The 144,179-nt window shown below is 44.3% G+C and overlaps 8 protein-coding genes across 8 annotated transcripts; 1 reads left to right on the forward strand and 7 right to left on the reverse strand.

Moving 5' to 3' along the window:
* Window positions 1–31,125: 31,125 nt before the first annotated feature.
* Window positions 31,126–32,070, reverse strand: LOC308273246 (putative olfactory receptor 2W6; the record flags this gene model as incomplete). The annotated part of the gene is made up of 1 exon (XM_080710329.1): window positions 31,126–32,070. The coding sequence occupies one exon, from the start codon at window positions 32,068–32,070 to the stop codon at window positions 31,126–31,128; it is 945 nt and encodes a 314-aa protein (XP_080566455.1).
* Window positions 32,071–37,416: 5,346 nt separating this feature from the next.
* Window positions 37,417–38,408, reverse strand: LOC308273247 (olfactory receptor 2W1-like; the record flags this gene model as incomplete). Its single annotated transcript, XM_080710330.1, is given in 2 exon segments — window positions 37,417–37,466; window positions 37,469–38,408. Coding segments are annotated over 2 exon segments (990 nt in total).
* Window positions 38,409–46,696: 8,288 nt separating this feature from the next.
* On the reverse strand, window positions 46,697–47,688 carry LOC308273249 (olfactory receptor 2W1-like; the record flags this gene model as incomplete). The annotated part of the gene is given in 2 exon segments (XM_080710332.1): window positions 46,697–46,746; window positions 46,749–47,688. Coding segments are annotated over 2 exon segments (990 nt in total).
* Window positions 47,689–55,981: 8,293 nt separating this feature from the next.
* Window positions 55,982–93,408, reverse strand: LOC308273250 (uncharacterized protein; the record flags this gene model as incomplete). Its single annotated transcript, XM_080710333.1, is given in 6 exon segments — window positions 55,982–56,031; window positions 56,034–56,977; window positions 72,791–72,987; window positions 73,059–73,150; window positions 73,246–73,442; window positions 92,474–93,408. Coding segments are annotated over 6 exon segments (2,415 nt in total).
* Window positions 72,099–72,386, forward strand: LOC308272941 (ribosomal biogenesis factor-like; the record flags this gene model as incomplete). Its single annotated transcript, XM_080709982.1, has 1 exon — window positions 72,099–72,386. The coding sequence occupies one exon, from the start codon at window positions 72,099–72,101 to the stop codon at window positions 72,384–72,386; it is 288 nt and encodes a 95-aa protein (XP_080566108.1).
* LOC308272925 (olfactory receptor 2B11-like) lies at window positions 85,656–86,594 on the reverse strand (the record flags this gene model as incomplete). The annotated part of the gene is made up of 1 exon (XM_080709966.1): window positions 85,656–86,594. One exon carries the CDS (start codon window positions 86,592–86,594, stop codon window positions 85,656–85,658), a length of 939 nt encoding a protein of 312 aa, XP_080566092.1.
* A 20,107-nt stretch (window positions 93,409–113,515) lies between the features above and the next one.
* On the reverse strand, window positions 113,516–114,454 carry LOC308272923 (olfactory receptor 2B11-like; the record flags this gene model as incomplete). Its single annotated transcript, XM_080709964.1, has 1 exon — window positions 113,516–114,454. One exon carries the CDS (start codon window positions 114,452–114,454, stop codon window positions 113,516–113,518), a length of 939 nt encoding a protein of 312 aa, XP_080566090.1.
* An 18,272-nt stretch (window positions 114,455–132,726) lies between these two features.
* On the reverse strand, window positions 132,727–134,654 carry LOC308272934 (saoe class I histocompatibility antigen, A alpha chain-like; the record flags this gene model as incomplete). Its single annotated transcript, XM_080709975.1, has 5 exons — window positions 132,727–132,728; window positions 132,829–133,116; window positions 133,667–133,942; window positions 134,116–134,385; window positions 134,582–134,654. Coding segments are annotated over 5 exons (909 nt in total).
* Window positions 134,655–144,179: the final 9,525 nt, after the last annotated feature.

The following is a 144,179-nucleotide window of genomic DNA, read 5'->3' on the forward strand; positions in this document are numbered from 1 at the left end:
CAACAACAACAAACAACAACAACAGGATTTGCTGGGGAAATCCATTCATTTTTTTCTTTCTTCTTTCAATAAAGTTGCACAGTAGGACTCTGTCCATGAAGGAATTGGAATCACATGAACTTGGGACAAATAGCTTGTCCACTGTGAAGCAAGGCTGACCCACATCCTACATCGAGGAACTAGGCACATCCATTCACCAACCCAGGGTACCGTGGCGGGGATTTTCATTTTCATTGTTTTTATCTTTGATTACAGCTTATTCAGACCAACCATTAGGAATTTTCGAAGAACGTTAGTATTCTACTACCAAACTCCCATCTGAAGTGTCTGGGAACAAAACAGGACTGCCCCCTCTGAGGTTCGAACTCAGGACCTTCAGATTATGAGACTGACGCGCTGCCTACTGCGCTAAGGAGGCAGGTGAGAAGAATCGTGAGTCATATGTTTTTAACATGGGATTCTATTTTGCTCAAACTTCAGTTCCGCTCTTACAGGTGTGAGCTTCATTTTGAAATTTTAAAAGAACGTGCCTTCAAAACCTGAATCAGAAAAGAAAGTATTGATTCTGCTGCTTTCTACCTCCCTTTTTTTAAACTGATGACGTCCACTTCTCACAAAAGGTGGAGAATTTCCTAAATTTTCAGTCGAGAAACCTACACCCTCGCCTAAACCGCTTCATAGAAGAGGAACTCGACCCGCTTCCTCCCTCCTCAGTATCCCTTCTTCCAAACTGGATCTTTCCTATTGGTAGTGTGTGTGTGTGTGTGTGTGTGTGTGTGTGTGTGTGTGTGTGTGTTGCTGGGGGTTGAACCCAGAGGCATCCTGTCTCTGAGCTGTATCCCCAGCCCTATTTTTCTATGGTTTCTCTAAAGAGGAAGCGAGAGAAGGATTCCAAAGCCTGTTCCAAATCAGAGCACTCAGAGCTAGCGGAAACATTTTGTTCTCGTGGCCCCGGTTTAATACATCTCTTGTTACGTTGTAGAGAACAAGGTCATCTGACAGAATCAGCTCAGCGCCGCAAGGTGGATGTTGAGATTCTCCCCCCTCCCCGTTTTTCCCACCCAGGACTGACAATTCTGACACAGGAAACAGTGTTTGGGAGCCATAAAATAATGCTTTTTTTTTTTTTTCCCTAGCGGATGTTGAGATTCTCCCCCCTCCCCCTTTTTCCCCACCCAGGACTGACAATTCTGACACAGGAAACAGTGTTTGGGAGCCATAAAATAATGCTTTTTTTTTTTTTTCCTAGCGGATTGCCTGGTGCCAGGGTTCTTTTCAAAGATAAAGAAACCTTTGACTGAGTCCAAAAGCCCGGGCTGTCGTCAGTCGTCCTGGGCTGGAGAGCTTTAGTCTCCCGGTGTGCTTTCTCACAAGCATTCTTTCTTGCCGGTGGGGCCGCCCTCTCTGGCTAATCCGCTTCACAAATCCAGTTGTGTGTGAACTTTCCTCGCTCATTAAATGAGGCACTCATTTAGAAGTTTTCAGAATTCACATGATAGGAGTTCTCATCTTCATGGTTTGAAATCTTAGAAAACATGGCCACTGTCTATTAAAAAAAACAAGCTAACACTATCTTGATACAAACTAGCACTGTGTGGACAGTTAATCTACAGCCCCAGGATAGACCAGCTGGCCTGTTCCTGTTCACCAGGAGTAAAACACTAACATCCCACCTCGGAGTTAAGTGACATAATAGTGAGGAGACGCGTGGACCACTATTGTGGACAGAAGACCACAGGTGCCATCATCGGCGGTCAGGGGGAGCCTTCCACAGCCACTGACCGAAGTCAGATAATCCACACTGTATCCATCCCACCAGCAAAACCCCTGATGCTTTCCTTTGGACAGGGGAAGGGAGAGACAGACTATCACAGGGTTTTTTCTTTTCTTTTTCTTTTTTCTTTATTCTATTTTCTCAGCCCCCTGCCTTCACTGATGAATACCAAAACTCTGGGCTTTTCAAACCCCAGGGAGCGATTTCCTCAGAGCAGGGTCTTTCAGTGCGAATCCAGAGAAATCCCCTGGCAAATGGGGGAGAAAGAGCAGATAGCTACTCTCTCCACGCTCCTTCCGCTCTGCCATCCTAGCAGGTGTATCAAGAACACGTGTCCTTTAAGCTATGAACTCCCATGAGCTCGAGAGTCCCCTTTGGACTTCCTGGTGATGGAAGAGTAGTTAGAGAAGGTTGTAGTGAGTGGAAAAGTCAGTGGGAAAGCCCGGCATAGTGGGCAGCCGGAAAGGACCAGAGAGGATCAAATAAATTTGATATCCCTCGTATTATACTAAACTTTGGTCTTTCATATTCTGTCGAACTAAACTTTGAATTTCCTCATATTAAACTTCTGTCCTATTAAACATTCCTCATACTATCTGGACTACTGGTCTCCTTTGTGGTAGAATGATAGAGAATAAGATTAAAAGGGGTTTGTCCAGTAGAAACGAAGCCCTTTGGGGCATCTTGGCTTTGTCTTAGAGCTGTTGGGTCAACTCCATAGGAATAAAGAAGGGAGAGGTTTGGTGGAAGAGGAAGCAGAGCTCAAGCCGAGAAAGAAGTCAGTAAACGCTACAGAGACAGACGAGCGCTTCTCCTTCAACGCGTTTGCCATTTTCTTTTATTAAGTTGAAGCCCCATGTCTAGGCTACAGCTGGAAATTTTGTTTTAAAGCATAGTCTTCATGCGCTTTCTCTTATGAGTTTGAGAAAATGTGCCTCTCTTTCTTTGGTTCTAGGGAGTCATTTCCTATTTGTAGAAAACAAGATCAAACTTTTTACAGGTCAAAAAAAGCACGGCTTTCTGCCGAAACCCGGGATCGAACCAGGGACCTTTAGATCTTCAGTCTAACGCTCTCCCAACTGAGCTATTTCGGCTCCGCCCACGCTCTCCCAACTGAGCTATTTCGGCTCCGCCCACGAACTGTTCTGATAAAAAGTAATGACTGGAATCACATGGGCCGTCACTTAAAACTAGGTATTTATTTAGTAAAATACCATAACAAGTACTCTAAAAAAAAACTTAAGATAAATTAAACAACGGTATCTGCGAACGGCCATTTAACTAGGAAAGGACGGGGACAATTTTAAGTTACTGTGGTAAGGACTGCGGGAGGGTCTCCAATGCCACATTGTATTCTTGGCCCAATTCACCTCCAAAAGCCGAACCGGTTATCTGCCACAGTGTATCCCCGGTCCAGTCCACATCTGCACGACGGAGAGGTTAAATGCTACAAATTATTTCGGGTCCAATCCACGCCCGAAGGCAGAAGAAGTTAAATGCTACAATGTATTTCCAGTGCAATTCACACCAGGAAACAGAAGAGGTTAAATGCAACATTGTGTTCCGTTCCACACGCAACCGGACGCAGGAGAGAGTAAATGCTCCAGGGTACCCCCGGTCCAATCACGCCTCCCCGCCGAGGAGGCCTGAGCACCCTGGCTCCACGAGCCCCCGCAGGACTGGGTTCGGCGCAGCCGCACTTCCGCCTGGTCCAGAGTGTGTTGGTTGCTGCGAAATTTAAAGTCGATGCGTTCGAGTAAAACTTCGCTAGCTCATTGGAAAATAGACACATGTCCGTATAATGAAATAGTTAATCAACAGGTATATAGCACCGGATTTAATCCATAAACATATTGGTGAGCCCAACACTCGACCTCCCTGGTGGTCTAGTGGTTAGGATTCGGCGCTCTCACCGCCGCGGCCCGGGTTCGATTCCCGGTCAGGGAAGCAGCTTTTTTTCTACTTATTTTTCTAACATTCATTCACAGGAACGTGTAAACCTTATCTTGTGCTTAGGTTAACTCTCCATTTTCATATAAAACGTTTTCTACCTGGAAACCTACCGTGGTTTTGGTACTCCAAGTGTAAAATGACAAGTGACATAATGTGCAGCCATATTTTTAAAAATGGTAATGAGTGTTAGGTTTTTTTTTTTTTTTTTTCATCAGTAGCTCATTCTGGAATATCTTTCCTCGCTCCAGGAGGGGTCCGTGGGAGGGAAAACATGCTATAGGGGTGCTCTGCTTTTGGATCCATTCTGCCAGGTCCCCCCTACATCTCATTAAAACAATAAGTCTTCTAGCCAATTTTGTTTCACTTAACCCTCTCACCCCCAACCCCATTTCTCTGGACATTCCGAAATCCCTGCAAGCCAGTTTTTCCAAATCTATACACAAAGTCGGGCTCCCAGAGCTGTGTGACCCCAGCACTCCTTCAACTTATCATTACGAAACGAATATTTGTTTTTCCTTCTAGTCCCGAGGCACCGTGAACCCTGCTGACTGATATAGAATTTGCGAGAAAGACGATCCTGCTGCTCCCCCCCCGCCCCCGCGCCTCTTTAATACCCAGGGCCTGGGGTATTAATTGAAATGAACCAATGAATTCCCTACTTGGTCATATAGTCGCTTTCCCTCAAATTAAGTCATGTTTCTGTCTGTTTCTCTCTTCTTAATCATGCAAAAATGCAAAGTGCAGGCAGAAAATTAGTGTTTGGAAGTTTGCCTTTGGTGGCCGAGGCGAAGCGGAGGAAACGCGGACGCGTGCGCACCGGGCAGCAGGGCAGGCCTCTTCTCGCGGCTCGGAGGCTCCCGGGCCGGAGTGGCCAGCCCACCTCGAGTCCCCGCGTGCTGAGTGTCCGTGTTAGGGCTTCCTCGACTGGGTCGAACCTTTGGGGTCAAGAGCAGCCCACTGCCACCTAAGGAGAGAAACCCCGGGGGCAGCTTTATGAGCCTCGCAGGACACTGTGACAGCAGCTATCTTTTCAAAGTGAACCGTCTCGGAGGCCTTTCTTAAGTGACCTCCGCGTGGACTGCACGCTGCCGGTTGCAGTATTTCTCATCTTTTTCTTTTCTTTTTTTTTTTTTTTCCCTTTCCTAGTGTGCCCTGTCCAAAGCTACTAAGGGCCTCCCTCTCGGCCTCAGGCTCCCCCGGGCTCTCCGTCCGCGCCCTCCTCTGGTGTTGGGGACAGAAGGCGCCTTGTGGGGCCCCGGGTTTCCTCCAGCTGCTCCCAGCTGCGGAGGGCCCCCCGCCAAACACCGGGCAGTGGTTCCCTGTTGGTATGGGAGGGGGCGCCAGGAAGAATTGCAAAGAAAAGACCCCAGGAAAAGTCAGAAAGGGAGAAATCTTTGTTGATAAGGAAAATATAGAAAGCATTGGCTCCCAGATTTGGTAGTGTGGCCGAGCGGTCTAAGGCGCTGGATTAAGGCTCCAGTCTCTTCGGGGGCGTGGGTTCGAATCCCACCGCTGCCATCTTTTTGACAGCCAACAATGGCCTGTCCTTGGAAGCCTTCCCTCGTCACCTCCCATCTGCAACGCCAGTTCTTTCTCTCCTTAGATCCGCGTTTATCGAGGAGGCCACTAATAAAGCCCCTAGACCCGGGTTGCCGTTTGTTCTGGGCAGTGTGGATACAGACATGAGTAGCAGTTAAAATTCCTATGTTTGTTGTACTGGGGACTGGACCCAGGAGCAATCTACCTGAGCTACCCCCCCAACCTTTTTTTTTTTTTTTTTCATTTATTTTCCAGCCCTTTATTTTGTTTTGAACCTGGGTCTCGCTAGGTTGCCGAGAGGCCCCTACGTGTTGAGACTGTCTTTGAACCTGTGATCCTCCTCTCTCTGTCTCCCGAATACTAGGGTTACAGGCGAGCGCCACCACATCTGGCTTAAAAATACTACTTTTACGCACCCACTTCCTAGTAACAAAGACGTGGATGTCAGGCCCCGAAGTCTTCTTGTGGCTGAAGACGGATCCCGCCAAGGTTTCCGAGGAGGAATCAGGTGCGTAATGAGCAGCGGTTCTCCCTCCAGCGTCTGCGTGGCTCGGTTCAGGTTTGTAACCCTGGCGACGAGGTGGGGAAGAGCCGGGTTGGGGGCCAGCGCCTTCGCTCTCAGATGCACCCGGCCCTGCTCCAGGCCGTGCGCCCTCCCTCGGCACGGATCCAGGGCTCGGCTCGCGGGTCGCTTCCTCTTGGAAGCCTTCCGCGATTCCACCCTCGCCCTTCTATCAGTTCCAGAGTCGGAGTCAGGGAGGCCATGTGGCTAACAAGGGGGGCCAGGCACACGCCCCCGCCTCCAAAAGAGAGTTTTCATGGGGTTCACACGTATTTGATCACTTACTCTCAAACTATGGTATGCAACTTACTAAAACAGAGAGAGTTGCAGCCGGGCATGCGGTGCGTGTGTCTGTTATCATCCCAGTGCTTGGGAGGCCGCGGGGGTCGCAGGTCCGCCGTACAGAGGCTCTCAGCAACCTAGCCAGACCGGATTTCAACACGAAAAATGAAAGGGCTGGGGTGTAGCTCACAGGTAAAATCTTGGGTTCAATCTTCGGGATCCCCCACTCCCTAGCCACACACAAAGAGATGCTCCCGGTGTGTAGGTTTTGAGTGAAATTTCACATTTAAGAGAATAAAGAAATTAGGGGCCGGGAGTGGTGGCGCACGCGTGTGCGTCAGGTGGCGGTCTCAGCCTCCCGAATGCTGGGATTACAAGCGTGAGCTACCACCCCTGGCTAAGTACAGTAAAATCGTAACCTGTCTACAGTTCTTGACAGTTGCATGTTGTCAACAGGCAAGGAAAAGGAGACACAGACTGTTTTCACTCTGACTCTTCAATGTTGAAATTGCTATCGCTTATATGTATGTTCAGATTAAAGAATTACAGTGCTATAAAAGGATAAATGTGGGGCATTATGCATGCACACAGTGGACTCAAAATAACATTCCTACTGCTATTTTCTTCTTTCTTTCTTTCTTTCTTTCTTTCTTTCTTTCTTTCTTTCTTTCTGCAGTACTGAGGATGGAACCCAAGGGCATTTTACCTCCGAGCTACATCCCCAGCCCTATTTTTTAACTCTTTATTTTGAAACAGGGTCTCACTGAGTTGTAAAGGGCCTCACTAAGTAGCTGAGGCTGTCCATGAACCATGATCCTCCTGTCTCAGCCTCCCAAATGCTGGGATTACAAGCATGTGGCACCATGCTCTGCTGTTTCTTCTCTCTCTCTCTCTCTCTCTCTCTCTCTCTCTCTCTCTCTCTCTCTCTCTCTCAGTGGTACTGACTGGGGATGGAACCCAGGGGCATTCTACCATACTCCCAGACCCACTTTATATTTTTTATTTGGAAACAGGGTCTCTTAAACCAGCTGAGGCTGGCTTCGAACCTGTGAGATCCTCCTGTCTCAGCCTCCCAAGTACAGGGATTACAAGCGTCCCAGCATTCAGACGGCAGAGACCAAAGGATGGCGGTTTGTGGACAGCCTCGGCTACTTAGCGAGGCCCTTTCGCAACTCTGAGACCCTGTTTCAAAAATAAAGAATAAAGCCAGGCGTGGTGGCGCACACTTATAATCCCCACGCTTGGGAGGCAGAGACAGGAGGATCACGCTGGTTCGGAGCCAGCCACGCTGGTTTAAGAGACCCTGTTTCCAAGTAAAAATATAAAAATCGGTCTGGGCGTGTAGCCCAGAGGTAGAAGGGCTTCCAGGAATCCCAGTACCACCAAAAAAAAAAAAAAAAAAAAAAAAGAATAAAAAATTAGGGCTGAGGGTGTTGCTCAGAGGTAGAATGCCCCTGGGTTCCATCCCCCAGTACCGGGAAAAAAAAAAAAAAAAAAAATATATATATATATATATATATATATATATATATATATATATATATATAAATATATATATTGTGCTATTGTGGACGCTGGACTAAAAAACAGCTAAATGGCTGGGCGTCGTGGCCCACGCCTGTAATTCCAGTACTTGGGAGGCTGAGACAGGACGATCACAGGTTCGAATCCAGCCTCAGCAGTTTAGCGAGGCCCTCAGAAAACCTAGGGAAGACCCTGTTTCAAAAAGAAAAAAATCTCTGGCGGTATAGCATGGAGGTAAAATGCCGAGAGTTTGATCCCCTATGCCCCCCAAAATGAATGAATGAATGTTAGAATGAAAAGGTCAGCGCCGGGGAGCTACAGTGAGAGGAATTGCGGAAATGGGCGAGAAAATCCCAATCTGGGGTCGGAAACCGTGATGGATTTTCTTCCCAGATCTGGCAGCTGAGCACCGCCCCTCCCTGCTCGCGACCTCGGGCGGCCGGGGGTGTATTTAGGTGAGGCTGGCGGCCCTGGACCTCCCCACTCGCCCCTCGGCCCGCTGATCACCCAGGGGACGCAGGTGGCCGCTCAGGAATCCTGGGGCTCAGATCGCGTCCAGCAAGGGATTAAGTCATGGATACGCCCCCCAAACATTAGAAAAGGTACAGACCAGCCCACTTCCGGGTCGGCCGGCAGCAACTTCCGGTGACCCTCTAGGACGCGCCTCCACTCTATGGTTCGTGAGGGTGGGCGTGGCCAAGGCTCTTCCCTTGACTCCTTCTGGTCGTGGAGGGAAATTTGGGTAAGATTGGACAAAACTTTTGTGACAAGTGTACCAAAAAATAAAAATAAAAATAAAAACAACGAAGAACACACATAATTGAATTTCTCCAAAATAAGAGATTCACTAAGGCGAGTTTAAATCTCTACAAATGTTGAGAGAAGAGTATAAGGAACCCACGTAGATTCATCATTCGGATGAGTTAAAAATGAATGGGATTTTTTCCACGATTCTTCCTCCTTCTCTCCCTTCCTTCTTTCCTTCCTTCCTTCCTTCCTTCCACATTTCTTACTTCCTCCCTTCCTTCCGGTACTGGGAATTGGATCCAGGGCCATTCTACCCTCAAGCAACATTTTTTTAATTCTTTATTTTATTTTTTTGTGGTAGTAAGGATTGAACCCAGAGGCATTCTTCGTTTGAGCTATACGCCAGCCCAATTTTATTTCTTATTTGGAAACAGTGTCTCGCTAGGTTGATGAGTCTCACTACTTGCTGATATTCTGGAACCTGCGATCCTCCTATCTCAGCCTCCCAAGTGCGGGGATTACAAGCGTGTGCCACCACGCCCGGCTCCTATTATTACTATTATTATTATCATTATTATTATTTTAAACAGTGTCTTACTAAGTAGTGGAGGGACTCAGTAAGTTGCCGAGTCTGGCTGTGAACCTGTGATGGTTGGTCTCAGCTTCCCAAATACCGGTATAACAAACGCGCTCCACCACGCCAGGCTTGTGGGTCTTCACAATCCTAAAAATCCTAACAGATTTGAATATATGTGACACAATCTACTAAGAAACAAATGCTATGAGTCAAAGCTGTTTTGCATCAACGTTTTTCCAGTCCACCCGTTCAAACGAGCGCTACAGTGACCGTTCTAAGAGCTTGGAATAAACGAGTGGACAAGATAAATATCTTGCCCCCATGCAGTTTACATTCATTAATTTCTTTTTTCTTTTCTTTTCTTTCTTCTTTTTTTTTTTTCTTATGTGGTACTGGGGGTGGAACCCAGAGCCTTTCTGCCTCTGGCTATACTCCCAGACCTATTTAATACTTTTTATTTGGAAACAGGGTCTCACTAAGTTGCTGAGAACCTCACTAAGTAGCTGAGGCTGGCTTCGAACCTGTGCGATCCTCCTGTCTCAGCCTCCCAAGGGCGGGAATTACAAGCGTGCACCACCACGCCCGGCCTTTCTTTCTTTCTTTCTTTCGTTTTCTTTTTCTTTCTTTCTTTCTTTCTTTCTTTCTTTCTTTCTTTCTTTCTTTCTTTCTTTCTTTCTTTTTTTTTTTCGGTACTGGGGATGGAACCCAGGGGCATTCTACCTCTGAGCTACACCCCCCTCCCCCAGCCCTATTTTTTTTATTCTTTATTTTGAAACAGGGTCTCATTAAGTTGCAGAGGGCCTCACTAAATTGCCCAGGCTGGCCCCAACCAAGATCCTCCGGTCTCGGCCTCCCAAGTGCTGGAATTACAAGCGTGCACCACCACGCCCGGCTTACATCCATTAATTCTGATTGACTAGAGCTTTCATTGTATCTCTTCGTTTTCGCTCTTCATACCATGAAGATGACAAGCATCCTGTTGAAGCTCATCTGTTTCCCCAACGTGGCGACAGTTCCAAACTAGCCGAGCTAGGACTCAGGCTCTGGTCTGCAGGGCTGGACCAAAGAGACCAGTCCTCCGCGGGTCCTAGAGGGGCTGACAGCGCGTTACCATGGAGACCGCGGATGCCCGGGCGATGCGCGCTCTGTGCGGAGATTCAACTGCAGGTCTGGAAGCTCCGGGCGGGGCGCTCGCTCCTTCGATCTCACTTGGAAGTATGGGGGAGGGGGGCTTCGGGCTTCCTGGGGCCCTACGAGGCCGCAGAGCAGCGGAGGCCGCAGGGCAGGTGCGTGGGGGTGCTGGCCCCGCGAGGAGCTGCTTGCAGGTGACCCGGGGCCTGGGGTGGGCTGGGGTACAAGGATCCTACCTGCTGAGACATTTTTTTCTTTTTTTTCTCTCCCTTCTATTCGTTTTTTTTAAAGCCATCTTTTCATATTAAACGTTATTTTAAAATTTTATTTGGCAAACACTCGAAAATAGCATGTTTATCCTGGGTCAGGTCTTCTTGTAGTTGCTTTATAGCATAGGAACATTCACTACGCAGACAACTCAGTGGGGGTGGTTGAGGCGCCTTGCGTAGGCGTGGAAAACCGTGTGCCACATTGGCGTGGAAAACCGTGTGCCACATAGCAAACCGTGTGCCATATAGGCGTGGAAAATCGTGTGCCACATAGCAAACCGTGTGCCACATAGGCGTGGGAAATCGTGTGCCACATAGCAAACCGTATGCCACATAGGCGTGGAAAACCGTGTGTCACATAGCAAACCGTGTGCCACATAGGCGTGGAAAACCGTGTGCCACATAGCAAACCGTGTGCCACATAGGCGTGGAAAACCGTGTGCCACATAGCAAACCGTGTGCCACATAGGCGTGGAAAACCGTGTGCCACATAGGCGTGGAAAACCGTGTGCCACATAGGCGTGGAAAACCGTGTGCCACATAGCAAACCATGTGCCACATAGGCATGGAAAACCGTGTGCCACATAGCAAACCGTGTACCACATAGGCATGGAAAACCGTGTGCCACATAGCAAACCGTGTGCCACATAGGCGTGGAAAACTGTGTGCCACATAGCAAACCGTGTGCCACATAGGTGGGTGGGAGGTGAGGTGGATAAAAGAAATAGGTAGGAGCCTGGTGTGCTGGAACACACCTGTAATCCTAGTACTGGGGAGGCTGAGGCAGGAGGATCGCAGTGTGGAAGAAGACAGCCTCAGCAATGTAGCCGGATTCTCAACAACCTATCTAGACCCCGTTTCAACACACACACACACAAATAAAAAGGGCTCGAGGCATAGCTTGAGAGTGGTTATCAAACAAAACACACCAGTAGCAAACAAAAGGGATAGGAGGGAGACAAATGGGGAAGAAAAGAGGGACTGTAGCTTTAAGTCTAAAATCTCAATCAGCCCCCTAGCATCATTCGGTGGGTCTCTTTTCCTCCAAGCCTGAAATTATTAAAAGGGCCAGTGAGTGGCAGGGCACTTCAAGTCCAGTTACTTGGTGCATACATAGTCTGTTAGCTTTGAAGAATGCACTTTTAGGCTGATAAAAGACGTCTAGGAAGCCGGGCATAGTGGCGCACGCTCGTAATCCCAGCATTCGGGAGGCTGAGACCAGAGGATCAGGGATGGTGGCCAGCCTCAGCTGCTTAGCGAGGCCCTTTGCAACTCAGTGAGACCCTGTTTCAAAATAATAAAGAATCAAAAATAGGGCCGGAGGTGTAGCTCGGAGGTAGAATGCCCTGGGTTCCATCCCCAGTACTGCAAAATAAATAAATAAATAAATAATAAAATAAAATAAAAAAGAAGTCTAGTGAAAGGTATTGTTCACAGCCAGAGGTCTGTGCACAGCCCAAGTGCTGGCCATCAACCAGATGACGTCAGCGGGAAGATACTGAGAAGAACCAGCCCGCCATTGCCGGCTCTGAGCTGCAGGGTGAGAGGGAATCAGGCTCCTCCCACCCCCCACGTGCTCACCATCTGCCCACCCCATTTAATCACCGTTTACAAAGTTCCCTTATGAGGAGCCCGGCGCCCCCAGAAGTGCCTCGTTGCTTCTCTGTCTTTCCACTAAAAGAGGTCTCTCCTCTGGTCTCCGGTCTCTCCTCTGGTCTCCGGTCTCTCCTCTGGTCTCCTGTCTCTCCTCTGGTCTCCGGTCTCTCCTCTGGTCTCCGGTCTCTCCTCTGGTCTCCGGTCTCTCCTCTGGTCTCCTGTCTCTCCTCTGGTCTCTCGCCTCTCTCATTTTGAAGGTGCCTGCATCCTTCCTTGTATGCGTATTTCTTGCTTTCCTATGTAAACCTGTCCGTAATTCTACTCCTTGTCTTAGAGATTGTTTCCCAATCCATGCCCGCACCTCAACAACCAGTGTCTACATTTTCCTGGTTTGTAGATATGCAGCGTAAGTCTGGAGACATAATAAGCTTGCCCACAGACTCGGCTGTTAGTGCAGGCTAAGGAAACCCGGGCCTGGTGCTCCCAGTCTGTGCTCTTTTTTGTGGTACCGGGGATGGAACCCAGGGCCATTCTACCTCCGAGGTGCTGCTCCCACTAGCGGCCTTCCTTCTGACGTACCTCTAGCAGGCCAATCCTGTGAAAGCAGGATGAAGTCTCTGAACTCCCCGGGGAGAGCCATCCCGACCATGGACACCACATGCGGTGTAGCTCCCACAACGTTGCTCCAACATGTCAGCTACTCCCCTCCTGAGAAGCCGCCTGCCTCTTCAAGGGGGTTTGACTCCCGCGAGGAAGCCTTTCTTCCTAAGGAGAGGGGCCAGCGTGTCCTACCTGGAGAGGCACATGATTCTCCTGCCAGAGGAATGCAAGGAGACGGGCAGCAACATCTGGACGGACGAGGACAGGTAAGAGAAGGCAGCGTCTCTGCTGGCCAGGGGAGATGATGAAAGTGTGGCTTCCTAGCCGGGCATGGTGCCCACGCTTGTAATCCCAGCATTCGGGAGGCTGAGACCGGAGGTTTGCGGTTCGAGGACAGCCTCAGCTACTTTGTGAGGCCCTTTGCAACTCCATGAGACCCTGTTTCAAAACAAAGAAGAAAAAGTAGGGCTGGGGTTGTAGCTCGGAGGTAGAATGCCCCTGGGTTCCATCCCCAATACTGCAAAAAGAAAATAAAAAGTTGCCATGGAGCTTGGACTCCTTGTTCGCAGCTGTCCAGGGTCATGGGTCTGTATGTGCCCCCCCCCTTACTGCTGAGGCGGCTGCGTGGGGCGATGCTATCGTATTTCCTCAGAATCTGACCTGTGTCCTGTGTCCAAAGCCTAGAGTTTCTCATAGACCATAGGACGAGGTGTCTCTCCACAGCAGACAGGGCAGGAGCTCTCTTACCCAGGCGCCTTTGCCCTTATAATCCTCCTGATTGGAGGTGAAGGGAAGGCTGTCCGTTATTGGGCCTGTCTGATGAGGCAGGGTCTTTGACTTAGGACTCTGGCTCAGGGCTTTGATGAAGAAAAACCTAGGTCTCTGGTTTTAGCTAGCTAGCTGGCTAGCTAGAATTGTGAATCTTCTACTAGGAGCTGCCATTGGTGGGGATGTAGGGAGAGAACAGAGATAAATATGACAGGTGATAGCTACACATGAGGAACTACGGATATGAGCCTGGCTCATCCCCATAACACCTTTTGTCAGATTAAGAAAGCAAGACTTAGAGAGGGCAGGTCAGTTTGATAGTTGTAGAGGAGGAGCTCAGACCTGAATTCGTTACTTCCAAAAGTCTCTTCTTTCTACTAACTGTATGCGTTGGACTTGGGATTTGCAGAGGGAGCTGTGCACGCTGTCTTAGGCCTTGCTCTTCCTGATTCATAGGCAAATTAGAGAATCAGCCCTCAGTTGGCGAATCACCTGGGAATATGTATTGTTTGGGAAAAGTGCAGAAATACTAGGAAGCTAAATGTTTTCTTGAGTAAGAGGAGAAGCATAATTGGAGTGAAAATGTCGCCGTGTGGCAGGTCACAGTGATTTGAAGGAGCCCCCCACCAGCTGAGGGGGGAAGATCCGAGAAAATGCTCATGTGTGTGTGTTTGTGTACATATGTGTGTGGGGGGGTAAGAAGAAGGTTAAGAATGTGCTACTGAGCCCGGCGTGGTGGCGCACGCTTGTAATCCCAGAGTTTGGGAGGCTGGGACAGGAGGACCACACAGGTTCGAAGCCAGCCTCAGATACTTAGTGAGGCTCTCAGCAGCTTAGTGAGACCCTGTTTCCAAATAAAATATAAAATAGGTCTGGGTAGCCTGGAGGTAGAAAGCCTCTGGGTTCCACCCCCAGTACCACCACCACCACCACCACCACACACACACACACACACACACACACACACACACATATGTATATATATACTGTAGAAAAATCAGCTTTGAAGTTTGTACACAGCCCTCAGGACAGTGAACATAGTTTGATGTCTGGCCAAGAGGGAGCTCCTGCTTTAACCAGAGAATTAGCTACCTAGAGGTCTTTGAGGTATCTGGATTGGAAACTGCTTGTATTTTCACCATCGTCTCTATTCCAGTTATTTGGGGAACATGGATCCTGAGATAGAGCAGGCAACTCAGAATTGGAGAGCTCCGTTAGACTTGGGTAAGAAATAAATCTGAAACTTTGGTTATGAGGAGCTTTCCAGAGATCTGGGTATCTTGTAGGAAACGTATTTATAAAACCAACTTAGATTTTATTCACTATAAAAAATTACTAAGTACCCAGTATGGGCCAGGCCCTGTTCTAGTGTTGGGATTATAACAGTGTACAAAATAAAGTTCCTGCTTCCAGGGAGCTTACACTGTAGTGGAAAAGCTAGGAAATACTGTGGTCACAATATTTGCACTGGCTTCTGCAAATTCTCTTAAAAAAGGGAATCTGGGGCCTATCATTGAATCCTAGCTAGAATAAATAGTAAAATTGCACTACAGTGTTGGGTTTCTCAGGCAGGCATTTTAATGGGGAGCGAGGGTCGTCCTGGAGACGCACCCTTATGTTGCTAGAAGCCATGCTAACGTTTGGTGAGGAAGTTTTGGGTTTTTTTTTTTGCACTGGGGATTGAACCCAGAGGCATTCTACCTCCAAGTGACATCCCTAGTCTGATTTCATTTCTTACTTGGAAACAGGGTCTCACTAGGGGTGTGTGTGTGTGTGTGTGTGTGTGTGTGTGTGTGTGTGTGGTACTGGGGATGGAACTCGGGCATTCTACCCCCAAGCTACACCCCCAGCCCTATTTTTTATTCTTTTATTTTGAAACAAGGTCTCACTGAGTTGCAAAGGGCCTCACTAAGTAGTAGCTGAGACTGCAGCTCAGCTTGAGATTGAATCACAATCCTCCTGTCTCAGCCTCCCAAATGCTGGGATTACAAGTGTGTGCCACCACGCCCGGCTGTCTTACTAGGTTTCTGAAAGCTTTACAAATTTGCCAAGGCTGACTCTGGACCTGGGAGCCTCCTGTCTCAGCCCCCCAAGTACTGGGGCTACAAGCGTGTGCCGCACGCCTAGCCTGGTCAAGAAGTTTAGAGGAGGGGTCTGGACAAAACCCTTGGTGGGGAGTCCTGCAGTTCTCAAGAGCAGCAAGTTACAAAGGAAGAAGAATGGCCGTCTGGTCAGTGCGCTGTTTGCTCGGGGGCTGCTCCAGAACAGTCTCGTTCCAGGGTCTCCTCAGAGGACGTGTGCTGTGAACCCTGGTGGGTGGGCACAGGGACCGCAGGGTTAGGGAGGGTTTATTCCGATGGCTGGCGCTGGCGGGAGGGCGGAGAACAAAGCCCTGAGGGAAAGGCCTAAGCATCTGTGAGGGGCGGCCGGTCACTTGAGCGGTCAGCAGAGGTTGAATTCAGCAGAACTGAAGGAGAGCCGCCAGAGAAGCTGGCTGGGCTGAGGGCAGGCGCAGCGGCAGCCGGCTTCTAACTTCAGCCTCAGGACCCATCTGGGTAGGGTGCCTGGACCAGGGAGACCTGTTGGCACAAGAGGGCTGTCTACTAAATAGCTGACCTCTCTTGACCACATTGGTTATTTTCTTCTTGCTCCGTGTCATCTTCTCCTGAACCGGCTTTGAATCACAAGAGTCACCAAGAAGACAGAGCGCAGGAAGAGGCCCCCCAGGTCTGCCAGCCCCAGGTGAGCTCTACGGTCCTCTCTTCTGCTGGAGAGTGACTGTTTCTGAATAAAGCCAGTTGTAATTCACACCCCAGTGAAGATGGTCTTTGACAACCTAACTCCCAAATTGGATAAATTCCTAAAGTGGATAAATGGAGTTTTGTGGGAAGCCATTAAGGTTTTTCCCTAAAAGAATATTTCTGACTCAGCTGACTGTCCTTCACCCAGAGTCAACAAGGTTTGGGATCATGGAATGTTCAAAGTAAAAGGTCTGAGAGAAGATCAGGTGGTGATGGCACGAGGGTACTGATTAACCTACCTGTAATGTATGTGCTTTGGATTGGTCTCTATTGTATCCCGGTGGTGATAGCACAAGGATGTTGATTGACCTGTAACTGTATAAATACGTCAGGAGTGGAGAGGAAAAAGAGAGAGATGATATTGACCCAGAAGTTGGCGTCGGCCAGTAGGTCGGCTCAGTAGGGAATACTGACCCAGGAGCAGGGGTCGGCCAGCAGAGATAGTAGGCTGGCGGCCCCCCATGTTTGAATTAAAAATTCTTTCATCTTCACGCCTCTCTTCAGAACCCGTACTTTTTCAGCTGGCTCCGGCAGAGTTTTTCCAGTCACTAAGTGGAGTTTATTTGATGACTTAACTCTGCCTTTATTTATTTATTTAATTCTGTCTAGGGGTTGGACCCAGGGCTTTGTGGAGGCAAGCATTCACGACTGAGCTACATCCCTAGATCCCTAGTGCTTTTTTCCCCCCTTTTCTGTACTGAGGATTTAACCCAGAAGCATTTGACCTCAGAGCTACAACCCCTGCCCTATTTTTTATTTATTTTTATTTATCTTTTTTGGTGGTACTGGGGTTCCTGGAAGCCCTTCTTCCTCCGGGCTACACTCCCAGACCTATTTTATATTTTTGAAACAGGGTCTCTTATGCCAGCGCAGCTGGCTTCGAACCTGCGTGATCCTCCTGTCTCCGCCTCCCAAGCGCGGGGATTACAAGCGTGCGCCACCACGCCCGGCCTGTTATTTTTTATTCTTTATTTTGAAATAGGGTCTCACTGAGTTGCAGAGGGCCTCACTAAGTACTAGCTGAGGCTGTCTGTGAACCGCGATCCTCCAGTCTCAGCCTCCCGAATGCTGGGATTACAAGTGTGCGCCACCACGCCTGGCTCCTTGTTTATTTTATGAAGTCACTGCGGGCTCATTCCCAGGACAGCAACTGTGTTTTGTTTCAGAAGCTGGTGGTTTGATGACATAGCCGTGTACTTTACTCAGAAGGAATGGATGTGTTTGATTCCTGCTCAGAGGGACCTCTATAAAAACGTGATGCTGGAGAATATTGAGAATTTGCTTTCTCTAGGTAAGGACTCAGTTTGCCTGCTTTGATTCTCCTTAACTCTTTCAGTCCACCAGAAAGGACTTTATAAGATCTGGGTGGTATAGCTCAGTGGTAGCACACTTGCCTGGCATGCACAAGGGCCTCGGGTTCAATCCTCAACACCACAAAAACAAACAAAAGATTTTCATTTTCTTCATTGGAAAGAAGCCAGCTTAGTTAAATATATCTTTATCTTTCAGAGACAGAGTTGATTATCTGATTTGGTTTCCTTCTGCCCTGTGATATGTTTGTATATTTGTTGGGTTTTTTTTTTTTTGGGGGGGTGGCTTGTTGGGAATATAATACATCCAGAAAAGTAACACAAGCTATATATGTGTAGCTTACTGAATTTTCATAGAGCAAAAGCTCCCTTATACCTGCTCTATATTAGGAAACAACACTGTCTGAACTTTTTATTTATTTATTTTTTCTTGTGGCCCTAGGGATTGAACTCAGGGGCATTCAACCTTTGAGCTACATCCCCACCCCTATTTTTATTTTTCTTTTGAAACAAGATCTCACTAGGTTTATGAGAGTCACTGCTTCCTGAGGCTGTCCTTGAACCTGCCTACGATCCTCCTGTCTCAGCCTCCCAAATCCTGGGATTACAAGCCTAGCAGGCTTGTAATCTTCCTACCAGGTTTGTAATCTGCTCTACCAGGTCGTGAACTTCCTAAGCGGCCCCTATGGGGGGGCCTTCTCTCTACCTGCCAGTCTCCACTTAGTTACCAAGCTTCCTCACTTCGAATGTGTTTGATACATTTTTCCTGTTTTGGAATTTTAGATAAATAGAATGAAACAGTTTATCCTCTTTTGTTTTGGCTTCTTACATGATATTTGCAACATTACTTCTTTTATTGCCAGTGGTTGCAGTTATTGAGCCTCTTTACTTTTTCTATTGTGTGAAAATATCACAGTTTATCATTCTCCTGTAGAGGGAGATTGGAGTTATTTTTAGATTTATTATAGTGCTGCTATGAACAGTTTTGTACATGGTGTTGGTGAAAGTTCGTATTTCTGTTGCATTTACAACTTGGCCTGGAACTGCTGGGTCAGAGCGTACCCAGCGAGGTAGCTGTGCAAATGCGGCGCCCAGCGCAGCGCTCGGAGGGTCCCGGCTGTCCACGCTCGCTCATTTTTTGTACTGTCTTTTCATTAAGGCATGTGGCGGGTGTGGAGAGGTATTGAATGTGGTTTAATGTGCATTTCATTGATGATTAATGAGGTTGAGCCTGTTTTCAAATGTTTACTGACTAAAATTGAGTTACGGTGTTTTGTTGAATACCTGTGTTTTGCCATACTTTTAACTTTTAACTGGTTTTGGTCATTGTCTTCTTCTTGTTTTTGCTCTTGTTCTTCTACGGGCTTTTTTCGTCTTGATTTATAGACGTTATTTGTATGTTTTGATGCTCTGAGAACATTTTTTCGGTAAATTTCCTCTGTCTATTCCCTCTGAATCTCTTTTTCGCTGGAAGTCTAGGAGTGGGCTTTGTAGGTGTCTTAGTTTACTCTCTAGGTAATTGTGTCTTGTTACCTTCCCTCCAAGGAGCATCCGAGTTTCCCAAACCTGCTGTGATCTCCCAGCTGGAGCAAGGTCAGGCGTCCTTTGTGCTTGATCTACCGGGAGTGGGCTGAGAGTGGACCCAGGAGGTCCCTGTGCAGGTAGGTGATCCATGGAGAGCCCAGACGCTTCTACTTTGTGTTCTTTCTTTATCTTGGTAACAAACCGAAGGACAGAGCGTTAGATCATTTACAGTCGTCAATTTGTGCTTGAAATCTCCAGAAGGAAGAACAACTAAACACGGATTTGGCCTGTGTTACTCAAAAGTATACGAATCCTTGGTACCTGGCTCACCTTATTTTTACCCTTTAGATAAGTTTGTAATCTCCATTTGTCTCTTCTTAGTCTTCCCCTGTGTCTGGTAGTTGTGAGCCTGTATACAGGGATCTGCAGTCCCGTTTTTTTTGATATCCTTCAGCTGTGTTCTCATAAGACATACTGGTCTACAGGAAAGTATCTCCCTGAGTGACCTCCAGGGCCGCCCCCAGCTCCATGAATGCAGTGCTCATTAACAGAGGTTTCTGTGTCTCACCAGGGGCGGGCTAGATTATTATTATTATTGTTTTTTTGTGTGTGTGGTAGTGGAGATTGAACCCAGGAGCCTTCTACCTCTCAGCTATACCCCCAGCCCTGTTTTACTTTTATTTTGAAACAGGATCTCTCTAGGTTGATGAGTCTCATCACATGCTGAGGCTGTCCTCCTTGAACCTGTAATCCTCCTGTCTCAGCCTCCCAAGTACTAGGATTACAAGCATGCACCACCATGCCTGGTTTATTTCAGATTCTTTTCTTTTCTTTTTTTTTTTTTTTGGTACTGAGGGGTTGAACCCAGGGGCTTCCTAGTTCTGGGATATACCCCCAGCCCTATTTTGTAATTTATTTGGAAACAGGGTCTCACTAAGTTGCTGAGAGGCTCACTAAGTATCTGAGGCTGGCTTCAAACCTGCGCGATCCTCCTGTCTCAGCCTCCCAAGTGCGGGGATTACAAGTGTGTGCCACCACGCCCGGCTATTTCAGCTTTTGATGAAGAAAAAATAGGTAGTGTCTGTGGCAAAAGACCTTCCATCTCGTTAGGGAGACATAGATCGCCCTGTTAGCTAAGAGGTAACAGAATAGCATACATAACAATTCATTTAGTCAGGGTAACGGAGCATTTCTGAGAGAATTCAGAGAAACTCTGTCCTGGTGTGGCCAGGTTGGATCTAAGTTGATGAGGGGAGACGCCTGGAGGAGAACGTTCAGAGATGTTGAGATACTGAAGTGACCCAGCAGCTCGATGAGAATGTGCTCCAAGGGCGTGTGTGACAGCGGGCCGGGCTGGGCAGGTTGCTGAGTTACATGTCATTTCTCACTGAGTACAGAGCCTGTTCTTTGGTTGCATTCAGTTCAGTCTAAAATGCTCTAAGTCCCTATTTTATGAGCTTAGATTTTCCATTTATGGTTTTGCCAATTGCAACGGACCAGCTCAGTCAGGCACCGAAACCGCTGGGATTAAGTTCTCCTAAGGTGGGCAAAGAGATTTGGCTGTGTTCTGTAGAGGCTTTTCTTTTTTCTTTTTTCTTTTTTTTCTGCAGCGATTCCTCTCCCTTATCAAATAAAACTCCTTCAAGTCCCCGTTCATAATGCTAAACGTGGGGATTCGTCCCCGGGGGCTTAGGAGAGAGAAATCTGAAAATGACTGACACGGACAACTGCCTCTTGTGCAATTGACGGGTTTATTACCAAAAACCAAGAGATTTATATTCTTCCACCACTGAGATTCCTAATAAAAAGTGTAAACAACAAAGAACAATAGTGAAGGACATGTAAACAAGGTAAAAGCCCCGGATGCTGTGATCAAGTCCAGCCCCCTGGCTTTGCAGATGGGTGCTTCAGAGGGCAAATTCCACACCCAGAATCTTTTTTGATGAATTCAGTTCTTAGAGTCCCCTTTAACCCTTTCGGAACCTTCCATTCCTAGGGCTTAGTCTAATGTCCTCCTCTGTCTGGTAAGCTGGCCGAGGATGAAATCAGGGGCCCCGGCTTTAGGGTACAGGCATGCAGGTGGATGGTGAGGGAGTCAGATGAGCGAGTATGTCTCTATGGCCGTCTAAAGGGCTTTGATAGATGTCTGTAACGGCGTCTGATGCCTGAAAACTTCAATCCTATGAGACAACACTTAAAATATTTTTTAGCAGATATGGCCAAAAAGCACAGGCGAGTTGATTCCTATAACTATTCTTTGATAAATATCATTGCAGACTTTGGAGTCTTTAGATTTAATTGTCAGATGTATCCCTCTAGCTGCTATCTGCTGCTGAGCACACAAGCAGTAGGTCTTATTAGAAACCTATTCTTCTTTTAACAATCCATTTTCATACCACAATCCTTCTGCAACTTGCTTTTAATCTTTCTGATTTTTATCCTGATCTTTTCTTTCCCATTTGGGACAATCTTAGGATAAATTTTGCTTCATACAAAATGCTTTCTTATTCTCACAAGATTTCCTTTCTTTATCTCCATCAAAACTCCATACCTGCACACTTATTATATCTGTCTTTTGTTCTGACTTAACCATTTCTTAACCAGGTGGTGCCTCCTTGTCTCCGGGCACAAAGGTCAAGAATCTTCCTAGCCTTCAGCTCTATTGTATTGGGCAGTATTGGCTGCTCATCAACTAGGCTGCTTTGAAGTCACACACAAAGTTTACCTTCTTATGCCCAAGCCGGATTCCAGAGGAGAGGAGGTAAACAGAGGCACCAGTTGCCTCCCTTGCAGCTTTTAGGGCTAATGGCTTCAGTGGACTCTGAAGGCTTTTACTATAGGTTAATGATTAGAATGAAGGTCAAAGATAGGGAGGAATTCCACGTTGTAATTTCTGCAGCTTGAATGCTCCCACAGCACCTAGATTCTGACTAGATTTTATTATAGCTTGGAGCAAGGCAGAGGGCGTTTAAAGGCCCTGACATATTACTAGAAAATTTATCTTCCATGGACTCAATTTCTCCCACAGTCCTAATTTTTTGGGGACCCCGTTTTACATCACAGGAGCCATTAGTATAGAATCATTACCAAAAGAACAGTAGCTATGAAAGAATATCTAAGAGCAAGGAGTGCTCTGGCCAGGGACAACGCCCCCTCAGGGCTTCATCTCCTCAAGATTTCATATGCCACGTCATGCGCGCGGGAGCACGCAGACACCAAGGAAAGCGGGGCCGTGGCATTTCCTTCTTTTTTATTTTTTAAAGAAAGAGCATAAGTTTCACGTTGAAGGGTAGAAACAGAGTGACAGATTAATGAAAATTAGAATGGCTCCGATGACTGCAAAACCTATAATATTATGTGTCCAATTGAAAGGATTGAGTTCTTTTAATCCTGTTATTAAAGAATCAGCCAATGAATGTATGTTTTCCACATCCAGATGTTCCTTGCTCATAGCTGTAATATCAGCTTGCAGTTGTTCCAAGTTATGAGTTATATATCTGTATCTTTCCAAATACCTAACAGATGATTTTTTGTGTTACTCCAATCAAGCGAAGAATTGTATGGCAAAGGAGTAACGCAGATATACTTAAAACTGGCATGGCAGCGAGCTGACAATTGTACTTTTAGATTCTGTATTTCCTGCCCTAGTCCCAGAACAGCCTCTTCTAGAGCATTTACTTTTGTTTCTAATTTCTTGTCAATAATCTCTTGTTGTGCTAATTCTAGAGAGACATCCCAGTACTTGGAAGACATCCCAGTACTTGGAAGACTGAGATGGGGGTTTCAGGCTGGAGGACAACCGTAGCAACTTAGGGAGGCCCTCCACTACTTAGTGAGAGTCTGTTTCAAAATAAGAGATAAAATGGGGCTGGGGGTGTAGCTCAGAGGTACAATGCCTCTGGGCTCAAGCCCTATATCAAAGAAAGAAAGGAAGAAAGAAAGAAAGAAAGAATTTTTATTGTAGCTTATTGATTTTACCACATAGTCAATATCTATATATCTGTTTCTATATCTATGTATTTTTGTTATGCAAGTTTGATAAACAATCCCCCCTTCTTTCTCTCTTTTTCTTTCTTTTATTTTTAAAGAGCCAGATGTTAGGACTCAGATTGGGAATGAGAAATCAAATGAAAAACGAACTTTTGGGAACAAAGAGACACACGGGATGTCTTGGAAGACACCCAGAAGAATCAGTGTGGAAAATCCATAGAAGAAACCCTGAACCATGAGCATAAAAGTTCTAGCGAGGCGGCAAGACACAGCTCGCCCAGGTCTGAAGGCGGAATCAGAGCCACAGGGAAGCGAGTCGCGGGCGGGTCAGCCGGAGCCGCAGAGAGCTCCAGGCCCTCCCTAAGGGCCGCGCTGTCCGCGGGTGCACCTCGGGCCCTGGACACGCGTGTTGGCAGCCAGACCTTGTTCTTCACGAGGCCACGTGTGTCAAAAAGAAACCTTGCGAGTGCGACGAGTGTGGGAAGACTTTCCGCGTGATCTCAGCCCTCGTCCTGCAGAAAAGAACGCACAGTGGCGAGAAGCCTTTCGCGTGCGGGGAGTGCGGGGAGGCCTTCAGCCAGAACTCCGCCCTGACCTGGCACAGGGGGACACACCGCGGCGTGAGGCCGTCCGCCTGCGGCCAGGGCCACAAGGCCTTCGGCGGCAGCTCGGACCTGGCCAAGCACCACAGGACCCACACGGGCGAGAGGCCGTTCGCGTGCCCGGCCTGCGGCAAGGCCTTCAGCTGCAGGCCATCGCAGGTGGTGGCCGCGAATCGTGATGGGTGCTGCAGGGGCCAGGCTTCGTTACTGACTGCTCGTGTACTCTCCTGACCTGCACCCCAGTCCTGTGGGACTGAGTGCCGCTGGGCACTCTCCCTTATGTCAACAGTACATACACACATATGTATATACATGCATACAAACTTTATTTTGTACCGGAACCCAGTGGCATTCTATCTTTAAGCTATACCCCAGCCCTTTAAAAATCATTATTATTATTATTATTATTATTATTATTATTATTATTATTATGTGTGTATATGTGTGTGTGCAGGGGTATTCTACCTCTGAGCTACACCCCCCAGCCCTTTTGGTGGGTCTGGGGATGGAACCCAGAGGCATTTGACCTCCAAGCCACACTCCCTGCCCTATTTTTAATTCTTTATTTTGAAACCGGGTCTCACTAAGTTCCAGAGAGCCTCACTAAGTAGCAGAGGCTGACCGCGAACCTCGATCCTCCGGTCTCAGCCTCCCGAATGCTGGGGTTACAAGTGTGCGCCACCACGCCCGGCTTCCCAGCCCTATTATGTATTCTTTATTTTGAAACAGGGTCTTACTTATTTGCAAAGGGCCTCACTATGTAGCTGAGGCTGGCTATGAACCTGTAATCATCCTGTCTCAGCCTCCCAAGTACTGGCATTACAAGCGTGTGCCACCACGCCCAACTCTTAAGATGATAATGACGATGACGATGACGATGATGATGATGACTATGATGATGATGGTGGTGATGAAGATGATGATGACGATGATGATGATGACGATGATGATGACGAAGACGACGATGATGATGACGAAGACGATGACGATGATGATGATGATGATGACAGTGACGAAGACGACGATGATGATGACGATGATGGTGATGACGAAGACGATGACGATGATGATGATGATGACGATGACAAAGATGATGACGATGACGATGACGATGATGACGACGACGACGATGATGATGATGATGACGATGACGACGACGATGATGATGACTATGATGATGATGGTGATGAAGATGATGATGATGGTGGTGGTGATGAAGATGATGACGATGACGATGACGATGATGATGATGATGACTATGATGATGATGGTGGTGATGAAGAAGATGATGATGATGATGACGACGACGATGATGATGACTATGATGATGATGGTGGTGATGAAGATGATGATGATGATGACGATGACGACGATGATGATGACTATGATGATGATGGTGGTGATGATGAAGAAGATGAAGAAGAAGAAGATGATGATGATGATGACAATGATGATGATGATGATGATGACGATGACGATGATGATGACTATGATGATGATGGTGGTGATGAAGATGATGATGATGACTATGATGATGGTGGTGGTGATGGTGATTTTTACTTTTGAAGCAGGGTCTTGTTGGGTCTTGCTAGGTTGCCGAGGGTCTCCCTAAATTGCTGAGGCTGGCCTCAAACCTATGAACATCCTGTCTCAGCCTCCCAAGTACTAGGATTACAGGCAGGTACCACTACACCCAGTTTCGGCAATATTTTAATGTAAATAAACCACAGCATTCTGTTTCTGTATTTGTTTGGACATTTCAAGACATTATCATGGAAGGGAAAAATAAATGCCTGTGGTTTTTCAATCTTGTCTGAAAGTCCTCTTTCTTATTATCTCCAGAATGGCAGCATATAATATCAACATATTTAAAATATATCCCACATCCATTTCTTACTGTCTGGGTCATGTGTTGCCCTTCCTGTTTGCACTGTCACGCTGACATGGGGTTTTGTCTAACCTCTCAGACCTGGGGACGCACTGCACGTGAAGGGCTGTCACAAGGATAGCAGGAAGGATAGCGGGCAGGGCTCCCGTTCCTGCCACAGACTATCCTACAGAAAGGGCGAGTGTCCCACAGCTCCGCCAACACAATAACTAACAACCTTTTTTTTTTTTTTTTTTTTTTTTTTGGTGGTACTGGGGTTCCTGGAAGCCCGTCTATCTCCGGACTACACTCCCAGACCTATTTTATTTTTGGAAACAGGGTCTCCTAAACCAGCAAGGCTGGCTTCGAACCTGCGCGATCCTCCTGTCTCCGCCTCCCAAGCGCGGGGATTACAAGCCTGTGCCACCTCGCCCGCCTTAGCATCACCTTTTAAGTCACTGATAATATATATCAGCAGAACACTGCTGTCTGAACATTTGGACTGGGTGGAGAGCAGCTGGGGTGGGGAAACTGAGCAGGAAAGCGCTTTAGAAGCGGAGACACTGCCTGCCTCGTAAAGCTGCGGGCGGGTTGGCTGCTGCTGGGATGCAGCGGGACCGCTTCAGGGCCGAGGGCGGCGAAGTTGCAGGTTTCTTTAGAGTTCTTTCTTTGTTTGTTTTGCTAAAGGGCTCAGAAATGACTAACTCTATCCATGTCAGTCCGTTTTGACACTCTAATGAAATTCCTAAAGAAGTTAAACAAAAGGAACCACAGCCCCAAGGACTTTGAATGCTATTAACAGCTCCCGAGCACGTGGACACTGTGTTAAGCACTGCGTACCCCAGAAGCCTGACTCGTGGACACTGCGTACCCCCAGAAGCCTGGCTCTTCTCTGGGACAACAAACAATATTCGGTATGGCGCTGGGATAGTCGGAACTAGCTCTTCCCCTTCTGGAGGAGACGGGTTTGCACCTCACCTAGCTTCTCACGGGAGCGCCACCTTGCTAAGTGCAGTGCGGTGCCAGACAGCTAGGCGTCCTCCCAAGCTTCCTCTGCTGATTTTCATATTGAAAAGTGGCCTTCAAGTTTGATCAGTCGGGCATTTGTTAGTGGGTCTAGAGTACCACAACCAGCCCTAGTTTTTAGTCCTTTGATGGTGCGCCTCTAAAACAAGAACTTCCCTGACCGGGCTTCCTCTGCTAATTTTCATATTGAAAAGTGGCCTTCAAGTTTGATCAGTCGGGCATTTGTTAGTGGGTCTAGAGCACCACAACCAGCCCTAGTTTTTAGTCCTTTTATGGAAAGCCTCTAAAACGAGAGCTTCCCTGACCGGGAATCGAACCCGGGCCGCGGCGGTGAGAGCGCCGAATCCTAACCACTAGACCACCAGGGAGTCCCATGGCCAGCTCTAAAAAGGACCTTGCCGTGTTGTTGAGAACGTGGACCCCGCGATCCTCGGGTCTCAGCCCACCAGGCGCCCCACACCCTTGCATAAGAGCGACAGAGGACGGTTTCCGCAGTCGAGGTGAGGAACAGGAGACCCGGAGCCGGTCACGGGCCAGGGCGCGTTTGGCTGTGACGCCAGGAGGTCTGGTTCTCGAGCCAAGATCTCCAACACTCGGTGGAACTAAATGCACCTGCCAACTTATACGAGCTCAGCTGGCCCCAGGCGCGGAGCGAAGCTGGGTTCCCACGCAGGCGGGTGTAGACTGGGGCGAGGCTGCGTCGACCCTTGGGCGTGCCTTCTACCCCTCCACAGTCTTAGGCTCAACTCACCTCCCGGCCAGACAGACACGCGGAGAAAACAAGCTGGGCAAAGCAGAGACGCAGCGTCTGGTCTCCGAGAGCCCGCTGTCCGGCTCCCTGCGGGCTCAGGGCGGGGGCGAGCAGAGGGCCTGGTGTGCGCAGGTGCGGAACGTTCCCTTCCCCTCCCAGCCTATTGGGCTGGGGTCATTTATTTTTCAATTTTTATTTTATTCTTGGTGGTACTAGGACTGAACCCATTCTACCTCCCAGCTACACCTACCCCTAGATTGATTTTTATTTTTTATTTGGAAACTGGGCCTCGCTAGGTTGATGAGGCTCACTACTTTCTGAAGCTGTCCTCGAACCCGCGATCCTACTGTTTCAGCCTCCCACGTACTAGGATTACAAGCGTGCACCACCATACCCGACTGGAATGGGTATTAAAGATAAGTTCTATGATCATTTTTTCCATCTCACTAATTTTCCTATGGCAACTAAACAAAAGCAAAAAAAATAAATAAACCCAGATCATCCTTATTTTTATATTTATTTATGGAACCTATGGGCATTCTACCTCCGCGCGACAACCCCAGCCCTATTTTTTTTATTCCTTATTTTGAAACAGGGTCTCCCTATGTTGCAAAAGGCCTAAGTAGCTGAGGCTGTCTATGAACTGCCATCCTCCTGTCTCAGCCTCCAGATGCTGGGATCACAAGCGTGCGCCTCGCCCGGCAATCTCAGCATCTGGCCGGTGCCTGTCGGATCGCGGGAGACCCCGGGAACGCGCGCGGAGGGAGCGCCTCCTTCTGGGGGAGGGCTGTAATCACACTTTTATTTTTTATTGCTTTAAGTTAGTAATGAAGGAAAAATGGGCACTAAGGAAGTGAGAACCCGCAGGAGAGGAAAGGGGACAGTTGCCGGGACCCCAAGAACCTCCTCCCCGAACGGTTCTTCCAGGGTTATATTGGGCTGCGGCCTCTCTGATGGATTTGGGCGCTTTTCAGACTAGAGGACCTGAAAACCACCAGGCGCTAAGGCCGGAGGCGGCTTCAACGAGACACAGTTATCAGGAAAAAGTGGCGCTCGCTTGAAATCCCAGTACCTGGGAGGCTGAGACAGGAGGTTCGCGGTTCGCGGACAGCCTCAGCTACTTAGTGAGGCCCTCGGTAACTTAGTGAGACCCTGTTTCAAAATAGAGAATTAAAAAAATAGAGCTGGGGGTGTAGCTCGGAGGTAGAATGCCTCTGGGTTCAATCCCAAGTGCCCCTCAACCCCAAATGTGGTATTTACTTCCTTAGGACCGCCAGGGCTGTGCAGAGATCCGCGAGCGAGTTCTCATTAAACAGAGTCTGCGCTCATTCCCAGAAACGTCTTGGCGCCACCTTGTGGCAACAAGAATGGGTTGCAGCAGTGGACTTGGAGTGCTTTTCCGGGTCGGGTGTGCAAGCGCTCACTTTGGGAATCTTAAATTGGGGGAGCATTCAGGAAGAAGGAGGGGCAAAGATGGAGACATTGTGCCGTTCCTTCTTAAGTTTTTTTTTTTTTTGTGGTACCAGGGATTGAGCCCAGAGGCGCTTTACCACTGACATACAGACCCAGCCCTAGGTTCAACCCCAGCACCACCTCCCACCTCTCTCTCTCTCTCTCTCTCTCTCTCTCTCTCTGAAAGAATGATAATGGTGATAATGAGGAGGGAAGCTGAGAAAATACATAATATTGGGCTTCTCCCCGTTTGAAAAGATAACCAAAGGAAAGACTTCTTGGGTCAAACTGATGACAAGGATTCACAGCTGGGATCCACACCTGGAAAAGGCGCTCATAGTAAGGTAGGCGGGCAACTGAACCTGTGTCAGTAATGGCCTTCAGTTAACCAAGTTGAAATGGCAGAATTCCCACAGCGCGCTATTAAGAAAAAAGGTTGTGGGGAAGGGGACGGAATGGGGAGGACGCGAGGGGAGGGGGCACCAGGTACTGTGTGTATAGAAGTCCCTACCACTCTCAACTAATCAAGGATGTGAGATTACAATGCACCAGCAAAAGCATTTATTTTTATTTATTATTTATTTATTTATTTATTTTTGTGGTACTGGGGGTGGAACCCAGAGGCTTTCTACCTCCAGGCTATACTCCCAGACCTTTTTTTTTTTTTTTTTTTTGAAACAGAGTCTCACTAAGTTGCTGAGTGCCTCACTAAGTAGCTGAGGCTGGCTTCGAACCTGCCGATACTCCTGTCTCAGCCTCCCAAGCGCGGGGATTACAAGCGTGCCCCACCACACCCGGCAACAAAAGTATTTAAAAAAAAAAAAGTTGTTATGGTTTAATATGCAATGTTTCCCAGAAAAGCTCATGTGTCGGCAATGTAAAAATGTTCAGAGAGGAATAATTACATCAGTGCTGTGGTCTCATCAGTTGTAAAAGCCATGAATGGGTTAATAATCCGAGTGGATTTACTGGGTAGCTGCTGGAGGGGAAGGTGGGTAGTGGTCAGAGGAGGTGTGTCACTGGGGTGTGGCCTTAGTCCTGCTGCGCGCTCTCTCTCTCTCTCTCTCTCTCTCTCTCTCTCTCTCTCTCCCTTCCTCTCTCCCCTCTTTCCCCCCCACCTTCCTCGGAGCAGCTTCCCTGGGCCACACTATCCGGCCATGATGGTCCTGTCTTGGAGCCAGGTAACTGTGAACTAAACCTCGAAACTGTGAGCCAAATAAAATTTTCTAAGTTGTTCTCCCTGGGTATTTTGGTCACAGTGGCAAAAAAAAAAAAAAAAAAAAAAAAAAAAAAAGTAACTAAAAACAACCAAAGTTTTTTTTTCAGAAACTTAGGAGAATAGACTTACAAGCCAGGCGCGGTGGTTCATGCCTATAACCTCCTGTCTCAGCCTCCCAAGTACTGGGATTACAGGCATGCGCTACCATGCCTGGCTCTTATAACTTTTTGCATGTCTGTGTGGATGTATTTACTACATAATTATTTACTACAATAATTACTTTACAATTAATCACTTGACTGTGGTCTTTGATTAGTCTTTTGAATCTCTCAGATTGTATTTCTTTATGTCTCTATATCTTTTTATTGTTACTCTGCATTTTCTTTTGTTTAAAAAGTTAAGCCGGGCGTAGTGGTGCACGCTTGTAATCCCAGCATTCGGGAGGTGAGACAGGAGGATCGTGGTTCATGGACAGCCTCAGCTACTCAGTGAGGCCCTCTGCAACTCAGTGGACCCTGTTTCAAAATAAAGAATAAAAAATAGGGCGGGGTGTTAGAGTACTGAGACGCAGGCTCCTTGAAGGGTTAACAAAGCAACTGTGGCTCCCGAGAAGCAGCTTGGGATGCCAGGCTGGGAGGCGAGCACACTTCCTCTAATCAGTGAGCTGCGGGTTTTGCCAAGTTCCCTTGAAGGTCAGGAAGCGGCTCCAGGCCCCTCTGCAGGTCCTTCCCAGTCTAGACATCTCAGAAAATTTATTGGTATGATAAACAGCTTGAGATGTTATGAGAGCGGTTACAGGTGTTCCTTGCTTCTATTTGTAAAACAAAGAGTTGCTTTGAGATTAGTCCTTTGGCTTCACTTACACACATCCATTGTTGCTTTAAGATAACCTTGTAATGTCTGAAATAGCTAAATTCGTTAATGTAATCCATAGAAGCTTTCTCTATAAAAGTCTGATTGCTCTCTCAATAAAACATGCAGCTGTACACAAAACTCTGCATCCCCTGTGCCCTGTGTTCAGCGGCTCTGTCCTTGGGTCTCCAGTGCACTAGACACTGACAGCAGGGGGTGTAGCTGGGAGGTCGAATGGCCCTGGGTTCCATCCTCAAACCCACACACACACACACACAAAGTTAAACATTTTACCTAGTACACTTCTTGGTACATCTCAATAAACGATCATCAAATAACGGAATGGTCCAGCTTCTGTTGATCGCAGTTATTTCTCTGGTTCTCAACAGCCTTCATTGTCCCGCTTGCCTCATGCTTCCCTTGAGCATCTACCTATCCCTAGCACTCTCCTCAATGCATTCTTTACGTCTTTGTTTCTTAAAGTGTAGATTAGGGGGTTAAGGCTGGGGGTGACGATCGTGTAGAAGAGAGTGAAGAACTTGCCCTCCTCTTGGGATGTGGCGTTCTGTGGCTTCATGTACATATAAATGAGTGTCCCATAAAACAGCGTCACTACCGTGAGGTGGGAGCCACAGGTGTTAAGGACTTTCCTCCATCTTCCAGCCGACTTGATCCTCATCACAGCTTGAGCGATGACTCCGTAGGAAATGAAGATGAGCGACAGGGGCACTAAAAGGAATATCACTCCAAGAGTGAAGACGACCACCTCGATGACTCTTGAGTAGACACAGGCCATCCTGATCAACGCTGGCATCTCGCAGAAGAAATTATCCACTTCCCGGTGCCCGCATCTGGGCAACTTCAGAGTCAGAGAGCAGAGAATCAAGGCGCTGCCCAGACCACCCAGCCAGGAGGCCAGCACCATCTTGTGGCAGAGCTCGGGGTGCATGATCACCGTGTAGTGGAGGGGCTGGCAGACAGCGGCGTAGCGGTCGTAGGCCATCACAGCCAACAGGAGACACTCGGTGGCCCCCAGGTCAAGGGCAAAGAAGAACTGGAGCGCACACCCTCCATAGGTGATGGATTTCTTTGGGCCCCAGAGGTTTACCAGCATCTGGGGAATAATGCTGGTGGTATAACAGAGGTCTAAAAAGGACAAATTAGATAGGAAGAAATACATGGGGGTGTGGAGCTGGGTGTCCAGATAAGATACGAGAATGATGGTCGTGTTTCCTGCCAGAGTCACCAGGTAGAAGAGGAAGACGACCACTGAGATGATGCGCTCTACGCGGGGTCGATCGGAAAAGCCCAGGAGGATGAAGTCTGTGGCGGAGCTCTCGTTGTTCGGCGCCATTGCTCCTAAGGAAGGGCTGGAAGACAACATGGTGGGAACCAAGAGCTTCGTCAGCCTTTCGCAGAACTGGGAGTCGCTGACGCTTGTCATGAGTATCACAACTGGCTCATCCGCATGCCTTCTCTCGCTTGGAATGTCTTTCAATGTTTCCTCATACCCATGCCCGTGGCGTCTCCATATTCAATCATATCCAAAGTGATTCTAGCCGGGCGTGGTGGCTCACGCTTGTAATTTCAGCTTTTGGGAGGCTGAGACAGGAGGATCGAGGGTCGTGGACGGCCTCAGCTACTAGTGAGGCCCTTTGCAACTTAGTGAAACCGTGTTTCAAAATAAAGACCAAAAAATAGGGCTAGGGGTGTAGCTTGGAGGTAGAATGCCCTTGGGTTCCATCCCCAGTACAACACACACACACACACACACACACACACACACACACACACACACACACACAGCAATTCTAAAAATAATTTGCTTGTAATCCCAGAGCTTGGGAGGCTGAGACAGGAGGATCGCACAGGTTCAAAGCCAGCCTCAGCTACTTAGTGAGGCTCTCAGCAACTTAGTGAGACCCTGTTTCCAAATAAAGTATAAAATAGGTCTGGGAGTATAGCCTGGAGGTAGAAAAGCCCCTGGGTTCCACCTCCAGTACCACACACACACAAAAATTATAATTGGCTAAATCTAAACACCCTGGATTGCGTATCATTGAAAAGGCTTTCTATGCCACACCACCCAGGGTTCTATGTATTTTGATCAATTAATAAAGCCATACATAGCTGGGAGTGGTGGTGCACGTTTGTAATCCCAGCATTCAGGAGGCTGAGATAGGAGGATCGCAGTTCGCAGGCAGCCTCAGCTACTTAGGCCCTTTGCAACTCAGTGAGACCCTGTTTCAAACATACAAAGACTAAGAAATAGGGCTGGGGGTGTAGGTCAGAGATAGAATGCCCTTGGGTTCCATCCCAAGTACCGCAAAATAAATAAATAAATAAATAAACAAATAAAAAGAAAATCACATAATTTTAAGAGTGGGATCTATTCTGAGGAGTTTTCCTCCTTGGAGCGAGGACTCTATTTGTCTCTTGATCACTTAGTCATGATGTAGCTTTTCCTTATCAAAGGAACGTGCTTGAAGAGGTGTGCAAGGTGGCCCACGCCAGTGACCTTAGTACTTGGGAGGCTAAGAGAGGAAGGTCCTAAGTTCAAGGCCAGCCTCTGCAATTTAGTGAGACTCTCAGAAACTTAGTGAGACCCTCTTTTAAAAATAAAAAATATGTGGAGGGAATGGGGTGGGAATTGGGTAGGGTTAAATCAGTGATGTGTACATGTATGTCCACACAAGTTTTTTACCCCAATATGATGTATGAATATAATGCACCAATAAAAAATTTAAAAAATAAAAATTAAAAAAATTAAAAATAGCTGAGCGTCGTGGCACACGCTTGTAATCCCTGCGTTTGGGAGGCAGAGACAGGAGGATCAGGCTTGTTCAAAGCCAGCCGTGCTGGCTTATGTCTGAGACCCTGTTTCCAAATTAAAAAAAATATATAAAAATAGGTCTGGGAGTGTAACCCAGAGGTAGAAGGGCTTCCAGGAACCCCAGCACCACCAAAAAACAAAACAAAACAAAACAAATAAATAAAAGATAAAAAGGACTGGGGTTGTAGCTTAGAGGTAGAGTGTCTCAGGGTTCAATCACTACTACTACTACTACTACTACTACTACTACTACTTAAAAAAAAAGTTGTGCTTGAGGTAAAATGTAAAATGACATATTTTTCTTGGGATAAACACCACAGTTTGGTAACAGAGTAATTTCCCATATTTACTTATTTTGATTTTGTGGAACTGGGGACTGGACCCAGGGGCTTTCTATCTTCGAGCTACATACTCAGTCCTATTTTTTATTCTGTATTTTGAAACAGGGTCTCCCTAAGTTCCAGAGGGCCTCACTAAGTAGCCTTCCAAATACTGAGACAACAAGCGTGTGCCACCACACCCAGTTTATACTTAATTATAAAATGATAGAGCATGCCTGCTTCTCTCTGTATCATGATTATACTATCTACCCATAGTTCTCTCTCTCTCTCTCTCTCTCTCTCTCTCTCTCTCTCTCTCTCTCTCTCCCCGCCTCTCTCTCTCTGCCATCTCCTCTCTTAACCATCTCACCTGGTTAAGCATTTTATTTTATAAAATGAAATTTAAAACAGATGAATAAAATATATAAACATAATTTGTATGAGCATAATGATGCACAGAGAAAATTAGAAACATAGAATTTAAAAAGCTGTAATATGGTTGGGCGTGGTGGTGCATTTGGAGATTGAGACAGGAGGATCGCAGTTTGCAGCCAGCCTCAGCTACTTAGTGAGGCCCTTTGCAACTCAGTGAAACCCTATTTCAAAATAAAGAATAATAAAAAAAAAATAGGGCTGAGGGTGTAGCTCAGAAGTAGAATGTCCCTGGGTTCCATCCCTAGTACTGCAAAAAATGTAATATGATTATTTTGTTAAGTATAAAAATAAATTAGCTATATTATTTATTAATTATAAAGCAAGAGATACATTACCATTATCATACAAAGTCCAATCAGAAAAAGACAATATCAAAACAGGTAAGGTTCTAGACTCTGGATTCGGACATCTTGTGATTTTATTACATCCAACCTCGGCCACTTCTTCTCTCTATGAAGCTGAGAAAACTTCTCTCCCTATCAGTTTGCCTACTCTGTAGGCTGGCTGTGAGGAGGATTACATTACAAACTGAACATAAGATATTTAACATGATGGAGATACATGGACATTCAGAAATTTCAAAATACGCCAACTGCTCTTGTTGAAATTTAATCCTCATTCAGAGGAGGTATTGATATATTACTAGTATTTATACAGGATATAAATAATAGAGCTAAATATTTTTGCTTTCACATCGGACTGTGACCCATGCAGATTGGAATCTGTTTTCTACGGTCTATCGTCTTCAATAGGAGATAGCAGAGAACACTTACCAGAAGCCAAAAAGATTAGGACATAGTGTATTTTCACGAGGGAGGAATCCACAGCTCTCATTCCCTCACGCCCTCCAAACACACCCACGTTCCCGTCAGGAGGACCCTTCATTTCATTAATAATTCAGTTGAGCCGGGCATGGTGGCGCACACTTATAATCCCAGTACTTGGGAGGCTGAGACGGGAGGATGGCGGGTTCCCAGCCCCCCTCAGCTACTTAGTAAGGCCCTCGGAAACTTAGTGAGACCTTGTTTCAAAATAAAGAATAAAAAATAGGGCTGGGGGTGTAGCTCTAAGGTAGAATGCCCCTGGATTACATTCCCAGTACTAAAAAAAAAAAAAAAAAAAAAAAAAAAAAATCGGGCCTGTTTAGCTTGTAGTATGGCTGTAGATTCATTCAGAAAAAATCCTATGGGGCAAGTTATGGAATCTCTGAAAAACTGAATTAACCACCAGGTTTTTTTTATACTAACAAACCCATTCACATTTAAATGCAACAGTTGAACTAAGATTTAATGGAAATAGCTATTCAGTTTGGATGTTGGAGAAAAACTAGATGTGGAACTGGTGGAAGAGTTGATGAGTTAAGTTTGGTTAAATGTATTTTGGGTTGGTAAATTGTAGTCTTAGTTTATTCTCTTGTTACTCATATTTATAAATAAAATTTTGCCCAATTAAACAAAGAGGACAGTATGTTGCTATGCAGCCCAGTAATCATTACTATGTGCCAGGGAGTATTCAAGTATTTATGTACAACCCAAAGGCTACCTGTGTTAATGTGGGTTAGACCTCGGGGACTGGAACCCACAGAGGTGATTAAGGTCAGAGACATAGCCAAATCAACAATTTTATGAAAAGTTCTTTTGTAACGTTAGGTTTCATCTTTCCTTTTCATTTTAGATTTTTTTGGGTACAAATTAATACCAGAAATAATTTATTTATATATTACATTAAACTCAGAAAATTGAAAATATAAACCTTATCTAGAAGTTAAAACATTTAATCAAAATTGGTTTATTCAATAGGTAAAATGCTAACTAAAGAAAGAAATTAGGTATAGTGTCTTTAATTCTAGTCTCATGACCATGTGACTACTGTTCAATTTTCAATGAACTAAAATAAAACCATGAACATCTTGAAGCTAAGATTAATTCAGGGACTGGAAAATTACCAAAAGTTGGAGCTTACCTGAATGCTTTTATATTATTTCTTTTTTTGTGACTGAGTTCCAGGAGAATTATGATCTTGAATTTTGTGTTAATTATACACAGGCTTTAGGAAATAATCATATTAGAACTCATATATATGTGTTAACACCTAAATATCATACATTTTAAGGGTTCATTTTTTTTTTTTTGTGGGTTTGGGGATGGAACCCAGGGGCATTTGACAGGGACATTTGACCTCCGAGCTACAGCCCCTGCCCTATTTTTTATTCTTTATTTTGAAACTGGGTCTCACTGAGTTGCAGAGGGCCTAAGTAGCTGAGGCTGTCCGCAAACTGGGATCCTCCAGGTCTCAGCCTCCCGAATGCTGCAATTACAAGCGTGTGCCACCATGCCCAGCTTAATGGTTCATTTTTTTGAATAGATAAAAAGAGTATCATATTTTATGTTATTTTTTTGAAATTTTCATTTATTCTTTTTACCAAGATTTATTTATTTATTTATTTATTTATTTATTTTGGTGGTATGGGGTTCCTCCTTCTCATAGGGGAAGCACGTTCTCCTATGGTGTGATATCTCTGCCACCGCCCCTCTCCCACTGGGTCAAGTCCCAGGGAGTACAGTACTGGGATTTCTCCTCTGTGGCCCGCAATTTGACTCACTGTTCTTGAGTACGCAGATGTAGCTGTACTGGACTCGGTGAATTCACTGTTGCTGTCACCGGTGGCAATATGGCGCCGCTGCTACACCCTCGGCCGTGAGGCTGGCGTATTTCTTCTTGGTTTTGATTTCCACTCTGAATCCCTGCAGCGTGTGCTGAGCTCAGCCACTGGGAGCTTTAGATGCTCTCTGCGCCGAGAATCCCGCCTGACTGTTGTTATAATTCTTTTTTGAGCTACTGGGGATGGAACCCAGGGCATTCTACGTCTGAACTGCACCCCCAGCCCTTATTTTTATACTTTATTTTGAAAACATGGTCTCACTGAGTTGCAAAGGGCCTCACTAAGTAGCTGAGGCTGGCTTCAAGCCTGTGCAATTCTCCTGTCAAATGCTGGGATTACAAGGGTGCACCACCACACCCAGCTCACAAAATATCTTTGTAAAAGAGTTATATAAACTGATCTCCGTAATCTAAGAGTTACCACAGGACCAACTAAAGATAATCAGAAAACCTATTTCAGTGCCTCTCTGGTGCTTTTCTCTGACTTCCAGTTCCTCTTCCTTTCATCGATTTGCGCTGGACGCACACCAGCTTCTTCAGCGCCTCCTTCATGTCCTTGTTCCTCAGGGTGTAGATGAGGGGGTTGAGGCTCGGGGTGATGATGGTGTAGAAGAGGGTGAGGAATTTCCCCTGATCCTTAGAGGCGCTTCTACCTGGCTGCAGGTACATGTAGATAATAGTTCCGTAGTAGATGGACACCACGGTGAGGTGAGACCCGCAGGTGTTCACGGCTTTCCGCTGGCCTGCTTTGGACTTCATTCTCAGCACGGCTTTGGCTATGTAGCCATAGGAGATCAGAATCAGAGTGAGGGGCGTAAGGACGATGACAATCCCTAAAGCAAACACAGACATCTCCACGGCCGTGGTGTCTACACAAGCTACCTTGATGAGAGCTGGCAACTCACACAAGAAGTGATCCAGAAGGTTGTTTCCACATCGAGGCAGATTCAGGGTGAGCGTGCAGAGCACTACAGAATTGGCCAGACTAACGCTCCAGACCGCCAGGACCATCTTGAGACAGAGGTGGGGGGTCATGATGACCAGGTAATGCAAGGGCTTGCAAATGGCCGTGAAGCGGTCGTAGGACATGACGGCCAAGAGCAGGCACTCGACGGAGCCCAGCCACATGTACACGTAGAGCTGGACCACGCAGCCCGCCTGGCTGATGGTCTTCTTGGGGCCCCACAGGTTGACCAGCATCTGCGGGACGATGCTGGTTGTGAAGCACAGGTCTAGGAAAGATAAATTCCTGAGGAAAAAGTACATGGGTGTGTGCAGGTGCGAGTCCAGGAGAGACGCGAGGATGATGGCCGTGTTGCCCACCAGCGTGACGATGTAGAAGGTGGCGACAACGCCCGACAGGGTCAGCTCCAGCTGGGGATGGTCGGAGAAGCCGAGCAGAATGAAGCCATGGAAAGAACTGGAGTTGCTGTGCTCCACCATGGTCCTTCAAAGTCTATATCCTAGAGAGAGGAGAGGAGGGGGGTGGGAGTGAGAACTCGTCAACACGGACAATCTAAATCATCTGATAAAATACAGAGCTAAGTAAATGGCGAGGAATTGGATTGGTTATTGAAAAAATGGATGCAAGTTAAAAATGACAGTGAATAATGTGGTATTTGTGATCAATGCTACTGCTGCTGCTGCTGCTGCTGCTGCTGCTGCTGCTGCTGCTACTGTTACTGCTGCTGCTGAGGATGCTGCTGAGGATGCTGATGCTGAGGATGCTGCTGAGGATGCTGCTGCTGAGGATGCTGAGGATGCTGATGCTGAGGATGCTGCTGAGGATGCTGATGCTGAGGATGCTGATGCTGTGGATGCTGATGCTGAGGATGCTGATGCTGAGGATGCTGATGCTGAGGATGCTGCTGAGGATGCTGCTGAGGACGCTGATGCTGAGGATGCTGATGCCGATGCTAATGCTGCTGCTGCTGCTGATATGTAGTAAGGGGGATTGAACCCTGGGGCATTCTACCTCTGAGCTACACCCCCAGCCCTATTTTATTTTTCATTTTGAAACAGGGTCTCACTGAGTTGCTGAGGCTGATCACAAACCTGTGATCCTCTTGTCTCAGCCTCCCAAGTACTGGGATTATAAGTTTCTGCCACCATACCTGGCTGTGATAGATTGTTTTACAGCAATGAATTTAATGTTAGATTTAAAAACTCTAGCTGACTTTTAGGAATTCCCTCTTAACTAAGTCTGAATTTTCTCACGTGCGAGTTGGTCCAGTTCTAAAATGATGTGTCCTTATGATTTTCTGTAAAGCTATATAGATAGAAATAGTGACTATATTCTAGTATTTGGCCTGGGGATTACTCTTTAAAATCTATTTGTCTAATATTATAAACAGGGAGACTGTGTTCTGTTTCCATATCTTAGCAAATAACACTTCGCTCTCCAGCTTGCTATGTAAGAAATCTGACATTTATCCTTGGCACTTTTATCTCCCTTTTTGAACACTAAATCTGATAAATTTGAACACAAAACTACAGGTTAATTCTTGCCTCACTTCCAAATTTTCTACCACTGCTGCACTAATCTAAGGCAGGATAACCTCTTTTCTCAATTTCTGACACTAGTCTTTACTTTTTGAATCTAGTTTTAAACCTTTATGTTTTACAGGATTGAATAGATCAAATAAAATCATGTCAACCACGTGCATGAAGTTTGCCAACTGCTTTTCATTACATTTAGAAATAGTCTAATATTTCAGGGTAGCCTAAGTGGACCTGCATGCGAGCACTCGTTCTCAGCTCACAAATTGCTTTACCCTATTTTGCTTCTAGCCTTCTCTCAATTTTTAAATTTTTATTTGTTTATTTTTAACGTTTATTGATGATGCATTATAGTAAATTATTTTTTTAAGTGAGTCAAGGCTCAAAGCCATTGAAAGCCCTGGAAACTCTTCATCTTTTCAGGATAACACCTGAAATTAAACCATCTTTTAAATATTTCCTGTTTAAAGAGGGCTTCCCGGAATCCACGCCCCTCTTTGCTGCCTTATGCCATGCATGGGGAATCTTGATAGAGACCCAATGTCACATGAAGCGTAAGAGCTTGTCACGGTTCTCTCTCATCTCCACCAGCTGTGTGAGGTCAGACAGGGCACCTGACGCTGCTGGGCTCAGTTTTCTCACCTATAAAATTTGGGAAAATAGCTGGGCATGGTGGCGCAGGCTTGTAACCCCGCACTTCAGAGGCAGAGACAGGAGGATCGCGCAGGTTCGAAGCCAGCCTCGCTGGCTTAAAAGACCCTGTTTCCAAGGAAAAGTGTAAAATAGGTCTTGGAGTGTAGCCCGGAGGTAGAAGGGTTTCCAGGAACCCCAGTGCCACAAAATAATAAAAATAAATAAAATAAATAAAAAATTTGGGAAAATAAAAGTGCTTAGTGATGGCTATGGAGATTAAATAAACAATAAATGTAAGTGGCTTAGAATAATGCTCAGAACAAAGTGCGCCTTAATAGTCTTAAGCATTTAAATAATACTGACTGAAATCAAACACAAGCCATACCAGCCTGGCACACATGACTCTTCTATGAAACTATAGGTTCAAAAATTATCTCTGTATAACCTGCTAATAAAATTTAATGTATGCTTATTACAATGTTCTCATAAAGCAAACTTGATTTGAAAATAAACTTTGTTTTTGTTAGAAATAATCATTTATAACCAGACGTGGTGGTGAATTCTTGTAATCCCAGCATTTGGAAGGGTAAGACAGGAGGATCCGGGTTCCCAGCCAGCCTCAGCTACTTAGTGAGGCCCTTTCAACTCAGTGAGACCCTGTTTCAAACTAAAGAATAAAAATAGGGCTGTGGGTATAGCTTGGAGATAGAATGCCCCTGGGTTCCATCCCCAGTACCAAAAAAAATCCCAAAATATAAATAATTTTTAATTACCAGGATTATTATAGGAACAACCTATAATTATGTACTACATATGTAAATATTTATTTACTATCCTTCTCATAAATATTAATTGTAAAAGCTTTAAGAAAGCAGAGACGTTATCTATGGCTCTTCACTCTGTTCCTAACTCCCAAGGTATTCACCTAATATGCAGATCTGTAGTGTTGGAATAAATGAAAAGTTGTCACATTAAGAATAATAAGGAAAAAACACATAAAGTTATTAGCATTTTGTTTACATTAAAAATGTAGGCTGGCCGGATGTGGTGGTGCACGCTGGTAATCCCAGCATTCAGGAGGTGAGACAGGAGGATCGTGGTTTTAACTACTTAGTGAGACACTTTGCAACTCAGTGAGACCCTTTTTCAAAATAAAGAATAAATATAGGGCTGGGGGTGTAGCTCGGAGGTAGAATACTCTTGGGTTCCATCCCTGGCACTGCAAAAAAAAAATTAAAATAAAATAAATACAAATTAAAGGTAAAAATGTGGGCTGGCTGGACCCGGTGGTGCATGCCTAGAGTCCCTTTACTTGGAAGGCTGAGACAGGAAGATCACAATCTCAGAACTTAAGAAGACCCTCATCAATTTATCAAGACCCTGTTTCAAAATAAAAATAAAAGCGCTGGGGGCATAACTTAGAGGTAGAATGCCCCAGAGTTTAGTTGCCAGAACCCAAAACCCCCCAAATTCCAACAAACCAACAAATAAATGAACAAACAACAAGCCAACAACAATAAAATGTAGCTGGTATTTTGCGATGTTACCTGAATGAGTTGATAGTAAGTGGCAGTGGATGTTTGAAGGCTGATTTCCGTGCACGGGGCCGAGCAGGAGCCGGGTGGCCGTGGGGGTGGGAGGCCTCCCGAGGGCTGCGTGCATGGATGTCTCTAACTAAACTTCACCGTGACGTGTGATTAAATACACCAATAAAAAAATCACTTTGTCACCAGAAAAAAATAAAGGTGCTGATTTCATCTATAGTGTAACAAATACTGTATTTATTCACTTTGATGAAAAAAATAGTGTGAAATTGTCTATATTTGAAGAATGAAGAAACCCAGAACTAAACAATAATGCTGTACAGATGTGGTTCCTTTAGACAAGCATACGTCTCTCCTAAATGCCCGAACATTTTTTTCTTTTTTGCAGGCATTCTACCTCTGAGTTCCACTCCCAGCTCTATTTTTATTATTATTTTGAAACAGGGTCTCACTACTTTTCAGAACCTCACTAAGTAGCTGAGGCTGGCCATGAACCTGTGATCCCTGTGTTTCGGTCTCCCAAGTAACGGGGTTACATGGTTTGACCCACCATGCCCCGCCTGCCCAAAATTTAACAGTTAAATATATGATCAGTAAGTCTGCTGCCAGAGGTTTTAATCACTGCACATAAACATTATCTTTTTACCAGAGAGGGAAGAACAACACCCAGAAAGTTTCCATTCAGTATTTGTGTGTGTGTGTGTGTGTGTGTGTGTGTGTGTGTGTGTGTGTGTCTGGGGATGGAATCCAGAAGCATTCAACCTCCGAGCTACACCCACGGCCCTATGTTTTATTCTTTATTTTGAAACAGGGTCTCACTGAGTTTGGGAGGGCCTCACTAAGTAGCTGAGACTATCTGAACCGTGATCCTCCTGTCTCAGCCTCCTGAATGCTGGGATTACTAGCGTGCGCCACCACGCCCGGCTCAATTCAGTATTGCATTATATATTTAATATTTTCCTAGGAGCCTAGTGTGGTAGTATTGCCTATAATCCCAGGATTTAGGAGGCTGAGACAGGAAGATTGCATGTTTGAGGCCAGCATCAGCAACTTAGTGAGACCCTGTTTCCAAATAAAAAATAAAAAGGATTGGGAGTGAAGTTCAGAAGTAGATTCCCTTTGGGTTTAGTCCCAGCACCTTCATTTTTTTTTAGTAGGGAAATAGAGCTTATGTTAGGTGTTCTCTTCACATTCATATAAAAGCAACAAAGAGGGCAGGGAAAGGCTTTTGGGGGTGATGAACAGGTTTACGGTGCAAAGTCTGGAGGTGCTTTCCTGGGTGTGGTATGGTCTCATCACCAGTTCTCAGCAAGCTCTATCCACCAAATATGCACATGTTTTTGTATGTCAATCATAGCTCGAGAAAGTGCTTAAAAAAACTCAGAGAAAATATTTGACTGTAAAATAGTAGTTATCTGGGTATGGTGGTAGACGCTTGTAATCCCAGTACTTAGGAGGCTGAGACAGAGGATGGCAGGTTTATGTCCAGCTTCAGCTACTTAATGAGGCCCTCTGCAACCGAGTGAGACCTTGTTTTAAAATCAAGAATAAAAGGCCTGGGGGCATAGCTCAGGGGTAAAATGCCCCTGGGTCCCATTCCTAGTATGCCCCTCCCGAAAAATAAAAAAGAAATTTAACAGTTAAATGTAAAACTGGTGCCCATTTTTCTCTCTGTGTATACATAGAAGACATAAAAGTTGTGCTTTTTGTTTATGATGCCATTTCAGATGTGTATCTTGTCTATTATGAAGAAATTAGTGGACACATTTACCAGCTGAACTGGATCTAGTGATTGAAACAGTTGTTTTGAGAGGCATTTCATGGTTTCTTGAGAATTAGTTCTCCAAAAGCAGTGATTGGAGCCTGAGTTTTGCTCTAAGTTGGATAGAAAGAAAAAAACCAACTCTAAACTGTGTTGCAAGCTCTTACACAGCATTAGGGTTGGAGAGTCTGAGCAGGGCGATGAATGATTAGTACTTATTTATTTTGCAGACTCATTGTCTGTGTGCCTAACTTCTAAATAAACAGGCTTTAGTTAAAATAATGTAAAAACAAATTAATTTTTTTTCAGGGCTGGGGATGAAACCCAGGGGCATTCTACCTCTGAATTACACCCCAAGCCTATTTTTTATTTTTACTTTTTATTCTGAAACAGGGTCTCACTGAGTTACAAAGGGCCTCACTAAGTAGTAGCTGAGGCTGTCCTTGAACCGCGATCCTCATTTCCCAGCCTCCCAAATGCTGGGATCACAAGTGTGTGCCACTACAACTGGCTTAAAATCAAATTAATAAAAACATTAAGGATGTTCTCATGCTACTCATTATTTAACAATTTCATTATCAGTGAAGCCTCCACAGATTGATTTAGGAGTAGATAAACTCTTCTTCCAAAATAAGTCTTACATAAAAAGCTTCAAATAGCCAGGTGAGGTGGTGCACGCCTAATCTCGACACTTGGGAGGCTGAGACAGGAGGGTCACAGGTTCGCAGACAGCCTCAGTAAGCAGTGAGGCTCTCATCAACCCAGTGAGACCCTGCTTCAAATAAGAAATAAAACTGGGCTGGGGTTGTAGCTTGAAGGTAGAATGCCTCTGGGTTCAATCCCCAGTAACACACACACACATATGCACACACTCACACGTGCATGCATGCACATACACACACGCACACATGCATGTAGGCACGCATGTACACAGGCATGCACAAAGCTACACAAAGCTTCAATGAGCTGGGTGCAGAGGCACACTCCTGTAATCCCAGTACTTGGGAGTCTGAGACAAGAGGATTGCTGGTTCCCAGACAGCCTCAGGAACTTAATGAGGTCCTCTGCAACTTAGTGAGACCCTGTTTCAAAATAAATATAAAATAGCACTGGGGCTGTAGCTCAGAGGTAAATGCCGCTGGTTTCAATCCCCAGCAACACATAGACATCTTCAAATAATTGTTTATTATTGCTCACCATAAGGGTAATAAGTAGATAAAAACATCTAAATTTTTCCTTGTAATCTTCAAGAATTAGATAGTTCCTATAAAAAGGTCTCCCTAAAAACCTCACTAATATGTACTGGTAGGGAAGAGGGGGAGAGAGGTGGAGGGAACACGCTTGTTAACTGGACGTGTGGCACACACTTGTCATCCCCGTACTTGGGAGGCTGAGACAGGAGGAGCGCAGGTTCACGGCCAGCCTCAGCAACTTGGGAGGCCCTCCTTAACTTAGTGAGAATCCTTTTTAAAATAAAGAATAAAATTGGACTTGGGGTGTAGCTCAGAGGTAGAATGCCCTTGGGTTCCACAGCCAGTACCACCAGAAAAAAAAAACACATATACACCAAGTGCTGTGTGCATAGAGCGTTTGTTGCTTTGAATCACACTATGATCCATAATTACAACACACCAATAAAAGTATTAAAACATGAAATGGTAAAAAATATTTTCACTTTTGCAATTTAATCTTTATTTAATTCTTTTTCAATTAATCTACATTGCCCTTTTGTATGTCTTCTGAACAAAATGTCTAAAATCACAAATCAAGAAATAGTTTCATGGTCTCCTCTTATAATAAAAACAAATGTAATTGTGACTTAATGAGAAAGATAAAAAGAAAGATTTCCCTGCAGAGATTTACAATATTTATGTATGCTCAGATTTCTGAGAGCAACCCTGAAGAATCAGCCCGTGTGAGTTTTCATCTTTTCTTCTACTTCCCACAAATGGTTCTACGGACCTAGACACACTATTTTCCAAGAGCCAGTGGAGAGATGGACACTACCTGGATGCAGAGAGCATGTTCCCGGTCCTCTCTACTTCTCGACCACCACAGAGCCCACAGCGAGGAGGACGGATGCTGTCCGCGCATTTGCTCAGCCCGCAGTGCCGTGGTGCGTCTGCGCCTCTGGAGTGTGTAAGGCAGAGACTCAGCAGGACCCTCCTTCTTGGACACGTGACTTCCAGGGAGGGGATGAAATTGTCACAAATTCTTACTGCTTGTTTTGCCTTTTAATGAACCTGCAAATAGGTCATGACTGTAGGCCCATGTGAAAAGCAGCTAGGGAATTTAGCATGAAATGTAAAAAAAAAAAAAATGTCCCCAACATTGTCTGAAACCCCAGACCATGGAGAACGGCTGTGCAGAACTCCTGGACTTCATCCAGTCGCCGCCACTAAGGTGCCCTGGGAAAGGCCGGCGACGAGGCGTCTGGGGCTGACGCCATGGCCTCACGGCTCACGAGTGCACGTCTGGAAGGTGCAAACGTTACTGGGAAAAAAGAAAGCTTTTCAGAACCAATTTCACTTTTATTGGTGTATTGTAATTCTACACGATAGTGAGGTTCAAAGTGACACAAGCCTACGTGCTACAGCACGTGCTGTGCCTCCCCGTGGATCCTGCGCCATTGCCCCCTGCCTGTCAGTTGGGCTGGAGTGAGACCTTCCTCTACGCACGCAGTGATATCTGAACTTTCCCTTCACCTCTCTTCCTCTTCCCACCTTCCTCCCAGCCTCTTTCTTTATTCTCCTGGCCTCTCTTTTTCATATCTGAAGCCTCTTTTCTCTTATCTGTCCAGCTCCCACATATGAGAGAAATCGTACAACCTTTGACTTTGTGAGCCTGGCTGATGTCCCTTGGCATCACGTGTCTAGGAAAGATAGGATAGGGAATTGAGAAAATGTATTTTCAGAAGAAATTTTTGAGGTAGTGAATGTATTACAAATAAACTTGTGCATATTATTGTATCTTTATAGCGAATGTCAGTTTTTTTTTTTTTTTTGGTAGTACTGGGAATGGAACCCAGTGGTTTTCTACCTCTGAGCTACAGCCCAGTCCTACTTTTTTAGTCTTTATTTTTAAACAGAGTCTCACTGAGTTGCAAAGGGCCTCACTAAGTAGCTGAGGCTGGCTTCAAACCTGTGCGATTCTCCTGTCTCAGCCTCCCCAATACTGGGTTTCAAGGGTGCACCACCACACCCAGCTCACAAAATATTTTTGTAAAAAAGTTATATGAACTGATCTCCAAAATTTAAGAATTACTTAGGACCAACTAAAGATAATCAGAAAACCTATTTCAGTGCCTCTCTGGTGCTTTTCTCTGACTTCCAGTTCCTCTTCCTTTCATCGATTTGCGCTGGACGCACACCAGCTTCTTCAGCGCCTCCTTCATGTCCTTGTTCCTCAGGGTGTAGATGAGGGGGTTGAGGCTCGGGGTGATGATGGTGTAGAAGAGGGTGAGGAATTTCCCCTGATCCTTAGAGGCGCTTCTACCTGGCTGCAGGTACATGTAGATAATAGTTCCGTAGTAGATGGACACCACGGTGAGGTGAGACCCGCAGGTGTTCACGGCTTTCCGCTGGCCTGCTTTGGACTTCATTCTCAGCACGGCTTTGGCTATGTAGCCATAGGAGATCAGAATCAGAGTGAGGGGCGTAAGGACGATGACAATCCCTAAAGCAAACACAGACATCTCCACGGCCGTGGTGTCTACACAAGCTACCTTGATGAGAGCTGGCAACTCACACAAGAAGTGATCCAGAAGGTTGTTTCCACATCGAGGCAGATTCAGGGTGAGCGTGCAGAGCACTACAGAATTGGCCAGACTAACGCTCCAGACCGCCAGGACCATCTTGAGACAGAGGTGGGGGGTCATGATGACCAGGTAATGCAAGGGCTTGCAAATGGCCGTGAAGCGGTCGTAGGACATGACGGCCAAGAGCAGGCACTCGACGGAGCCCAGCCACATGTACACGTAGAGCTGGACCACGCAGCCCGCCTGGCTGATGGTCTTCTTGGGGCCCCACAGGTTGACCAGCATCTGCGGGACGATGCTGGTTGTGAAGCACAGGTCTAGGAAAGATAAATTCCTGAGGAAAAAGTACATGGGTGTGTGCAGGTGCGAGTCCAGGAGAGACGCGAGGATGATGGCCGTGTTGCCCACCAGCGTGACGATGTAGAAGGTGGCGACAACGCCCGACAGGGTCAGCTCCAGCTGGGGATGGTCGGAGAAGCCGAGCAGAATGAAGCCATGGAAAGAACTGGAGTTGCTGTGCTCCACCATGGTCCTTCAAAGTCTATATCCTAGAGAGAGGAGAGGAGGGGGGTGGGAGTGAGAACTCGTCAACACGGACAATCTAAATCATCTGATAAAATACAGAGCTAAGTAAATGGCGAGGAATTGGATTGGTTATTGAAAAAATGGATGCAAGTTAAAAATGACAGTGAATAATGTGGTATTTGTGATCAATGCTACTGCTGCTGCTGCTGCTGCTGCTGCTGCTGCTGCTGCTGCTACTGTTACTGCTGCTGCTGAGGATGCTGCTGAGGATGCTGATGCTGAGGATGCTGCTGAGGATGCTGCTGCTGAGGATGCTGAGGATGCTGATGCTGAGGATGCTGCTGAGGATGCTGATGCTGAGGATGCTGATGCTGTGGATGCTGATGCTGAGGATGCTGATGCTGAGGATGCTGATGCTGAGGATGCTGCTGAGGATGCTGCTGAGGACGCTGATGCTGAGGATGCTGATGCCGATGCTAATGCTGCTGCTGCTGCTGATATGTAGTAAGGGGGATTGAACCCTGGGGCATTCTACCTCTGAGCTACACCCCCAGCCCTATTTTATTTTTCATTTTGAAACAGGGTCTCACTGAGTTGCTGAGGCTGATCACAAACCTGTGATCCTCTTGTCTCAGCCTCCCAAGTACTGGGATTATAAGTTTCTGCCACCATACCTGGCTGTGATAGATTGTTTTACAGCAATGAATTTAATGTTAGATTTAAAAACTCTAGCTGACTTTTAGGAATTCCCTCTTAACTAAGTCTGAATTTTCTCACGTGCGAGTTGGTCCAGTTCTAAAATGATGTGTCCTTATGATTTTCTGTAAAGCTATATAGATAGAAATAGTGACTATATTCTAGTATTTGGCCTGGGGATTACTCTTTAAAATCTATTTGTCTAATATTATAAACAGGGAGACTGTGTTCTGTTTCCATATCTTAGCAAATAACACTTCGCTCTCCAGCTTGCTATGTAAGAAATCTGACATTTATCCTTGGCACTTTTATCTCCCTTTTTGAACACTAAATCTGATAAATTTGAACACAAAACTACAGGTTAATTCTTGCCTCACTTCCAAATTTTCTACCACTGCTGCACTAATCTAAGGCAGGATAACCTCTTTTCTCAATTTCTGACACTAGTCTTTACTTTTTGAATCTAGTTTTAAACCTTTATGTTTTACAGGATTGAATAGATCAAATAAAATCATGTCAACCACGTGCATGAAGTTTGCCAACTGCTTTTCATTACATTTAGAAATAGTCTAATATTTCAGGGTAGCCTAAGTGGACCTGCATGCGAGCACTCGTTCTCAGCTCACAAATTGCTTTACCCTATTTTGCTTCTAGCCTTCTCTCAATTTTTAAATTTTTATTTGTTTATTTTTAACGTTTATTGATGATGCATTATAGTAAATTATTTTTTTAAGTGAGTCAAGGCTCAAAGCCATTGAAAGCCCTGGAAACTCTTCATCTTTTCAGGATAACACCTGAAATTAAACCATCTTTTAAATATTTCCTGTTTAAAGAGGGCTTCCCGGAATCCACGCCCCTCTTTGCTGCCTTATGCCATGCATGGGGAATCTTGATAGAGACCCAATGTCACATGAAGCGTAAGAGCTTGTCACGGTTCTCTCTCATCTCCACCAGCTGTGTGAGGTCAGACAGGGCACCTGACGCTGCTGGGCTCAGTTTTCTCACCTATAAAATTTGGGAAAATAGCTGGGCATGGTGGCGCAGGCTTGTAACCCCGCACTTCAGAGGCAGAGACAGGAGGATCGCGCAGGTTCGAAGCCAGCCTCGCTGGCTTAAAAGACCCTGTTTCCAAGGAAAAGTGTAAAATAGGTCTTGGAGTGTAGCCCGGAGGTAGAAGGGTTTCCAGGAACCCCAGTGCCACAAAATAATAAAAATAAATAAAATAAATAAAAAATTTGGGAAAATAAAAGTGCTTAGTGATGGCTATGGAGATTAAATAAACAATAAATGTAAGTGGCTTAGAATAATGCTCAGAACAAAGTGCGCCTTAATAGTCTTAAGCATTTAAATAATACTGACTGAAATCAAACACAAGCCATACCAGCCTGGCACACATGACTCTTCTATGAAACTATAGGTTCAAAAATTATCTCTGTATAACCTGCTAATAAAATTTAATGTATGCTTATTACAATGTTCTCATAAAGCAAACTTGATTTGAAAATAAACTTTGTTTTTGTTAGAAATAATCATTTATAACCAGACGTGGTGGTGAATTCTTGTAATCCCAGCATTTGGAAGGGTAAGACAGGAGGATCCGGGTTCCCAGCCAGCCTCAGCTACTTAGTGAGGCCCTTTCAACTCAGTGAGACCCTGTTTCAAACTAAAGAATAAAAATAGGGCTGTGGGTATAGCTTGGAGATAGAATGCCCCTGGGTTCCATCCCCAGTACCAAAAAAAATCCCAAAATATAAATAATTTTTAATTACCAGGATTATTATAGGAACAACCTATAATTATGTACTACATATGTAAATATTTATTTACTATCCTTCTCATAAATATTAATTGTAAAAGCTTTAAGAAAGCAGAGACGTTATCTATGGCTCTTCACTCTGTTCCTAACTCCCAAGGTATTCACCTAATATGCAGATCTGTAGTGTTGGAATAAATGAAAAGTTGTCACATTAAGAATAATAAGGAAAAAACACATAAAGTTATTAGCATTTTGTTTACATTAAAAATGTAGGCTGGCCGGATGTGGTGGTGCACGCTGGTAATCCCAGCATTCAGGAGGTGAGACAGGAGGATCGTGGTTTTAACTACTTAGTGAGACACTTTGCAACTCAGTGAGACCCTTTTTCAAAATAAAGAATAAATATAGGGCTGGGGGTGTAGCTCGGAGGTAGAATACTCTTGGGTTCCATCCCTGGCACTGCAAAAAAAAAATTAAAATAAAATAAATACAAATTAAAGGTAAAAATGTGGGCTGGCTGGACCCGGTGGTGCATGCCTAGAGTCCCTTTACTTGGAAGGCTGAGACAGGAAGATCACAATCTCAGAACTTAAGAAGACCCTCATCAATTTATCAAGACCCTGTTTCAAAATAAAAATAAAAGCGCTGGGGGCATAACTTAGAGGTAGAATGCCCCAGAGTTTAGTTGCCAGAACCCAAAACCCCCCAAATTCCAACAAACCAACAAATAAATGAACAAACAACAAGCCAACAACAATAAAATGTAGCTGGTATTTTGCGATGTTACCTGAATGAGTTGATAGTAAGTGGCAGTGGATGTTTGAAGGCTGATTTCCGTGCACAGGGCCGAGCAGGAGCCGGGTGGCCGTGGGGGTGGGAGGCCTCCCGAGGGCTGCGTGCATGGATGTCTCTAACTAAACTTCACCGTGACGTGTGATTAAATACACCAATAAAAAAATCACTTTGTCACCAGAAAAAAATAAAGGTGCTGATTTCATCTATAGTGTAACAAATACTGTATTTATTCACTTTGATGAAAAAAATAGTGTGAAATTGTCTATATTTGAAGAATGAAGAAACCCAGAACTAAACAATAATGCTGTACAGATGTGGTTCCTTTAGACAAGCATACGTCTCTCCTAAATGCCCGAACATTTTTTTCTTTTTTGCAGGCATTCTACCTCTGAGTTCCACTCCCAGCTCTATTTTTATTATTATTTTGAAACAGGGTCTCACTACTTTTCAGAACCTCACTAAGTAGCTGAGGCTGGCCATGAACCTGTGATCCCTGTGTTTCGGTCTCCCAAGTAACGGGGTTACATGGTTTGACCCACCATGCCCCGCCTGCCCAAAATTTAACAGTTAAATATATGATCAGTAAGTCTGCTGCCAGAGGTTTTAATCACTGCACATAAACATTATCTTTTTACCAGAGAGGGAAGAACAACACCCAGAAAGTTTCCATTCAGTATTTGTGTGTGTGTGTGTGTGTGTGTGTGTGTGTGTGTGTGTGTGTGTGTGTCTGGGGATGGAATCCAGAAGCATTCAACCTCCGAGCTACACCCACGGCCCTATGTTTTATTCTTTATTTTGAAACAGGGTCTCACTGAGTTTGGGAGGGCCTCACTAAGTAGCTGAGACTATCTGAACCGTGATCCTCCTGTCTCAGCCTCCTGAATGCTGGGATTACTAGCGTGCGCCACCACGCCCGGCTCAATTCAGTATTGCATTATATATTTAATATTTTCCTAGGAGCCTAGTGTGGTAGTATTGCCTATAATCCCAGGATTTAGGAGGCTGAGACAGGAAGATTGCATGTTTGAGGCCAGCATCAGCAACTTAGTGAGACCCTGTTTCCAAATAAAAAATAAAAAGGATTGGGAGTGAAGTTCAGAAGTAGATTCCCTTTGGGTTTAGTCCCAGCACCTTCATTTTTTTTTAGTAGGGAAATAGAGCTTATGTTAGGTGTTCTCTTCACATTCATATAAAAGCAACAAAGAGGGCAGGGAAAGGCTTTTGGGGGTGATGAACAGGTTTACGGTGCAAAGTCTGGAGGTGCTTTCCTGGGTGTGGTATGGTCTCATCACCAGTTCTCAGCAAGCTCTATCCACCAAATATGCACATGTTTTTGTATGTCAATCATAGCTCGAGAAAGTGCTTAAAAAAACTCAGAGAAAATATTTGACTGTAAAATAGTAGTTATCTGGGTATGGTGGTAGACGCTTGTAATCCCAGTACTTAGGAGGCTGAGACAGAGGATGGCAGGTTTATGTCCAGCTTCAGCTACTTAATGAGGCCCTCTGCAACCGAGTGAGACCTTGTTTTAAAATCAAGAATAAAAGGCCTGGGGGCATAGCTCAGGGGTAAAATGCCCCTGGGTCCCATTCCTAGTATGCCCCTCCCGAAAAATAAAAAAGAAATTTAACAGTTAAATGTAAAACTGGTGCCCATTTTTCTCTCTGTGTATACATAGAAGACATAAAAGTTGTGCTTTTTGTTTATGATGCCATTTCAGATGTGTATCTTGTCTATTATGAAGAAATTAGTGGACACATTTACCAGCTGAACTGGATCTAGTGATTGAAACAGTTGTTTTGAGAGGCATTTCATGGTTTCTTGAGAATTAGTTCTCCAAAAGCAGTGATTGGAGCCTGAGTTTTGCTCTAAGTTGGATAGAAAGAAAAAAACCAACTCTAAACTGTGTTGCAAGCTCTTACACAGCATTAGGGTTGGAGAGTCTGAGCAGGGCGATGAATGATTAGTACTTATTTATTTTGCAGACTCATTGTCTGTGTGCCTAACTTCTAAATAAACAGGCTTTAGTTAAAATAATGTAAAAACAAATTAATTTTTTTTCAGGGCTGGGGATGAAACCCAGGGGCATTCTACCTCTGAATTACACCCCAAGCCTATTTTTTATTTTTACTTTTTATTCTGAAACAGGGTCTCACTGAGTTACAAAGGGCCTCACTAAGTAGTAGCTGAGGCTGTCCTTGAACCGCGATCCTCATTTCCCAGCCTCCCAAATGCTGGGATCACAAGTGTGTGCCACTACAACTGGCTTAAAATCAAATTAATAAAAACATTAAGGATGTTCTCATGCTACTCATTATTTAACAATTTCATTATCAGTGAAGCCTCCACAGATTGATTTAGGAGTAGATAAACTCTTCTTCCAAAATAAGTCTTACATAAAAAGCTTCAAATAGCCAGGTGAGGTGGTGCACGCCTAATCTCGACACTTGGGAGGCTGAGACAGGAGGGTCACAGGTTCGCAGACAGCCTCAGTAAGCAGTGAGGCTCTCATCAACCCAGTGAGACCCTGCTTCAAATAAGAAATAAAACTGGGCTGGGGTTGTAGCTTGAAGGTAGAATGCCTCTGGGTTCAATCCCCAGTAACACACACACACATATGCACACACTCACACGTGCATGCATGCACATACACACACGCACACATGCATGTAGGCACGCATGTACACAGGCATGCACAAAGCTACACAAAGCTTCAATGAGCTGGGTGCAGAGGCACACTCCTGTAATCCCAGTACTTGGGAGTCTGAGACAAGAGGATTGCTGGTTCCCAGACAGCCTCAGGAACTTAATGAGGTCCTCTGCAACTTAGTGAGACCCTGTTTCAAAATAAATATAAAATAGCACTGGGGCTGTAGCTCAGAGGTAAATGCCGCTGGTTTCAATCCCCAGCAACACATAGACATCTTCAAATAATTGTTTATTATTGCTCACCATAAGGGTAATAAGTAGATAAAAACATCTAAATTTTTCCTTGTAATCTTCAAGAATTAGATAGTTCCTATAAAAAGGTCTCCCTAAAAACCTCACTAATATGTACTGGTAGGGAAGAGGGGGAGAGAGGTGGAGGGAACACGCTTGTTAACTGGACGTGTGGCACACACTTGTCATCCCCGTACTTGGGAGGCTGAGACAGGAGGAGCGCAGGTTCACGGCCAGCCTCAGCAACTTGGGAGGCCCTCCTTAACTTAGTGAGAATCCTTTTTAAAATAAAGAATAAAATTGGACTTGGGGTGTAGCTCAGAGGTAGAATGCCCTTGGGTTCCACAGCCAGTACCACCAGAAAAAAAAAACACATATACACCAAGTGCTGTGTGCATAGAGCGTTTGTTGCTTTGAATCACACTATGATCCATAATTACAACACACCAATAAAAGTATTAAAACATGAAATGGTAAAAAATATTTTCACTTTTGCAATTTAATCTTTATTTAATTCTTTTTCAATTAATCTACATTGCCCTTTTGTATGTCTTCTGAACAAAATGTCTAAAATCACAAATCAAGAAATAGTTTCATGGTCTCCTCTTATAATAAAAACAAATGTAATTGTGACTTAATGAGAAAGATAAAAAGAAAGATTTCCCTGCAGAGATTTACAATATTTATGTATGCTCAGATTTCTGAGAGCAACCCTGAAGAATCAGCCCGTGTGAGTTTTCATCTTTTCTTCTACTTCCCACAAATGGTTCTACGGACCTAGACACACTATTTTCCAAGAGCCAGTGGAGAGATGGACACTACCTGGATGCAGAGAGCATGTTCCCGGTCCTCTCTACTTCTCGACCACCACAGAGCCCACAGCGAGGAGGACGGATGCTGTCCGCGCATTTGCTCAGCCCGCAGTGCCGTGGTGCGTCTGCGCCTCTGGAGTGTGTAAGGCAGAGACTCAGCAGGACCCTCCTTCTTGGACACGTGACTTCCAGGGAGGGGATGAAATTGTCACAAATTCTTACTGCTTGTTTTGCCTTTTAATGAACCTGCAAATAGGTCATGACTGTAGGCCCATGTGAAAAGCAGCTAGGGAATTTAGCATGAAATGTAAAAAAAAAAAAAATGTCCCCAACATTGTCTGAAACCCCAGACCATGGAGAACGGCTGTGCAGAACTCCTGGACTTCATCCAGTCGCCGCCACTAAGGTGCCCTGGGAAAGGCCGGCGACGAGGCGTCTGGGGCTGACGCCATGGCCTCACGGCTCACGAGTGCACGTCTGGAAGGTGCAAACGTTACTGGGAAAAAAGAAAGCTTTTCAGAACCAATTTCACTTTTATTGGTGTATTGTAATTCTACACGATAGTGAGGTTCAAAGTGACACAAGCCTACGTGCTACAGCACGTGCTGTGCCTCCCCGTGGATCCTGCGCCATTGCCCCCTGCCTGTCAGTTGGGCTGGAGTGAGACCTTCCTCTACGCACGCAGTGATATCTGAACTTTCCCTTCACCTCTCTTCCTCTTCCCACCTTCCTCCCAGCCTCTTTCTTTATTCTCCTGGCCTCTCTTTTTCATATCTGAAGCCTCTTTTCTCTTATCTGTCCAGCTCCCACATATGAGAGAAATCGTACAACCTTTGACTTTGTGAGCCTGGCTGATGTCCCTTGGCATCACGTGTCTAGGAAAGATAGGATAGGGAATTGAGAAAATGTATTTTCAGAAGAAATTTTTGAGGTAGTGAATGTATTACAAATAAACTTGTGCATATTATTGTATCTTTATAGCGAATGTCAGTTTTTTTTTTTTTTTTTGGTAGTACTGGGAATGGAACCCAGTGGTTTTCTACCTCTGAGCTACAGCCCAGTCCTACTTTTTTAGTCTTTATTTTTAAACAGAGTCTCACTGAGTTGCAAAGGGCCTCACTAAGTAGCTGAGGCTGGCTTCAAACCTGTGCGATTCTCCTGTCTCAGCCTCCCCAATACTGGGTTTCAAGGGTGCACCACCACACCCAGCTCACAAAATATTTTTGTAAAAAAGTTATATGAACTGATCTCCAAAATTTAAGAATTACTTAGGACCAACTAAAGATAATCAGAAAACCTATTTCAGTGCCTCTCTGGTGCTTTTCTCTGACTTCCAGTTCCTCTTCCTTTCATCGATTTGCGCTGGACGCACACCAGCTTCTTCAGCGCCTCCTTCATGTCCTTGTTCCTCAGGGTGTAGATGAGGGGGTTGAGGCTCGGGGTGATGATGGTGTAGAAGAGGGTGAGGAATTTCCCCTGATCCTTAGAGGCGCTTCTACCTGGCTGCAGGTACATGTAGATAATAGTTCCGTAGTAGATGGACACCACGGTGAGGTGAGACCCGCAGGTGTTCACGGCTTTCCGCTGGCCTGCTTTGGACTTCATTCTCAGCACGGCTTTGGCTATGTAGCCATAGGAGATCAGAATCAGAGTGAGGGGCGTAAGGACGATGACAATCCCTAAAGCAAACACAGACATCTCCACGGCCGTGGTGTCTACACAAGCTACCTTGATGAGAGCTGGCAACTCACACAAGAAGTGATCCAGAAGGTTGTTTCCACATCGAGGCAGATTCAGGGTGAGCGTGCAGAGCACTACAGAATTGGCCAGACTAACGCTCCAGACCGCCAGGACCATCTTGAGACAGAGGTGGGGGGTCATGATGACCAGGTAATGCAAGGGCTTGCAAATGGCCGTGAAGCGGTCGTAGGACATGACGGCCAAGAGCAGGCACTCGACGGAGCCCAGCCACATGTACACGTAGAGCTGGACCACGCAGCCCGCCTGGCTGATGGTCTTCTTGGGGCCCCACAGGTTGACCAGCATCTGCGGGACGATGCTGGTTGTGAAGCACAGGTCTAGGAAAGATAAATTCCTGAGGAAAAAGTACATGGGTGTGTGCAGGTGCGAGTCCAGGAGAGACGCGAGGATGATGGCCGTGTTGCCCACCAGCGTGACGATGTAGAAGGTGGCGACAACGCCCGACAGGGTCAGCTCCAGCTGGGGATGGTCGGAGAAGCCGAGCAGAATGAAGCCATGGAAAGAACTGGAGTTGCTGTGTTCCACCATGGTCCTTCAAAGTCTATATCCTAGAGAGAGGAGAGGAGGGGGGTGGGAGTGAGAACTCGTCAACACGGACAATCTAAATCATCTGATAAAATACAGAGGTAAGTAAATGGCGAGGAATTGGATTGGTTATTGAAAAAATGGATGCAAGTTAAAAATGACAGTGAATAATATGGTATTTGTGATCAATGCTGCTGCTGCTGCTGCTGCTACTGCTGCTGCTGCTGCTGAGGATGCTGCTGAGGATGCTGCTGAGGATGCTGATGCTGAGGATGCTGCTGAGGATGCTGATGCTGAGGATGCTGCTGAGGATGCTGATGCTGAGGATGCTGATGCTGATGCTAATGCTGCTGCTGATTTGTAGTAAGGGGGATTGAACCCAGGGGCATTCTACCTCTGAGCTACACCCCCAGCCCTATTTTATTTTTCATTTTGAAACAGGGTCTCACTGAGTTGCTGAGGCTGATCACAAACCTGTGATCCACTTGTCTCAGCCTCCCAAGTACTGGGATTACAAGTTTCTGCCACCACACCTGGCTGTGATAGATTGTTTTGCAGTAATGAATTTAATGTTAGATTTTAAAAATGTAGATCACTGTTATGAATTCCCTCTTATCTAAGTCTGAAATTTCTCACATGCCAATTGGTCCAGTTCTAAAATCATGATGTGTGCCAGGCGTGGTGGCACATGCTTGTCGTCCCAATATTTGGGAGGCTGAGACAGGAGGATCGTGGTTCGCGGACAGCCTCAGCTACTTAGTGAGGCCCTCTGCAACTCAGTGAGACCCTGTTTCATAATAAAGAATAAAACATAGGGCCGTAGGTGTAGCTCGGAGGTCAAATGCTCCTGGGTTCCACACCAACACCCCCCCCCCCAAATACTGAATGGAAACTTTCTGGGTGTTGTTCTTCCCTCTCTGGTAAAAAGATAATGTTTATGTTCAGTGATAAAAACCTCTGGCAACAGACTTACAAGAAAGCAGAGATGGTATCTATGGCTCTTCACTCTGTCCCTAACACCCAAGGTACTCACCTAATATGCAGATCTGTAGTTTTTGAATACATGAAAAGTTGTCACATTAAGAATAATAATGAAAAAATCACATAAAGTTATTAGCATTTTGTTTACATTAAAAATGTAGGCTAGCCAGGTGTGGTGGCGCACGCTTGTAATCCCCGCGCTTGGGAGGCCGAGACAGGAGGATCGAGCAGGTTCAAAGCCAGCCGCCCTGGCTTAAGAGACCCTGTTTCCAAATAAAATGTATAAAATAGGTCTGGGAGTGTAGCCCAGAGGTAAAAGGGCTTCCAGGAACCCCAGTACCACCACCACCAAAAAAAAAAAAAAAAAAAAAGTAGGGTAAGCCGAGCGTGGTGGCACACGCTTGTAATCCCCGCTCTTGGGAGGCTGATACAGAAGGATCACGCAGGTTTAGAGTCAGCCTCAGCTACTGAGTGAGGCTCTCAGCAACTTAATGAGACCCTGTTTCCAAATAAAATATAAAATAGTTCTGGGAGTATAGCCTGGAGGTAGAAGCATCTAGGTTCCAACCCAAATACCAGCACTAAATAGATAAATAGATAAATAGATAAATAAATAAATAAATAAAATAGGCTGGCCGGATGTGGTGGTGCATGCTTGTAATCCCAGCATTCAGGAGGTTGAGACACTTAACCGCTACACTAAGTAGCAGTTTTAGCTACTTAGTGAGACCCTTTGCAACTCAGTGAGACCCTGTTTCAAAATAAAGAATAAAAATAGGTCTGCGGGTGTAGCTAGGAGGTAAAATGCCCCTGGGTTTCATCCCCAGTGCTGAGAAAAAAAAAAAAAAGAAGGTAAAAATGTGAGCTGGCTGGACCCGGTGGTGCATGCATGTAATCCCTGTACTCGGAAGGCTGAGACAGGAAGATCACAATTTGAGGAACTTAACAAGACCCTCATCAATTTACCTAGACCCTGTTTCAAAATAAAAAATAAAAGTGCTAGGGGCATAACTTGGAGGTAGAATGCCCCTGTGTTTAATCCCCAGACCCCCCCCCCCAAACCAAATTCCAACAAACAAATAAACAAACAAAGGAGCCAACAAAAACCCATCAACAATAAAATGCAGCTGCTATTCTGCGATGTTACCAGCATGAGTTGTTATAAGTGGATGTCTGAAGGCTGATTTCCATGCATGGGGAGGGGCAGGGAGCCGGGTGGCCGTGGGGGAGGCCTCCCGAGGGCTGTGTGTGCGTGGATTGCTCTATCTAAGCTTCATCATGACATATGATTAAATGCACCGATAAAAAAAAAATCACTTTGTCACGAGAAAAAAATAAAGATGCTGATTTCATCTATAGTGTAACAAATACTGTATTTATTCACTTTCATGAAAAAAAAGTGTGAAACTGTCTATATTTGAAGAATGAAGGAACTCAGAACTATACAGTAATGCTACACAGATGTGGTTCCTTTAGACAAGCATACGTCTCTCCTAAATGCCCAGACATTTTTTTTTTTCTTTTTTGCAGTACCGGGGATAGAACCCAGGGCTCTATTTTTATTCTTTATTTTGAAACAGGGTCTCGCTCATTTTCAGAGGGCCTCACTAAGTAGCTGAGGCTGGCCAGGAACCTGTGATCCTCCTATTTCAGCCTCCCGAGTAATGGGATTAAAAACATGTCCCACCATGCCAGCCTGCCCAAACTTTTAATAGTTAAATAGAGGTTTTTATCACTGGACATAAAACATTATCTTTTTACCACAAGAGGGAAGAACGACACCAGAAAATTTTCATTTAGTATTGTATTATATACTTAAATTTTTTCTAGGAGCCTGTTGTGGTAGTATTGCCTATAATCCCAGGATTTAGGAGGCTGACACAAGAGGATTGCAGGTTTGAGGCCAGCATCATAACTTAGTGAGACTCTGTTTCCAAATAAAAAATAAAAAGGATTGGGAGTGAAGCTCAGAAGTAGACTCCCTTTGGGTTTAGTCCCCAGCACCTTCATTTTTTTTTTTTTTTAGTAGGGAAATAGAGCTTATGTTAAATGTTCTTTTCACATACATATATAAAAGTAACAAAGAAGACAGGAAAGGCTTTTGGCGGTGATGAACAGGTTTATGGTGCAAAGTCTGGGGGTGCTTTCCTGGGTGTGGTGTGGCCTCATCACCAGTTCTCAGCAAGCTCTATACAAATATGCATATGTTTTTGTATGTCAATCATAGCTTGAGAAAGTGCTTAAAAATCAGAGGAAATATTTGACTGAAAATAATAGTTATCCGGGTGTGGTGGTGGACGCTTGTAATCCCAGTACTTGGGAGGCTGAGACAGAGGATGGCAGGTTTATGTCCAGCTTCAGCTACTTAATGAGGCCCTCTGCAACTGAGTGAGACCTTGTTTCAAAATCAAGAATAAAAGGCCTGGGGCATAGCTCAGGGGTAAAATGCCCCTGGGTCCCATTCCTAGTATGTCCCCCCCAAAAAAGAAATAAAACAGTTAAATGTAAAACTGGTACCCATTTTTTTCTCTGTGTACAAATAGAAGACATAAAAGTTGTGCTTTTTGTTTATGATGCCATTTCAGATATGTATCTTGTCTATTATGAAGAAATTAGTGGACACATTTACCAGACAAACTGGATCTAGTGATTGAAACAGTTGTTTTGAGAGGCATTTCATGGTTTCTTGAGAATTAGTTCTCCAAAAGCAGTGATTGGAGCCTGAGTTTTGCTCTCAATCAAGTAGGATAGAAAAAAAACAAAAACTAAAAGCAGTGCTCTCACACAGCATTAGGTTCTGGAGTCTGAGCAGGGCGTGAATGATTAGTACTTATTTATTTTGCAGACTCATTGTCTGTGTGCCTAACTTCTAAATAAACATGATTTTAGTTAAAATTAGGTAAAAACAAAATCGAAATTTTTTTTCTGTACTGGGGATGAAACCCAGGGACATTCTACCTCTGAGCTACATTCCAACCCTATTTTTTATTTTTTATTTTGAAACAGGGTTTCACTGAGCTGCAAAGGGCTTCACTAAGTAGTAGCTGAGGCTGTCCTTGAACCGCAATTCCTCCCGTCTTAGCCTCCCAAATGCTGGGATTACAAGTGTGTGCCACTAAGCCTGGCTTAAAACCAAATTAATAAAAAAAAATTAAAGATGTTTTCAGCCTGGTGTGGTGGCGCACACTTGTAATTCCAGCATTTGGGAGGCTGAGACTGGAGGATTGTGGTTCACAGATAGCCTCAGCTACTTAGTGAGGCCCTCTGCAACTCAGTGAGACCCTGTTTTAAAAATAAAGAATAAATCCCCGTGATTGGGAGGCAGAGATAGGAGGATCGTGCAGGTTCGAAGCCAGCCTCACTGGCTTAAGAGACCCTGTTTCCAAATATAAATATAAAAAATAGGTGTCTGGGAGTGTAGCCCGGAGGTAGAAGGGTTTCTAGGAACCCTAGTAACACCAAAATAAGAAAGAAAGAAAGAAAGAAAGAAAGAAAGAAAGAAAGAAAGAAAGAAAGAAAGAAAGGGGATGTTCCCATGCTACTAATTCTTTAACAATTTCATTACCAGTGAAGCCTCCACAGATAAATTCAGGAGTGGATAAACTCTTCCTCCCCAATAAGTCTTACATAAAAAGCTTCAAATAGCCAGGTGAGGTGGTGCACGCCTAATCTCAACACTTGGGAGGCTGAGACAGGAGGGTCACAGGTTCGCAGACAGCCTTAGCAAGCAGTGAGACTCTCATCTACCCAGTGAGACCCTGCTTCCAAATAAGAAATAAAACTGGGCTGGGGTTGTAGCTTGAAGGTAGAATGCCTCTGGGTTCAATTCCCAGTAACACACACACACACACACACACACACACACGCGCGCGCGCACACACACACATGCATGCACGCACAAAGCTACACAAAGCTTCAATGAGCTGGGCGCAGAGGCATACCCCTGTAAATAATCCCAGTACTTGGGAGTCTGAGACAAGAGGATTGCGGGTTCCCAGACAGCCTCAGCAACTTAATGAGGTCCTCTGCAACTTAGTGAGACCCTGTTTCAAAATAAATATAAAATAGCACTGGGGCTGTAGCTCAGAGGTAAATGCCACTGGTTTCAATTCCCAGTAACACATAGACATCTTGAAATAATTGTTTATTATTGCTCACCATAAGGGTTTTAAGGAGACAGAAACATCTAAGTTTTTCCTTGTAATCTTCAAGAATTAGATAGTTCCTATAAAAAGGTCTCACTAAAAACCTCACTAGCACGTACGAGCACTACCTGGATGTAGAGAGCATTCTCCCAGTCCTCTCTACTTCTCGACCACCACAGAGCCCACAGCGAGGAGGACGGATGCTGTCCGCGCATTTGCTCAGCCCGCAGTGCCGCAGCGCGTCTGCTCCTCTGGAGTGTATAAGGCAGAGACTCAGCAGGACCCTCCTTCTTGGACACGTGACTTCCAGGGAGGGGACGAAATGGTCACAAATTCTTACTGCTTGTTTTGCCTTTTAATGAACCTGCAAATAGGTCATGACTGTAGGCCCACGTGAATAGCAACTAGGGAATTTAGCATGAAATGTGAAAAAAAAAAATGTCCCCAACATTGTCTGAAAACCCAGACCATGGAGAACGGCTGTGCAGAACCCCTGGACTTCATCCAGTCGCCGCCACTAAGGTGCCCTGGGAAAGGCCGACAATGAGGCGTCTGGGGCTGACACCACAAAAAATACTTTTTATTCTTTATTTTTAAACAGGGTCTCACTGAGTTGCAAAGGGCCTCACTAAGTAGCTGAGGCTGTCCACGAACCATGATCCTTCTGTCTCATTGTCCGGAATGCTGTGATGACAAGCATGTGCCACCACGTCCGGCTAAGCTCTTTTTTTTTAACCATTTATTGCACACATACTAATTTTGGAATTGAACTTGCTCTGAGAAGATATCATTTAAAAAAGTTACTTCTAGTGGTTATCTCTGACACCCAAGTTCAGAACAACTGTCTCTGAAAAAGAATGAGGTCAGACCTGGTGTGGTGGGGTGAGCTTATAATCCCAGCATTCGGGAGGTGGAGACTGGGAGGATCACGGTTCGTGGACAGCTTCAGCTACTTAGTGAGGCTCCTTGCAACTCAGTGAGACCCTCTTTCAAAAATAAATAATAAAAAATGAGGCCTGGGTGTCTCTCAGAGGTAGAATGCCCCTGGGTTCCATCCCCAGTATCACAAAAAAAAAAAAGAAAAGAAAAGAAAAGAAAAGAAAAAGGAAAAGAAAAAAAAAGAGAAAAAATGAGTTTGGTATAAGCTCTAGGCAGCAAATTTAGGTTCATAATATTTCTATTTACTTCCGGGAAGATGGCGACCGAGAAAAGCGGGGCTTAAGAGCCCCGCTAACAACAAATCTCCATTACCACAAAATCAGCGCCTTTCATAGCCAGAAAACACCATCACCAGAGAAACAAAAAAATCACCAGGCTCCAGAGAGAAAGCGGACTGAGAACAGAGCCACAGAGGAGATACACCGGCCTCATGCCCGAGGCCGCAGCAGCAGCGCCATACATCCAACGGCACCGGCGAATTCACGGGACGGCTACAGAAAGCCGAGGTGAGCCGCTGCGGAACAGCCAGGCGCGATTTCTCGGTGCAGAGAGCATCTAAAGCTCCCAGTGGCCGAGCTCAGCACACGCTGCAGGGATTCAGAGTGGAAATCAAAACCAAGAAGAAAAACGCCAGGCCCACAGCCAAGGGCGTGGCAGAGGCGCCTATTTGCCACCGGCGACAGCAGCAGCGAATTCAGCGAGGCCAGTACAGCTACATCTGCGTACTCAAGAACAGTGAGTCAAATTGCGGGCCACAGAGGAGAAATCCCAGTACTGTACTCCCTGGGACTTGACCCAGTGGGGGAGTGGCGGTGGCAGAGATATCACACCATAGGAGAACGTGCAACCTGGCAACCCCCACAGTCTAAAGCAGCCTCTATCGACTCTCTGGGTCGGAGACTCTGTGATACAACCCAGTAAAGGAGTAGTGGGGTCTGAGATACTACTGACTTGAGATCCAGAACACCTTAAGTGAAGTCATAGTGACCCAAGGGAAGAACCCAGAGAAGGCACAAACATCCAAAATCATGGGAAAGAGGAATAATACTGGAGCAATGAATGCCCACAACCCCACAACATCAGAACCCGATAAAACAGAAAATCAGAGATTTCTAGAAGATCAAATCAGGAAAATAACTGTAGAAATAATAGAGGTGCTTCGAAAAGAACTCAGAGAGAGCCAAAAAGAGATAAAGGATGCAATTAATGAAGTAAAGGCCTCAATTCAAAGCACAAACAACCGATTAGAACACATTGGAGAACAGAATCTCGCTCTTAGAAGATGATCATTCCAAAAATGAACGCATAGTTTCTAATCTAGAAAAAAATATCCAACAGCAGGAATCTGATATTGAAGAAATATGGGCCCATTTTAAGAGAGCTAACCTAAGAATAATTGGAATAGAGGAGGGAAAAGAAAGTGAAACCAAAGGGATCAACAATCTCTTCAAGAAAGTAATAGCAGAAAATTTTCCAAACATAGAGCAAGAGGTTGATACACAGGTCCAGGAAACTTATAGAACTCCCTTTAGACAGGATCGGAGAAGAGGATCCTCACGCCACATAATTGTCAAAATGACCAATGTGGAAGCCAAGCAGAGAATCTTAAAGGCAACAAAAACAAAGGGCCAAGTGACATTCAGAGGCAAACCAATTAGAATCACTCCAGACTTCCCAAACCAAGTCATGAGAGCCAGAAGGGCTTGGAGTAACATATTCCCAATTCTGAAAGAAAACAACTTCCAGCCAAAAATTTCCTACACAGCAAAACTTTCTATCAAATTAGATGGAGAAATAAGAAGCTTCCATGACAAACAGAAACTGAAGGAATTTATGTCTTCAAAACCAGCGCTAGAGAAAATACTCAAAGAGATTAACTACAAAGAAGAAATAGGTAACACACACCAGAACTAGAGAAACAAGATTTTCCATTCAACAGACAACTAAGATTGGTTATCTGTGGAGATTCATTATTTATGTTAGTCTTTTACCTATCTCTAAATTGTATTGTTTGCCTTTATTGTTGTTAATTTTTAGGATTTCTAGTTGGAATATTAATATACCTTCAGATATAGCATTTGGAAATATTTTATCCCATTCTATTAGTAACTGTTAACTCTGTTTACATTGTCTTTGGATATACAATATTTTTTTTATTTTTTAGGGAGTTTGTATACTCTTCTGTTGCCTGTGCCATTGAAATCATAACCAAGAAATCACTGCCAATTTCAATGTTGTGAGGTTTTATGACCCAGATTTTCTCCTAAAAGTTTATAGTCTTAAGATTTATATTTAGGCCTTTTATCTATTTTGAGTTAATATTTGTATATGGGATTAGGTAAGGGTCCAATTTTATTCTTTTCCATGTAATTATTATTTTTTTAACAATATTTAGTTAAAAGATTAATATTTCCACCACCAAATGTTCGTGGAAACCTTGTCAAAAATAACTTGACAATATAGGGAAGAATTTAGCTCTAGGCTTTTATTTAACTCCAATGGTTTATATATCTGCCTTTAGAATAGTACTACACTGTTTCAATTATTGTAGTTTATATGGTTTGAAATCAGAAAATATATATCTTCTAGCTTTGTTCTTTTTCAAGATCGTTTTGGGTACCTAGAGTCCATATTCCATATTAGGATAGATTTTTTTCTGAAAAATAAATATATAAATATATGATAGTTTCACTTAAAAAATAGAAAAAAATATTCTCTGGTAAGAAAGAAAGCAAAAGGAAATATTGAAATGTTATCTTTAGTCATCAAAAGCTTGGTATCAGACAAATGAAACTGTTATGTGAGATTATCATCTTTAATTTTGGATAAATTGCCATAATACTAGATGTCAACCACTAAGCCAAGCATGGGAGGGAGGGATAGGGAGAGAATGGGGTGGGGATTGGGTGGGGGCTGACTGGGCAAAGTGTGCATGTATGTCTACAAAAGTATGTATCCCACTATGATGTATGAATACAGTGCACCAATAAAAATAAATAAATAAATAAAAATATAATATTTCTATTTATTTGTCTTGGTGATCATAATATATGGTTCATAAACTTCAGTGCTTAGTTGTATTATTTAAGTACTGGGTACTGAGCCAGGCACTTATCCCCCCAGTACCTGGGAAGCTAAAACAGGAGGATTCAGGTTTGAGGATAGCCTCATCAAGTAGTGAGACTCTCATTAACCTAGTGATACTCTGTTTCAAAAAATAAAATAAAAAAGGGCTGGAGGATGTAGCCTGGAGGTAGAGTGCCCCTGGGTTCAATCTCAAGTACCACAAAAACAAAAACAAAACAAAACAAAAAACCTGGATACTGGAGAAAATATGTACTCTATGGATTTGTATGCGTTGGTTTATAACCACAAGTCAAAGTGGCTTTCTTGAATTAAAATTACATATTGCCAGTAGTTACCGTAATAGGTGAGCACAAATTGCCTGCCGCGTGATATATGTTCAAGTGTGGATGACTTGGTCAGTTTGACTATTTGCCTACCCTTGATATTAATCGCGTTAGTCTGTATTTTAGATAAAACATAAATGAAGAACAGCATCTAACACAGAGTCAGCTCAGAATGGATCAAAGTCCTGGGTCTTAGACAAAGACATTAAAACTGCCAGAGTCGGGCCTAGCACCAACCCTCCAACATATCAAAAAGGCTATCAAATCTCAGAAAATTAAAACAAGAATTAATAAATGGAATGGCATTGAATTAAAAAGTTTCTTTTCAGCAAAGGAAACCTTCAAGAATCTAAAGAGAGAATCTACAGAACAGGAGATCTTTGCCAGCTACTCCTCTAATAATCAGAATATGTAGCCGGGCGTGGTGGCACAGGCTTGAAATCCCAGCATCTGGGAGGCTGAGACAGGAGGATCGGAGTTAGTGGCCAGCCTCAGATACTTAGTGAGGCCCTTTGCAACTCAGTGAGATACTGTTTCAAAATAAAGAATAAAGCCCGGCGTGGTGGCCCATGCTTGTAATCACCACGTTTGGGAGGCAGAGACAGGAGGATCGCACAGGTTTGGAGCCAGCCTTGCTGGCTTAAGAGACCCTGTTTCCACATAAAGTTAAAAAATAGGTCTGGGAGTGTAGCCCGTGGGAGTGTAGCCCAGAGGTAGAAGGGCTTCCAGGAACCTCAGTACCACCAAAAAAAAAAAAAAAAAAAAAGAATAAAAAATAGGGCTGGGGGTGTAGCTCAGAGATAAAATGCCTCTGGGTTCCATCCCTAGTAACACAAAAACAAACAAACAAACAAACAAACAAACAAACGAATATGCAAAGTACTTAAAAGAATTAACACCATATATATAATCTCCCAATCCAGAAATGGGTAGTTGAACTAAATAGGTACTTCACACACACACAAAAAAAATAAATACAAAGCTGGGTGTGTTGGCACAAGTTTGTAATCCCAGCCTTTGGGAGGCTGAGACAGGAGGATTGCGGTTCGCGGACAACCTCAGCTACTTAGTGAGGCCCTTTGCAACTCAGTGAGACCTTGTTTCAAAAAAAAAAAATAGGGCTGGGTGTGTAGCTCAAAGGTAGAATGCCTCTGGGTTCCATCCCCAGTACCACACACACAAAAAAAGAATAAATACAAATGACTAATAAATAGATAAAAATGTTCAACACCATTAGCAATCAGGGAGGTGATAATCAAAACTACACTGAGATTTCATCTAACCCCAAATAGAATGGCAGTCATCAAGAAGACAAACAATAACAAAATGCTGGCAAGGATATGGGGAAACAGGAACCCTTAAACACTGCTGGTGGGATTGCAAATTAGTGTAGCTGCTATGAATCTCCATATGAAGATTTCTCAGAAACTGGGAATGGATACACTATGTAATCCAGCTATACCCCTCTTGGGTATCTTTCCAAAAGGATCGAAATCAGAATATTGAAGTAATACACGCACATCCAAGTATATAGCAGAACAATTCACAGCAGCTAAATTATGGAAGCAGGCTCGGTGTCCATCGACAGATGAACGGGTTACTAAATTATGGGCTATACACACAATGGAATTCTACTGAGCGTTAAAAGAGCACAACTATGTCATTTTCAGGAAAATGGGTGGCTCTGGAGAACATTATGTTAAATGAGATGAGCCAGTCACTAAAAGTGGAGGCTCACATGTTTGTTTTCATATGTGGAGCGAAGGAGGAATATGGAAATAAGATGGACTTTAGATACTCGAGGAGAAACCACCTCAGTGGATTGAGGGAGGGACCTACGGAGGATGGTGTTGGTGGAGGGGGATGGAGAATCAGTGAAGGAGATGCTGCCACTGAAGTTGTGTACATACGGGAAGGTACTAAAATTCCCAATGCCAATCTCAGTGTCATGGATGGGGAGGGGAGGGAGCAGGGAGGCAGCTGGAGGCAGCTCACCAAATGCTGCATACATGTGTGTCACTATCACTTTGAACTACATAATGGTATGAGATGACAACACACCAATAAAAATATTTTAAAAAGTCACTTGACGAAATTCAACATCCTTTCACTGTTAAAAAAAAAAAAACACTGGAAAAATAGGGATGGAAGGAACTGACTTCAAAAACATAAAGGCCGTATATAGTAAACCCAAAGTCAATATTATTCTGAATAGGGAAAAACTGAAAGAATTTCCTTTAAGACCAGGAACAAGACAAGGATGTCCAGTATCATGATTCCTACATAATATAGTTTTTTGCAACCCTAGCCAAAGCAATAAGACAAGAGAATGGAGTTAAAGGAATACAAATAAAGAATTAAAATGATCTCTGTTTGTTGATGACATGATCCTATACTTAGAATATAAAAGAAAACAACCAAAAGAGTTCTGGAGCTGATAAACAGATTCATCAGACTAGTCGGATAAATAGATCAACTTACAAGAATCATTAGCATTTCTATACACCAATAATGAATCCACTGAAAAAGAAATCTGGAAAACAATTTCATTCACAATAGCATTGAAAACAATAAAATTTTTAAGAATAAATTTAATAAAGGAGGTAAAAGACTTCTGCAATAAAAATTATAAAACACTAAAGAAAGAAATTGAAGATCTTATAAGACAGAAAGACCTCTCATGCTCTTGGATAGGAAGGATAAATATTATCAAAATGGCCATTCTACCAAAAGTGATCGACAGATTCAATATAATCCCTATTAAGATATCATGTTATTCTTCATAGAGCTAGAAAAATCAGCCCTAAAATTAATACAGAAAAACAAAAGACTCAGAATAGCAAGGCAATTCTCAACAATAAAAGCCATACAGGAGGCATCACAAGACCTGATTTCAAAGTATACTACAGAGTTGCTATTTTTGTCTTCAGTGAAATGTTTATCCCTAAGAAAGGCAGGATTACAATTTTTTCTAACAGATTTAGTTGGTGTGCTCTATCTATGGTTATCAAAAATATTATTGTAGCTCTGGGATTTTGAATTGGTCAATATTCATGATATGTGGAAAAGTATAATACATACTATGATTTTGATCACAAGAATGGGATGTTGTGTATGTATATACAAGAATTAGAAGGCTACAGACAACTAAGCTGCTTGTGACTGGATGACTTTGTTCTTTGCTTTTTGTGTTTTTGTCCTGTAATGCACATATTAACTTTAAAAAATAAAGATTAAAGCCAGGCGTGGTGGCGTGTGCTTGTAATCCCAGTGCTTGGGAGGCTGAGACAGGAGGATCACACAGGTTCAAAGCCAGCGTCAGCTACTTAGTGAGGCTCTCAGCAACTTAGTGAGACCCTGTTTCCAAATAAAGTATAATATAGGTCTGGGAATATATCCCGGAGGTAGGAAGCCTCTGGGTTCCACCCCAAGTACCACCAAAAAAAAAAAAAAAAAAAAAAAGATTATTTTACTAACCTGGAAAAAAACTCAAATTATACAACAGAGCTATAGTAATAAAAACAACATAGTATTGGTATAAAAACAGACATATAGTCCAGTGAACTGGTATATAAGATAAAGAAACAAATCCACACACCTATAGCCAGTTGATTTTTGACAAAAGTGCTAAAAACATGCTGGAGAAAAGATAGTTCTTTCAATAAATGATATTGGGAAAACTGGTAGTCCATTTTCAGGAGAATAGAAGTAAACCCCAACTTCTCACTCTGCACAAGAGTCAACTCAAGATAGAGCAAAGACCAACTATTTATTTATTTATTTATTTATTTATTTATTTATTTATTTTTGCGGTACTGGGGGTGGAACCCAGGGGGCTTTCTACCTCCAGGCTATATTCCAGACCTATTTTTTAAAGACTTTATTTGGAAACAGGGTCTCACTATGTTCCGAGGGCCTCACTAAGTAGCTGAGGCTGGCTTCGAACCTGTGCGATCCTCCTGTCTCAGCCTCCCAAGCGCGGGGATTACAAGCGTGCGCCACCACACCCGGCCAAAGACCAACAATTTAGATTACAGACTGCAATTACTAGAAGAGGGCATGGGACCAATGCTCCAACATATAGATATTGGCATAAGCTTCCTTAATAAAACCCCCAAAGCTCAGGAACTTAAAATAAAATAATCAAGAATACAAACTATAATAAATTCTGGTGGAGATGTGGGGGAATGGGAACCCTGATACACTGCTGGTGGGATTGTAAATTGGTGCAGCCACCATTGAAATTACTGTGGTGGTTTCTCAGAAGACTGGGAATGGAACCACCACACAACCCAGCTACACCATTCCTGGGCATCTTCCCGAAGGCATTGAAGTCAGAATATTATAACAATACAGGTATGCATATCCATTTTTTTTGGGTGGTACTGGGGTTCCTGGAAGCCCTTCTACCTCCAGGCTACACTCCCAGACCTATTTTATTTTTAAATTTTTATTTAGAAACAGGGTCTCTTAAGCCAGCGAGGCTGGCTTCGAACCCGCGCGATCCTCCTGTCTCCGCCTCCCAAGAGTGGGGATGACCAGCGTGCGCCACCACCCCCGGCTGCATATTTACTTTTATAGCAGTACAATTCACGCTAGCCAAATTATGAATCAACCTAGATGCCCATCAACAGATGACTGAATTACTAATCTGTGGCATATACACTCAATGGAATTTTACTCAGCCATATAAAAAGAATAGGACTATGTCATTTGCAGAAAATGGATGGAACTGGATGATCTTATGTTAAGTGAGATTATCCAGTCAGAGAAAGTGATCAGTTGTATATATTTTCTCATATGTGGAAACTAGAGAGAAATTAGGTAGCAAAATTAAGTAACAAAAGGGACTTCATCAGGAGTGATAAAGGGGGTTTACCTGTGGGAGAAAGGGGTAGGGAGAATGTGATAAAGGCAACATTTCAAATAATGCTATGTACATATGGGAAATTGTTCGTATGTCTTTTAATGTTTGTAAGCTTATTTTTGGTTAGTGTCATTACGCACACATTTTGAAGTCAGATAGTATGATGTCTTCAGCTTTGTTTCTTATTGTTGCTTTGTTCAAAATTGGATTTTTCAAGACCTTTGTCGTTATATAGAAAGAGTAATATTTTTTATATATTTCTGTGAAGAATGCCAGTGTTATTTTGAAGAGAAAGCCCAGATGCAAATACACGTATTTACTACCAACTCACATTCAACAAGGCTGTCAAGAGTACACAGTGAGAAAAAGGACAATCTCTTCAGTAAATATGTTGATAAAACTGGACACAGTCAGAGGAGAATAAAATTAGACCCTTATTGCTGGCACAATAAATGTTTACAATTTTGGTTGTCAATTTCTAAAACACAAATGATATTGAACACCAAAAATATGCAATCTTTATATGAGTTCTGCATAGCTCTATATAATAATAATTATTATTACTATTATTATTACTATTATTATTTTGTGGCACTGAGGATGGGACCCAGGGGCATTCTACCTCGGAAATACACCTCCAGTCCTTTTTTTTTTAAAATGAAACTATGGCCTTTTAACGTTTTCTTTTTTTTTTTTTTAAAGAAGCCCAGAACTTCCTGACTGTGTGTGTGCAGATGGCGTCACCTGGAGCTTGAGCTCCCGCACACGAGTGTCGGAGGTCTGACAATGGCCAAGAACAAATTAAGGGGTCAAAAGTCTAGGAATGTATTTCACGTAGCCAGCCAAAAAAATTTTAAAGCTAAAAACAAAGCAAAACCGGTTACTACTAATCTTAGGAAGATAAACATTGTGAATGATGAGAAAGTTAACAGAGTGAATATAGCTTTTGTCAACATACAGAAGGAACTTGCAAACTTTTTGAAAAGGCTTTCTCTTGAACCTCTTCAAAAAGAGCTGATTCCTCAGCAGCGGCATGAAAATGAACCAGTAATGTTGACGAAGCTACAAGATTAATGGCTCAGTTATAATATAATGGTGATGTATCATATTTCCCCAAAAGATCAATAAAGTAAATGTTTTATACAAAAAAAGGAGGAGGTGTCCACAGAACAAAATCTTTGGACTTAAACCTTTGTCCATCATAGTAGCCTGGTTGAAGATCCATATTCTTACAGAAGAGAAAGTGTGAATTTCTCTAGAGAGCTATTAAAAAAATACTTGGGGGCGGGGAACTATTTCTGAAGCTTAGACAGGATTCCAGGGAGTTGTCAAGGTGCTAGGTACAGGGTGATGGGACAGTGATCACTGCCCAGGGCCTTGGAACGGATCTTGTTGTCACATAATGCAGGTAAGAGAGAACGGGACAGCAAAAAGTAATCAAGGCGCCAACCAACATTCTTGGAGCGAGCATTCATCACGTAAGTCCAGAGGTGTAGGCATAGGCAGTGCTGGGGTAGAGGTGCCGAAAGCAGTCGGCCAGTGGCACAGCCTGCAGCAATTCACCAAAGGCTTGGAGTTCTTGTGGAGTGGAACCAGCATTCTCTTTGTTTCCCTTGGGGTTACGAAGGTCAATTTCTTCGTGAGCCACATTGAAGTCCCCACAGAGCACAAGAGGCTTGCGGAGGCCAAGTCCTTCAGGAACTAGCGAAAAGCTTCATCCCAGCACTGCCGGTCCTCCAGTCTTACCAGACCCCGGCCTGCGTTAGGTACATGGACAGTTACCAGCACGAATGTGTCATATTCGGCCACTATCACCCGGCCTTCCTGATCGTGTTCCTCTTCACCAACGCCGTAAGAGACTTTGAGGGGGCACTGATGGGATAGTAGACCCTCACCCCTGTATCCTTCCTTGTCTGAAGGAGCTGACCCGTACTGATCAGCCCGGACAGTTCTTGAAGTTCAGGTGGTAGTTTGTTCTCTGAACATTTGGTTTCCTGGAGGCACAAGATATCTGGGGCTTCTTCCTTTACCCAGTCTAAACCTTTCTTCTTAATCCAGGCCCGAAGCCCATCCACATTCCAGGAGAGATCTTGAGTGTGGCAGATTTGCCACTGGGTGAGGTTTTCTGATCTGGAGGGTCCTAATACAGGATTGGCCCCTCTCCAGCTTTACTCTTCTTGGCCTCTGGCTCTGTCTTGGGCTCTTCCCTGTCTTCAGCCACCGCTTCCTTTTCCCCACTCTTTGGCATTCCTGCAACAAATGGCCTCCCGGCACTAGTACCACGTCACCCACCGAAACAAAATCTTTATCATGTTGCATTAGATAATTTCGGAGCGCCTTGTATCTTCCTCGCAAGATCTGCCCCCCAGACCACTGACCACCTAATTTAAGAGTCCTGAGTTGGGGTTGCGGGGCAGGCAGCCTACAAACCCCCTACAAGAAGAACAGCAGCCCTATACTAACTCTCCAGTCCTATTTTTATTCTTTATTTTGAAACAAGTTATCACTAAGGTACAGAGGGCCCTACTAAATAGCTGAGGCTGGCTGAGAACCTGTGAGCCTCCTGTCTCAGCCTCCCAAGTACTGGGATTACAAATGTGGGCCACCACGCCCGGCTCTGTAATTCTTTTATTTATTCATTTTTATTATTTTATTTTAATGTTAAGTTCTTATATTAGACCATGAAGATAATATCAGTAGAATTAAACATTACTTTGGATAAAAAAATAAAGAAGTGTAACTTTTGAAACAAAAAATGTTTAAAGTCTAGAAAAACTGTAATTTGCAATCAAATCATGGAAGATATTAATTACTCACTGAAGGAAATGGACTGCAATTGCACAAAGAGAGAATAGGTGGGGTTTTTTTGTGTTTTTTAGTTTTTTTTTTTTTTTTTTTTTTTTTGGTGGTACTGGGAGTGGAACCCAGGGGCCTTTTATCCCTCGGCTATACTACCAGACCTATTTTTATATTTTTTATTTGGAAACAGGGTCTCACTAAGTTGCTGAGAGCCTCACTAAGTAGCTGAGGTTGGCTTCGAACCTGTGCGATCCTCCTGTCTCAGCCTCCCAAGTGTGGGGATTACAGGCATGTACCACCACGCCCAGAGAGAATAGTCTTTTAAAAAACAAAATTGATTTGATTTATGAAGAATGAAAGAAAAGGATATATAGCATTTTCTTTTTGGAAGCATTAAAGAAATATGAACATTCACAAGATATAATTTCTTAAGGTAACTTTTACTTTAAGGTAAAAGTTTTATGTATACAATACTTTTTTATGTTATACAATATGTATTTTAATAAGAATTAATGCAGGAAGTTGGCAAGAGTAGTTTCTGTAGACACTTCTAAATCATTGAATTTATAATTTTCTGCCCTGGGAGGGTTCACCACAATAAAATAAGTATACCTATGCAAAACACCAGCTAGTTCCAGATTTGAGGTTCATCATATATATATATGATATTGTCAGTGTTGGGATAGTTAGGAGAGCAAGGTGCCAAGAAATGCTTTGGCAGGGAAAGCACTTTAAAACTTGCTTCCAATTTTTTTCTCTTGTTATTATGCCAAGTTCCCAATTGAGCAAACAGTAGCGTTAAGTGCTCCATGGGGATCCCACCTCCCACTACTCTCAGTGGATTCATTATCTCAGATTGCAAATCGTTTTTTTTTAAAGTAAATGACTTTGTAAAACATTGAATATGGAATTGTATGCATAGCACCCTTATTAGCCACATTTAAAAAATATCCTAAGTGCCTAAAACCAGTAACCATGTCAGATTGCAAATTATCAAGTCATCACATCCTCTAGCTGTCTCTAGATCGTAGTCTGCAGTGGAGAGTTCTGTCAGCCATGGTCCCAGCAGAACATAGATGGCATGCTCCACCTGGGATGTTGGGAGACGTTTAGCAAAGCAACATTTTACAATGTGGGAAAGATTTAGTGAGTTCAAGAGATTTTTGTTGTGTTTATGTATGGACAATCCTGCTACCCTGGACACAGAGGAGAGCTTGTTACCAACCCAAGCCTGTAATGGAAAGCAGAGAGAGAGAGAGGGGGAGAGAGAGAGAGAGAGAGAGAGAGAGAGAGAGAGAGAGAGAGAGAGAGAGAGAGAGAGAGGTTCTTCATGCATATGGCCATCTCAAGTGTTGTGTTGTGATCACTGGTACAAGCAGCCTCATATGTTCCCACTGTGAGGAATTTAGGGGAAATTACTCCAAACAAATTATGCTCTTCTCTCTAATTCTCAGATAATGACTTCTCTCAGCTGAACCCAACCAATACCACAAATCAAGAAATCTCCTTGATTCAACTCTAGGCAAACAACACAGACTAGAAACTACTCAACAAAATGTGCAAGAGGCTCTTTTTTTAAAATAAATTTTTATTGGTGCATTGTAGTCATACATCTTAATGGGATAAAAAACTTATGGAGATATACATGCACACATCACCCAATCAGCCCCTACCCATTCTCTAACCCCTTCCCTCCCCCTCCCTCCTACCCCTGCTTGGCTTCCTGATTGACTTTGATGTGTTTAAGTACATCAGGTGCTTTAAAGAGTTTCCCTTATCCTCCCTCTTATCCCCTCAGATATGTCACCTTCTTTGCTCCTCTATAGGGCCCCTTCTTCATCTAGAGTTCCTCCTGTTACCCATTTCTCCCTAATATTTTGCACATTAAGAAAAGCATCTGATTTCTTATTTTTTGTGACATTTCACTCACAATGCCATAATTTTGTTCTCCCTTATGGCCGGGCAAAATTCCACTGTGTGCATATCCCATAGTTTTGAAAACCACACATCCGTTGAAGGACATCTTGGCTGGTTCCACAGTTTGGCAATGGTGAACTGTGCAGCTATGAACATGGTTGTTTGTGCATTAGTTTGGTATTTTGGTTTCCATTCTTTATTTGTAGATATCCAGAGGTGGTATTGCTGGATCATATGGTAAGTTCGCTTTCCTTCTTCTGAAGATTTTCTATACTGTTCTCCAAAATGGTTGCAACCAAATTGCAATCCCACCAACAATGTATTAGAGCTTCTATTTCTCCACACTTATGCCCACTTACTGAAAACCCGAAAACCAGAAGGTGAGTAAGTTTGACAGGATGATCCACTCACAACCATTTTTTTTTAATAGAGGTCACTTGGGTCTGGAAATCTGCTGATAGATTAGGTGAGGCAGCAGCAGCTTCTATTGCTTCCTGGCCACACAGTTGAGGAAACCTGCTGGCCCTTTGCTGTGAAGCAGGCCCCAGTTACAGGCCTGCCACACAACAGGCTGCGGGCCCAGCCTTGCTGGCTCCAGACCCGGCCTCGCCACCTGGCAGGCTCTGGTTACTGTCACTGTAGGCATGACGTTTACAGAGGTTCCTATTTTCCTCCATATATATATATATATATATATTTTTTTTTTTAAGTAGGAGAAAACAGCACATGTCATTTGCAGAAGCTGAGAGCCCAATTCCCTAGCAGCAATGGATTTTATCTCCCCACTGAAAGTGGAGGCTCACAGCCTCACCATGGAGAGCGGGATCTGCTGCTCCAAGCACACCCTGACCCCTAGTGCAGTGCAGAAGAGCTCAGCGGCCATGAGCTGAGATCTCCTTGGACCTCTGGCACAGTGAATTGGCCCAGCAATACGGGCAGAGCTCCCTCTGACTTGCCTGTACATTTTTCTTACATAGTATGTTGTCCAGAATTTCTGCACATGTGCAGCAAGAGCAGTTTACTTTTAGGGAGATATTTTCAAAAATTCAAGGTGGATTGGATTGGGTCTGTCTGCCTCTCCCGAATACTGGCTGCCACTACTACCGCCATTTTGGTCCATCTCTGCAAAACTTTTTCTTACATAGTATGATGTTCAGAGTTCCTAAGCATGTGGGGCAGGAACAGTCTACTTTTGGAGAGATTTCTTCAAAAATTCAGGGTGGATTTGGTTGGATTTGTCTGCCTTTCCTGAATACTGGCTGCTACCGCCCCCTTCTTGATGTCTCCTAGAGTATGTTGTTGTTAAGTATTCCTGTGCATGGGTGGCAGGAGCAGTTTGCTTTCTGATCTCTTCTGGGATATCCCTCCAAAAATCACATTTCTTGCAGTGGCGGGCGCCGTGCTGCAGTCTTGCCTTTAATTCCACCATTTTCCACTCTCTCTCCTATATTTAAGATAGGAAGTCATGACTGGAAATGTTTCTGTGTGTTGTTCCATTCAGCTATTAAATAAAAATCTGTTGTCCAGGGTTTCTCAGGGGGATGCATATCCTATTCGGCTGCTACTAACCATCACTGCTGGGGTTGTGGTTTCCATTGCAGCAGCAACTGCAGCTGCCACCATCTTCCTCCCTCTTCAATATTTTTTAATAAAAGAAAACAGTATGTGTCTTTTGCAGGAGTTGGGGGCCCAAGTACTTAGTAGCAATGTGTTTTATCTCCCCACCAAGAGCAGAGGCCCACAGCTGCACCATGGAGAGCAGGTTCTGCTGCCCCAAGCGCACCCAGCCCCAGCGCTGCACAGATGAGCATGGTGGACGTGAGCGCCCTTGGATCCTGGGATGCATGGCACCAGCTCATCCGACTATGCGGGGCTCCATCTGACATGCTCCAAACATTTTTCTTACATTACACAGTATGTTATTCAGAGTTCCTGACCATGTGGGGCAGGGAGAGTCTACTTCCGGGGAGATTTTCTCAAAAGTTCAGGGTGGATTAGAACAAATTTACCTGCCTCTCCCGGATACTTGCCTCTGCTGCTGCTGCCATCTTGGCCCTCCTCCTGAGCATTTTTCTTACATAGTATGTTGTCCAGAGTTCCTGAGCATGTGGGGCAGGAGCAGTCTTTTTTGGGGGGGAGATTTCTCCAACAGTTCAAGGCGTGTTGGATTGGTTTTATCTACCTCTCCCAAATACTGGCTGCCGCTGCTGCTGCCATCTCTGCTATCTTGGTCCATCTCTTCTTTCTTATATTTTAGTTAGGAAGTCATGACTACAAATGTCTCTATATATTGTCCAATTGCTATTAAACCAAAATCTGATGTCCGGGTTTTCTCAGAGGAATAACTGTCCTATTTGGCCACTGCCGGCTAATGTTGCTGCGGCCACCATCTTCCCAGAAAAAAAAAATCCGAGATGTTCTTGATTTGAACTGAGATCCTGCATTTGGACCCAGAAGACCATACTAAACTAAAAGCCAAAAACTTATGCTTAGTATCACATAATCAAACTTAAAATTTAAAAAAGCAGATAAATCCCACAAGTCACATATAAGTAGGAATGCATATTAATTATATATATTATTGGGATTTATTGTGATATTTCCATACATGCATATACCGTGTGTTGGTCACGTCCAACCACCCTTGTCTTATTGGGGTTTTGAATGTCTTCTATATGTGTATATTCATCTCATTTTTTATGTTTGGGAAATTCTCTTATATTGGTTCTCTGAAGAGATTTTAAATTCCCTTGGTTTGTGCTTCTAGAGCTTTTTTAGTGCCTGTTACCTATAAGTTTGGTTGGTTCATATTATCCCAAGTTTCTTGACTATTCTGATTGTGTTGTCATATTGTCTTCTCTATCTTGCTGATGGTGTGGCCAGTTTTAAATGAGCTGTCTTCTAGGAGTGGTACTCTATTTTTCATGTGATCTAGTCTGCCAGTACTCTGTATTGTTGATGTCTATTGTTGTGGAGTTGTGGCGTTTATTGTTTCCTTGTTGGTCTTTGTTCTCATGCCTTCAGGATGCTTACATTCATATCTCTGTTGCGTTGGCATCTTCTTCCTCATTGTGTGGGAGTCCTATGCTTATCTGATGTCTTTTTATAATAAGTCCTGTGCTGAGGGTATATATTCGTCTCAATGAATCTGTCTCATATAATCAGAATTTTTAGTTAGTCCACCAGAACTTCTCTATGGGATATAGTTCTTACTCAGTGTAGGCAAGCAACAGTATCTTATTGGATACTGGATTCCATGCTCTCTCTGCTCAAACTCAGCAGTGCTAGAGATTATAACATTCCAAGCCTGTGGCTCAGCTGGCTGAGATGTAATGTCCCGCAGATACCACCAGGGCTCTCTGTTGGTTGTGATCCCATGAAACACTCCTGGCTTCTGGCCTCTGGTTTCCATGGTCACTGGGCTCAGACTCAGCAGGGTCAGAGATTATAATGTTCCAAACCTGCAGCATTGCCTCCTGAGCTTTAATGCTCCAGGAACTCCATTTTTACTCTGCTAGCTGTGGTCATTTGAAATTCTGTCTGCCACTGGCATCAGTGATTACCAAGCACAAACTCCACTGGGTGAGAGATGATAGCATTTCCAACTTTTAGCATGGTTGTCTGAGTTAAATTTGCTGCAGGAACATCATTGCTGCTCTGCCAGCTGCAATCACTTGAAACCCTGCTGGTCTCCTGGCCTCCCTGCTCTCGGAGCCCAAACTCCACCAGAGGAGAGATTGTACCATTCAAATTCTGGGGTATAGGTGACCAAATCATTAAGCCCCAGGGACACCAGTTCTGCTAAGGCAGCAGCGATCATATGAGACTTTGCTGGCCACAGGCTGGCCTTGGCCTTGAGGCTCATGGCACCCAAGCACTGACAGTCCAGTGGTGATCGCTGGAGATCCTGCAGCAGTGGGGTGGACTGCTGATTCCATATTCTGCCTGAGTGTCCCTAGGCAATGTTTGTTAATTCACTTTTCTGATTTGTCCAACTGTAGGCCCTGCCCTCACCTCTGCAGATATGGTCTGCAAACTCACAGACCCCATAAGTTTGGTTGCTGCTATGTGAGTCCCTGCAGCCATGCAGGCTCCCACTGGGATGGTTTGTAAACTCACCATTGACGAGGCCAGTTGTAGCCACACAGGTCCCTGCAGGAAAGGGTCTATAGTTTCTCAGTCTTGATGAGTTCAGCTGCAGTCACAGGAGTTCACTGAGCGTTTTGGCTGGGCAGTCTGGAGACTTACTATCATCTTGACAAAGCTGATTTTAGCTACTTGAGTCCTTGCAGGAAGATCCTGTAGTTTCTAGGTCTGAATAAGGTGAGCTGAAGCCACAGGAGTTCACTGGGCACTTTGGTTGTGTGGTATGTGCTTTTGAGGTTTTTAAGTGTGGAGAGAAGAATGTGATTGTGTTTTTGTATTGGTTCTCTGAAATCAATGACTTGACAGGATTTGGATTTTTTCTCCCTCCTCCTCCTCCTCCTCCTCCTCCTCCTCCTCCTCCTCCTCCTCCTCCTCCTCCTCCTCCTTTCTCTTGAGTTTGTTTCTAATAACTGCTGGTTTCCAGCAGCTATCAGCTCCACCGTGGGCTCACCAAGATGGCGCCTACCTCAGCTCTCAGAGCATCAGCTTAGATGCAAAAAGCTATTCTGAATCCTCTCCTTTTTGTGGTCTCAAAAGGACAGCTAACTACGTTTGGCTGTCTTTCCTCTTTTGAGTTTTGACTGTGCTTCTTCTCTTGTCAAGAAGGAGTCTTTCCACTGGTTGTATTCCGAGTTTCGGAGCAAATAAAACATGCTGCCTTCCTTTATCACACCATCTTTGACTCTTCTTCTGAAAACTCTTAACTGTGGGTGACACCATCTGTACATTGAAGGCTTAGGAATTTATTCTAGTCTCGTAATCTGGCTTTGTATTTTGGGACCTTTCCAGAAATTCAAACCAGCTGCTTATTTTTTCTGAGTCTGTTGTCGCTTTTACTATTTTAGCACTAGATGGCAGCATAAGTCTAGATTTTCTGTGAGTCCAGAGTTGGTATTTTGTCAGTTCTTTTGCACTAGAGGGTGATTCTCACCCAGACCTGTCTCAAATCTTCAGTTTATGTGTTCATCATGTATTAGGCGAGCACCTACTCAGGGTAGTCTGTTCCTGCAAGCCTTGTCCTGGAGCTCAAGTGCCTCATTCCATGGGCTGTGATCAGAAACCATGGAATTCCTCCTGGCTATCACTGTAGATGGGCCAGCCTAGGATCCTGCTCTCTACTTGTGGTCATGAATACTGCAGTGCCATCACATCCCAGGTCCACAGCCCACTGAGACAGGTGCAGTACTGGGTGAGAACCAATCCACACGGCAACGACTTGCCTACTGCTGAGGTGGAATTGTGGCTGAAGATGGCTGCAACCAGCCACAGCAATGTTCATTGGGTCCAATACACAGGAGTGTGCACCTCCTCCTCTATGGGGCTGTCCTGGAGGCTCCATCTATGGACACTGGCATGGCTTTCTTAGCTCTTTAAAGAAAATTTTGTGTGCAAATAATTATCCAATTGATGTGTCTCTGGGGAGACCACCACAGTAAGGCCTTACTCAACTTCCATTCTGCTCTGCCCTCCTCAATTGAAAAATTTAATTCATTGATATCCATGGAAATTACTGATTGGTAAGCACTTCCTACTGTTAATTCCTTTTGGGTTGCTTTGTCAACCTTTTGTTCCTTTCTTCCATTGTTGCTATCTTTCATTGTGATTCTGTGATTTTTTTTTATTAGAATGCAGAAACATATTTTTTGAAAATGTATTTCAGCACTTATTTCATACAATATTATAACTTGTTTTGAGGGATAATTTATTGAGGTGGACTATGGGATAAGACGATATTGAATGCAAAAGCAAACAAATGACAGACCGGAGATGCAGAAGAGTTCAGAAAATGGAAATACTATAGTACCTGCTGGAGTTGGCAGAGGACGTGCTGGTGACTGTAGTGTAGGCATCCAGCGTAGTGGTTGAAAAAGGAATCATGGGAAGTGGAGTTAGAAGGCTTTATGAGTAAATTTAATTTTCTCTATGCAAAATATTGTGAGTCAGCCAGTAATTTTCAGATTATTTTTCACAACTCTTTTACAATAACTAAAGTTTAACAAGATATTGAGGTCTCGAGATAACTAGCAAAAATTGCAACATCCAGAGGTGTTAAAATTTTCATATGTGTTATGCCAATCTTAATAAGGACAAAGATGTTCAGATCTTAGTTTTACATCAAATAAATTCCTAACCTATTAACTTAATTCTCCCTAATTGAAATTTCACTTTCGTTTTATGTGTGTGTGTGTGTGTGTGTGTGTGTGTGTGTGTGTGTGTGTATAACTTTCCTTAGGTTAAATTTTGAGTGTTTGATCAAAATTTGAGCGTTATTTGATAATAATATGAAGATAAAGTGTTTACTTCTCATATTAGTTATCCATATTTCTACCTAGTGCTCTTTATTCGTACAAACTCTGACTTGGACTTACTTGCTCCACCATATCTAATGCTTCTTTGCTCAAACTTAAGGCCTAACTGGTCTCTGTGACTCTACCTTGGAATTCTGATTATCACAGTTTGAAAAGACATCAGATTTATTTTAGTTATGAAGGTTTTTTTTGAAGAAGAAGAATCCTGTTTACCTTTATTTTAATTATCCCTCTTAGATTAAGATGCACTTATGTCTTACAGTATTATTTATGCAGAGCTGAAGAAATCTCTACCGTGGAGAAAACCATTGCTAAAATATCTTGATATTTACTTAAAGACCTTCCCAAGTACATATCTGCATTCTTCAGTGTCTTACCACTGTAGATGGCATTTATACTTCTTTTGGTGTGTGTGTGGTCTGAGGGTGGAACCCAGAGGCTTTTTCTACTCTCGGGCTATACTCCCAGACCTATTTAATACTTTATTTGGAAACAGGTTCTCACTAAGTTGCTGAGAGCCTTACAAAGTAGCTGAGGCTGGCTTCAAACCTGTGTGATCCTCCTGTCTCAGCCTCCCAAGTGCTAGGATTACAAACATGTGCCACCACACCCGGGGACATTTATACTTCTGAAATGAGCAATCCTATAGCTCTAGAAGGTAGTCTACACATTAAATAGCCAGAGACAGAGGATAATTTCAGCAATCAGTTAGACAACTGTAATCAATCTTAATAGTTAAGCTTTTAAACACAGATATTGCTAGGTTTTGCCCACAAAGCTAAACATTACCATTTATTTCTCTGAGACAGAGAAAGTCACAGGATATCTTAACAAATGAAAATGATCAAAAGTATTATTTAACACAACAGAAATATATTTGTGTGCATACAAAAATTTTTTTAAACTTTTTATTGGTGCATTATATTCATACATCATACTGGGGTAGAAAACTTGTGTGGACATACATGTACACATCACCGATTTCACCCCTACCCAATTCCCACCCCATTCCCTCCCCATCCCTCCTTCCTTTACTTGGTTTAGTGGTTGACTTCGATACGTTTTGCAAAAAAAATTTTAATGTGGTAATTTAGTCAGCACTCAACCAGAAATTAGCTGATTTTTAAAGTTACTTAGAATTTTTTTTATAAATTAAGTGTACAAAAGCCCAATGGTCTCAAGAAAAGAGCAGAACCAGATGTTTTATTTTCCAGAGAGTGAATCAGGCTGCAGTGAATTTTTGTTTGCGAAAGCTTGTGAATTTTCTTCCAAGTATTTACTTAGATTTAAGTGGCTTTTCTTCCTTGACAAGTGTTTATTCACTGAGCAATATCATATTACATTCATCCTATATTAGTTCTATGCCAAATAACCAAAAATACATTATTTTGCCTTCACATATCACAACTGTTTTTTATTTTGAATTTGGGGTATGAAAGTCCAAGTAGCAGACTTGAACTTTTTAAATGATATGTATTTTAAATATCATTTGCATTCAAGATTTGCACCAATAAAAAGTCTTATTGCTTGTTCGTGTAATTAAGGTGTTTTGAAATTGTGGTGCATGCTTGTAATCCCAGTACTTGAGAGAGAGACAGGAGGATCACAGGTTCATGGCCAGCCTCAGCTACTTAGTGAGACCCTCTACAACTTAGTGAGACCCTGTTTCAAAATAAAGAATAAAAGATAGGTCTGGGGATGTAGCTTGAAGGCAGAATGCCCATGGGTTCAATCCCCAGTACTGCAAAAAAAAAAAAAAAAAAAGAATACAAATTACTTCTCATATCAATTCTTTCACAGTTTGAATTTGAAAAGGCATTTCTGAAAGTTTTCATTCATAAACAAAATTTTTCCATGTTGAAATTAATTACTAACATCATTTCCTAGTTCTTGCTATGATTCAAAAATCTCATGCTTATGATATTTAAAAGGAACATGAGAAAACTCATCCTACCTTTTGTCTCTGCATTGTATCCAATTAATGGATTGTATCCAGTATTTAACTATAATTTTTCAATTAAAAGTACATTACCAGTGCACATTTCTTATTTGACAAGATTTATAGTGCCTTTAAAAACGACAATAGCATGTAAATAAACTGAGGTTGACAAACTGTGAGTCTGCTAAAGCAGAGAGTATTCCACTGTGAACACACAGTGTTAGCATGCTGCCCACATAGACACGGGCCAAACTCAAAGGGTGATATAATATTTTTCAGGTTCTAGTTATGGAAAGCCCTCTGATTCTGTTTTATGCCATTGAATTTTATGATGTTTAGCTCAAACTAATGAATTAATGTTATAATTTAAATAATTTGTCTATATATGCATATTTATTGCTATCACCAGGTGGCAGTTTCCTTGGTTCTTATCTTCTCAAAAAAAAAGATTTCATTTGAGAGACGCAGGTAAGGTGAGCATAAAGGATCTATTTAGCAAAGTAGGTGGGTCCCAAGAGAGGAGGCTGCGCTGAAAGGGTGAGAGTGTGGCACAACCCAAAGAACTGTGGGTGGTCTGTCCCATAGGGGAGGGTTAGGTGATGTGGCTTCCATGTGGCCTTGCCACGCCTACCCTCAAGTTTTATGTATTTGGGGTGTATATTACTGTTTTACGCCACGGTTTTGTACATCGATGCTAATTCTAAAGTTGTAATACCCCTTTGGTTGTTTACACCTGATTTATTTTAGATTTAAGAAAGTAGTATTTGGCCATGAAGATAGAGTGTTTACGGCCAGGTGATTTTTTTTTTTAACCGCCTAAGTGATGTTTCATCACTCTCAGTAAAGTGAGCCCTATTCTCCATGCTTATATATTTCTTGGTACCTAATATTTCTATTTCAACTAGAAAGGGAAGATTTTAATATTTGCTTAAATATAGAGTGCTTGTATGAGTACATATTATATAAGTATAATCCATGCCCTATTTTGTAAGAAAAATATAAGAAATAAGGACCATGATATTGGGCTGGAAATGTAGCTCAAAGATCCTGTGTGTATTCCTACCATATACAGCCTAGCATGTATAAAGCCCTGAATTTGATCCCTAGAAGTGGGAAAACAAGGAGACATAAATACTGGAGACATAAAATTAGATCCTGAGACAAGAACAAGTTATTAGGAAACCCATGTGCCTACTCCAATAGCTACATAATTTCATCTGAATACTACCAAGATCACTTGGAACTGAAAATGCTCCTCACCAGCTTGCCCAAAGCCCCCTTCACGTCCTTGTTCCTCAGGGTGTAGATGAAGGGGTTGAGGGTAGGAGTCACCACTCCATAGAAGAGAGCCATGAACTTGGGCTGGTCCCTTGTGATGGAAGAGGAGGGCTGAAGGTACATGCTAATGCCTGGACCATAAAATAAAAGAACCACAAGGAAGTGAGAGGAACATGTCCCAAAGGCCTTTTTCCTTCCTTCAGAAGATTTGATCTTAAATATAGCACGTCCAATGCTAGCATAGGAGACAAGAATTAAGCACAGAGGAACAGTTAACACGAAAATGCAGACCACAGAGAGTGCCAGCTCATTGGCCTCCTTCTCACCGCAGGCAGTCTTTATCAGAACCGGTATCTCACACAGCAAGTGGTCCAATGTATTGACGCCGCACAGGGGCAACTGTAGTGTTGCAGTGGCCTCTGGGACAGCATAGGCGATTCCACTCAGCCACACGATGGACGCGAGCAGGATGCAGAGGCGCTGGCTCATGATGAGGGTGTAGTGCAGAGGTCTGCAGATGGCCACATAGCGGTCAAAAGACATAATGACCAAAAGCAGACATTCTGTGCTCCCCATTATGCTGAAGAAATAAAGCTGAACTATACACCCAATGTAGCTGATGGTCTTCTTGGAGCTTCCCAGGTTGAACAGCATCTGAGGCACAATGCTTGTGGTGTAGCACATGTCCAGAAAGGAGAGGTTGGTGAGGAAGAAATACATGGGGCTGTGGAGGCGGGGGTCTAACTTGGACACCAGGATGATGGCGATGTTTCCCATCATGGCCGTGGGGTATGTTATCAGAAGAATAATGAACAGAGGAAGGTCCAGCCAAGGATAATTGGCAAAGCCTAGCAGAATGAACTCTTCAGGGTGGCTTTCATTTATGAGTGCCATCCTTTTTTATATGTTTCCCCTGTAGTAAAAAAGTGACAAAAATAGGTCTGTTTATTAGGAATGATAAAACATAATTCTCACATAAGATGGGATGAGATATATGGGGCAGATAACACACATGTTCTGGCAGCAGGTGACCAGCTTTCTCTTCAAGAGAGTACAGATTAAAAGCAGTTCCCTTCAACATGTAAGCTAGTCAGCTGGGAACTAAATTTTTTCTCTGTTTAGTAAGCCTGACAAATAGCTATCTCTTTATGTTTTGAAGAGGGTCCGTGAGAAAGAGAAGTCGCTTGATCTGGAAACGCTAAATGATTGTTTTTCAACCATTTGCTGGCATATGAATTAGCTGAGTTGGCTGTTATCCCAAAGCTTATTAGTTTGTAGTTTTAGGTGTGTCATAGAACAGATGAGGCAGGGTACCGTGGATCGTAGGATTTACTCTCAGACGCATGCTGCGAGGAGTCACAGCAATGTTAAGGACAGTAACAGTGTTGATGTTTAATGAGGGAGAAGGAGAACAAAACTTGGCACCGTGAGAATTGTCTCTGGAGTCTCGTTCAACTCCACAAGTTAGTTGAATAATCATATCATCTTCACGGATAGTTAGAAGTCATAGGTGTGTGTGTGTGTGTGTGTGTGTGTGTGTGTGTGTGTGTGTGTTGTGGAGGAAGAACCCCTGAAATGAAATGTTCTTTTTATACACGAACCTTCCCTGAGAATGTATGACACATAATTAACAAATTCCCTCCTTTTTTTTTTCAGTACTGGTGATGAAACCTACAGGTTTCTACCTCCAAACTACACCCTCAGCCCCATTTAAAAAATTATTTTTTAAATAGGGTCTTACTAAGTTGTTGAGGGCCTCACTAAGTAGCTGAGGCTGGCCGGGAGCCTGCGATCCTCCTATCTCAAATGCTCCCAATGCTGGGATTACAAGCGTGCCCCACCACGCCTGGCTAACAGGTGTCTTTTTACTTACCTTATTTTATAAATATCTTTTAGTCAGAAGGAACTGTGGAGATACACTTGAGTTTTTCAAACTTTCAGAAAACCGTGACACTATAATCCACACATGCATATTTAAGAATTAGTCTGAGAACTATTTTTCAGTGGATACAGGTGTCAAATAAAATATCAAGCGTGCCTTGTGAGCATGTTATTTTATGCCTTTCCTGAAACCTCTTGGGCATGGTCTTCACACAGGCTCTTCATTTATCCTCCTGGGTGCATGAAAAGAGGAAGTTCCTGGGGACAGAGCTCTCTATGGAAATGCTTCTCACCTACAGTTAGTTACCCACGGAAACGGGGTTGGAAGCAAGGTGCTTGTTTGATATGTTCTACAATAAATAATCAATTTTCTCGCACACTGGAGGTTAATTTTAAATAAGACATAATCATAGAAGAAATAAAGAAAAGGAATAGCTTATAGTAATATCAGGACTCCTTTGAATGAATGATTCTGGGGAAATTAAATTAGTTCTTTGAACATGAGTTGGATCAATAAAGTGATCTTTCTAATGAGTAGCACTCAAGTTTTATTTATTTTATTTAATTATTTTATTTATTTTATTTTATTTTTATTTTTTAAATTATTTTTATTGGTGCATTGTAATCATACATTACATTGGAATACAAGACTTGAGAGGATATCCAAGCACGTATCATCCAATTAGCCCTCATCCAATCCCCTTCCCATTCCCTCCCCTTCCCTCGATCCCATGCTTGATTGGTGATTATCTTTGATACATTTGTTTACGTATCTCATGAGTTTTATAGAGGTTCCATCCTCCCCTATCCCATCCTCTCTGATTGGTCACCTTAATTGCTTCTCTATGGGCCCTTTCTACAACTTGACCTCTTCCTGTAATCCCTTTCCTCCTAGTTTTTGCTAATTAGGGGAAGCATCTGGTTTTTATTTTCTGTGATAGTTCTCTGTGCATGCTGCATTGCAAATTCTGATCCCAGTCTTGAGGGCCACAGCAGTGGCCTGGCTACCCGGAGGACTCTGATCTCAACCTCGCTGGCTCCAGCACCAGCCTTGCCTCATGGAAGACCCTGATCCTGGCCTCGCTGGCCCCCGCACCAAACTAATCCCTCAGCTGGCTCTGATCCCGGCCTCGGAGGTCCCAGCACCAGTCTTGCTTCATGGCAGGCTCTGATCCTGGCCTTGCTGACTCTGGCACTGGCCTAACCCCTCGGCAGACTCCTATCCTGGTCTCGGAGACCCCAGCACTGTCCTTGCCTCACAGCAGGCTCTGATCCCGGCCTTGCTGACCTCGGAACCAGCCAAACCCCTCGGCGGGCTTTGATACCGGCCTTGGAGGCCCCAGCACCGGCCTTGCCTCACAGATGGCTCCGATCCCGGCCTTGTTGGCCCCGGCACTGACCTAACCCCTCCACAGGCTCCAAACCCAGCCTCGGAGGCCTCAGTAGTGGCTTTGCATCATGGCAGGCTCCAATCCCAGCCTCTCTGGCCCTGACACCAGCCTAACCCCTCAGCAGGCTCCGATCCCAGCCTCTCTGGACCTGACACCAGCCTAACCCCTCAGCAGGCTCTGATCCCAGCCTCGGAGGCCCCAGCACCGGCCTTGCCTCACGGCAGGCTCTGATCCCAGCCTCACTGGCTCCGGCACCGACCTAACCTCATGTCTGGCTCTGATCCTGGCCTCGGAGACCCAGGCACTGGCCATGCCTCATGGCAGGCTCTGATCCCAGCCTTGCTAGCCACTGCACTGGCCTAACCCCTCGGCAGGCTCCTATCCAGGCTGTGGAGGCTCCAGCACCGGCCTTGCCTCACGGCAGGCTCCCATCCCAGCCTCTCTGGCCCTGGCACCAGCCTAACCCCTCGGCAGGCTCCAATCCCGGCCTCGGAGTTCAGAGCACCGGTCTTGCCTCATGGCTGGCTCCAATCCTGGCCTCGCTGGCCCAGCGCTCAAGTTTAAATCTTCAAAATATTTAATGTTTTTACAGCAAGAAGATAAAATTAAAATATGTCTTTTTTTTCTCTCTATCCACACACAAAAAACTTAGAAGTCTGAGACAGGAGGATCACGGTTATTGAACAGCCTCAGCTACTATTTAGTGTGGCCCTTTGCAACTCAGTGAGATCCTGTTTCAAAATAAAGAATAAAAAATAGGGATAGGGGTGCAGCTCAGAGGTAGAGTGCCCCTGGGTTTCATCCCCAGTACTGTAAAAAAACAACAACACCACTACCAAAACTTAATACCTATATGTGTAGATAACAAAAAGATAAAAATTACAAACATAATCTACAAATACATTATTTGAAACACATTCAATATATCAAGTAAAATGAACAAATGGAAAGGTTTTTCCTTTGTAACTTCATCCTTTAATCCATAATATTTATTTATTTATTGTGGCAGTGGAGATTGAACCCAGGGGCATTCTACAATAATCAAAGAAGAAACAAAGCTACACCCCCACCCCTATTTTTTTAATTTTTTGTTTTGAAACAGGGTCTCACTAAGTTGTGGAGGGCCTCTCTAAGTAGCTGAGGCTGTTTGTGAACCTGTGATCCTCATGTCTCAGCCTCCCAAGCGCTGGGATTACAAGCATGTACCACTATGCCCGGCCAATATTTGTATTTCTAAAATGATCAATCTTATAGCTCTAGAAGGTAGTCTACACAGTAACTAGCCAGAGACAGAGGATAATTTCAGCAATCAGTTAAACAAACTGTAATTAATCTTAATAGTTAAGGTTTTATTTATTTATTTATTTATTTATTTACGGGTCTGGGGATGGAACCCAGGGACATTCGACCTCCAAGCAACACCCCCTGCCCTATATTTTTTTATTCTTTATTTTGAAACCGGGTTTCACTGAGTTGCAGAGGGCCTCACTAAGTAGCTGAGGCTGTCCGCGAACCACGATCCCCAGGTCTCAGTCTCCCGAATGCTGGGATTACAAGCATGCGCCACCACGCCTGACAATAGTTAAGCTTTTAAACATAGATATTGCTAGGTGTTGTCCACAAAGCTAAACATTACCATTATTTCTCTGAGATAGAGAAAGACACAGGATATCTTAACAAGTGAAAATGATCAAAAGTATTATTTAACACAACAGATATATATTTGTGTGCATGCAAAAAATTTTAAAATGTGGCAATTTAGTCAGAAATTAGCTGATTTTTAAAGGTACTTAGAATTCTTTTTATAAATTAAGTGTACAAAAGCCCAATGGTCTCAAGAAAAGAGCAGAACCAGATGTTTTATTTTCCAGTGAGTGAATCAGGCTGCAGTAAATTTTTGTTTGTGGTAGCTTGTGAGTTTCCTTCCAAGTATTTACTTAGATCTTCCTCATACCTGAAGGGCTACCAGAAATTCTAAGTGGCTTTTCTTCCTTGACAAGTGTTTATTTATTCACTGAGCAATATCATATTACATTCATCCTATATTAGTTCTATGCCAAATAACCAAAAATACATTAATTTGCTTTCACATATCACAACTATTTTTATATTTTGAATTTATGAAAGTCCAAGTTGCAAACTTGGACTTTTTAAAAAATGATATGTATTTTAAATATCATTTGCATTCAAAATTTGCACCAATAAAAAGTCTTATTGCTTGTTTGTGTAATTAAAATGATTTTAAATTGTGGTGCATGCTTGTAATCTCAGTACTTGGGAGGCTTAGACAGGAGGATCATGGTTCATAGCCAGCCTCAGCTACTTAGTGAGGCCCTGTGCAAATTAGTGAGACCTTGTTTCAGTATAAAGAATAAAAAAATAGGGCTGGTGATGTAGCTTGGAGGCAGAATGTCCATGGGTTCAATCCCCAGTACTACGAAAAAAGGAAGAAAAAAAAAAGAATACAAATTACTTCTCTCTCATATCCATTCTTTTACAGTTTGAATTTAAAAAAGGTATTTCTGAAGGTTTTAATTCATGAACAAATTGTTTCCATGTTGAAATTAATTACTAACATCATTTCCTAGTTCTTGCTATGATTCAAAAAAAACTCATGCTTATGATATTTAAAAGAACCTGAGAAAACTTATCCTACTTTTTGTCTCTGCATTGTACCTATTTAATGGATTGTATCCAATATTTAATTATATATTTTAATTAGAAGTACATTACTACTGCACATTTCTTATTTGACAAGATTTATAGTGCCTTTAAAAATCACAATAGTATTGCCAGGTGTGGTGGCACACGCTTGTAATCCCCGCGCTTGGGAGGTGGAGACAGGAGGATCACACAGGTTCGAAGCCAGCGTCTCTGGCTTAAGAGACCAGAGGTAAAAGGGTTTCCAGGAACACCGGTAGCACACACAAAAATTACAATAGCATGTAAATAAACTGAGGCTGATAAATCGTGAGTCTGCTAAAGCAGAGAGTATTCCACTGTGAACACACAGTGTTAGCATGCTGCCCACATAGACACGGGCCAAACTCAAAGAGTGATATAATATTTTTCAGGTTCTAGTTATGGAAAGCCCTCAGTTTTATGCAATTGAATTTTATGATGTTTAGCTCAAACTAATGAATTAATGTTATAATTTAAATAATTTGTCTATATATACATATACATATTTGCTTAAATATAGAGTGCTTGTATGAGTACATATGATATAAGTTTAATCCATGCCCTATTTTGTAAGAAAAATATAAGAAATAAGGACCATGATATTGGGCTGGAAATGTAGCTCAAAGATCCTGTGTGTATTCCTACCATGTACAGCCTAGCATATATAAAGCCCTGAATTTGATCCTTAGAAGTGGGAAAACAAGGAGACATAAATACTGGAGACATAAAATTGGATTATAAGACAAGAACAAGTCATTAGGAAACCCATGTGCCTACTCCAATAGCTACATAATTTCATCTGAATACTACCAAGATCACTTGGAACTGAAAATGCTCCTCACCAGCTTGCCCAAAGCCCCCTTCACGTCCTTGTTCCTCAGGGTGTAGATGAAGGGGTTGAGGGTAGGAGTCACCACTCCATAGAAGAGAGCCATGAACTTGGGCTGGTCCCTTGTGATGGAAGAGGAGGGCTGAAGGTACATGCTAATGCCTGGACCATAAAATAAAAGAACCACAAGGAAGTGAGAGGAACATGTCCCAAAGGCCTTTTTCCTTCCTTCAGAAGATTTGATCTTAAATATAGTACGTCCAATGCTAGCATAGGAGACAAGAATTAAGCCCAGAGGAACAGCTAGCAGAAAAATGCAGACCACAGAGAGTGCCAGCTCATTGGCCTCCTTCTCACCGCAGGCAGTCTTTATCAGAACCGGCATCTCACACAGCAAGTGGTCCAATGTATTGACGCCGCACAGGGGCAACTGTAGTGTTGCAGTGGCCTCTGGGACAGCATAGGCGATTCCACTCAGCCACACGATGGACGCGAGCAGGATGCAGAGGCGCTGGCTCATGATGAGGGTGTAGTGCAGAGGTCTGCAGATGGCCACATAGCGGTCAAAAGACATCAGAGCCAAGAGGAGACACTCTGTGCCTCCCATGGTGTGAAAGACATAAAGCTGAACCTCACAGCCCACGTAGCTGATGGTCTTCTTGGAGCTTCCCAGGTTGAACAGCACCTGAGGCACAATGCTTGTGGTGTAGCACATGTCCAGAAAGGAGAGGTTGGTGAGGAAGAAATACATGGGGCTGTGGAGGCGGGGGTCTAACTTGGACACCAGGATGATGGCGATGTTTCCCATCATGGCCGTGGGGTATGTTATCAGAAGAATAATGAACAGAGGAAGCTCCAGCCAAGGATAATTGGCAAATCCTAGCAGAATGAACTCTTCAGGGTGGCTTTCATTTATGAGTGCCATCCTTTTTTTTTTTTAATATGTTTCCCCTGTAGTAAAAAAGTGACAAAAATAGGTCTGTTTATTAGGAATGATAAAACATGACTTCCGGGAAGATGGCGACTGAGAAAAGCGGGGCTTAAGAGCCCTGCTAACAACCAATCTCCATTACCACAAAATCAGCGCCTTTCATAGCCAGAAAACACCATCACCAGAGAAACAAAAAAATCACCAGGCTCCAGAGAGAAAGCAGACTGAGAACAGAGCTCAGAGCCACAGAGGAGATACACCGGCCTCACGCCCGAGAACGCGGCAGCAGCGCCATTTGCCGGCGGCAGTGGTGAATTCACCGGACAGCTACAGCAAGCCGAGGGATTCAGAGTGGAACTCAAAACCAAGAAGAAATACGCCAGCCTCACGGCCAAGGGCGTAGCAGCGGCACCATATTGCTACCGGCGGCAGCAGCAGTGAATTCACCGAGTCCAGTACAGCTACATCTGCGTACTCAAGAACAGTGAGTCAAATTGCGGGCCACAGATGAGAAATCCCAGTACTGTACTCCCTGGGACTTGACCCAGTGGGGGAGGGGCAGTGGCAGAGATATCACACCATAGGAGAACGTGCAACCTGGCACCCCCCATAGTCTAAAGCAGCCCCTATCGACTCCCTGGGTCGGAGACTCTGTAATACAACCCAGTAAAGGAGTAGTGGGGTCAGAGATACTACAGACTCGAGATCCAGAGCACCTTAAGCGAAGTCGTAGTGACCCAGGGAAGAACCCAGAGAAGGCACAAACATCCGAAATCATGGGAAAGAGGAATAACACTGGAGCAATGAATGCCCACAACCCCACAACATCAGAACCCGATAAAACAGAAAATCAGAGATTTCTAGAAGATCAAATCAGGAAAATAACTGTAGAAATAATAGAGCTGTTTCTAAAAGAATTCAGAGAGAGCCAAAAAGAGATAAAGGATGCATTTAATGAAGTAAAGGCCTCAATTCAAAGCATGAACAACCGATTAGACAACATGGAGAACAGAATCTCGCTCTTAGAAGATGATCATTCCAAAAATGAATGCATAATTTCTAATCTAGAAAAAAATATCCGACAGCAGGAATCTGACATTGAAGAAATATGGGCCCATTTTAAGAGAGCTAACCTACGAATAATTGGAATAGAGGAGGGAAAAGAAAGTGAAACCAAAGGGATCAACAATCTCTTCAAGGAAGTAATAGCAGAAAATTTTCCAAACATAGAGCAAGAGGTTGATACACAGGTCCAGGAAACTTATAGAACTCCCTTTAGACAGGATCGGAGAAGAGGATCCTCACGCCACATAATTGTCAAAATGACCAATGTGGAAGCCAAGCAGAGAATCTTAAAGGCAGCAAAAACAAAGGGCCAAGTGACATTCAAAGGCAAACCAATTAGAATCACTCCAGACTTCCCAAACCAAGTCATGAGAGCCAGAAGGGCTTGGAGTAACATATTCCAAACTCTGAAAGAAAACAACTTCCAGCCAAAAATTTCCTACCCAGCAACACTTTCTATCAAATTAGATGGAGAAATAAGAAGCTTCCATGACAAACAGAAACTGAAGGAATTTATGTCTTCAAAACCAGCCCTAGAGAAAATACTCAAAGAGATTAACTACAAAGAAGAAATAGGTAACACACACCAGAACCAGAGAAACAAGATTTTCCATCCAACAGACAACTAAGATTGGTTATCTGTGGAGATTCATTATTTATATTAGTCTTTTACCTATCTCTAAATTGTATTGTTTGCCTCTATTGTTGTTAATTTTTAGGATGTCTAGTTGGAATATTAATATACCTTCAGATATAGCATTTGGAAATATTTTATCCCATTCTATTAGTAACTTTTAACTCTGTTTACATTGTCTTTGGATATACAATATTTTTTTATTTTTTAGGGAGTTTGTATACTCTTCTGATGCCTGTGCCATAGAAATCATATCCAAGAAATCACTGCCAATTTCAATGTTGTGAGGTTTTATGACCCAGATTTTCTTCTAAAAGTTTATAGTCTTAAGATTTATATTTAGGTCTTTTATCTATTTTGAGTTAATATTTGTATATGGGATTAGGTAAGGGTCCAATTTTATTCTTTTCCATGTAAGTATTATTTTTCAACAATATTTAGTTAAAAGATTATTATTTCCACCAACAAATGTTCGTGGAAACCTTGTCAAAAATAACTTGACAATATATGGAAGAATTTAGCTCTAGGCTTTTATTTAACTCCAATGGTTTATATATCTGCCTTTAGAACAGTACTATACTTTTTCAATTATTGTAGTTTATATGGTTTGAAATCAGAAAATATATATCTTCTAGCTTTGTTCTTTTTCAAGATCGTTTTGGATATCTAGAGTCCATATTCCATATTAGGATAGATTTTTTTCTGAAAAATAAATATATAAACATATGATAGTTTCACCTAAAATAAATAGAAAAAAATATTCTCTGGTAAGAAAGAAAGCAAAAAGAAATATTGAAACGTTATCTTTAAGTCATCAAAAGCTTGGTATCAGACAAATGAAACTGTTATGTGAAATTATCATTTTTAATTTTGGATAAATTGCTATAATACTAGATGTCAACCACTAAGCCAAGCATGGGAAGGAGGGATGGGGAGAGAATGGGGTGGGGATCGGGTGGGGGCTGACTGGGCGATGTGTGCATGTATGTCTACAAAAGTTTGTATCCCACTATGATGTATGAATACAGTGCACCAATAAAAAAAAAGGAATGATAAAACATAATTGTGTATTGACCACCCACTCACATAAGATGGGGTGAGATTTACGGGACAGATAACACAAATGTTCTGGCAGCAGGTGACCAGCTTTCTCTTTAAGATAGTACAGGTTAAAAGCAGTTCCCTTCAACATGTACGCTAGTCAGCTGGGAACTAAATTTTTACTCTGTTTAGTAAGGCTGACAAATAGCTGCCTCTTTATGTTCTGAAGAGGGTCCGTGAGAAAGAGAAGTCGCTTGATCTGGAAACGCTAAATTATTGTTTTTCAAACTTTTTCTGGCATATGAATTAGCTGAGTTGGCTGTTATCCCAAAGCTTATTAGTTTGTAGTTTTAGGTGTGTCATAGAACAGATGAGGCAGGGTACCCTGGATCGTAGGATTTACTCTCAGACACATGCTGCAAGGAGTCACAGCAGTGTTAAGGACAGTAACAGTATTGATGTTTAATGAGGGAGAAGGAGAACAAAACTTGGCACCGTGAGAATCATCTCTCGAGTCTTGTTCAACTCCACAAGTTAGTTGAATAATCATATCATCTTTACGGATAGTTAGAAGTCATAGGTGTGTGTGTGTGTGTGTGTGTGTGTGTGTGTGTGTGTGTGTGAGACTAGGGATAGAACCCAGGGGCCTTATACTACTCCAGGCTACACCCCACTGAGCTCTATGTATAGTTTTTATTTGGAAACAGGGTCTCACTAAGTTGTTGAGCACCATACTAAGTAGCGGAGGCTGGCTTCCAATTATAATCCTTCTGTCTCAGCCTCCCCATTACTGGGATTATATGCTTGCACCATCATGCCTGGCTAGAAGTACTAGGGTTTAAACAAATATTTCTTAGATCTTTGGAACTGAGTAAAAAATTAGAACCTTTTTAACATAAGCTTCTCTAAGTATAATTTAAGACAGACTATGGCAAAGGTTTTCCTTTGTTTAAGAATTTAGGTTTGCGTGTACTTTTTTGCTTAACAATTTAGTACAAACTTTGGGCATTTCATCATCCATGTCAAATTTTAGTTCATTTATTTTATTTTTATGTCAGGATTTTCCCTTATCCTGTTGTATTATAAGAGTTTGGATAATTATAAGTGACTGTATACAGTTTAAAATGTTTTATTTTTAAATCACAGGTAATTACTGTCAGGAGAAAAGTCACTTTTCCAAATCAAGCCTACAGACATATTCAGATTAACAGCTATTTTACATTGCCAAGATGTATTCTGTTGTTTTTAGCTGAAAGAAGCGATCAAACCCACAACATTCACTAGGTGAATAAAGCAGCATTTGTGACAATTACTTTAGGTAGTAAAGGTTTTAATTTATATTGTTCTTTTTTATGTTGGTGAAGCATATTCCATGAAATCCACAACTTTCTATAGGATAGGGAATGTTCAAATGGAAAGTTAGGATAGTATCTCAGTGACAAAATTCTGGTTATAGCCAGACATTGTGGTTCACACTTATAATCTCAGAATTTGGGAGGCTGAGATGGGAGGATGACGGTTCAAAGACAGCCTCACCTATTACTTAGTGAGGCCCTTTGCAACTCAGTGACACCCTGTTTCAAAATAAAGAATAATAATAAAAAAATAGGGCTGGGGTGTAGCTCGGAGGTAGAATGCCCCAGGGTCCCATCCCCAGTACTGAAAAAAAAAAAAAAACTAAAAATAAAAAACATTCTGGTTACTCTTCCACTCGGTTGAAGTATCTGATTACATTCTTAGGGTTACAAAACACAATTTTGATATTATCTATTTCATAAAATTCTTAACACCATCCTATGAGGTTTCACATGAGATACACAGAGGCAAGATGTGAACATTGGTCTTTGATTATATGTTATCCTAGCTTACAAGGGTGCACTTGTAATACAATAATTCCCACTAATCCTTAATGAGTCCCATGTGCAAAAAAAAAAAAAAAAAAAACTCCAGTAAGATTTTACACCATAAAAGCAATAGTACCCATCCCAAACCATATGAGAAAGAAAGTTTTAGAAAGCTGTTAATCATTCATGCCTGTATTCTGCTGCTAATTGGAAGGTTTTTAAGATCAAAAGGCAATTAAGTGAGGTCTTAAGTGAGGTCGTGAGATATGAAAATCACAAGACCTTAAGTGAGGTCGTGAGATATCAAAATCATAAACTCAGACGTCCAGCATTCCACAGCAAGCCTCTGTACTCTAGAGATATTTTCTGAATGAATGCTGCCCGTTCACCTTATTTGAACGTCACATCATTCGATATATATCACAGACACAGGGAGTATAGGAACTTACCGTGGCTCAAGTTCCCTTTCACAATCTGTGTGCTGGAGGCAAACTGAATATTCACATCTTAGCCCTGAACGTTGACCTTTGGTTATATGTCATTCTAATTCAAAAGTGTGCATTTATAATAAAATAATAATAATTCTAACTAGTCCTTAATGAGCCCTGTCTGCCAAACACTGAGACGCTGCGGGTGTAGCTTATTGGCGTGCCAGGCCTAGCACATGTGAGTACTTAGGGTTCCCAATATTAATGATCCCCAAAACAGGAGGGGAGTAGTGTGTGTGTGTGTGTGTGTGTGTGTGTGTGTGTGTGTGTGCGTGTGTGTGTGTTGGGGAGGAAGAACCCCTGAAATAAAATGTTCTTCTTTTTATTTATGTATACATGAACCTTCCCTGAGAATGTATGGCCCATAATTAATAGATGCCTTCCTTCTTTTTTTTTTTCCAGTACTGGAGATGAAACCTAGGGGCATTCTACCTCCAAGCTACACCCCCAGCCCTATTTTTAAAGAATTTTTTTTTGAAATAGGGTCTTACTAAGTTGCAGAGGGCCTCACTAAGTAGCTGAGGCTAGCTGGGAGCCTGTGATCCTCCTATCTCAGCCTCCCAAATGCTGGGTTTACAAGTGTGCCCCACCACGCCTGGCTAACAGGTGTCTTTTTACTTACCTTATTTTATAAATATCTTTTAGTCAGAAGGAACCGTGGAGATACACTTGAGTTTTTCAAACTTTCAGAAAACCGTGACACTATAATCCACACATGCATATTTAAGAATTAGTCTGAGAACTATTTTTCAGTGGATACAGGTGTCAAATAAAATATCAAGCGTGCCTTGTGAGCATGTTATTTTATGCCTTTCCTGAAACCTCTTGGGCATGGTCTTCACACAGGCTCTTCATTTATCCTCCCGGGTGCGTGAAAAGAGGAAGTTCCTGGGGACAGAGCTCTCTATGGAAATGCTTCTCACCTACAATTAGTTACCCACGGAAACGGGGTTGGAAGCAAGGTGCTTGTTTGATGTGTTCTTCAATAAACATTCAATTTTCTCGCACACTGGAGTTTAATTTAAAGTAAGACATAATCAAAGAAGAAATAAAGAAAAGAAAGGAATAGCTTATAGTAATATCAGGACTCGTTTGAATGAATGATTCTGGGGAAATTAAATTAGTTCTTTGAACATGAGTTGGATCAATAAAAAGTGATCTAATGAGTAGCACTCAAGTTTAAATCTTCAAAATATTTAATGGTTTTACAGTAAGAAGATGAAATGATAATCTGTCTCTTTTTCTCTCTCTATCCACACACACAAAAAAACCTGGGAGGCTGCGACAGGAGGATCATGGTTCAAGGATAGCCTCAGCTACTACTTAGTGAGGCCTTTTGCAACTCAGCGAGACCCTGTTTCCAAATAAAGAATAAAAAAAATAGAGCTGGGGGTACATTTTGGAGGTAGAATGCCCCTGGGCTCTATCCCCAATACTGCAAAAAAAAAAAAAACCTAGTACCTATATGTGTAGATAACATCAAGATAAAAATTACAAACATAATCTACAAATACATTTTTTGAAACACATTCAATTATATCAAGTAACATGAATAAATGGAAAGGTTTTTCTTTTGTAACCTCATCTTTTAATCCATAATCTTTCTCTCTTTCTTTCTTTCTTTCTTCCTTTCTTTCTTTCTTTCTTTCATTATTTCATTCTTTCTTTCTTTCTACTAGTGATTGAACCCAGGGGCATTCTACAATCATCAAAGAAGAAATAAAGCTACCCCCCCACCACTATTTTTTTTAAGTTTTTGTTTTGAAACAGGGTCTCACTAAGTTGTGGAGGGCCTCACTAAGTAGGCAAGGCTGGTTGTGAACCTGTGATCCTCCTGTCTCAGCCTCCCAAGCACTGGGATTACAGTCATGCACCACCACATCTGCCATTAACTTTCTTTTCTCTAAAAGTAACCACCACTATCAAATGAGTTTGTATTTTTCTACATTATGTATGTAGTGAATATTTTACACTCTCCATTCTATGTTTCAGATCCATTCTAATCCCAATATATATCTTTAAAATTTTATGAACAGATTTATTTATTTTAAGGTAACATTCCCAATATCATTTTTATCTATTTACTTTTATTTTAGTATACTTTTATTGGTGCATTGTAATCTCACATAATGAAGTTTAGGGTGATGGGACATACATGAGCATAGCACTTGGTCCAATATATATCTTTTGTTAAAGACAATACAACAGATTTCTTTACAGATCAGATTGGCTTATGTCATGGTTCACGAATCAGCACAGCCATAATTATTTAAACAACAGAATGAGAGGTCTCTGGGCAATGGCAGAAAAGTATATTTTGTAAGTTGGGAGCAAGGAAGCAGAATAATAGAAAAGCAATTGATTGGTTAATATGTCCCTTCAGGCTACTGCTTTTGGAAAGAGTAAAGCAAAGAGACATTCCCATTATGCCATCTCAGGAAGAATGAAATCTTCTTTCAGGAAAATCTAATCTGTCTTGGAATTGATCTGCTTACCTAGTGTTTCAGTATGTTTGTGTGACATTTAGTACCAGTGACTACATCTTGGCTTGATTTGGTCCATGGGGTTCAATCAGGAGCCCCGTTCAAAATAACAGCATCGGGACTTCCGGGAAGACGGCGACCGAGAAAAGCAGCGTTTACAAGTCCTGCTAACACTCGATCTCTATTGCCACAAAAACAGTGCTTTTCATAGCCAGAAAACACTATCAGCAGAGAAATAAAAAAAATGTAAATACAAGGGACAGAGAAAAAGAAGACTAGAAAAACAACCAGAGATCAGAAAAGAAACTAGCCTGCATTGCAGAGCAGCACCGGCACTATCATGCCTCACAGCACCAGGCTCCAGAGGGGAAAGGTAAACAAGGAGCTGAAGTGAGCAGCTGCAGATCATCCGGGTGTAATTCAGCAGTTCTTTTAGCGCGAAGAATGCCTACAACTCCCAGTGGCCAAGCTCATCATGCCTTCCAGGGACTCAGAATGGAGCTCAAAACCAGAAAAGAAATATGCCAGCCTCACGGCGGAGGGTGTGGCATCAGCACCATATTGCCAGTGGCGACAGTGAGTTCATCATGCCCCGCGACAGCTCCTGATTAGTGCACACAATCACTATGAGTGAAATTGTGGCCCCTAAAGGAGAAATCCCTGTACTGAACTCCCAGGGACTTGCACAGCTTTGATAATCTCCTTGGGTCTGAGATTTTGCAGTCCAACCCAGTGAAAGAGTAGCAGTGGCAGAGATACCACACCCTAGTCGCAGTTCCCCATGGGAAAACGCCCAGCCCAGCACCCCCATGGTCTCTCGCAGCCTCAATTAACTCCCTGAGTCTGAGACTTTGTGATACAATCCAGTAAAGGAGTAGTGGCGGCTGAGATTACCACAAACTCAAGATCCAGAGCACCCTATGTGAAGTTGTAGTGACCCAGGGAAGGCACAAACTTCTGAAATCATGGGAAAGAGGAACAACAATAGAGCAATGAATGCCCACAACCCCATATTATCAGAACCTGATAACACAGAAATTCAGAGATCTCCAGAAGATCAAATCAGGAATATAACTGTAGAAATGATACAGGACCTTCAAAAAGAATTTAGAGAGAGTCTAAAAGAAATAAAGGATGTAATCATTGGGGTAAAGGCATCAATTCAAACTATAAACAATCGATTAGACAGCATGGAGAATAGAATCTCACTCCTAGAAGATGATCACTACAAAAACAAACGCATAATTTATAACTTAGAAAAAAACAGACAGCAGGAATCTGATATTGAAGAAATATTGGCCCACTTTAAGAGAGCTAACCTAAGAATAATTGGAATAGAGGAGGGAAAAGGTGAAACCAAAGGGATCAATAATCTCTTCAAAGAAATAATAGCAGAAAAATTTCCAAACATAGAGCAAGAGGTCAATACACATGCTCAGGAAACTTATAGAACTCCCTTTAGACAGAATCAGAGAAGAGGTTCCCCACACCACATAATTGACAAAATGACCAATGTGGAAGCCAACCAGAGAATCTTAAAGGCAACAAAAACAAAGGGCCAAGTGACATTCAGAGGCAAACAAATTACAAACACTCCAGACTTCCCAAACCAAGTCATGAAAGCCAGAAGGGCTTGGAGTAACATATTCCAAACTCTGAACGAAAACAACTTCCAGCCAAAAATTTCTTACCCAGCAAAACTATCTGTCAAATTAGATGGGGAATTAAGAAACTTCCATGACAAACAGAAACTGAAGTAATTTATGTCTTCAAAACCAGCCCTAGAGAAAATACTCAAAGAGATTAACTACAAAGAAGAAATAGGTAATATACACCAGAACCAGAGAAACAAGATTTTCCATTCAGCAGACAACTAAGCAAATAAAATAAACAATATTTCAAACAGAAATAAAATCTTAACTTGCTAGGAATTAAAAGTTATCTCTCAATAATCACACTGAATGTAAATGGCCCCAATTCCCTAATAAAAAGACATAAAGTGGCAAAATGGATTAAAAACCAGAATCCATCCATCTGCTGCTTACAAAAAACACACTTTACAAGTAAAGATAGGAACAAACTCAAGGTAAAGGGCTGGAACAAGGTAATTCATGTTAAGTAGCCATCCTAACAAATGTGAAGTAGTATTTCACTATAGTTTTTACTTGTATTTCCTTAATGATTAGTTATATTATGATAATGATGAGTGATATTCATGTGTTTATTGGTTATATAAAATCTTTGGAGATTCATTATTTATTTTAGTCTTTTACCTATTTCTAAATTGTATTGTTTGATTTATATTTGCTAATTTTTAGGATTTCTGTTTGGAATATTAATATACCTTCAGATATAGCATTTGGAAATACTTTATTCCAGTCTATCAGTAACTTTTAACTCTGTTTACATTGTCTTTGGATGTACAATATTTTTTATTTAATAGGAAGTTTGTTTGTTTACTTTTTTGTTGCCTGTTCCTTTGAAATCATATCCAAAAAAATCACTGCCAATTTCAATGTTGTGAAGTTTTATGACCCAGGTTTTCTTCTAAAGTTTATAGTCTTAAGATTTACATTTAGGTCTTTTATCTATTTTGAGTTAATATTTGTATATGGTGTTAAGTGTTATTATTCTTTTACATTTAATTATTATTTTTCAACAATATTTAGTGGAAAGATTATTATTTCCTTCACCAAATGTTCTTGGAAACCTTGTCAAAAATAACTTGACCATATTGGAAGAATTTATTTCTAGACTTTTTATTTTACTCCACTGGTTTATATATCTGCCTTTATAGCAGTACTGGACTATTTCAATTATTGTAGCTTTATAAGGTTTGAAATCAGAAAATGTACATCTTCTAGCTTTGTTCTTTTTTGAGATTGTTTTGGGTATTTAGAGTTCATATTTCATGTTAGGATAGATTTTTTTCAGAAAAAAAAATAAATGCATGGTAGTTTCACCTTAAAAAAAAAAAAGAGAGACCCCTGGAGAAACCGGACCCAGTAAGACGCTGGGTTCTGGGCGGGGGTCGCGGGCTGGGCACGCCAGATGGGGCCCGGGTCGCGGGACTCTGGGCCCCAGACCGAACTGCGCATAGCACGCCAGACCCCTGGAGAAACCAGGCCAAGTAAGACGCTGGGTTCTGGGCTGGGGTCGCGGGCTGGGCACGCCAGATGGGGCCCGGGTCGCGGGATTCTGGGCCCCAGGCAGAACTGCGAGTAGCACGCCAGATCCCTGGAGAAACCAGGCCCAGTAAGACGCTGGGTTCTGGGCAGGGGTCGCGCGCGGCGCACAAAAGCCGGGGCCTGGGTCGCGGGACCCTGGGCCCCGGGCCGAACTGCGCGTAGCACGCCAGACCCCTGGAGAAACCAGGCCCAGTAAGAAGCTGGGTTCTGGGCGGGGGTCGTGGGCGGGGCACGCCTAATGGGGCCCGGGTCGCGGGACTCTGGGCCCCTGCCGAACTGCGCGTAGCATGCCAGACCCCTGGAGAAACCAGACCCAGTAAGACGCTGGGTTCTGGGCGGGGGTCGCGGGCTGGGCACGTCAGATGGGGCCCGGGTCGCGGGACTCTGGGCCCCTGCCGAACTGCGCGTAGCACGCCAGACCCCTGGAGAAACCAGACCCAGTAAGACGCTGGGTTCTGGGCAGGGGTCGCGGGCTGGGCACGCCAGATGGGGCCCGGGTTGCGGGACTCTGGGCCCCAGGCAGAACTGCGAGTAGCACGCCAGACCCCTGGAGAAACCGGGCCCAGAACAGAAAAAGATAAAGAAAAATATCGGAGAGGTGGTAAGAAAGCCGTTATGGATGCCAGGACACTGGAGATGCAGACAAAACTTATCTAAATGCACTGGAACTTATGGAAAAATTCGCCGTGAAAGAGGACTGCTATTTCTCTATATTGTTAAGAATCTCAGACATCACATATAAGGAGAGAGTTTAGCGGAGACCAAGGAGAAATGCGGTGCTGAAAGAGTTCTTCGCGATGGTGGTAGAGACTTGTATTCAGGAGAAGCAGAAACCGGATCTTACCAACTTTATTTTTTTGGAGAAATTACACCAAATGTCGAATGCTACCATCACGCATGCTTAGGAACACTGGACAACATTCCGAGTGGAAAAAGAGCCTGGGAAGGATTTGAAACGGTGGAGGCAGTGGCAATGCCAGTGGCCAATATTCGGGGGAGGCAGAGATCTGATACATTACAACTGGAACCTTTGAAATACTAACCACAGAGACTGTGATCGGAACCTGCTGAGGGGTTAGGCGGGCGCCGGGGCCAGTGGCCGACATCGGAGCTTGCTGTGAGGCAGGGCCACTACTGAGGCCTCCGTGGCCGGGATTGGAACCTGCAGAGGGGTTAGACCGATGCTGGGGCCAGCGAGGCCGGCATTGGAGCCTGCCATGATGCAAGGCTTGTGCTAGGGCCTCCGAGGTCGGGTCCGGAACTTGCTGAGGGGTTAGGCCGGTGCTGGGGTCAGCGAGGCCGGCATCGGAGCCTGCCGTGAGGCAAGGCCAGTGTTGGGGCCCCCGAGGATGGGACCGGAGCCTGCTGAGGGGTTAGGCCGTTGCTGGGGCCAGTGAGGCTGGCATCAGAGCCTGCCATGAGGCAAGGCCGGTACTTGGGCCTCCGAGGCCAGGATAAGAGCCTGCCGAGGGGTTAGGCCAGTGCTGGGGCCTCCAGGGCAGAATAAGAGCCTGCTGAGGGGTTAGGCCGGTGCTGGGGCCAGCGAGGCCGGCATCGGAGCCTGCCTTGAGGCAAGGCCGGTACTGGGGCCTCCGAGGCCAGGACAAGAGCCTGCCGAGGGGTTAGGCCGGTGCTGGGGCCAGCGAGGCCGCCATCGGAGCCTGCCTTGAGGCATGACCAGTGCTGGGGCCTCCGAGGCCGGGATCGGAGCCTGCCGAGGGGTTAGGCCGCTGCTGGGGCCAGCGAGGCCGGCATCGGAGCCTGCCTTGAGGCAAGGCCGGTACTGGGGCCTCTGAGGCCGGGATCGGAGCCTGCCGAGGGGTTAGGCCGCTGCTGGGGCCAGTGAGGCCGGCATCGGAGCCTGCCGTGAGGCAAGGCCGGTACTGGGGCCTCCGAGGCCAGGATAAGAGCCTGCTGAGGGGTTAGGCCGGTGCTGGGGCCAGCGAGGCCGGCATCGGAGCCTGCCTTGAGGCAAGGCCGGTACTGGGGCCTCGAGGCCAGGATAAGAGCCTGCCGAGGGGTTAGGCCGGTGCTGGGGCCAGCGAGGCCGGCATCGGAGCCTGCCGTGAGGCAAGGCCAGTACTGGGGCCTCCGAGGCCAGGATAAGAGCTTGCCGAGGGGTTAGGCCGGTGCTGGGGCCAACGAGGCCGGCAGCGGAGCCTGCCGTGAGGCATGACCAGTGCTGGGGCCTCCGAGGCCGGGATCGGAGCATGCCGAGGGGTTAGGCCGGTGCTGGGGCCAGCGAGGCCGGCATCGGAGCCTGCCGTGAGGCAAGGCCGGTACTGGGGCCTCCGAGGCCAGGATAAGAGCCTGCCAAGGGGCTAGGCCGGTGCTGGGGCCAGCGAGGCCGGCATCGGAGCCTGCCTTGAGGCATGACCAGTGCTGGGGCCTCCGAGGCCGGGATCGGAGCCTGCCGAGGGGTTAGGCCGGTGCTGGGGCCAGCGAGGCCGGCATCGGAGCCTGCCGTGAGGCAAGGCCGGTACTGAGGCCTCTGAGGCCGGGATCGGAGCCTGCCGAGGGGTTAGGCCGCTGCTGGGGCCAGTGAGGCCGGCATCGGAGCCTGCCGTGAGGCAAGGCCGGTACTGGGGCCTCCGAGGCCAGGATAAGAGCTTGCCGAGGGGTTAGGCCGGTGCTGGGGCCAACGAGGCCGGCAGCGGAGCCTGCCGTGAGGCATGACCAGTGCTGGGGCCTCCGAGGCCAGGATCGGAGCATGCCGAGGGGTTAGGCCGGTGCTGGGGCCAGCGAGGCCGGCATCGGAGCCTGCCGTGAGGCAAGGCCAGTACTGGGGCCTCCGAGGCCAGGATAAGAGCCTGCCAAGGGGTTAGGCCGCTGCTGGGGCCAGCGAGGCCGGCATCGGAGCCTGCCTTGAGGCAAGGCCGGTACTGGGGCCTCTGAGGCTGGGATCGGAGCCTGCCGAGGGGTTAGGCCGCTGCTGGGGCCAGTGAGGCCGGCATCGGAGCCTGCCGTGAGGCAAGGCCGGTACTGGGGCCTCCGAGGCCAGGATAAGAGCTTGCCGAGAGGTTAGGCCGGTGCTGGGGCCAACGAGGCCGGCAGCGGAGCCTGCCGTGAGGCATGACCAGTCCTGGGGCCTCCGAGGCCGGGATCGGAGCATGCCGAGGGGTTAGGCCGGTGCTGGGGCCAGCGAGGCCGGCATCGGAGCCTGCCGTGAGGCAAGGCCGGTACTGGGGCCTCCGAGGCCAGGATAAGAGCCTGCCAAGGGGCTAGGCCGGTGCTGGGGCCAGCGAGGCCGGCATCGGAGCCTGCCTTGAGGCATGACCAGTGCTGGGGCCTCCGAGGCCGGGATCGGAGCCTGCCGAGGGGTTAGGCCGCTGCTGGGGCCAGCGAGGCCGGCATCGGAGCCTGCCGTGAGGCAAGGCCGGTACTGGGGCCTCTGAGGCCAGGATAAGAGCCTGTCAAGGGGTTAGGCCGGTGCTGGGGCCAGTGAGGCCGGCATCGGAGCCTGCCGTGAGGCATTACCAGTGTTGGGGCCTCCGAGGCCGGGATTGGAATCCTGCCAAGGGGTTAGACCTGTGCAGGGGCCAATGGCCAGCATCGGAGCCTGGCGTGAGGCAAGTTCACTCCTGCGGCCTCCAAGGTCGGGACCAAAGCCAGCTTAGGGGTTTGACCGGTTCAGGGGCCAGCGAGACCAGAACTGGGTCCTCCCATGAGGCAAGGCCGCTGCGTGAGCCAGCGAGGTCTGGATCAGTCCACTGAGTAGCCAGGCCACTACTGGGACCATCAAGAGTGGGATTGGTACTTGCAACGCAGCATGCACAGAGAAATATCGCAGAAAATATAAATCAGACGCTTCTCTTAATCAGCAATAACTAGGAGGAAAAGGGCAACAGGAAGAGGTTGAGCTATAGAAAGGGCCCTATAGTGAAGCAACTAATGTGATCAATCAGAGGGTATGTAATACTGGAGGACAGAGCCTCTTTAAAATGCAGGAGGTACATAAACAAATGTATCAAAGTAAATCACCAAAGAAGTGTGGGATGGAGGGAGGGGGAGGGAATGGGACGGGGGCTGGAGGAGGGCTAATTGGATGATGTGTGCTTGTATATCCTCTCAAGTCTTGTACTCCAATGTGATTGATATATGACTACAATGCACCAATTTAAAAAATAAATTAATTAAAAAAAATAATAAAATAAATAAGATAGAAATCAAAAAAAAAAAAAAAAAAAAGAAAAAAATATTCTCTGGTAAGAAAGAAAGCAAAAAGAAATATTGAAATGTTATCTCTAAGTGATCAAAAGTTTGATATCAGACAAATGAATCTGTTATGTGAGATTACCATTCTTAATTTTGAATAAATTGCTATAATATTAGATGTCAACCACTAAGCCAAGCATGGTAAAGAGGGATGGGGAGGGAATGGTGTGCAGATGGGGTAGGGGCTAACTGGGAGATGTGTGCATGTATGTCTACACAAGTTTTTTTTATCCCATTATGATGTATGATTACAGTGTACCAATAAAAAAAATTAAAAAAGATTTATTTTAAAAAATAACAGCTTCCCCATAGTTTTTGTTTAGTAGTTTCTACTCTATTCAGCCTCTAGAGGCTGAATCAAAATCTAAAACTAAATCTTCTAAATACAGCTAAGGGAGGTTACCAACTGAGACCCAGAGTGATGAGGACATGGACGAAGTCTGAGGAAGGAAAGGTTCTGAAAGAGTTAAAGGAGATTCTACGAAAGGTCGAATCCTCCAAAACTCTGGGTGTGACTCCTGTCCTTTCTGGAATTTGTCCTCTAAGCCCCACCAGTGAGGGCAGGGGCTGACCTTAATCACAAGACCTGAAATCATGGGGCTGATCTTAGTCACAAGACCTGTAATGTCACAGGTCTTCCTTTTGACTTGCTTATGATTGTATCTTAGTGATTTACATGTCCTTCACTTACCACCCCACTGTTGTACTTTGGTGTTTACTCTTTTCTACTAGGATCTGATGATCAACCTGACTGGAGAAGGGTATAAAAAACTAGTTTTAGAAAATAAATTTTGTCTGTTGCACGAGAGGCAATTGTCCGGGTCCGTCATTTCAGTTTTCTCCTTCCCAAGTCCCGGAGAGGAATCTCCACACCAGAGATTGGATTTAGATAATCTGGAGCCAGCTACCCTCGCTCCCTCCCAGGCGGCATACAGAACCTGCCTGTGCTGCTCCCCCAGGGCCTGGCTCTTGGTGTCCTTGTGCATGAAGAGTCCATCTCTTTCTGGTTTGCAGTATGATTTCTTTCTTTTGTTACTGCTGGCCTTTGTTTGGCAACAGGCTCCCCACTGTTGGCCCCACAATGGGCTCCAGGGTAGTTCATTTGTAATAAACACATAGAAATATCTTATATCTGTTTCTGAATTCTCCCAATAACTTTGCAAGCGCCTTCCTTTGCTAAACTATCCTCAATATTCTGTTGGAAAGTAGCATCTACTTTCTACTAGAACCATGGCTGATATAGCATTGTATGACAGAGTAAAGATCATTTTCTGCTTCAGGATATTTACTTTTTTAAAATTTTTTGTGTGTATCTTTATTTTATTTTTAACTTTTGTGTATATTTCTCTATTTATTTTTAAAAGTGACAGTAAAATTGTATGCATTTGCCATGTGTTCTATGGTATTTTCAAGGACACATTTACTGAGAAATAACTAAATCTATAGCTAATTACTATATACATCAAATCATGGTGAGAACCCTTTACACCTACTATCTTATAACTTTTTAAGAATCAAAAGACTATAAATAATATTGAGCATATTGTGTTATAGGTCTCTTGACCCTATCTGTCTAATGTGACTGGATTTTTAAATCCTTTGATCTGCATGTTCACAGCTCTCTCTACAAAACCTCCATAATGCCTGGCGAGCACCATTTTTACTATCTATAATAATGAAGGCAACTTTTTCTTTGTTCCATATATGAGTAATCTTATGCATACTTATCTTTCTGTAGTGGGTCTATTTTACTTACTATGATGTCCTGAATTTCCACCTATGCTATTACAATGGAGAGGATTTCCTTCTTATTTTAAAATAACTAAATAGTATTACACATTGTATATGGACCACATTTTATTTACCCATTCACCCATTCCATAGCATATTTACGGTGAATACAACTGCAGTCAATGTGGTGATGCAGGTATTTCTTATTGGGACATTAAGGTATTCATAATGGGACATTCTACTGAGTCCAGTTCCTTTGGATATATTCCTTGCAGTGGGGTTGATGGATCATATAATAGTTTCCTCGTTAATTTTTAAAATTAAATCACCATATCATTTTTTACAATGGCAAAACTAACTTATTTTTTGGGTACTAAGAATTGAACCCAGGGGCATTCTACCTCTGAGCTACATCCCGAACCTTATTTTATTTTTATTTGTAACAGGGTCTTATTAGGTAGTTGAGTTTCGCTATATTGTTGAGGCTCTCCTCCGAGCCTGTGATCCTCTTGTCTTAGCCTCCCAAATATTGGGATTACAGGTGTGCACTACCATGCCCAGTTTGCATCCCAAACTTAAATTAACCTTTTTCCCATTTAGAAAAAAAAAGAGTATAGCTTATAGATTACAGAAATTTACGACACCAGAAAGAAAAATATTAAACACTTATTAGCATATATATTTTTGTTACATTAAGATTAGAGACAAGTTCTAAGTACTTCCAAGAACAGTTTTTATGTTTTATGTTTGTTTACATTGAAAACCAGTCAGATTTGCTTCAACCTCAAAGAGCATGTTTATATAAAATTAAATACATATTGTAGTGAAGCTGTTCCAATTCGTGTACAGAAATGTCTCCATGCTGTAGTTATTATTAATCACTTCTCTGTCCTCACATTCATTGAGAAAGCTCATGATTAAGGTATTTAAAAATAGTTAAGAAACTTACCTTTTATTTTATTTTAATATTGAATATAAATTTCTCAAACATAAAACATACTGTGTACTTATTCATTAAGCAAAAATTTTAATGTATTTCTGAGAAGCATTGGTGTAAATTAATGATAACTGAATAGTATTACACATTGTATATGTGCCACATATACAATAAGGAGATAAGAAAATAGTTTATTTTGCGCTAAATACATTTGACCATGGCACAAGAACATAGATTCAAATTACCTTAAATGACAAGTTCTTTCATGAAAGAGGTTATATGAACTTTTTCTTCTTTTTTTTTGTGGTACTGGAGGTGGAACCCAGGGTCTTTTATACTTCCAGGATATACTCCCAGACCCATTTTATATTTTTATTTGGAAAAAGGGTTTCACTAAGTTTCTGAGAGCCTCACTAAGTAGCTGAGGCTGGCTTTGAACCTGTGCGATCCTCCTGTCTCAGCCTCCCAAGCGCGGGGATTACAAGCGTGCGCCACTATGCCCAGGGAGGTTATATGAACTTTTATGGCCAGAGACAAAGATCATTTATCTACTTAATATATATATATATATATATATATATATATATATAATTATATATCATTATATATTTACTAAATATATCGGTGGGGGATTCGCTAAACAGGCTTTTAAAAAGTGCAGATTTCTTTACCATGGGACTCAGGTGTTATCTTACAGCATTCTCAGTTTCCTGCTAGTGGAGGCTAGAGGTCTGCTAATCTAGCAATAACTCCTAAATGTTTTACCTAACAGTTGTGATATCAGTTTAAATACAGAGACGGATATAAAATGGTTAGTAAAGGGGTTAAGATAGCCTGAGATGATTTTGGTTCCCAACCGACAACATCCCATCTCTTCACTATAATGACTATTTGACTATACTCAGCCAGCATCATTCTGAAGATTTTTTAATATAGATGACACGTGTGTGTGTGTGTGTGTGTGTGTGTGTGTGTGTGTGTGTGTGTGTGTGTTACTGGGGGTGGAACCCAGGGACATTCTACTTCCAAGCTATACCCCCAGCCCTATTTTTTTTATTCTTTATTTTGGTGGTACTGGGGGTGGAACCCAGAGGCTTTCTACTTCCGGGCTATACTCCCAGACCTTTTTTTAATATTTTATTTGGAAACAGGGTCTCACTAAGTTGCTGAAAGCCTCACTAAGTAGCTGAGGCTGGCTTCGAACCCGTGCGATCCTCCTGTCTCAGCCTCCCAAACGCGGGGATTACAAGCGTGCGCCACCACACCCAGCTTTTTTATTCTTTATTTATATTATTTATTTATTTATTTATTTATTTATTTATTTATTTATTTATTTATTTTGGTGGTACTGGGGTTCCTGGAAGCCCTTCTACCACCGGGCTACACTCCCAGACCTATTTTTTATATCTTTTTATATTTGGAAACAGGGTCTCTTAAGCCAGCGCGCATGGCTGGCTTTGAACCTGCGCGATCCTCCTGTCTCCGCCTCCCAAGCGCGGGGATTACAAGCGTGCGCCACCACGCCCGGCTTTATTCTTTATTTTGAAACTGAGTCTCACCGAGTTGCAAAGAACCTCACTAAGTGGCTGAGGCTGTCTGTGAACCCAGATGCTCCTGTCTCAGCCTCCCGAATGCTGGGATTACAAAGCATGCACCATCATGCCTGGCTAGATGATACTTCTTTAGAGAATTTCAGTTCTGCAAAAGAAATAGCATCAACCTAAGTCAAGGCTGATAAATTTATGAGACTCATGCCTGTCTGGAAGCACACAGTGCTTCACAGAGAATTCAGAGACTAGTGATACTGCGCGCACACACACACAGGGGCCAATCTCACAGAAAGTGATAGGATTTTTCTCAGGTGAACTGATAGGAAGGCCACTGGAGAATGGCTGCTATGCTGTTTTTATGGCGATTAGCATGAACAAATCAACTTATACGATAATTTATACTGCCATTTTAAAAACTACTAACAAAGTTAGTTACTATTTCAACAAGAATGAAACTATTTAAATATATTTTGCAAATATAGTTCCACAAATAGGGCACCCATACAGGTGCATGAGTACCATCCTTGCCTAACGTGGTTATGAAGAATGCCACAAAATTACATGTTTTGCAAGAACACATAACATGATATTAGATTATAAGATAAGATCAAGTTAAGCCAGGAGTGGTGGCGCACGCTTGTAATCCCAGCGCTTGGGAGGCTGAGACAGAAGGATCGCACAGGTTCAAAGCCAGCCTCAGCTACTTAGTGAGGCTCTCAGCAACATAGTGAGACCCTGTTTCCAAATGAAGTATAAAAATAGGTATGGGAGTATAGCCTGGAGGTAGAAAAGCTGCTGGGTTCCACCCCCATACCCCACATACGCGCGCGCGCGCACACACACACACACACACATCAAGTTAGTAAATGAATCTATATAAATAAGTTCTAAAAGTTGAATAATTTATTTTGATGTCTACCAAGTATCACTTGGAACTGAAAATGCTCCTCACCAGCTTGCCCAAAGCCCCCTTCACATCCTTGTTCCTCAGGGTGTAGATGAAGGGGTTGAGGGTAGGAGTCACCACTCCATAGAAGAGAGCCATGAACTTGGGCTGGTCCCTTGTGATGGAAGAGGAGGGCTGGAGGTACATGCTGATGGCTGGGCCATAAAATAAGAAAACCACAATGAGATGGGAGGAACATGTCCCAAAAGCTTTTTTCCTTCCTTCAGAAGATTTGATCTTAAATATAGCACGTCCAATGCTAGCATAGGAGACAAGAATTAAGCACAGAGGAACAGCCATTACAAAAATGCAGACCACAGAGAGTGCCAGCTCATTGGCCTCTTTCTCACCGCAGGCGATCTTTATCAGCACAGGAACTTCACAAAACAAATGATCCAGTTTGTTGATGCCACACAGTGGCAACTGTAATGTAAGACTGACCTCAAAGACAGCACAGGCCACTCCACTCAGCCACACGATGGACGCGAGCAGGATGCAGAGGCGCTGGCTCATGATGAGGGTGTAGTGCAGAGGTCTGCAGATGGCCACATAGCGGTCAAAAGACATCAGAGCCAAGAGGAGACACTCTGTGCCTCCCATGATGTGGAAGACATAAAGCTGAACCGCACAGCCCATGTAGCTGATGGTCTTCTTGGAGCTTCCCAGGTTGAACAGCACCTGAGGCACAATGCTTGTGGTGTAGCACATGTCCAGAAAGGAGAGGTTGGTGAGGAAGAAATACATGGGGCTGTGGAGGCGGGGGTCTAACTTGGACACCAGGATGATGGCCATGTTTCCCATCATGGCCGTGGGGTATGTTATCAGAAGAATAATAAACAGAGGAAGCTCCAGCCAAGGGCGGTCGGCAAAGCCCAGCAGAATGAACTCTTCAGGGTGACTTTTATTAATTAGTGCCATCCTCTTCAATTTGTTTCTCCTATAATAAGAAAGTAAAAAAATAGGTAAGATTATGAAATGTGATTGATCATAATTAGGTATTTACCATCCATGAATTGAAGATAAGAAACAAAAGCTTACAGGGCTAGCAATATACATACCAGGTGACCAAAACTTTTCTTCATGATGGTACAAGTTAAAACAGTTGCCTTCAACATGTATGTAAGCTGATCAGAATGAAACAATATTTTATTTTCTCTTTTGTAAACCTGAAAATAACTGTTTTCTTGTGTTCTGATAAAAAATTAAACATTTCCTAAACTACCCTTAATTTTTTAATAATTTTATATATGATCCTCTTTAATGTTCTCTTTAATTAATTACATCTGACTCTAGTGAAAATAACCTGTGCAGTATGATTTGAGCAGTTTTATTGAATTTATTTAGCATTTTTTCTGTCATTATAAGTTATTATCTTATAGCTTCTTCGTTTCTCTGGATGTTTTCCTAAAGAAACCAGAGGAAATGTGATTAGTCGACTTGAACTTCTATGAAGAAAATTTAAGATCTAGAAATTCATCATTAGGTCTTATCTTTTCATATAGGGTTTATCTTTTAATTTTCACGTCTAGAAGCTTCTAATGATTTTCTACCTTATTCCATTGTACAAAAATCTTTCCATTCATGAATGTTTTAGGTCATGTTAACACACTGCCAGAAGACTGTCCGACGTCTTCTTTGCATGTCCCCTTACGCTTCCACTCTAGTGTAGCTTATTCCTACTTCATTGTCACCACACATGATATTTTGTCTATATTTATAGAATATTTAGCTCTACAGGGAGGAAAAAATAACAAGTAGGAGTCAAGTGTTTTCATCTGATACCAAAACATGTCATTGAAACACAAGGAATTGACCCATGAGAAGTTCTCCATACATACATTACAGTGATTCATGTTTTTAGTCACACGATTAAATAAAGAATGCTTCATTCAGGTACTTAAGTCTTTCAGAAATAAACCTTAGAAATGTTAACGTGTTTTGCACTGTTTAAAGTGAGCAACAGAAAGCCGGGCGTGGTGGCGCACGCTTGTAATCCCAGCACTGGGAGGCTGAGATCGGAGGACCGCAGTTCACGGACAGCCTCAGCTACTTAGTGAGGCCCTCTGCAACTCAGTGAGACCCAGTTTCAAAATAAAGAATAAAAAATAGGATCCGGGCATGGTGGCACATGCTTGTAATCCCAGCATTCGGAAGGCTGAGACCGGAGGATCGCGGTTCAAGGCCAGTCTCAGCTACTTAGTGGGGCCCTTTGCAACTCAGTGAGACTCTGTTTCAAACTAAAGGAAAAAATGGGACTGGGGGTAAAAAAGGGCTGGGGCTTAGCTTGGAGGTAGAATGCCCCTGGGATCCATCCCCAGTACCAATAAATAAACAAATAAATAAATAAATAAGTAAACAAACAAACAAACAGAAAGATGTGTGTGTGTGTGTGTGTGTGTGTGTGTGTGTGTGTGTGTTACTAGGAATTGGACCCAGGGGCATTCTACCTCTGAGCTACACCACCAGCCCTTTTTATTTTTTGTTTTTTGAAACAGGATCTCACTAGGTTGCTGAGCATCTCACTATATTGTTGAAACTGGTCTTGAACCTGACATCCTCCTGTCTCAGCTTCTCAAGTGCTGGGATTATAAAAGTGAGCCACCACGCTTGGCTAGAGATAGATGAATTAAAAAGTAAAATCTTGCCAGGCGTGGTGGCGACGCTTGTAATCCCAGCATTCGGGAGGCTGAGACAGGAGGATCGTGGTTTGCAGACAGCCTCAGCTACTTAGTGAGGCCCTCTGCAACTGGGTGAGACCCTGTTTCAAAATAAAGAATAAAAAACAGGGCTGGGGGTGTAGCTCAGAAATGGAATGCCCCTGGATTCCCTTCCCCAGCACCACACAAAAAAAGTGAAATCTAGTTGTTGATACAGCCACTAAACTAGGACTTCCCAAAGTTTACAAAAGGGTTTTTTAAGTGAAATGCCCTCTGCCTGTCGTATGTGTCCTCGGCTCTATGATCTATACACTTCCGTCCTGCGGGAATGCATGGTCCATAAAAACAAGTGTCCAACTTACCTTATTTATTAAATATCCTTCAATAAAATGTAAGAGTGAGAGAATACGCTTGGATTTATCAAATTTTTAGAAAAAATCCGAAAAACTATAGTCTGCACACGCATATTTAAGAACTAGCTCCAGAACTGTTAGTTTTTCAGTTGAGACAGGGTGCCAAAAAGAAAAGAAAGCCTAGATTATGAAGGCAATAGTAAAAAAAAAATAGTAAAAAAAATATCCAAAATATGTTGTGAGCATGCTACTTGTATAATTTTCTTGAGACCTCTTCGACATTGTTTTTAAACAAGCCATTATATATTCTTATCCCAGATGAGTTGGCAGAGATAGTTCCAAGGGACACGGCTCTCTATGGAAATGCTTCTTGTGTGTAATTAAGAGTTTGGGAGCAATTTTCCTTATTAGATACGCTCTGAAGTAAACATTCAATTTTTCCAATACATGAGACTAATTTTAAATCAGAAAAAGCTAACAATTATAAAAAATGAATAGCATACAATAAGACCAGGGCTTATTTAAATAAATGCTTCTGGAGAATTAAAAAATAATTTGTTGACTCTTTTACTTCATTAATTCTCAGAATATGTGTCATAAAATTTAATTGTTTCTAGCCATTGAATGAATGAAAATAGAGTTAGGGAGTTCAGGAGGGAGGTAGAAACACCAACCGGGTTATCAGAGACCGCTGCTTTATTCGGACCCGACCCACCACCCTCCAGGGAGTCAGCCGGCCGTGGGGAAGGCACCGATAGGTCACTTGTCTGGAGAATTGCACATAGTCCTTGTTGGGGTCTGCTCAACCGCCTGATGACATGTAGCGCCAAGCGCGTTGCCGTCTGCACAACTGCCTGGCAGAACTTCCGATGAATCAGCTACATGTAGCGTCTAGCACGGGTCTGCACACCCGCCGGAACTTCCGATGAATGAATCTGCAACAAATAGTGCCAAGTGGATACGGAGGGCGTAACTACTCTCCTTGCCCCAGCTAGCGCAATTTGGTAATGTTGAGCCTTATTGGTTCAAATAATGCTTCCGTGCTCATGAACCCCTCTTGCATTGGACAATGATTGGCTGTAAGAGTGACCTTTAGCTTGATAGGTTAGAATAGTTTCCTGTTGGAAATCCCCCTTGCGGTTTTTTTGCTTTAAATTGGGTTGCCTGAAGAAAAATAAACGAGATCCTGTTTGACATGTCTCCCGGCTCCGTGTGCTGTTGTTGGGGCCGTCGGTACTCATCATCTCTTCTAGCCCCGCCGCTGTCGGGCTGGTCCCGACAGTCCTGATTGGCCGGCTGAGTCACCAGAGGCACCGACATTTTATAGGCATGCTGATTCTCGCTACATCTGTAGTCTTGTGACCTAAAGTATGTCTCTCCGCACCAGGAGTCTTGCAATATCTCTGCTTCCAGGGTTCTGCCTCCTGTTCCTGCTGCAAGATCACGTGGAGGGGAAGGGACCCGACTTATCAGTCATAACAATATATGATCCCCAAAATGAGTTGGATCAATTAAAAGCAATCTTTTCACTAAGTAGAATTGAAGTGACATTTTAAAACTTCAGATACTGGTTTTACAACAACAAAAATAAAGGGACAATATTTCTGCTCCCCTTCCTATTTTTTTTCTGCACACATAACACTGTATATTAGTTAAATACGTAGAAAACATTAAGATGTAAAAGTTACACACATGACTCATGAGTACATTATTTTGCAAAGCAATTTAAATTATGTCAAAACAGATTCCTGGAAGTACCATATTTATACTTTTGTGTAGATATTGTGCATTTTTTTACATTATGCATTTACTGATTATTTTATACTCACTCTCCTTTTCTCCAGATCCATTTTGTATCCCACTATATATCTTGTCAAAAGACAAAATAATACCAAATTTAGTTATATGTCTACCTTTCATTATTAAAAAAAAAAGAATGAGTGTTCTCGCTGAAAAATGGCAGAACAAAAGGCTGTGTAAAGTGGGTTCAAGGAAAAGAACAATAGAAACAGTTGATTCAATAATATCATGTAATTTCAAGTTACTTTTAAAATAAGATTTAAAGATCCAGGCATGGTGGTGCACACTTGTAATTCCAGCATTCGGGAAGCTGAGACAGGAGGATCGCAGTTTGCCGACAGCCTCAGCTACTTAGTGAGGCCCTCCACAACTCAGTGAGTATTTAAAAATAAAGAATAAGCAATAGGGCTGTGGGTTGCTCGGATGTAGAATGCCCCTGGGTTCCATCCCTAGTACCACAAAAACAAAAACAAAACTAAAAAAAAAAGAAGAAGAAGAAGAAACCTCTCCATGATGCTGACTGAGGCAGACTGAAATTTTCTTTTAGGAAAAATTGGTCTGGTCTGTTTGGGGACAAAGCTACTTTTTCAATGTTTCAGTCTGTTGTGTGGCACTTAGCGTGCGTGACTGCATCTTGGTTTGGTCTGATCTTTTGGGGCCAAGCAGGAGCGCAATGCAGATAATAGCCTGTCATGCTTTTCCCTTAACACTTTCTATTCTGAGTCAGATTGAGTCGAGGGAAGTCCTGGACATCTGACTTCTGCTTTGGTTTATCTCAAGAGAATACCACGTAAGACTTAGAGCATAGAGCACAGCTAAGCTGGGGCACATTCCTCTTCCCCCCTCTCAGGCGGCACTCCTGAGGCTGCCCCCTGGAGGTGGTCTTGTGCATGCAGATTCTCTCAGATTTTTTTTTTTTTTTTTTTTTTTTTGGTGGGTCTAGGAATGGAAGCCAGGGGCATTTTATCTCCGAGCTACACCTCCTGCCCTGTTTTTTATTCTTTACTATGAAACAGGGTCTCACTGAGTTGTGGAGGGCCTCACTAAGTAGCTGAGGCTGTCTGTGAACCGCGATCTTCCTATCTCAGCCTCCCGAATGCTGGGATTACCAGTGTGCGCCACCACGCCCGGGTTCTCTCAGGTTCTGCAGTGTGATTTCTTCCCTTTGCAACTTCAGGCCTTGGTTGTTAACATGCTCCCCAGTCTTGCTAGCTCTAGCATGGTCCATTTATATTACACATTCATATATTACAGGAATTCCTTATTTGTGTTCCCAAATCCTCCCCATGGCTTTGTAGTTGCTTCCTTTGCTTAACTTCTCTTCACATCCCAGTTGGAGGAGTGTGATAATTTATTTCATGCTGGGACTATGGTGGATGTTACTTTGCATTATAGACTAAATATCGTTTCCTGCTTCATAAAATAATTTTTTATTTAAAAGTCTATGTGTATTTTTGTGTGTATTCATTTGTTAAGTTGATAGCAAATTTTATGTATTCATCATGAAAACTATGATATTTTGAGGTACAAATTTATTTTTCATTGACTAAATCTATCGCTGATAGCCACATGCATCATCCCACATCGTCCTGGTTGTCATGGTGAGAATGCTTTATATCCACTATCTTTGCGTTTTTTCAACAATCAGCGTACTTTTAAATGATATTCAGCATGGTATACAATAGATCTCTTGAATTTGTCTAATGTAACTGGAAAATTTTTTATCCTTTGACCCACACATTCACAGCCCTCTTTCTCAAATTGCTGCAGTACTTAACTGCTGTTTTATTCTCTGCTTTTATGAGAGCAACTAATTTTAGGTTCTAAATATGAGGGATATAATGCAGTACTTTTTTTTCTTTACCTTGATCATGTCACTTAACATGATGTTCTACAGATTCATGTTGTACCTAGTGGAAGAATTTCATTTTTAAAAAGACTAAATATAGCCAGGCATGGGGATGCACACTTGTAATCCCAGCGCTTGGGAGGCTGAGACAGGAGGATCACATAGGTTCGAAGCCAGCCTCAGCTACTTAGTGAGGCTCTCAGCAACTTAGTGAGACCCTGTTTCCAAATAAAGTATAAAAATAGGTCTAGGAGTATAGCTTGGAGGTAGAAAAGCCCCTGGGTTCCACTCTCAGTACCAAAAAAAAAAAAAAAAGGACTAAATGTATTCCATAGTGTATATATGTCAGATTTTCTTAACCATTTTCTGTCCCATACCTTTGCTATTATGGATAGTACTGTAGTGAACATGTTAATTGCAGATAATTTCTTTGGCATACTGCTTTCACCCCTTAGGATATATTTCTTGCTGTGGGATTGATGGATTTTATGATTGTTTTCTTGTTAATTTTTTTTTTTTTTTTTGGTGTGTGTGTGTGGGGGGGGGGGCTACTACGGGTGGAAGGAACAACCCAGGGGCTTTTCTACCTCTGGCTATACTCCCAGACCTATTTTATACTTATTGAGAAAACTTTTTTTTGCAGTCCTGGGGATTCAACCCAGAGGTATTCTACCTCGTAGCTATACCCCCCAGCCCTAGTGTATTTTTTTATTTTGAAACAGGATCTCACTAAGTTGTGGAGGACCTCACTAAGTAACTCATGCTGGCCGCAAACCTGTGATCCTCTTCTCTCAGCCTCTCAAGTATTGGGATTCTAAGTGCATACCACCACACCCAGCCGAGAGATGATTTTCAATATCATCTCAACTTCAATTTTCTGTTTGAGATAGTGGTTATTTTTTTTTTGCTTAGTTGTTCATTTGATGAAATTTATCCTTTCTCTAGTGTTGGTGTTTAGTTTTTATTTCTTCTTTGTATTTTATTTCTTTGAGTAACGTTTTTAGTGCAGGTTTGTAAGTCATGAATTTTTTAATCTTCTGTTGACTCGTAAGATTTTTATTTCTCCATTGATTTTGAAAGATAGCTTTGCTGAATATAGTTGTCTTGACTGGAAATTGCTTTCTTTTAGGGTTTGGAATACATTGTTCCAGGTCCATCCAACTTTCATGACTTGGTTTGAGTAGTCTGGAGTGATTCTTATTGTTTTACCTCTGAATATCACTTGGCCTTTTACACTTGATGCATTTACTATTCTCTTCTTGGTCTCTACATTGGTCATGTTGATTATTATGTGCATAAAGAACTTCTTTTCTGATCTTGTCTAATTAGTTTGGAATGTCTACTGAAGGTGAAGGTCCACCTGGTTGTCTATGTTTGGGAAATTCCCTGATATTATTTCTTTGAAGACGTTTTTTATTTCCTTAGTTTCAGCTTCTAGGCCCTCTTCTATGCCTATTATCTTTTTTATTTAATTTAATTTTATTTAATTTTATTTTTTTATTGGTGCACTGTATTCATACATCATAGTAGGATACATACTTTTGTAGACATACATGCACACATCGCCCAGTCAGCCCCCACCCGATCCCCACCCCATTCTCTCCCCATCCCTCCCTTCCATGCTTGGCTTAGTAGTTGACATCTAGTATTATGGCAATTTATCTAAAATTAAAAATGATAATCTCACATAACAGTTTCATTTGTCTGATATCAAGCTTTTGATGACTTAAAGAAAACATTTCAGTATTTCTTTTTGCTTTCTTTCTTACCAGAGAATATTTTTTTTCTATTTTTTAGGTGAAACTATCATATATTTATATATTTATTTTTCAGAAAAAAATCTATCCTAATATGGAATATGGACTCTAGGTACCCAAAACGATCTTGAAAAAGAACAAAGCTAGAAGATATATATTTTCTGATTTCAAACCATATAAAGCTACAATAATTGAAACAGTGTAGTACTATTCTAAAGGCAGATATATAAACCATTGGAGTTACATAAAAGCCTAGAGCTAAATTCTTCCCTATATTGTCAAGTTATTTTTGACAAGGTTTCCACGAACATTTGTTGGTGGAAATATTAATCTTTTAACTAAATATTGTTAAAAAAATAATAATTACATGGAAAAGAATAAAATTAGACCCTTACCTAATCCCATATACAAATATTAACTCAAAATAGATAATAGACCTAAATATAAATCTTAAGACTATAAACTTTTAGGAGAAAATCTGGGTCATAAAACCTCACAACATTGAAATTGGCAGTGATTTCTTGGTTATGATTTCAATGGCACAGGCAACAGAAGAGTATACAAACTCCCTAAAAAATAAAAAAAATATTGTATATCCAAAGACAATGTAAACAGAGTTAACAGTTACTAATAGAATGGGATAAAATATTTCCAAATGCTATATCTGAAGGTATATTAATATTCCAACTAGAAATCCTAAAAATTAACAACAATAAAGGCAAACAATACCCTTTAGAGATAGGTAAAAGACTAACATAAATAATGAATCTCCACAGATAACCAATCTTAGTTGTCTGTTGGATGGAAAATCTTGTTTCTCTGGTTCTGATGTGTGTTACCTATTTCTTCTTTGTAGTTAATCTCTTTGAGTATTTTCTCTAGGGCTGGTTTTGAAGACATAAATTCCTTCAGTTTCTGTTTGTCATGGAAGCTTCTTATTTCTCCATCTAATTTGATAGAAAGTTTTGCTGGGTAGGAAATTTTTGGCTGGAAGTTGTTTTCTTTCAGAGTTTGGAATATGTTACTCCAAGCCCTTCTGGCTCTCATGACTTGGTTTGGGAAGTCTGGAGTGATTCTAATTGGTTTGCTTCTGAATGTCACTTGGCCCTTTGTTTTTGCTGCCTTTAAGATTCTCTGCTTGGCTTCCACATTGGTCATTTTGACAATTATGTGGCGTGAGGATCCTCTTCTCCGATCCTGTCTAAAGGGAGTTCTATAAGTTTCCTGGACCTGTGTATCAACCTCTTGCTCTATGTTTGGAAAATTTTCTGCTATTACTTCCTTGAAGAGATTGTTGATCCCTTTGGTTTCACTTTCTTTTCCCTCCTCTATTCCAATTATTCTTAGGTTAGCTCTCTTAAAATGGGCCCATATTTCTTCAATATCAGATTCCTGCTGTCGGATATTTTTTCCTAGAAACTATGATTAGAAACTATGCGTTCATTTTTGGAATGATCATCTTCTAAGAGCGAGATTCTGTTCTCCAATGTGTTCTAATCGGTTGTTTGTGCTTTGAATTGAGGCCTTTACTTCATTAATTGCATCCTTTATCTCTTTTTGGCTCTCTCTGAGTTCTTTTCGAAGCACCTCTATTATTTCTACAGTTATTTTCCTGATTTGATCTTCTAGAAATCTCTGATTTTCTGTTTTATCGGGTTCTGATGTTGTGGGGTTGTGGGCATTCATTGCTCCAGTATTATTCCTCTTTCCCATGATTTTGGATGTTTGTGCCTTCTCTGGGTTCTTCCCTTGGGTCACTATGACTTCACTTAAGGTGTTCTTGATCTCAAGTCAGTAGTATCTCAGACCCCACTACTCCTTTACTGGGTTGTATCACAGAGTCTCCGACCCAGAGAGTCGATAGAGGCTGCTTTAGACTGTGGGGGTTGCCAGGTTGCACGTTCTCCTATGGTGTGATATCTCTGCCACCGCCACTCCCCCACTGGGTCAAGTCCCAGGGAGTACAGTACTGGGATTTCTCCTCTGTGGCCCGCAATTTGACTCACTGTTCTTGAGTACGCAGATGGAGCTGTATTGGCCTCGCTGAATTTGGTGCTGCTGCCGCCGGTGGCAATATGGCGCCGCTGCTACGCCCTCGGCTGTGGGGCTGGCGTTTTTCTTCTTAGTTTTGATTTCCACTCTGAATTCCTGCAGCGTGTGCTGAGCTCAGCCACTGGGAGCTTTAGATGCTTTCTGCGAGGAGAAATCCCGCCTGGCTGTTCTGCAGTGGCTCACCTCGGCTTGCTGTAGCTGTCCCGTGAATTCGCCGGTGCCGCCGGCAGTATGGCGCTGCTGCCGCGTCTGCCACATCCTCGGGCGTGAGGCCGGTGTATCTCCTCTGTGGCTCTGTTCTCAGTCTGCTTTCTCTCTGGAGCCTGCTGATTTTTTGTTTCACTGGTAATGGTGTTTTCTGGTTATGAAAGGCGCTGATTTTGTGGTAATGGAGATTTGTTGTTAGCGGGGCTCTTAAGCCCGGCTAGGTTTGTTCTTTTAAAATTATCTCAGAATTCTTGGATGTTTTGGTTGGGTTATTGAATTGTCTTTTCTATATTCTTGACTACATGTTTATTTTTGAATGGGCTGTCTTCTAAAAGCAACTCTATTTTCCATGTGGTCTAGTCTGCCATTGATGGTGTCTATGATATTTTAATTTCATTTATCATGTCCTTCGCTTCTTTCAGAGCTTCTTTTTTATTCCTGTTCAGGAATTAATTAATATGTTTTCATAATTAATATATTTCTTAATGTCTTTTAGACTTTCTCTGATCCTTTGTCTAAAATCTTAGAACACATCTATAATTAAAGTTCTGAATTCCCTTTCTGGTATTCTCTGCAACTCTGAGTTGGTGATTTCCATTGTTGTGAAGTTGTGGGAGCTCATTGTTTCCTTCAGGATTCTTAAATTTGTAGTTTTGATGCACTTGTTGGCTCTCTTTCTCTCTGTTTTCAATATCTGATCATTTCCCCTTTATAATGTATCCTCTTCTGAAGGTAAATATTTACTTCAAGGTATACCTTAAGGGGCATTGGTATGGTAGCCATTGGTTGTCTGCCAGCCTCTTTACTTACAGAGTTCAGACAGAGTGGGCTAAAGGTTGTAATTTACAGCTTTCTGGGGTTTCTGCCTCACTTGTATTTCTCAGGGAGATCCCACTCCTGCCATTTATCTGGTTATTGTGGCCATCTTATACTCTGTGCTCTGCTGAGATCATAAGAGATCATGTGTTCCCCAAAGTTCCATGTTCTAAGGTTTATTATCTCAGTGAGAAACCCCATCATCCTTTTAATGGTGGTCACTTTAAATCCTGCAGGACCACCTGCTTCAGGGACCCTGACAACACCTGCTTAAACTGTATTGTTCATGTGTCATCTCTGCTATTCTGCCTGCACTTTTCAGGGGCAGTGTTACAGAATCTCTAGTTCTTTCTGTGGGGATGCTCTGCTATGATCCAGAGGTAATTCTATAGGTGATTACAACTATTATAAGTGAGTTGAGCTTTATCCCCTTGAGAAATTTGTGGCTGCTGTCTGTATCCTGAACTGCTGCTGCTGTTGTTTTGCCAGCAGTCTATGAGCACTGGGTTTCAGCTGCTCTAGAACTTAAGTGTTTTGTTCATGGTGATAGCATTTTAGTAAATAACAGGCATTAATGTCCAAAGATGCTCCTGCCACCATGGTAATAGCGTATGGTCTCAGCAGTGCTGGTAGTCACTATGCTGGTAGTGTGTATCTCTCTGCAAGCCAGCTCTGCAGTTTGTCCTGTATCCCCACAGTGCTGTTCTGCCAGCAGATCATCAGCACTGGGTTGCAGCTCTACAGGGACTCTGTCTGCCCACTGCAATGGTGGTACTAACAGAGCAGATATTAAGTCTGAAGACCCACCTGTTGCCATGCTAATATGGTAGAGTCTCGGTAGAACTGGGGGCTGCAGTCTGCATCCCATGCATCTCTTAAGTTTCTGTGGGGTAGGGAAGTGCTCCACCTGTTGGTTGGGGTCACATTAATGCCCAGAAGTTGGCCAGCCAGTTCTCCTATTTGGCCCAGCCTCAGAAGTAGAAGTGTTCATAATTTTCTTCTGTGTTTTGTCATCCTGGGATAGGCGACTGTGGTTTACACCTCCAGTTTCTGGGTGGCCTGTGAGGGAAGGGTGGACTGCTGCTTCTGCCTCCCACCCCTGGTTGTCAAGAACTCCCACCTCTAAGGGCTGTCAGGAACTTGTCATTTCCAGTGTGTCTGCAGAGATCCTCTGCCAACTCCCAGACTCTAAACCTGACTATAAACTCAGGATGGCCACAAAGTATGTTGGAATCTTTCAGCATTCTGTAGGAAGAGTCTGTTTTCTTTTGACATTCCAATTCTGATGAGATCTGTTGAGGCCATTGATTTTCTGGGCACCAGGTTGGGCAACTCAGAGGTTCTCTGGCATAGAAAGTTGGTTTTATTTTTCTTTTTGGTTTCTCACTTTGTATCTGCTGGGTGGATAGGATTCGATTTCTTCTTTCTTAGTTGCTGGCAATCTTCCCTCGGAGAGCAGGGGATGCCTTTCTCTAGCCTGCTGTTCTCAGAGCTAGTAAGGCATGCTCCCTACCTGAGCTCAGCCATCTTCCCTCTTCTCCTCATTCATGTTATTGCTTTTATTCTGTGTGTGTGTGTGTGTGTGTGTGTGTGTGTGTGTGTGTGTGTTACTGGGGTTCCTGGAAACCCTTTTACCTCCAGGCTAAACTCCCAGAAACCTATTTTTTATATTTTTATTTGGAAACAGGGTCTCTTAACCCGTGAGGCTGGCTTCGAACCTGTGAGATGCTCCCGTCTCTGCCTCCCTAGCGCAGAGATTACAAGCATGCACCACCATGCCGGGCTTGCTTTTGTTCTTGATGATTGCCATTCTAACTTGAGTTACATAGAAACTCAGTGTAGTTTTATTTTAGTTGTTGTTGATGGACTATATTATTAAATTTTTATTGGTGCATTGTAGTCATACATCTTAATGGGATAAAAACAACTTGTGGAGATATACATACACAATTACCCAATCAGCTCCTACCCAATCCCTAACCCCTTTCCTCCCACTCCCTCCTACCTATGCTTGGCTTCCTGATTGACTTTGATGTGTTTAAGTACATTATGTGCTTTAAAGAGTTTCCCTCTTCCTCCCTCTTATCCCCTCAGATATGGCACCTTAATTGCTCCTCTATAGGATCTCTTCTTCATCTAGAGTTCCTCCTATTACCCATTTCTCCCTAGTTTTCTAACATTAGGAAAAGCATCTGATATCTTATTTTTGTGACATTTCATGGTAAATGCCATAATTTTGTTCCCCCTTATGGCTGGGCAAAATTCCATTGTGTACATATCCCATAGTTTTGAAATCCACTCATCCATTGAAGGACATCTTTGTTGGTTAACGGTTTGGCAATGGTGAACTGTGCAGCTATGAACATGGTTGTTCATGCATTAGTTTGGTATTTGGGGTTTCATTCTTTTTGGTAGATACCCAAAGGTGGTATTGCTGGATCATATGGTAAGTTTGTTTTTCCTCTTCTGAGGATCTTCCATACTGTTCTCTAAAGTGGTTGCACCAACTTGCAATCCCACCAACAATGTATTAGAGCTTCTATTTCTACACATCCAATCAATTACAGTTTCTTTCTTCCTTGGAAGTCCTTCTTTTAATTTCCACACTTATTCCCACTTACTGAAATCCTGAAAGCCAGAAGGTAAGTAACTTTGACAAGATGATCCACTCAAAACCAATTTTTTTTTTAAATGGAGGTCACTTGGATCTGGGAAACTGCTGAGAGATGAGGTAAGGCAGTGAAGGCTTCAAGTGATTCCTGGCCACACAGTTGAAGAAATCCGCTGGCCCTTTGTAACAGGCTCTGGGCCCAGCCTGCTGGCTCCAGACCCGGCCTCGCTGCGTGTCAGGCTCCAGCCGGTCTTGCTGACTCCACATCTGGATTGCCATGTGGCAGGCTCCAGTCCCTGTCACCGTGGGCAGGACGTCTACAAAGTTTCTCATTTTCCATTATTATTATTATTATTATTATTATTATTATTATTATTAATTATTTTGGTGGCACTGGGGTTCCTGGAAGCCTTTCTACCTCTGGGGTATACTCCCAGACACCTATTTTTTATATTTTTATTTGGAAACAGGGTCTCTTAAGCCAGTGTGGGTGACTTCGAACCAGCACGATCCTCCTGTCTCCGCCTCCCAAGCACGGGGATTACAAGTGTGCGCCACAATGCCCGGCTCCTTCCCTATTTTTTTAAGTAGGAGAAAACAGCACATGTCATTTGCAGAAGCTGGGACCTGATTCTCTAGCATCAATGGACTTTATCTCCCCACTGAAAGCAGAGGCCCACAGTCTCACGGAGAGTGGGATCTGCTGCTCCAAGTACATCCTAGCATCCATCACAGCACAAAGGAACATGGTGGCCATGAGCGCTGAGGTTTCCCAGGACACTGGGTGCAGCAAACCAGCCCAGCCATACAGGCGGGTCTCCTTCCGACTTGCCCCAGAAATTTTCCTTACATAGTATGTTGCCCAGAATTCCTGAGCATGTGAGGCCATTGCAGTCTACTTTCAGGGAGATTTCTTCGAAAGTTCAAGTTGGATTGGCTTGGATGTGTCTCCTCCTGAATACTGGCTGCCGCTGCTGCTGCCATCTTGACCCATTTCCACGAAACTTTTTCTTACATAGTATGTTGTCCAGAGTTCCTGATCACGTGGGGCAGGACCACTCTACTTTTGGAAAGATTTCTTCAAAAATTCAAGGTGGATCTGATTGGATCTGTCTGCCTCTCCTGAATACTGGCCACCGCCCCCGCCTTCTTGGTCTCTCTTAAAGTATGTTGTTGTTAAGAATTTCTGTGTAAGCCGGGCGTGGTGGCGCACACTTGAAATCCCTGCATTGGGAGGCGGAGACCAGAAGATAGCGCAGGTTCGGAGCCAGCCTCACTGGCTTAAGAGACTCTGTTTAAAAAAAAAAAATTACATATATATATATATATATATATATATATATATATATATATATATATTAGCTCTGGGAGTGTAGCCCAGAGGTAGAAGGGTTTCCAAGAACCCCAGTATCACCAAAACAAAAAACAAACAAAAAATTCCTGTGTATGTGCAGCAGGAACAGTCTACTTTCTGATCTCTTCTGGGATGTCCCTCCACAAATCACTTTTCTTGCAGTTGTGAGTGTCATGCTGCCATCTTGCCTCTAATTCCACCATTTTCCACTCTCTTCTATATTTCAGATAGGAAGTCATCACCGGAAATGTCTCCATATGTTATGCCCATGTGCGAAGGTATCACTACCAGTCTCACTGTTATATACAGGGAGGTGTGGCTAGCGGCGGGCCGGAATCTGAAGGAAAACACGGTAAAACCTGTGTGCATGTTTGTTTCTAGGACACTGGTCCTAACTGTCTGGCAGGGCTGATGGATAGCTCAATGCAAGAGGTAGTTGGGATGGAGTATAGGCTCTGAATTGGTCGTTTTGCATTTGAAAGGTACACTTGCTGCCAATTATTTACCATCTGGTGTAACTGGCTAGCTTATAATAATTTGAAGAATAATTATGCAACAAAAAATCAACTGCAAGCCGGCCGTGGTGGTGCATAATTGTAATCCCAGCATTTGGGAGGCTGAGACAGGAGGATCGTGGTTTGTGGACAGCCTCAGCTAATAGTGAGTAAAAAAAATATAGCTGGGTATGTAGCTTGGAGGTAGAATGCCCCTGGGCTCCATCCTAGTACTGTAAAATGGTCAGTAAGCAAAGGGTCAGGGGACCTGGAAGGCAAATGGGAGGGAGAGAGGACAGAGAGGATTTCAGGACAAGCTGGCTGCCTGGGGACAGTGGTGTCAGGCTTTCTGGGTCCCTGCTGGGCAGTCATCCCCTAGCTCCTCCCTCCCTCAGAGCCTGCTTAGCTCTGAACCTTGCACTCACCCATCCAGTCTCAGGCAGGACCAGGACCCCCCTACACACACACACACACACACACACACACACACACACACACACACACACACCTTCCTCCAGAGCAGGTGTCAGGAGCCAAAACTGCCACCATCCAGAGCTGGGGAGTCTGTGGGGATTTTATAACAGGGAAAACATGATTCTGATTGGCTTCTCTGAAACCCTTCACCCAATGGGAGAGAGAACAGGGGCCGCATCACCAGTGTCCAGGCAGAGGGACCTGACACAGGGTGGAAAGGAAAGTGAAACTCCAGGGAGTTGGGGATCCAAAGCTGGGTGTCTCCACCCAGATATATCCTAAGGCCTGAGAGACAGAGCCTGCGGCCTGGGACTTGCCCTGACTCCTCTCCTAATTCCTCTCCATAGGTTTCTTTGTTGTTCTTCTCTTGGTTGTTTTGAAAAATCAATGTTCATTCTTTCAGCCTTATTCATCTTGGAGGTTTATGACTGATTAATAGTAAAGGCCTCGTCTGTCTTTGCCCAGTGTGGCCCACTCTCTGCGCTCAGTGTCCTCCAGGCTGCAGGACCTGCCGCACCCCTGACCCCCCTCAGAGGCTCTGCACCCACATCCAGGCTCCCTCTCCCCAGGACACAGCAGGACCCTGCCCCAGGGCATTTGCACCTGAGGTTCTTCCTGCAGACCTCCTCCTGCCCACGCCCTCTGTCCTCAGGCCTCTCCTCAAAGTCACCACACAACAGAGGTCAACGCTGACACCAAGAAGACAGCGCCTTCCCTGTGCCCGCTCACCACGCTCTGCCTCCTCCTGACACTCACCTGCTCCGTGAGCACCGTCCTCTCCACTCTGCCTAGAGCCTGTGTCCTCGCCTCCTCCACAAGGCCTCAGGCCACAGCCTGGCAACTTACAGCATTGAGTTGTCAGGAGGCAAAACGTACCACGTCCATACTGGGCTCACAACAATGTCAGCTGAGTGACTGCTGTGGGCACCGCCCTCTCTGCAGACAGGCTCCCTCTCAGTGGAGCCTCAGCAGATGCTCCTCCAGGGCGCTGTGGCCCCGGGGTGCAGGGCAGACCCAGCCTGGCCAGGCTCTCCAGACACAGGAGGCCTCCCTGCCCAGGCCCGGAGAAGGAGGAGGCTCTGGGAGTGCGAGCCCCTGGGGTCCAGTCCTGTGGGAAGAGGCTGTGTCCAGGGACAAGGACAGAGGAGGAGGAGGAGGACGCCCAGCTGAGGAGCGACCACGCCTAAGGCAGGACGCGCTGAGCAGCAGCACAGCCCCGTCCACACTCGTCCTCACAGCCTCTGTCCACCGCAAACACAGAGAAGGTTCTCAGGTACTTTTTTTATCTTTTGTGGTATTGTGCCTTGAATCCAGGGACATTCTACCCCTGAGCTACACCCCCAGCTCTTTTTATTTTTATTTGTAATAGGGTTTTGCTAGGTTAGTGAGAGTCTCACTACTAGCTGAGGCTGTCCTTGAAACTGTGATCCTCCTGTCAGCCTAAAAAGTACTGAGATTACAAGTGTGCACACCATGCCCCGCTTAGGTTTGGTTTTGCTGTCAAGTTTAAGATATCTTCTTTTTATTTAATCAACCCATCAACTACATTTCCTTGCAAGAATTGGAAATAAAAATACATATCTAGAATGTTATTTTTAATTGGAGAGTTGGAAGTTTCAGGTCCATGTAGCACCGAGCTGTGTCAGGATGGAGACAGCCGCCTCTGCGGGGACAGGAAGTGACAGGAGGGCCCAGGTCCTGTGGGGAGGGTCCTGCTCAGGTGGGCTGGTCTCCTCCTTCCTCACACTACGCTGATGGGGACACAGAGGTGAGGACGAATTCAGAGGCAGCTGCAGACAGAGCAGTCAGGGCTCTTGAAGCCCCAGAGAACCTGTGTCACTCAGTCCTCACGAGGCAGCCGTGTCACACTGCAGGGTAAACCATCACGGACAGATTAGATCAGCCAGTGCACGTGGTGACACTCACAGCCCGCACACACTCAGAAGGTCCAACCAGAGTGCCCAGAGCCCAGGCCCCCCTGCCCGGCCTCCTCTCACCTCCAGGCCTCACCTTTGCCGGCTGTGAGGGACGCGTCAGAGCCCTGGGCGCTGTCCTTGGCTGGGGAGGAGCAAACACAGGAGCTGGTCAGAGCCCACGGGACGCGGCTGAGGAGGGGTTATGGGGCTGAGCTCCCCGCGGACTCCCGTCTACACTGACCAAAGGCGTCAGAATCGCCCTGCTTCATACTCACAGGCAGCCTGAGTGTAGCCCTTTTTTCCACCTGTGGGAAGAAAACATCCTGTGAGAGACTGGAGGTGAGGCGGGTCATGAGGACCAGAGGAATCCTCTAGTGCTGGCCCAGGGAAGGTTCCAGAAGGGTGACTGCAGACCCAGGGAGGACCAGGAGGCACAGGAAGGCAGACCCAGGGAGGACCAGGAGGCACAGGAAGGAGACTGACGGGCTGGAGCAGCCGCCTCCTGGAGTCTGTCCTCAGCAGGGCCCTCGCCCTCTGACCTCTCCTGTGGAATCAGGTCTCAGCACCACCACCTCAGGGCCGAGTGTGTCCTCTACTGCCCCTGAGCTTCACAAGTGCGTGTCAGCCCACAGCACCCAGGCTGGGGAGCGTGTGGGACAGCGCTTCCATGAAGGAGGCGGGACACCAGGCCTGAAGCCCTCATGGGACCAGAACACTGACCCTGAGCCCCCCTACCTGCACTCCTCCTCCTCCTCCTCCTCACAGCAGCCACCGCGGCTCCAGTGACCGCAGCCCCAAGGACAAGCAGGCCGACGACGATGCCCATGACGCGCAGGGTGGACTGAGGAGGCTCTAAAGAAAGAGGGAGGGCAGGGTGACCCCAGCTCTCAGCCCTGACCCTGCCGAGGTCCCGGGCGCCTCCCGCTCTCCTGACACCAGGCTCTGTGCCCACAGCCCTGCTCACCCCATCTCAGGGTGCGGGGCTCGGGCAGCCCCTCATGGTCCACGTGGCACGTGTATCTCTGCTCCTCCCCAGAAGGCACCGGCACAGCCGCCCACTTCTGGAAGGTTCCATCCCCCGCGGGCCTGGTGGCCACCGTCTCCATGTCCTGGGTCTGGTCCTGCCCGTCCCGCTGCCAGGTGAGGCTGATGTCGGCAGGGTAGAAGCCCAGGGCCCAGCACCTCAGGGTGACGCCCCCGTCAGGTCTGGGGTGGCGGCTCACGTGTGTCTCTGGGGCGTCTGAGGGAAGAGTCAGGACACTGAGGCATTTTGTATTTCCCCCGTTGTCCACTGAGGCAGAGCCCACGTGACCATCCTGAGGTGGACGGGACAACCAGGGTGGGGAGGGGGGCGGCAAAACCAGACTCCAGGCTGCACTCGGCTCTGGATAATCTCCTGTTCCTTGGAAAGTTCTGGAATCAGTGGAGTCAGCCTGAGGTAGAGGCTCCAGGTCTGTGAGAGGGATTTCAGTTCTGACCTGGGTGGAGGCTGAGGGCTGTGGGAGGCTGGAGAGAGACTCCAAGACCCTGGACTGGGGGGAACCAGCCTGGGGACGTCGCCATGACGCCCAGGCCGCCAGAGTCAGAGGGAACAGCTATTTCAGGGTCTTTTCCTCCAGCCCTGAGAAAGTGGGTGCTCAGCGTCCTGAGAGCAGGGGGCCTCAGGGTCACTGTGCCCAGGACCTGGAGCCCAGGGCCACCACCCTCTGCAGGGGAGGGTGCTCAGCGTGGGGCGTTTCCCTCCCTCCTGTGGGCGGCGGGAGGAGACTCGGGGACCCGAACCCACAGACCTGCGCGCTGCAGGGCCTCCTTCCCGTTCTCCAGGTGTCTCTGGAGCCACTCTATGCACTCCTCCTCCAGGTAGGCCCTGTAGTGCTCCGCCACACCAGCCTCCTCCAACTTGCGCTTGCTGATCTGAGCCGCCGTGTCCGCCGCCGTCCAGGAGCGCAGGTCCTCGTTCAGGGCGATGTAATCGGCGCCATCGTAGGCGTCCTGACGGTACCCGCGGAGGAGGCGGCCATCCGGCCCCAGGTCGCAGCCATACATACTCTGGATGGTGTGAGAGCCTGGCCCCGCCCCGCCGTCAGACCCCGCCCCGCCCCGCCCCGGGGATTCCCACCTAAACTGAAGATGGAGCCGGGAAGCCTCCCTGACCGTCCCCGGGTCCGGCCGAGGGTCTCTGCTCGGGGCGCCCTCGCCCTGGTCCAGCCCCGGGTCCCCGCGCCCGCCGGTCACTCACCGCGCTCGCTCTGGTTGTAGTAGCCAAGCAGGGTCCGCAGGTTCCCTCGGTCAATCTGCGCGTTCGCCCTGGCCGTCCTCGTGTTTCTGTCCCAATACTCGGGCCCCAGCCCCGCCATCCACGGCGCCCGCGGCTCCATCCTCGGGTCCGCGGCGTCGCTGTCGAAGCGCGCGATCTGCGTGCCGTCCACGTAGCCCACGATCATGTACCGGGGCTCCCCGAGGCCGGGCCGGGACACGGCGATGGTGAAATACGACATGGAGTGCGAGCCTGGGGACGGGGCGCCTGAGTCGCGACCTCCCCCCGCAGGCCCCGGGGTGGGCGGAGGGAGGAGGGCGCGGGACTCGGGAGGACGGGGCGCGGGGCGGGCGGCGCAGAGGGGATGGGGAGGAGGGGGCGCGGGGCGCACACGGGCGGCGGCTCCTCCTCCCCGCGGACCCCGGTTCCCTCCCGACCCCGCACTCACGCGCCCAGGTCTCGGCCAGAACCAGGAGCCCCGAGAGCAGCAGGAGCAGGGTTCGGGGGGCCATGACCGCCATCCTCGAGGTCCGGGAGGAGCCCAGGCGGCTGAGCAGAGTCCGGGCGGCTGTGCGGAGTTTATAACCGGGAGCCACAGCGGTGCTGATTGGCTGCTCTCGGAAGCGACAGCCAATGGGAGAGAGAAGCGGGCCGCGTCACGAGTGTCCGGGCAGAGGGACCTGACACAGGCTGGGAGAAGGAGAAGCGAAACTTGGGCGCTGGGGAGTCCCCGCAGCTGCGCGCCTGCGCCCTGACCGTCCTGGGCCTGAGCCGAGCGCCGGCCGCGGGCTGGGACGCGGCTGCTCCTCTCTACTGCCCAGGGCTGCGTGGCCGTCACACCATCGCCCTGATTCCTGTCCCAGGTATGGAGCACTGGTTTCAGGCTTTTAATGGACTGAGACATTTTTGTGGATCCCAAAGGTCATTATGTTTGAGGCGGATATCCTGAAACATTTGCCATGTTAGAAATGAATGCCAACCTGGGCGCGGTGGCACACCTCTAATCCCGTATGGGGAGGCTGAGACAGAAGGCTTCCAGATTCTTTTGCGGTACTGTGGATGGAACCCAGGGGCTTTCTACCTCCGAGCTACACCCCCAGCCCAATTTTTATTTTCTATTTTGAAACAGGGTTTCACTGAGTTGCGAAGTTGCCTAAGTAGCGAGGCTGTCCTTGAGACCCTCCCGTCTCAGTCTCTCAAATCCTGGGATTACAACCGTGAGCCTCCACGCCTGACTTGCTGGCGGCTTCTTGATCAATCTCTACATGTAGGGAGACGCTCGGCAACCTAGTGAGACACTTTTTTCAAAGTAAGAAGGGCTGGGTACGATGACAAAAAGAAAAAAGAAATTAATGCAATTTTAAATTTACTCATTTAGAATATTAATAACCAATTACATGTTAAAAGAAATATTTTAAAGCAAAATAACTATTTCTAAAATAAAATAAGCAGAGAGAAGAGTGGACCTTCTTACATTTGAAGTGTGGTTTCTGTGCTTTTGTGTGTGTAATAGTGGGGGATGGACCCAGGGGTATTCTACCTCTTTTTTTTGTTGTTGTTCTGAATTTTAGTTTGGTTTATTTATTTTTTGCAGTACTGGGAATAGAACCCAGGGGCATTCTACCTCCGAGTGACACCCCAGCTCTATTTTTTTATTCTTTATTTTGAAACAGGGTCTCACTAAGTTGCAGAGGGCCTCACTAAGTAGTTGAGGCTGCTCACGAACCACAATCCTCCTGTCTCAGCCTCCCAAATGCTGGGATTACAAGCGTGTGTCACCACACCTGACTGGTTTGGTTTATTTTTAAAGCAAAATATGAATAAGAATAATTCTCAAAATGTACCTAGGGTTTAAAATTATGTGGCAGGGAACAGTAAAGCAGTTAAGTAACAGCGGACTCTCATGGTGGAGAGGGCCCTTCACACAGCTGATGTGAGCGGTGAGACCTGTCCTTCATCAGCTGGGCCCCTGGGGCATCACTAAATTAATCTGACCCATGGTTTACAGATTTAAGCATAAATTATATTTACAAAACTGGCTACAATGTCACCTTTTTTGAAAGGTCAAGAATTTCCTTCAAGGCCAGTGGTTCCTTTTGGCTTTGGAAACTATTTGCTAAACTAAACTGAATGGCACAAGAGAAGAGACTTCAACTTTCCAGCATTTATTTATTTATTACTTAGTTATTTATTTCATGTGGTACTTGAGATTGCACCCAGGAGCATTCTACCTCTGAGCTACACTTCCCGTCCTTTAAAAAAGTTTTTTTTTTTTTATTGGTGTACTGTATTCATAATCATAATGGGATTAAAAAAAAACTTTTGTAGACATAAATACACACATCGTCCAGTCAGCAACAATAAAAGCAAACAATACGAAGACTAACATAAATAATGAATCTCCACAGATAACCAATCTTAGTTGAGTGTTGGATGGAAAATCTTGTTTCTCTGGTTCTGGTGTGTGTTACCTAATTCTTCTTTGTAGTTAATCTCTTTGAATATTTTCTCTAGTGCTGGTTTTGAAGACATAAATTCCTTCAGTTTCTGTTTGTCATGGAAGCTTCTTATTTCTCCATCTAATTTGATAGAAAGTTTTGCTGGGTAGGAAATTTTTGGCTGGAAGTTGTTTTCTTTCAGAGTTTGGAATATGTTACTCCAAGCCCTTCTGGCTCTCATGACTTGGTTTGGGAAGTCTGGAGTGATTCTAATTGGCTTGCCTCTGAATGTCACTTGGCTCTTTGTTTTTGTTGCCGTTAAGATTCTCTGCTTGGCTTCCACATTGGTCATTTTGACAGTTATGTGACGTGGGGATCCTCTTCTCCGATCCTCTCTAAAGGGAGTTCTATAAGTTTCCTGGACCTGTGTATCAACCTCTTGCTCTATGTTTGGAAAATTTTCTGCTATTACTTCCTTGAAGAGATTGTTGATCCCTTTGGTTTCACTTTCTTTTCCCTCCTCTATTCCAATTATTCTTAGGTTAGCTCTCTTAAAATGGGCATATATTTCTTCAATGTCAGATTCCTGATGTCGGATTTTTTTTCTAAATTAGAAACTATGCATTCATTTTTGGATTGATCATCTTCTAAGAGCGAGATTCTATTCTCCATGTGGTCTAGTTGGTTGTTTGTGCTTTGAATTGAGGCCTTTACTTCATTAATTGCATCCTTTATCTCTTTTTGGCTCTCTCTGAATTCTTTTCGAAACAGCTCTATTATTTCTACAGTTATTTTCCTGATTTGATCTCTAGAAATCTCTGATTTTCTGTTTTATCGGGTTCTGATGTTGTGGGGTTGTGGGCATTCATTGCTCCATTGTTATTCCTCTTTCCCATGATTTCAGAAGTTTGTGCCTTCTCTGGGTTCTTCCCTTGGGTCACTACGACTTCACTTAAGGTGCTCTGGATCTCGAGTCTGTGGTATCTCGGTCCCCACTACTCCTTTACTAGGTTGTATCGCAGAGTCTCAGACCCAGGGAGTCAATTGAGGCTGCTTTAGACCATGATTTGTTATTGGGCACAATGCTAATAAAGTTCACCAATAATTATTTTGATGTGTGTGGTAGTGAGTACTGAACCCAGGGGCATCTACCTCTAACCTGCACCCTCAGTTAAAAAAAATTTTTGTTTTGAAAACCAAAAATAAAAGGGTTTTGTCAAGTTGCTGAGAATCTTGCTATTTGCTGAGGCTGTCCTCAAACCTGCGATCCTCCTGTCTCAGCCTCCCAAGTCCCGGGATTACAGACATGCACCACCAGCCCAACTAGCAATGAATCTTAAAACTAAATGCCAGTTGTTACTTGCGGTAGGAAGTTGGTAGCAGTCACTGAATTCAGACAATGCAGCTCATGCCTTTAGTTGGTTTTAGTGAGCATAGTTAGTGACATGTTGAAGCTACCTTAAAATTCACTAAAAAACAATCTTTCGGGCTTGGCGGCACACGCTTGTAATCCCAGTACTTGGGAGGCTGAGACAGGAGGATCACAGGTTCGCTGTCAGCTTCAGCAACTTAGTGAGGCTTTCTGCAACGTCATGAGACCCTGTTTCATAATAAAAATTCTAGTGGGGGTGTGGCTCAGTGGTAGAAGGCCCCTGCGTTCCATTACACTACCACACACACAAGCAAGAGATCTCATGTGATATTTGCATGAATTTACTGGGTATAGTGAAATATTTTAAGGAATGTGTGCAGCAAGTACTGATTAAATCACAGGAAATAATGTTTATCTTCTTAGCATTACTGTGTTAAAAAAAAAAAAACACTTCTGAAGCTGGGTGTGGTGGCACATGCTTGTAATCCCAGCGTTCGGAAGGCAGAAACAGGAGGATCGCGGTTCGCAGACAGCCTCAACTACTTAGTGAGGCCCTTTGGAATTCAGTGAGACCCTGTTTCAAAATAAAGAATAAAAAATAGGAGCCAGGTGAGGTGGCACAAACTTGTAATCCCAGCATTTGGGAGGCTAAGACAGGAGGATCCGGGTTTGCGGACAGACTCAGCTACTACTTAGGCCCTTTGCAACTCAGTGAGACCCTGTTTCAAAATAAAAAATTAAATAAAGGGCTGGGGGTATAGTTCAGACGTAGAAGGCTTCTGGGTTTTATCCCCAGTACCGCAGGGGGAAAAATAGGCTGGGAATATAGCTCGGAGGTAGAATGCCCCTGAGTTCCATCCTGATATGATAAAATATGTATATATACACATATATACATATATATGTATATATATTGCGGGTGTGGGGATGGAACCCAGAGGCATTTGACCTCAGAGCTACAACCCCTGCCCTATTTTGCATTCTTTATTTTGAAACAGGATCTAAGTTGCAGAGGGCCTCACTAAGTAGCTGAGGCTGTCCGCAAACCGCGATTCTCTGGTCTCAGCCTTCCAAATGCTGGGATTTCAAGTGTGCGCCACCACGCCCAGATATATATTTAAAAACCTTCTGAACATCATTGCTGTCTGCTGAATAGTATTATTTAAATATACTTCAGATTTGTTTTCCAGCTTTATTGGGTTGTGATTCTCAAGTAAAACTGTACACATTCAACGCATACAATGTGGTGACCTGAAACACATACACTTATATAATGTGTGTGTAAAATACAGGGCAATGACTTCAGTCACATTCACTCACCCAGTATCCCATGGGCACTGCGTGTGCGTGTGTGTGCATGTGTGTGTGTACAGCGAGCACAGGTAAACTCTGATCTCTAAGCAGAGCTCCAGGACACAGCGCAGTGTCACTAAGCCCCGCCCTCAGGTCTCTGTCAGCGCCTCAGACCTGGCTCGTTTTATAACTCCATCAGGCACCATCAACAGCTCCTCCTCCGTCTCCACCTGGCAGCCCTGGAACTGCCTTGCTCCCGCCCCGAGTCCACTCCCTGAATTCTGCCCTCAAGTCGATCACACGGTGTTTCTCCTCTGCGTGGTGGCTGGTTTCCCTTATCACTCTGCCCAAGGGTTTCCATTCTTGTCATAAATAGCAAGATCGTTATATCTATGAATGAATAACATTCCCTTGCGTATTATACACTCGTGTGTGTGTGTGTGTGTGTGTGTGTGTGTGTGTGTGTGCGCGCGCGCTCCAGCACCCGTCGCTGAGGAGTTGGGCTGTCCTCTCACCTCGGCCTCGTGCTGCCAGGACCTGGGGCAGCTCCCTCTCGGGCCCCGACCTCCCGTCTTTAGCGGTGGTCACCTGGGCTGCTCTCAGTGCTTGGAGGCATGTGCACAGTGTTCCCAGGCATTATTGTCCCTTCGTGTCAAAAGGGAAACTCACGGGTACACTTCCCTGGCTCCGCGGTGGCCGACGTCACTGACGTCGCAGCTGGAGACCCTGAGCTCCAGCAGGGCTGGGCCTCGGCCTGTCCCTTCTCAGGGCCCTCAAAGCGCAGACAGCGAGAGGAACACTCAGGGTTGTGAGTTCCAGACTCGTAACTGGGGAAATGAGGCGAGGCGACACCGCAGCACCCGAGAGCTGCAGCCATAGAACTAAACCCGAAAACAACCTCAGCCTCCCGTGGAGTCTTAGGGAACTGTCTGAAGAAGACTCATGATACAGCCCTGGGTTGTCGCTGAGGTTTACCTGGCTCTTTAAACTTGATGTGAAAACTTATCATTGGTAAGGACAGCGCCAAGATAAACTATGTAATACCTTCCAGTTAAAGAGGTGCGTTTCCTGTGGTCACTGGCTAAGGGGTGTGCAGTGCCCATAACTCAGCTCCGTCACTGAGGTCGATCCACTGGGCACGCTGCGTTGCAAGGGGAGGCGTCCTCACTGGGGACTGGCCGCGTGCAGGACAGTAGTCTCAGGAGAGAGGATTGTAAGGTTGCCTCTTTGTTTTACTTTTTGTAGCTCTCATCCACATGTAACTTGTAGCTTTACATCCCTTTTCTGAACCAGGTGCAAATTCTGCGCAATGGTTTATAAAACTAAGACAAGAAATTGTCAGAATTTCCTCCATATTACTGGATATAGCACCATTACAGGGTCTGGTCTGCTTGGATTCCCTACCTGAAAATTGTGTTTATCATTTTATAAAATCTCTTGCAAAAGCCGGGCGTGCTGGCGCACGCTTGTAATCCTAGCATTTGGGAGGCTGAGACAGGAAGATTATCGCAGTTTCGCGGACAGCCTCAGCTACTTAGTGAGGTCCTTTACCACTCAGTGAGACCCTGTTCATAAATGAAAAATAAAAAATAGTGCTGGGGGGTGTAGCTCGGAGGTTGAATGCCCCTGGGCTCTATCCCCATACCAGAAAAAAAAAAAATCTTTTGCCAGTCATGAATAGTAATAGAGCGTAGAAACCAGTTTTTTGTTTTGTTTTGTTTTTTTGTTTTTTGGGGTTTTTTTTTTTGCTGGTCTGGGGATGGAACCCAGGGGCATTTGACCTCCAAGCCTCATCCCCCTGCCCTATTTTTTTTTTATTCTTTATTTTGAAACAGGGTCTCACTAAGTTGCGGAGGGCCTCACTAAGTTGCTGAGGCTGTCCGCGAACCGCGATCCTCCTGTCTCAGTCTCCCAAATGCTGGGATTAAAAGCGTGCACTACCATGCCTGGCTGAGTCCAGTATGTTAAGACCCATCTCCAAACCAAGGTTGTATGCTTAACAGAATGACTTAAACCGTTGGGGTATGTAAAGGATCACTTCGCATATCATACAACTTTGCAAACTTGAAGAGCAATTCCTGTTTTCTCCATGGCCATGTTACCATTAAATAACTCATGTAGTACTCCAGCTTTTTACTCTCTACCTAGATCTAATTTTCAACGTGTATTGACATAAAGATTAAATACAATAAAACCTACTGTTTTTGTTTTTGTTTTTGTTTTGGTCATACTGGGGTTCCTGGAAGCCCTTCTACCTCCGGGCTACACTCCCAAACCTATTTTTACATTTTTTATTTGGAAACAGGGTCTCCTAAGCCAGCGCGCGCCACTGGCTTCGAACCTATGCGATCCTCCTGCCTCCGCCTCCCAAGCGCGGGAATGACAAGCGTGCGCCACCACACCCGGCAAACCTACTATTTTTAAGTATAGAGCTCACTGAGTTTTAGCAAATGTAAAATTGTGTAAATATCAAATATCACCACAATCAAGATATAGAACATTTCTATTGCTCCCAAAGAATTGCCTTTTTTTTTTTTTTTTTTTTGTACTGCGGATTCAGCCAGGACCCTCTCCACTTCCAACTCTTTGTCATTTTTTTCTTAGAACCAGAGTCTCACCCAGTTGCTCAGGTAGCCTTGCACCTGATCCCACCGTCTCAGCTTCCCAAGTCCTGGGCTGGCAGGTGCGGCCATCATGCAGGCAAGAACTGTTGTTTTCTCTTGTGATCAATTCTCTCCTGCCACCCGAAGCGTCATAGGACCGTGGATTTGCGTCTACTGTAACTGCAACCCTGTCATCCTGTCACAGAAACGCAGCTGGATGAAGCATGGCCTCTGGCCTCTTTTATTTATTTATTTATTTATTTATTTATTTATTTATTTATTTTGTGGTATTGGGGTTCTTGGAAACACTTCTACCTCTGGGCTACACTCCCAGACCTATTTTTATACTTTTAAAAAATTTGTTAACAGGGTCTCTTAAGCCAGTGCGGCTGGCTTCAAACCTGGCGATCCTCCCGTCTCCGCCTCCCAAGCGCAGGGATTACAAGCGTGCGCCACCACGCCCAGCCAAGGGGGTCTTTTTTTGTCTTTCTCAACTGTGGATTGAACCCAGGGCGGTGCACTTGCCAGGCAAGCACTCTGCCACTGAGCTCCATCCCAGCCCCTCTGACTTCTTTTACATCCCAGGACGTATCATCTCAGTGCCTTCTTTAGTGACTTCTTTCTTCCTGTTGCCTAGCAATCTGTTGTAGGAATATGTCAGGGCTCGTCCTTCTGATGTGGTCAGCTCTGAGGGTCACATACAGGTTTGGGCTTCCGTGAATAAGGCTGCTGAGGACACGTGTACACAGCGCGCACTGGACGCCCGCTCTCCTGCGCTGAGTGCAGAGGGGCTGCTGGTCCTGTACGCAGCGTGTCCACCACGTCAGAAGCCGCCGGGACTGGCCGCTGGGTTTCATGCTGAGCGCACTGTGTGAGTCCTACGGCCCTTTATCCTACAGCCTGGCCTGCGCTGCTGCAGCTTAGCCTCTGGAACCGGTTCATGGTTAAGTTTTATTATGGTGAAGGGTTGTATTTGAGGCTGTGAATATTGGCCATTTTTCTTCTGTTTCATATATAATTTATTTCGTGTAGTTTTTGGTCAAATAGTTTTCCTGTTTTCATTGAATCATGTTTTCTTATTATTAATGAGGGTTTGGAGTTATTTGTGTATTTTGAACTCAAGGCATTGGTCTAATTAAGGTTTTGCGCATGTTTCCTTCCAGTCTGCGGATTGCTACTTGTTTTAGAAGTAGTACCTTTCAACCAGGAGTCTTGTTTTTATATGGTTGCTGTACTAGGAATTGCACCCAGGGGCCTCGTGCCACTGAACTACATCTGTCCTTTATTTATTTATTTTTATAAAGGTCTAGCTTCCTTGAACTTGATCCTTTTGCCCTGGCGTCCTGACCAGCTGAGAGTCAGCTGTGCACTAGCTAGCTGACTCTTAGAGCGAGTATTGCTCTCCTTTCTAAGCGCCTTCACTGGTGCAGTGTCGTCTCCCATGCTCACAGCACTTGCCAAGCTCCCTCCTCTTCCCCGTTTGCAATCTCGAGACCGGCCAGCCGTGGTGATTTCCCTTCTGTACATAACGGCAAGGGAGGTGCTTCCTTCATTAATTCTCCTGCCCGCACCGTCCCCCACACCCTCTCCACCGCTCTGTTGGGGCTTCTCCTCCGCCATCCAACGTCCTCTGTGTCTGCAAACTCCCTGCCCCCACAGATGGGTAGAAACACGTGACCCTTCACCTTCTGCCACAGGCTCACCGAACTTAACATGATGTTCCCCCGGTCCATCCGTTTCCTGCAAATGACACCATTTTCTTCTTTTTCATTGCTGAGTATAATTTCATCGTGTGGATAGCCCATATTTTTGTAAGCTGCTCACCTGCTGATGGACACCCAGGTGGATCCCATGATTTGGCTGTTGTGAATTGTGCTGCTACAGACACGGACAGGCTTGCAGCTCTGTGCAACTTTGATTTCAGTGCATTTGAGAGAACACCAAGGAGTGGTAGAGCTGGATTGTGAGGTGGGTCCATTCCTAGTGTCCTGAGGAATCTCCACACTGATCTCCATAGTGGCTACACTAATTTTCAATCCCACCAACAGTGTAGAGAGTTCCCCACATCATCACCTGCATGTGTGTGTGTGTGTGTGTGTGTGTGTGTGTGTGTGTGTGTGTGTGTTACCAGGGATTGAGCCCAGGGGCATTATACTTCCAAACTACACCCCCACACCTATTTTTTATTCTTTATTTTGAAAGGTCTCACTAAGTTGTGGAGGGCCTCACTCACTAGCTGAGGCTGGCTACAAACCTGCGACCCTCCTGTCTCAGCCTCCCAAGTACCCGGATTACAAGTGTGCGCCACCACGCCCGGCTCATCACCAGCATTGATTGATG

The sequence above is a fragment of the Muscardinus avellanarius genome, assembly GCF_963383645.1.
Source record: "Muscardinus avellanarius genome assembly, chromosome: 14".
Taxonomy (NCBI): Eukaryota; Metazoa; Chordata; class Mammalia; order Rodentia; family Gliridae; genus Muscardinus; species Muscardinus avellanarius.